The sequence below is a fragment of the Cyphomyrmex costatus genome, unplaced genomic scaffold (assembly GCF_001594065.2).
Source record: "Cyphomyrmex costatus isolate MS0001 unplaced genomic scaffold, Ccosl1.0 scaffold13, whole genome shotgun sequence".
Classification (NCBI taxonomy): Eukaryota; Metazoa; Arthropoda; class Insecta; order Hymenoptera; family Formicidae; genus Cyphomyrmex; species Cyphomyrmex costatus.
The window spans coordinates 359788-495593 of NW_017275282.1; the positions used below are offsets into that span (position 1 = coordinate 359788).

General features: G+C 32.5%; 17 protein-coding genes across 23 annotated transcripts in view; 11 read left to right on the plus strand and 6 right to left on the minus strand.

The window, feature by feature from the left end:
- Window positions 1-9993: 9993 nt before the first annotated feature.
- On the plus strand, window positions 9994-31189 carry axo (axotactin). The gene is made up of 27 exons (XM_018550811.1): window positions 9994-10412; window positions 13313-14013; window positions 18177-18505; window positions 18862-19019; window positions 19111-19214; window positions 19398-19750; window positions 19831-19999; window positions 20292-20407; window positions 20693-20799; window positions 21304-21649; window positions 21733-22010; window positions 22097-22337; window positions 22415-22645; window positions 23010-23417; window positions 23527-23730; window positions 25325-25724; window positions 25843-26090; window positions 26316-26588; window positions 26665-26864; window positions 27101-27398; window positions 27729-27879; window positions 27990-28155; window positions 28491-28644; window positions 28793-28971; window positions 29344-29773; window positions 30099-30178; window positions 30624-31189. The coding sequence occupies exons 3-27, from the start codon at window positions 18190-18192 to the stop codon at window positions 31140-31142; spliced, it is 6129 nt and encodes a 2042-aa protein (XP_018406313.1). The 5' UTR covers window positions 9994-10412; window positions 13313-14013; window positions 18177-18189; the 3' UTR covers window positions 31143-31189.
- A 6537-nt stretch (window positions 31190-37726) lies between these two features.
- Rnf146 (Ring finger protein 146) lies at window positions 37727-41978 on the plus strand. Its single transcript, XM_018550805.1, has 4 exons — window positions 37727-37876; window positions 39215-39466; window positions 41112-41399; window positions 41669-41978. Exons 1-4 carry the CDS (start codon window positions 37795-37797, stop codon window positions 41914-41916), a joined length of 870 nt encoding a protein of 289 aa, XP_018406307.1. The 5' UTR covers window positions 37727-37794; the 3' UTR covers window positions 41917-41978.
- Window positions 41979-44319: 2341 nt separating this feature from the next.
- Window positions 44320-55836, plus strand: LOC108782509 (maternal protein tudor). The gene is made up of 11 exons (XM_018550789.1): window positions 44320-44942; window positions 46381-47442; window positions 47527-47922; window positions 48404-48957; window positions 49050-49108; window positions 49232-50146; window positions 50285-50705; window positions 50875-51062; window positions 51709-51870; window positions 52061-52215; window positions 52294-55836. The coding sequence occupies exons 1-11, from the start codon at window positions 44320-44322 to the stop codon at window positions 55712-55714; spliced, it is 7956 nt and encodes a 2651-aa protein (XP_018406291.1). The 3' UTR covers window positions 55715-55836.
- A 1150-nt stretch (window positions 55837-56986) lies between these two features.
- LOC108782525 (uncharacterized) lies at window positions 56987-58028 on the minus strand. 2 transcript variants are annotated; one of them, XM_018550810.1, is made up of 3 exons: window positions 57964-58028; window positions 57458-57868; window positions 56987-57109 (listed from the first exon to the last, which is right to left on the minus strand). In XM_018550810.1, the coding sequence occupies exons 2-3, from the start codon at window positions 57861-57863 to the stop codon at window positions 57060-57062; spliced, it is 456 nt and encodes a 151-aa protein (XP_018406312.1). In that variant the 5' UTR covers window positions 57864-57868; window positions 57964-58028; the 3' UTR covers window positions 56987-57059. The 2 variants fall into 2 exon arrangements, with proteins under 2 accessions (XP_018406312.1, XP_018406311.1); XM_018550809.1 differs by having other exon boundaries at window positions 57458-57997.
- A 1212-nt stretch (window positions 58029-59240) lies between these two features.
- On the plus strand, window positions 59241-65059 carry armi (probable RNA helicase armitage). 2 transcript variants are annotated; one of them, XM_018550813.1, is made up of 7 exons: window positions 59241-59585; window positions 60489-61355; window positions 61431-62307; window positions 62715-63463; window positions 63665-64231; window positions 64343-64585; window positions 64669-65059. In XM_018550813.1, the coding sequence occupies exons 2-7, from the start codon at window positions 60519-60521 to the stop codon at window positions 64993-64995; spliced, it is 3600 nt and encodes a 1199-aa protein (XP_018406315.1). In that variant the 5' UTR covers window positions 59241-59585; window positions 60489-60518; the 3' UTR covers window positions 64996-65059. The 2 variants fall into 2 exon arrangements, with proteins under 2 accessions (XP_018406315.1, XP_018406316.1); XM_018550814.1 differs by lacking the exon at window positions 64669-65059 and having other exon boundaries at window positions 64357-64400.
- Window positions 65060-65595: 536 nt separating this feature from the next.
- eIF3e (eukaryotic translation initiation factor 3 subunit E) lies at window positions 65596-69989 on the minus strand. Of its 2 annotated transcripts, none has more exons than XM_018550816.1 (9): window positions 69788-69989; window positions 69594-69710; window positions 68992-69153; window positions 68762-68884; window positions 68443-68675; window positions 67945-68062; window positions 66946-67157; window positions 66520-66783; window positions 65596-65857 (listed from the first exon to the last, which is right to left on the minus strand). In XM_018550816.1, exons 1-8 carry the CDS (start codon window positions 69875-69877, stop codon window positions 66525-66527), a joined length of 1314 nt encoding a protein of 437 aa, XP_018406318.1. In that variant the 5' UTR covers window positions 69878-69989; the 3' UTR covers window positions 65596-65857; window positions 66520-66524. The 2 variants fall into 2 exon arrangements, with proteins under 2 accessions (XP_018406318.1, XP_018406317.1); XM_018550815.1 differs by having other exon boundaries at window positions 65597-65857; window positions 66546-66783.
- A 379-nt stretch (window positions 69990-70368) lies between these two features.
- Window positions 70369-72835, plus strand: LOC108782518 (zinc finger CCCH domain-containing protein 15 homolog). Its single transcript, XM_018550800.1, has 7 exons — window positions 70369-70546; window positions 70708-70915; window positions 71002-71240; window positions 71339-71542; window positions 71874-72048; window positions 72146-72343; window positions 72600-72835. The coding sequence occupies exons 1-7, from the start codon at window positions 70478-70480 to the stop codon at window positions 72707-72709; spliced, it is 1203 nt and encodes a 400-aa protein (XP_018406302.1). The 5' UTR covers window positions 70369-70477; the 3' UTR covers window positions 72710-72835.
- A 3413-nt stretch (window positions 72836-76248) lies between these two features.
- Cmtr1 (Cap methyltransferase 1) lies at window positions 76249-79114 on the plus strand. Its single transcript, XM_018550787.1, has 2 exons — window positions 76249-78212; window positions 78583-79114. The coding sequence occupies exons 1-2, from the start codon at window positions 76285-76287 to the stop codon at window positions 79112-79114; spliced, it is 2460 nt and encodes an 819-aa protein (XP_018406289.1). The 5' UTR covers window positions 76249-76284.
- A 3024-nt stretch (window positions 79115-82138) lies between these two features.
- On the minus strand, window positions 82139-84348 carry Naa60 (N-alpha-acetyltransferase 60). The gene is made up of 2 exons (XM_018550807.1): window positions 83755-84348; window positions 82139-83160 (listed from the first exon to the last, which is right to left on the minus strand). Exons 1-2 carry the CDS (start codon window positions 84101-84103, stop codon window positions 82583-82585), a joined length of 927 nt encoding a protein of 308 aa, XP_018406309.1. The 5' UTR covers window positions 84104-84348; the 3' UTR covers window positions 82139-82582.
- Window positions 84349-84537: 189 nt separating this feature from the next.
- On the plus strand, window positions 84538-87611 carry LOC108782515 (tether containing UBX domain for GLUT4). Its single transcript, XM_018550796.1, has 8 exons — window positions 84538-84603; window positions 84698-84921; window positions 85034-85089; window positions 85173-85422; window positions 85883-86356; window positions 86431-86788; window positions 86898-87063; window positions 87133-87611. The coding sequence occupies exons 2-8, from the start codon at window positions 84835-84837 to the stop codon at window positions 87287-87289; spliced, it is 1548 nt and encodes a 515-aa protein (XP_018406298.1). The 5' UTR covers window positions 84538-84603; window positions 84698-84834; the 3' UTR covers window positions 87290-87611.
- Window positions 87612-87724: 113 nt separating this feature from the next.
- On the minus strand, window positions 87725-91072 carry ecd (ecdysoneless cell cycle regulator). The gene is made up of 5 exons (XM_018550801.1): window positions 90667-91072; window positions 90087-90580; window positions 88816-89323; window positions 88453-88654; window positions 87725-88368 (listed from the first exon to the last, which is right to left on the minus strand). Exons 1-5 carry the CDS (start codon window positions 90950-90952, stop codon window positions 87945-87947), a joined length of 1914 nt encoding a protein of 637 aa, XP_018406303.1. The 5' UTR covers window positions 90953-91072; the 3' UTR covers window positions 87725-87944.
- A 335-nt stretch (window positions 91073-91407) lies between these two features.
- oxt (Xylosyltransferase oxt) lies at window positions 91408-96298 on the plus strand. Its single transcript, XM_018550791.1, has 7 exons — window positions 91408-91575; window positions 91870-92351; window positions 92984-93126; window positions 93197-93363; window positions 93645-94026; window positions 94592-95550; window positions 95776-96298. The coding sequence occupies exons 1-7, from the start codon at window positions 91408-91410 to the stop codon at window positions 96232-96234; spliced, it is 2760 nt and encodes a 919-aa protein (XP_018406293.1). The 3' UTR covers window positions 96235-96298.
- Window positions 96299-97440: 1142 nt separating this feature from the next.
- Window positions 97441-100748, plus strand: LOC108782522 (protein odr-4 homolog). The gene is made up of 8 exons (XM_018550806.1): window positions 97441-97634; window positions 97895-98065; window positions 99205-99410; window positions 99503-99674; window positions 99738-99920; window positions 100012-100222; window positions 100303-100506; window positions 100586-100748. The coding sequence occupies exons 1-8, from the start codon at window positions 97539-97541 to the stop codon at window positions 100738-100740; spliced, it is 1398 nt and encodes a 465-aa protein (XP_018406308.1). The 5' UTR covers window positions 97441-97538; the 3' UTR covers window positions 100741-100748.
- Window positions 100749-103314: 2566 nt separating this feature from the next.
- app (Palmitoyltransferase app) lies at window positions 103315-109574 on the minus strand. The gene is made up of 9 exons (XM_018550794.1): window positions 109415-109574; window positions 107733-107893; window positions 107425-107583; window positions 107136-107273; window positions 106882-107036; window positions 106683-106800; window positions 106436-106548; window positions 105555-106338; window positions 103315-103729 (listed from the first exon to the last, which is right to left on the minus strand). The coding sequence occupies exons 1-9, from the start codon at window positions 109561-109563 to the stop codon at window positions 103425-103427; spliced, it is 2082 nt and encodes a 693-aa protein (XP_018406296.1). The 5' UTR covers window positions 109564-109574; the 3' UTR covers window positions 103315-103424.
- Window positions 109575-110537: 963 nt separating this feature from the next.
- LOC108782512 (zinc finger and BTB domain-containing protein 14) lies at window positions 110538-116512 on the plus strand. 2 transcript variants are annotated; one of them, XM_018550793.1, is made up of 6 exons: window positions 110538-110695; window positions 113710-113951; window positions 114069-114590; window positions 114686-114793; window positions 115028-115192; window positions 115276-116512. In XM_018550793.1, the coding sequence occupies exons 1-6, from the start codon at window positions 110689-110691 to the stop codon at window positions 115660-115662; spliced, it is 1431 nt and encodes a 476-aa protein (XP_018406295.1). In that variant the 5' UTR covers window positions 110538-110688; the 3' UTR covers window positions 115663-116512. The 2 variants fall into 2 exon arrangements, with proteins under 2 accessions (XP_018406295.1, XP_018406294.1); XM_018550792.1 differs by lacking the exon at window positions 110538-110695 and adding an exon at window positions 112506-112671.
- A 389-nt stretch (window positions 116513-116901) lies between these two features.
- On the minus strand, window positions 116902-119636 carry PCNA (Proliferating cell nuclear antigen). The gene is made up of 4 exons (XM_018550795.1): window positions 119416-119636; window positions 118990-119155; window positions 118423-118567; window positions 116902-117587 (listed from the first exon to the last, which is right to left on the minus strand). The coding sequence occupies exons 1-4, from the start codon at window positions 119634-119636 to the stop codon at window positions 117334-117336; spliced, it is 786 nt and encodes a 261-aa protein (XP_018406297.1). The 3' UTR covers window positions 116902-117333.
- Window positions 119637-135207: 15571 nt separating this feature from the next.
- Window positions 135208-135806, plus strand: part of Wwox (WW domain-containing oxidoreductase) — a 3705-nt gene continuing 3106 nt past the window's right edge. For 2 of the 3 annotated variants that reach the window (XM_018550802.1, XM_018550803.1), the window contains exons 1-2: window positions 135208-135343; window positions 135428-135492. In XM_018550802.1, the coding sequence (XP_018406304.1) occupies window positions 135252-135343; window positions 135428-135492 (157 nt within the window). In that variant the 5' untranslated portion in view covers window positions 135208-135251. The remainder of the gene's footprint in view (window positions 135344-135427; window positions 135493-135806) is intronic. The other variant, XM_018550804.1, reaches the window with a different exon arrangement.

Here is a 135806-nt window from a genome sequence, read left to right on the forward strand (position 1 = left end):
TTTTTGAAAGTTGAGGTGCGAGCTCTTTTTTTAAAAATTTATTTAAAAATATTTAATGGCCGGTACTATTGTTATAATCGATCAGGAACTGTAGTACTCTTCGAGTACTGTGAGATTCCGTCATAAAAATCGGCTTTTTCAAATCTTGCGGTTCCACGCGAAGTTAACACCGCATATTTTTATTTTTTAAAATTTTTGGCCTATCAACAGTACTATTGATGAAACCTATCAGGAACTCTAGAACTATTGCGGGTCCAAGCAGTAGTGTTATTAAAATTTCCGATTTTTAAAGTTGAGGTGCTAACTTCACAGAGACAGCACGTCCATCCATTTTTTAAAGAAAAATAGCAGCAAGTGAAAAATCAACTACATATTCTTGAAGGGCTTTTTTTTGCTAATTTAAATTCTACTTCAAAAACACTAAAATCAAAATCCCCCTTATATTCCATCCACCAGATTAACGAAAACAGATTTTAGAAGACTGAATCAAAACGCCATTTTGAACTTTCAATTTTTATATACGGATTCGTAACGAACGTCCCCAAAAACCACCTGTAACCAAATTTCAACAAAATCGAAGAATCTTAAGGATTTCAGTAACATTTCCGTCCGCCATATTGGATCAACTATTTCGAACTTTCAATTTTTGAGAACGAATTCGTAACGAACACCACCTAAATCACTAATATACCTAATTTCACCAAAATCGAACAATCTTTAGGATTTACGTTAATTTTACGTTCGCCATATTAAATCCACTATTTCGAATTTTCAATTTTTGAGTACAGATTCGAAATAATCGACCCCGAAAATCCTCAAATACGAAATCACATCAAAATCAGAGAATTCCAACAGCCTCAACGAAAAGTGGCTTCAAAAAAGCGTGACACGCCAATTTTAAGATATAAATCACAACATTAAAATAATTAATTATAGGTGATTAGAATTTTAATTCTAAAAGAACCTCGCCAGACAAAAATAAATGAATATATAATTCACAAGCCATTTCTCTGATTATTTAACTTTCCCACGATACTAAACATTTTTATGTAATATGCATATTTTGTAATATCTTATAGCGCATTTCACTGGCAGAGCTAGTGCGCACTCAGTGCACATTAAAGTCGTTATACACTACTCTAATCTGATATTAAAGTAAGATATCTCAATTGATAAAATGTTTATTGTGTATTTTATCAAATAACATAATAAAATGTATTAAAGATTTTATGGTTTTTTAATCATTTTTATTAAACATATATTTCTATGTCGATTTGTGTACAAAGGCATTAAAGTACACTGAGTGCGCACTAGCTCTGCCAGTGAAATGCGCTTTTAGTGAGAGAAGCAAAACGCGTGCCATGAAAACACGCTCGACGTGTCGCGTTTTTCTTTCCCATACAAAAATATGTTTTTCCTTTACAAAAACATATTCAATGGAAAGCGATAGACAGTTGGGTAATTCGGCCAGAAATTGCGATGAATCTGGACGCGCTACGAAAACTAGGCGGTAGGTAGCGTAACTTTTTCGTTTACATAACGGAACAACCAGAATATCGGCGCAAGCGTGGGCAGGCGATTTGGCGCGCGCTACTATCGATGAGTAACACAAGTATAAATCTGAGAAACGCTTTTTCGATTAGGTAATACTTAACGAACCAAGGCGCATAATGCGCGAAAAGGTGAGATGTTAGTTTTCATATGTAATTCGCCGTTGCACGATAGATAAATACCATGCATGGGTGTAAGAATAACGTTCCTCGCCGCCAACGGCGAGCTTCATTGCTGATAAAGGTCACGATCCTTCGCCGAGTCGGCATTATAAGCGGATACATACGTAATTGTACATTGAATGCACCGATTTCACTGAGTGCCACGCGGCAATTACGTGTATTCGAGGCTGCGTAAAGCCTTCTTTCTTCACGAGCGGCTTTCTACCGAACGATCTGCGGATCATCATCGCGAATGAGTTCGTCTCTTGCGTAATATTTTGAATATGGATGGTCGTCTACTTTTTTTTTTCTTTTTTCAGTAACGATTCAATGGCCCATCGGTTATGAAAGACAGAAAAACGATGACATAAGACACGTTCCTTTTGTATGTGATATAATTCTTTTCATAGTTTGAAGCTTTTATAAACAGACTACATTAAAATTTTTTAATATTTATTAGCTGAAATTAATTTTCTAAGTTTTGTATTTTTCAAGTAAAGACACTAATAAATATGGAAAAAGTATAGTTTCAATTAAACTGACTAAAATTGTAATATTTCGTAGTTTTTAGCTATATGTATAGGGTCTAAAGCTGATCTCTAAGCTGTTTATGCATAATTAAAAATAAATAACTTTTGCTGTAGCACACAACAAAATGTATTTCAAAGTAGCTATTTTCAGTCTAATCAGACTGAAAAGTATCTTTATTTATAGTACAGTTTATTTTTTTAATTGTATAATCATTTATTATCATATGTATATCTATACGTAATAATGTCAGACATGCTGAAATAATCATCTCGACACAGATACACACATTACACACATACGACACATACACATCTACATTTCCTTTCCACCTTTACGCACATAGATATGAACCTACTTAGTAATGGACATATGATTATACGTATTTAACTGTATAAATACTCATACAGTTAAAAACAAACTGTGTACTATAGATAAAGAGGTATAATATCTTTCAGTACGAATAGAGAGACTGTGTGTGTGTGTGTGCGCGCGCAGATTAAAATAACATTTTTTAAATGATGTTACAGCAAAACCTGTCCATTTTTTGACAATTATGCCTATAGAGACTTTTGATCAGCATCTCATAAGCTATAAAGTATCACAGTTTCAACCAATTCAACTGAAACTGCTTTTCCCATACGATTAATGCAAGAAGACCCTTTCATACCTATCATTATTATTTGTATTCATAATATTATCATTAAATATTACATAGATTAATTTTAATTACTATTTACGATTTGACTATTCTCTTCATAAATTCGTCGACTATACAGAATTCATTTTATCCTTCGGAAGGACACTCGGGTGTTTGGGATTAATCTGACCGTTCTAGTTTGCCAGGCATGGAGTGCCCTGCCGAGAGGCCGCGATACTTTCTATCTGGAACCCCGAACGCGATACAATTTCACTTGTTCCGCAGTATTCCTGCACGGCTCCGCCCACAAGAACCTAGAACGGCGACGGCGTTGTATACCTCTCACCAGCGACGACCGGCCGAGGGATAGAATAACGAAAAAAATACTGGCACGGTGGCAGACACAGGGGAGCGGAGAAAACCGGCGTGTAGGAAACAGTTCCGGGTTCGCGGCTCTTGTGGGACGACGCTGGTCACGCGATTCACGCGCTCGGCTAATAATTAGCGAAGAGACGCAAGGGTCTGGACTTCTCAGGAAGTTGCGCGTAGGATAGACGCATAGTTAACGAACCTACGCTGCGTGTATTAGATCTCACTAATGCCCGTTTCTGCCAATGTAGTTTAATTTTAATCTTAGTTCTTCATCTTTTTTTAATTTTTACAATTAGTCATAAGTCGTTGACAAATTTTTGTAGAGCAATTGCGTTTTAAGATCGTTTTATATAGTATTAAACAAAATTGAAATAAGAGTTAAAAATAAAAAGTTTGCTCTCTTTTTTATTATTAAAACTACCCAAATGATTTCGTCTATTGTATTGTATATTTCAGAGATGATAATTTTAAAAATATTATATAATAAAAATATAAAAGTGCGCTGTATCTATATATTGTACGATATATAATTTTTATTGGCTCTATAAAGTATATAAAACTAATCAAAATTATAGGTATACATATATAGTCAAATGAATAATTTTTTTCTACTGTGTATTAAAATAAATCTAAGATCAAACTTTTCCATTTTTAAATTTTTTCCCTAAAAGATCAAAATGAAAAATATAAATTTGAATTTATTTTCATTTTTATATGCGTAAAATAATATCTCGTATATAAGATTGATCGAATCTAATAAAATTTTTTTAAACATTTTACGAAGAAATTAAATTAATAATTTTATAAATTGAAATTTTATAAAAATGTTTTCATTGTACATACAGTAATTATCTATAGAAGGCACTAGAATTCAGTTTTTTAACATTCGAAGAAAACTAATTTTTTAATAATTTATACCTGTCCGTTATACAATATAAGTAGTAGCGATTTAAAGATTATTTATTAACTAATAATTTATTTAGTATTATCGGTAATACTACAGTATTACCGATAATGATAGGCCTTAAGTCGTTTCTTCTATCCGAGCGAACGTTTAACAGAATATTTATCGTTCTGTCATCAAGCAAATGACTAACGACAGTGAACATTTCATCGCACCTTCACGGATTAACGACCTGTAAACGTCCTGGTAAAATTGAAATCCGAGGCGTAAATGAGAAATAGGGATCCGTTGTAAATATTATGATCGACTATGTTAGTGTTCTTTTATACACATATATGCAAAAATAATATATATAATATATAAATAATATATATATGTATATATAATATATTATGTTATAAATAATTTTACTTCTGTAATAATCATAATTCTATGCACAATATATTTATACACACGTATTTTTAGGAGAGGAATATTTTTTACAAGATGATTCCCAAAAATCTAAGGTGACTATACATCTGTTCTCTTCTATTTTTTAGCAATATAAAACATAAGTAAATAAAATAAAACATAAGTAAATTTTTCGACAACGTCAATGATAAAGATTTTTTTTACATTTCCTTATAATTTTCCATATACTTTTCTATCGTTTCTTTTTTTGTAATAAACAGAATATTTTATCATTCATATTTATTTATATTATATATATTTTGTATTTATAATAAAAATATATTTAAAAAATACTAAATATATATTTGAAAAACTCACTGACTGTGTGTGTATACTACTGCCATCTGAGGTGAATGCAGGAAGAAGGATCGAGTAATAGCTCATTGTTGGAGCATTCCACGCCATCTGTAATAGCAATAGTCACTCAGATTTAATTTGAAGTAAAAAGCATCATTATCAGCAATTGTAAATGCAGTACTTTACATGTGAATGTTAACAAAAACCTAAAAGTAGACATATCCGCATTTTCAGATAGGATTACTATGTACGTAGTACAAAATAGAACCAAGTAATGTATATAACACGAAATAAAATCAAAGACTGTAGATATATTACTCGTAGTGAAAATATTCGTGGCAACATAGTTCAACGAACGTGCTAGAAGCGCCAATAAACGGATCTCAAGTAACAATAAAATGCGGCTTGCACGCTCATTCTCAATTATATACATATAATTTGATATTAAAAAAAGATATATTCGTGAATAATAATATCAAAATTTGTAAAGATAGATATTAGATATTATAATTTGAAAAAACTAAAACTCTTACAAAACAGTATTTATATTTTTCCATGTATATTTAAATTAAGATAAATTTTAAATATATAGCAATGTTTAACATAAAAAATATTCTTATATCACATAAAATTAGAAACATTGTTTGACAAATAAAAATTAAAAATTTATCTCAAAGTGCTTTAAATAATATTAAAAATAATAAATTAAATAATTTGCAAAATCGATAGATCTTTAAAAGTACTTAAAATCAATCAGATTCTTCATTTTTAATCAATCTTTTTAAAATCAATAGATGTTAAAATTTTTATTGTATAGTTTTATTGTTATTTAAAAAATAGCATTAAATACGTTCTTCGTAGTTTTTTAAAATTATAGATATTGAATTTCATTCAACCTCTAAAAATTTAAATCAAATAAAATATAAACAAAAATTTTTTTAATTATGAAATCACACAATAACTTAAAATATCAAATGATTGTTTGGTAAAGTCTTTCGCTAATACTTTGAATCCTTATCATTTCACAATGTGTTTGATATAGAAGCCACGTCATTGTTAAACAATCTGATATTGCGAGCGCAAATAAAAATCCAGCAAAAAGAAGTTAAACAGGATGTGAACTACCAATGACGTAATATATATGTGGGTCAAATATTTTAGCAACAATTATCACATGCAGTAACGATCTTACGCTTGATCTCTTAAGTGGTTGTTAATAGTGTTAAGTGAAACAACCTAGGCATCAATAATGAGTTGGATCATTAGCAACAATTAGTTCATTGTTTCACGATCAAGTTAATCAATAAATTAAAAATAAGATATATTTCAGTAGTAGAGTTAGAAGCAGTTAGAGAAGAGATCTAACAACGAATAATACAAAATGATTTAGAATCATTTTCTTATTTCTTCGGCACGATTTTTCAAAGCTTCATATATTTAAAAAATTTTAAATGTTTTAAAAATATTTCACAATAATGATCAATTATCGATTTTTTTTTTAGAATTTTGTTTGCAATCTGCTTCAAAATATTAAGAACAACTTATCGATAATTTCCGTAAATTTTAAGAAAGAGATTTTTATTATCATTAAACAAAACAATGCAAATTGCAAAACATGCGCGTTCTCTAAAATAAGTGAACACAGACCTTGAGTTATAACTATTTAATTTAGGATCTTTAATCAAGATCATGTTCATATTTTCATTGAACATTACCACGCAGAGTTCTGTTGCTCGTCAGTTCACTTTGTTCTCGTTCGCAGCCAGTTTATAGTCGATCCGCGCGCATTAATAAACGTAGAAGATTTGTGTACCAAGCTCAAGTGGTTGCATACATGTTGTGCGCGCTTTTATGTAACGATGTAACGAGCACAAAGATAAGAGCCTTGCTTGGTCATGGAAGTAAACAAAAATAAAAAAGTTTTCAAATAGTCCTATTCTTACTCCGTAAATATAGGATTACTCAAATACATATGTATAATTATACCTATTTGTTTATTTAAATATATCTATCCTTTTAATGAAAGTCTTCTATTTAAACAATAATAAGCAAATTGACCGATATGAATATAGTTTTCTGCTTAATTTTCTGTTCTCTCTACTAGAAAGATCATGATGGATAAAAATTATTGTTCTTCATTTTATAATACTTTCTTTACTTTTGTAATGCTCAAAATATGATTCCATTGAATATTAATGTTCGATCGTATCAGATAACCGAATATTCGTACATCTGAACAATTACAAAAGTTATAGACAAACATAAATTTCAATTTAATGTCGCGTGCATGTGTTATCATTCAAATATTCCTCCTAATTAAATTTCGCTCATATCAAAAACATTTAGTTATAATTAGTACAAAATTATAGCATCGTTTTTTTTCAAATTCAAAGATTTTTCATATTTTTTTATATTTTTTTTAATTTTTTATCAAATTTTTAGATATATCTTTATACAACTTTAAAAAAATATAATGATTTTTCCAGTCAATTTATTCACGCATCCTTAAAGACACGCAACACATGCGTAAATAATAACTCTGAGAAAAGAACATATGAAGCTAATAGTACGGCTCGTCGCGTATCGGTACGCATGGAGAGCTCAAACATTCGTGCGTGACAAAATAGGTTACGCCTTGACCTTATGAATATCAGATTTACTATAAGCTCACATACCTTATTAAGATATTATACCAATCAAAAAGCACATATTTGTAAAAAGTACTTATCACCATGATCTATAAACGAGTGGGATACCTATGCTACGATTTATTATTCGTATCCAAGCACAATTCACGTTTAAAAAATATTTAGCTGTAATGTTTAAATATATAAAACGTTAAATCGATATTAATAAATATATATCTACGTTCAAAATCGCCGAAATATTTGGTACAAAGATGGTATTTTTTAATGTATTTTAAGTGATATTTTTAGTTACATATATATATATATATATAAACATTTCATAAGCGTTACTAATGTTTTATGAACATTTTCATAACATTTATTAAATAGTTGTAAAAAGATATAAAATTTTTGACGTTTATTTATTTTTCAGTTTATACTTTATTACACGATTTCTAACGTTTATTAAATGTATTTTAAACGTAACTATTGTTGCTTGAGCATCTATAAAGTTTGTACTTCTTGGATTATTAATCGTGGATTATTAATTGATAATTATGCCTATTTCGATTAAAGAAAAATGTACTTCAAAATTTTCGCAATTAAACACTTCACGCACTTGGGTACAAAACACATTCGTCGTTTTATCTCTATAAAGTGTTTTTCTTATATCGCATCATCGTATATCTCGTCATACGTATACACGCATAATCATATTGGCATATATAATTATAATATATGTTTGTAGAAATGACTTTAAGTGTCGTCAATGTAAAAACTCGTTTTGTACTGAGGAAATATACGAACGTTATGCGTTTAATTGCAAACAGTTTGCGTCTAATTGATTTCAAGGAAGTTCGGTAGGTATATATATATATACATACATGATACGCTTAAATTGACTACACCGCTATGGAAGACTTAACCGCAGATAGCGATTACACCAATAATTACGCGATAAAAATCATTGTAGACACAATACACTTATCATTTATCATAAACGTGTTAAGATTCTGTTCATTGCGTTCAAGTTTGTACTTTTATATTTCTTTAAAATATATTTTAATCAAGCATCTTCTCAACATATCGTATTATTTATTTATTTTATCTGTTTAAATGATATAATTTGTCAATAATAGATCAAAGAGACTATAATTGAAATATTTATATTATATTTTTTATATCTTTAAAATTTTTATATCTTAAGTTAAAAAAATTCAAAATTCGCAAAATTCTAAAATAAAATCCTAACTAACAATATTTATCTTAAACCTAGTATGAATACTATGAGTTTTATTAAATGAAAATTTTATTCTTGTATCGTACTGGGCTTTTCTATTTTACATACTAAACACAAAATAAAAAGACGTCTTATTATATCGTTTTTCCAGCTTGCAATTATAATTTGTAATGAATAAAACTTTTAATCTTTTAAACGAATATAAAACCAGTTAGACCGAGTTTTATGAGGAAAAAGTCTGGCTGCTAATTCTCGGATAAAAGACATTTATCTGCTTTAGAAGTAATTGTTCCTATCTCAAATCTCATTTGTCCTAGCGTGGAAGGTTATTCCGAATTATGCGTGTCATAACGATCACACGCTGAAGGGTACGAATGTGACAGGTCGACAACCCTCGTATTTATTCCCATTATCAGGAATTATATTCGACGTGACATTAAATGAACAATGACAAAACAATTGCGCAACAATTTAACGTGAGGAGCAAAATCTTTTTTTTTGTAAGCGTGCATTTTACACGGAAGAATTGACCGTCTGTATTTCTCCCTGGAACAAGACGGTGGAAAGTGTCGTCTCCCTCCACACTGGCGAAACCCGACCTTCTGATACTCTGCTAACGAGTCGGATGTGTTTAGGGCCAATTTGTCTATTATCTCGTTGTCAGTTTTATTTATTACACTTCTAACGACTCTCACAATGCGGCACATATGTGCGACTTCCATCAGTCTGAGATTCCTCGGTGCAAGTTAATTAACTTTGATTTCTCTAGTCGTTCCAAAGTCGTCGTTCCAATGTACACGTACTTTGCGTGATTGACTCTTGAGGATCAACGCACTTTTTGTCGATGCGATTTATTTGATCGATAAAAATTTAGCTCAAGTATATAATATTATCTATAAGTGTAGTGCCTGTAGTTTCTAAATATCAACAAACTACAATACTATTGCTCTATCTTTTTCCTCTTATAATTTTCTTCGTTATAAAAATCCCCTCGCAAAACTGTTATTATAATGATATAGAAAATGTGACTTCCCCTCCATACAATCCTTTAACGAAATTTTTCTACAAGTTTGGAGTAAAACTTCAACCGAAAGAAGCACGAATTGAACGAGTTTGCGGTACCCTCGATTGATACGCAACTGGATATGTGGGTGGAGGAAAAGCCTGGTAGCATGACCGGAGTACGGGCAGAGTGAAGCTAATGTGCCAGTCGTGAGCGCGATTCCGTCGCGCCGCGTACTTAAGGAGCCGTATGCGGCGAAGAAGCAGCAGAACGGAAGGCTGAAAAAAGCGCTAAGAGAGAGAGAGGGAACCCTCAAAAAAGAAGAAAGGACCCTATCTCGTCGAGGGGATCGTCGGGGCGCATTCAGTCCGTCCACGTCTGCTGTCGGGAACGCGACCGGAAGACCGATTTTCCCCGCGAAAAACTGCTTCTTCCTATTCCCGATAAGAACTGAACGGAAACTTCTTTCTAATTGGAGAAGTAAGAGGCACGTTACACAAATTTCCGAAGACCTCAGTCAATCGTTTCGCGACTTCGAATGTATTTGTGAATATCGCGAATGAGGCAGAATCTTTACGAGACGATTTTGAGTGAGTGACTTTGGAGCAAGTTTTTACTTTTAAGAAGACAAAATTATCGGTAAGAATAAACAATGTAATTAACTGATAATTTAAATACGAAGTGTCGTAATATATACTTGCTATTCTATTTCATTTTTTCAATTTATACAAGAGTTTAAAATTATATCGAGAAATTTATTTTTGACGAGAATATATTCCTCACGTGTTTGCCGGTCATAATAAGGAAGTATACGTATATGTCAACTTCGTAAAGAGGAAAGATTCCTGGCACATTCAGGCTAATCTCGTATCTTTCAACTTAATAAGAGACGACCTTAATTGCTGGTGATTTGTGATAAATAATTTTTACAATTTAGAATATAGGATTATAATTTAAATTTTTCACAAACATCTTCGATAAAAATAAGAAAAATTAAAAAAATTTTTATATACGATTTGTTTGAGGTAAATTGGAGTAATGATTTTAATTAAAACGACTTTTAAAAAGTTTTAATTAATTCTTCTAATAAAAAGTTGAAACTCACATATGCGAAAATATGAGATTTATCGACGGAAATATAGAATTTTTGTAGTTTGTTAAAAAACAAGTCGTTTTACATAATATTACTATAACATTTGTGCTGATATAACTTAGTTCTTACACTTCTCCTGTGGTGCTAATTGTTGCGCTCTTCGTATTATCATAGGATCTGGTTTTAACTGCTCGCCTCTATTTACCTTGCATAAATTTTAAATGCTCGATCATAATACACAAGTGATGACGCTTTCCTGATAACGACATACTTCGCTAATAATATCTGCGAAAACAATCACCAAACACGGAGTCTATCTTCTCAATGACATATTCAAAAAATTGCTCAAAAGTTCATTCAATAAACTATACATTCATTGTCGATCTAATTGTCATTACAAGTTTTGCAGTCTTTATCGAGCATTTTCTGTTTTAATTTGACATAATATTAAGTTAGAAATTTTAAACTTTAATAAAATTTTTTTGGCAGAAACTTACTATTCGCAGAAAATGCAAAAATATTAAATTTAATATTTATAAAATTTATACTCAGACAAGAAAAGATTCTATCTTAGTATAGTCAGAACAATTATGTTAAATATTTAATACATTTCATGTGTAATTCTTTTAACAAAAAATATTTAAATAACGTAATGATATCAGGGTAAATTAACACTCAAATATGCTAAAAAATCAACCTAAAATTTCAACAAGGACTTGAATGGACTGATTTTAACACAAATACAAAATATTTTTTATTATACAGAAGTGCAAACCATTGTACATTACTAATTTCAATACATTATATAAAACTTAAAGAAAAAGACAAAAAGAATAATCAGCAATTTTCTACAAATTACTTTTTTTATCTGAACAGTTTTTCACTTCATTATTTAAATCCACATAATACGGTAAAAGATCAATCGAATAATTTTGTAAAATGAAAACAATTTAAAGGTGCTTGAAAAGTCATTTCAGACAGCTAGTCACGTGCCTGAGTCATCAACCTTATCTTCATTCACTAATCAATTCCTTCCACGATTTTCGTGCAACCTATTCCACAGATACACGACCAACTTCCTCCATGCAAATCGTCACTTTTATCCGAACAACGGCGTCGCATGCCACGACGACGTCTTTCCCATATAAAAGCACGGGGACGATATTCTACACGTGGTATGAGTCATTTGCTGTATTACGTGCGTGACTAGTACAACTAGATTCTTTTTAACGAAAGAGTCTATAGGTCGACATTCTCTATCTTCACGGAGACCTAACTATATTGTCCATACATGTATTATCTAACAGGTGATAGTCATCGCTTTCTTCATCATGATACATTTTTATTCGCTTTATATTAAAGCATTGAAGCTCGAATTAAACATACAAGTCCCCTTCTAATTTCTTATCATCACAGAGCAATAAAAACATGATATTTTTCAACCCACTCACGCAAAATATTTTTATACTTTTTACAAAATATTACTTCGTACCAAAAACGCAAACGCTATGTTGACCCAGTCGTCGGTTTTGTTCGATATATCGATCTTCCAACAACCAGAGAAAGAGGAGCGGCCTCGGTAAACACGTTAGGCTACGAATATCAAGGGTTGCAGAATGAGAAGTATAGGTCATCAACGAAGATAATCCTACATCTTTAAGCATATTTATCTTTATAATGTACAGTGGATCTGAATGAAAAAGTCAGGGTTTTTCCAACTCGATTTAGAAGCGCACATCTGAACAAAATAAGAGTCGCCTCGCTGCTCTCAGAATACCGGTGGGGCGCCTTCAATAATAGAAATATTGTACAATTGTAATATGATGATATCGATAATAAATCGTTACAAGCCGTGTACACGGCCCGTCACGCGTCGTTTATAAATGCACACCCGTGTGCTATTATTTGCTTCATAATACACACCCTATCGATTCGACTCAACGACCCCTTTCTCACATCGGAAAGCATGCCCCGAGACCACCCTGTGAAAACTATTTGTGATACTGATCGCCGGAAGGCTCTCGTAAAAACTATCCTCCTAAAAAAATGTCTATTTACTGTCATGGAAAGAACCGTGCCCACACTCTAGAAAAGTTCACCTAAAACCTATTGATAAAAATAAGTACATAAATGTTAATAAGACTCGTAATATGCAAAGCGTATACAATAAGGAGGCCAGCAACGAGCAAAATTCATGATGTAATTACATCTTGTAATTACTTTGTAAGAGAAGTAAAAAGTGTGGTACTTTCACCGTCTTTATTAGTAAATTTTAATGAATTACTTGACACCTAAAACATTTTGAATTTTGCTTATGTTGGTCTTATTTTCACATATTGCTGCTGATAACAATTTTTCATATATCAATATTACTATCAGAAATAAACGTTGTGAAATCACAGAAACAGTATCCTATCTCGCTAATGTAGTATCGCTTCGATTTCAGGATATTTATTCGGAAAATCATACTCGCTTCTAGAAGAGATCGCTGTAGAAACATCCCCTTTGAGAAAAGTTCAAGGAGCGGCTAGGAAAAAATATAACGTTTCGCGGAAAAAAAACAGTCGATATCGATCGGTGGATGATCAACGATCGAATGAGAACTCGTATGACCGCGGGATTCGCAGGCGCGAAAAGGGAAAAGGGAACGAGTGGCCGTGCGACGGAAGGCTAGTCGTCATATGGGGAGGAAAAGAGCGAAGAAACGTTAGAGTGTGGCGCGCGAGACGAGATCGCAATGAAAGTCAATAAACCATGATGAGTAACGGAGAGTATAGTGGTCGGAGTGGCATTAATAAATTAGTGTCTACTTGCTGCTACAAGCAACAGCAGCGGCAGCGGCAGTAACAGGAGTCCGGAGGAGGAAGAGGACAAAGAGGAGGTGGTGGAGGAGAAGGAGGAGGCGCGGACCTCGAGTGTGTGTGTGTGTGTGCGCGATATGTGCACCGGTGTACGTGCGTGCGAATACTTGTGATCGGCCGTGTCGATGCGGGGATTTGGCCAGTGTGTCAGTGTGAAAGAAGACAATTGACTCGCAGCCGCCGTCCGTCGGACGGTGCTCAGCTCAGCGGGGGGCCTTCTGACGTCACATCCTGCCCCGCGGCCTGTACGAGAGTCGCGATCTCATCTGGACCACGGTGAACGAAGGTACGCAGATTCGTGTGTTCGCACGGTGCAAAGCGTGCTAGAGTTTAAATAGCTCGGGTAAATGGGTACCGGCTTGAAGTTGGGATCACCGCTGAGATAATGATACTTCGGGGTCATCTTGATAAGAAATCACATTTTAAAGAAAACTTCGATATGTCTCCAGTTAGCAATATGTTATAATCCTTTTATATCTATGCAGCTGTTGGGAAGATAAAGATAAAGATAATTAACTGTGACTAATGTTAGCTTAGCGCAGTGATAAATCTCAAGATTGTGAATAATTTGAATAATTATATCTAGAAAATTATTACATTAAAGTCGAAGTCATATATTTGATCATCGTATCTATTTCTCAATAAATTTATGTAACAAAACAACTAACACTGAACATTATAACAAAAAAACTTCGAAATTTTGGGACTATTGTGCTAAACATTGATATTCATATTAGAATTACATTTTCTTCTTTCCTTATCAGGAGACACGGTAGTGTCTCCGGCCATGTTCAAAAACTGTAATACATTTCCCGAACAGTTTCAAAATCTTTCTACAGTTGTACCATTTTTTTAACAATCCAAAATTATGAATTAAAAAGACAATAAGATAATTAACTATATGACTAACATTAACTTAGTGCAATGATAAATCTCGAGATCAAATAATTTGAATGATTATATCTATAAATTGAATACGATTATTATAAATTAAAAATTACGATCGAAGTCATATTTATGACTGCCGCATTTATCTCTAAACAAATTTATATAATAAAATTTATATAATAAAAAACTAAACACTTCAATAAGCTAGCAATCGAAAACAATTTATCAAATGAACATCTTATGCAAATCGTACGTACACAGTGCGTTTGTCAATACGATCAATATGTATAATGATATTAGGATTAATAGATAAGATCACCATAGTGACATTGATTCTAACTACAAAGTACTATATAATATCTATATTTGTAGTTCGTGGAATAACTTATCTTAATATACGTTCTAGAAAAGATCTAGAAAAAAAAGGTAAAACGACTTAAAATCGAGAAATATTGAAATATTTATCGAATCTATCAACATGCTTTTATTGTTCTTCTATTAAATATTCAAACATTCTAATGCAAAGAAAAAAATTACTATCAATATCATCTCTGATATATTTCTTGTAATAAAATCTGTATTAACTGTATAGAAATTAGATCGCGTATTCTTTAGAGATAATGTTTCACGAATCGTGTAAATAGAAAATAGATTAATTCTTTCTAGTGAAAAATAATTTAATTCTTAATTTGTCTTGTATAATAAATGAAATTAAAATTCATTTTTTATTTAACGTCTGTTAATTAGATTATCATAAAAATTTGTGTTTTAATGTTATTTTTATAATTTTTTCAAATTTGTTGTAAGATATAAATATTTTCTTAGTATTCTATATATTGCATTCCGCGAAACGGGATATACGTTTATAAAAAGAGGATATGCTGCAATAAATTAATGTCGCGCATTAATCTTAGACATTGACACTTTGGAGTAAATATATAGTATTATATACTATATTTTGCACAAGTGTGACTGCAAAAGCTGTGCGTGGTTGAAAACATTCGTATCAAGTACGACGAATCGGCATCATCTTCGTGGTCATGAGCACGAGATTCCTTGTCGTGGCGTGAAATTTCAGATGACGTATGATAGGTCTTCTAAATTAACTAGGGCGTTACGCGAAGCATATACGGACACCGTGAAAGAGAGAGAGAGAGAGAGAATGAGAGAAAACTCGACATTGATCATTACGATGAGAGGATGTTACGATCAAGATACATATGACAATTAAAAAAACAATCTCATTCCTAATCTTGCAATTGTCGTGTGCAGCGTAACGATAAGGCTCTTTTCCTGTGGTCCTCGTTATTCGTCAAGGTCACTGCATGCGTCTCGCTTCGACGAACGTCGAAGTTCGAGTCGGAGATGCGCTATTTACTGACTCGATAAATTGCGACGACAAGGCAATTTCGTGACGGACGCAACGGTGCGCGAGCGAAGGCGTCGTAGAACGAAGAGCGTTCGCCGTTCACCAAGGTGCGCGCGTACGCGTTCCCGAGGAGTCCCATTAGAAGCAAATCCGACAGGAAGTGCAAGGACCGGTCAGCGATTATTCATGCCGGACGAGTGGAAAGACGACGCGACGCGTGTCGTCTTTCTTTCGCAGATCAAATCCAATTGACCCCGTGAAAGAGATAATTGCTAGAGCTTACGATACTCAAGGGTGTTCGAAGAAACGAGCAATGTCTGCGGTCAGATTACACATTATAACGTATTATAATCTCGTATGGTAATGTTTTATTTCCGTATATGTTAATATACCCTTTATTATTCAAAGTGACATTATCAAAGGTATATCGGTTCGATATATCGTGTTGCATACACCGAGGGTCCAATTCGTGACTTAACGGTGCACTTTGACTTGTATATATAGACACTGAGTGGGTTAGATTTAAACGAGAAGATACTTTTCGGGAGAAGAATAATGAAAGATCGTATCAAAAACGGTAGCGGCGGCTTAACCGGTCGTGTCGGATATACTGTTCGTTGCATCATTCATATCGGAATCCCTTCCTATCTAATACCTGCGTCGCGACGCGAGGGGAAGTCGTAAATTCAAAAGCGGCAACTGCAATCGTAAAATTGCATCTGCCAGGCTCGTGTTGAGATAGTCTTAACTGAGACGCACCGGAAGGACGAGCGGTTTTAAGCGCTTTATGGAAGGGAACGTGGGTGTCCACGTGGCCTGAATCGTAAAAGCGCTCTTAAGTGCGTGAGGTGAGCGAACAGCTCTCAAGCATGAAAATGCGTCAAACTCGATTCTAATTGGTCCGTACCGCTCCTGACTTAATCGATTGTATCGGATTTTAAGTAAAAAAAAACACTGCATAAACAAAACGAAGAGTTTTACGTACATAGAAAGACTTATTCTTAAATCAACCATAATATTCTTATACATAAGCAAAAATATTGTAATCTTTCTTCAAAGATTTTAGTCTTGATTTGATTAAATTTATGTTGAAGTATTATTTTGCACTCAATTGAAAACTTGCTCAATAAAAAATCCTACATCAATACAAATTTAATCAAATCAAGACTAAAATCTTTAAAACAAGATTACGTTGTTTATATATGAGCAAATTATAATTGATTTAACAATTGGGGTTTTTTCTTTACGTATCTTTACTTTAGTAAGATAGGACTAAGGCCAGAATCAGACTACGCATTGAAGATTGAGATTGAAAATTGAAAATTGATCAATAAGAATAAAGGAATTTTAGCTTCTATTTTGATTGATCAAATTTCAATCTTTCAATTTTCAATCTCAATTTTTAATACAATTTTTAATAGTAGTCTGATTCCGGCCTAAGGAGATGCACGGAAAGAATGGTATTATTAAAGTATCTCAAAATTTAACTAAATATAAATCTGAAAATAATTTCATTAGACCATCAAAATAATAGGAATCTTAAACATGCTGAACAATGTTACGAAAAGTTTTGACTATTTTCTAGCAAGTTTGAGCGTTTTACATAATTTTGATAGTCTAACAAAATTATTTGCAGATCTGTATCTACATTTTTAGATACTTCAATAAAATCTTTTTTGTACATCAAATACATTAAAAAATATCATTGTAGGTTCTTAAGTTCAATAAGTTGCAAATTTACTAATTTAGTTAGACCGATCCATTAAATTGTAGCAATTAGAGGTAACTCGTGATTTATTAACAGAATATAATTAGAGTATTACTAATAAATATGCGCGTGTCGCCTATAATTAAATATCTATATAACTATTTATTAATAGAGACATGTGAATCAAGGTTTTTCGACACTGAATCAAATCATAAACTGAATTTCATTTCTTTATTTGAATCCGAATCAAGCTGAATTGATAAAATTTTATTCTAATCGATTTGAATAAAATCAAATGTCATTTGATTTCGATTTGTATTCGAATAATTCGCATATCTTTATTTATTACAATGTTATAAGAATTACTATCTATCTATATATTATAAAACAATGCAATGATTAAATTTAACAATATTTTATTATATATGGTAATAGTGCGAAAATCTTAATAAGCTTTTTAGAATTGATTAAATTATTCTTTCAGCGAATGAGGAACGATGATTTATCGCGACAAGAGGATCCTCAGGATCCTTGTCTTACTCAACATAGTTGCGAAGATGTCGGCGAATCAAACAGATTCACCAAAAACAGATATGATCGAAGAGATGGAAGAATTTACTACAACCAAAAGGATTTTACCTGATAGATGTCTTCTTAAGACAGAACCGGGACCCTGTAAGCACTTCGTTCACAAATGGGCCTTCAACAAGGTCGAAGGAAAATGTCGGACTTTTCCTTACGGCGGTTGTCACGGAAATGAAAATCGGTTTAACTCGGAAGCGGAGTGCCTGTATTATTGCGTCGGTGGTGATCGTAAGATATTTTCCTAAAAATCAAAAGCGTATAATAAACTTTATATTATTAATCAAATAAATGTAAGAAAAAATATAAAATTTAAAAGAATTAGAATAATTACATACATTTGCATTGAAAAAACAAATAGTAACATAACAAAATCATAAGAACTTAACAATTTTTTAATTTTACTTGAGACGATAAGAATATATTCACGGATATGTAAATCATTTTATAAATTGTGTGACGTATTTGTTTGTTAATTATATAAAATAGATTAGATAAAACAGAAGTATATTTTTATATGAAAATCCTTGTGAACTATATTTAATAAAGATTGAAAAAATTGCTACAGATTTATTGACTATTTTTAGATACACTACCGCCTTATCTTGTAACAAAGGGCAGCGTATTTGTCGCAACAAGCACGACGACAATGAGCACTCCACCCTCGACAACCACTACACCACGACCGACCTTTACACCTCCGAAACCGACGAAACCACCTGTACCGAAGCACTTACGAGGAAAGGTAGAAATCGCGTCAATTCATATAAATACATAATGTTTTGCGCAATCCAAGAAAATGTTTTCTATCATGTTTCTATATATTTTTACTGAAGGAATTGACTTTCATGGAATCTGGCCACGAGAAAACATTTATGTTCGCACAAAGTAATACTTTCATCCAACTCGATGGCCCTGGCATTAAAACCTTCCAATTGAGGTGAGCATAATAATTTGAATTACATTTATAAATCTTGAAAATAATTTTTCCATTTGCGAAGCAAAATGTATTAATAAATATATCTTTTTTCATACATTTATGTAATGCCTTATATGTCATAATTATTTTATATTAGGTTTTAATATAAAAAAAATTTTTTTACGTATTATTTAATTATCACAGACTATGTCGCGAGATATCCTTCAAATTTCGCACCAAGCTTCCACACGGTTTACTAGTTTATCACAGTGTCAAAGATCGTCCAGAGAGTCTTGACCCTTATGCCCTTTACGTGATAGTAGAGAAGGGTCAGCTGAAAGTTGTTCATGTATTCGGCAAACAATCGACTAGTTTAACTGTCGGTCAAGGGCTTAACAGAGACGAGTGGCATAGCGTTCTCGTACGAATCGATGTGCATGGGGCAAAGTTAATCGCTAGAGTCGACGATAAGCAGGCGGAGACTACTCTAAAAGTTTTAGAACGCATCGTTAATTATGGAGTATCTGAAGAACTAGCCTCTGTCGTTCTTATCGGAGGTGAGGAATGTCTTTTTTCGAGAGATTCCTCCAAGCGGAATTTTTTCCGCATTCTTACCGCTTTATTTCCATTTTGATAGGACTGAGTTCCGAAGAACGATTACACGGAGTGAAGTATATAATAGAATCTTTTGTCGGCTGCATCAGGGATATGGTTTTGAGTTCCGGAAAATCTGCCAGCGATTTACTGCCCATTCGGCCATTAATCGCGACCAAGCACGAGAATGTTAAAGAAGGATGTATTGATAAGTACGTCTTAAAAAAAAAAAGATTATTTGGTCATATATAAGTATCGTTTTGTCTTCGTTATTTATTGGCTGATATTCATAGTTGATTCTTATTTTAAGCAATCTTTAAAAGTATCTTAAAAAAACTAATACGGTTCTGCGATTGGCTTATAACATCTTAAGATTTTACCTAAAACAGTCTTGAATACAAAAACCAGCTATAAATACCAGCTATTTGGGTTTCAAAAAAGATAAAAAAGATGTTTCTCGATTTATGTCATTAAATGGAACACAAATCTTTAATTCCAATTTAGGTGCAGGACAAGAGAAAACTTGTGTTTCGTTCCCGATCAATGTGTGAATCACTACAATAGTTTGACATGTGATTGCTTCGGCACGAATTACGAGGGTGAACGTTGCGATGTGTACAGTACGTAAAGTAATTGAGTTTAATACGAGTACCTTTTACTACAATATGCATTAATAATATTTACATTTCAAATAACTGATCATTTATGTCTCTAAGATTTAATTCGAGACTCTGTTAGCTATTATCAAAGGAATATTATTCTTTCATATGGAAATGATAACTATACTATGTATATAAATTGTACTAGTCAACCGAAGAAGAGATAGGGCTTTCACGCACATTTAAAATGGTTCGGATATTCCAATACGAGACTAATGGAGTTTGAAATGTAACATCATTTTTCAGCCGCGACTATACTGACGCTGAGAGGTTCCTCATACGTGTCCTTTCGCGTGTACGATTGGAAGGATCGTGTTCACTCGTCTGTCAACAGGATCAGCCTCGCTTTTAAGGTATTTGATCACGGGCGCTTATTGTAATGGGACCGTCCCTTTCCCTTGTCGGGAGCTCATTGATTCATTATAGCGAGACGTATACTTCTTTGTCGGAGTCGAGAGGGAGGGCGCATTTTGTATTTTCACGAGCAGCTGCCTTTATCTATCACTCTCTACTCACGAAAAATTTACCGTGGAAACTCTTCAAGAGAGTGTCGAGTTCCACTTCTCAAATTGTATCGTAGTAGGTCATTGTGCGGTCACAATGAAATTTGTCATATGCTGATTATACAATTATCGTTATAGAATTTTTCCACCATAAAAAAATGGATACATAGAGAAAATTTATGACAAATAATTTTCTCTATATATATATTTGAGATTAAATTATCAACATGGTATGAATTTAGACTGATGAGAATAAATCTAATTAAATTATTATAATAAATTATAATTTATAAATATTATGTCAAAATATCAGCTGAAAATTCACATTTGATTTTTAATAAAAATAAATTTCAGACGAAATGGGACAATTCCGCCTTGTTTTATGCTTCCGGTGAAATCGATGGCACACCGCATTACATTGCAGCTTCCATTATAAACGGATCAGTTCACGTTGAACTCGATTTCGGACATAATTCGAAAATCTCCACCACTTTGGGTGATTATGTCATATCTGATCATTGGAATGATTTGACCATATTCCATAACGGAACCACCGTCTTCGTTAGCTTAGACGACGAGGTAAAGGTTCTAGAAGTACCGGGAGAAAATTGCGATATCATCATCGATCCAGAAATATATATCGGTGGTGGTCCCGAACTCCACAAGAAGAAGGGTCTTTTGTCGCACAATAATTTTGCAGGTTTGATGAAACTACAACACTGGACATTAATTATTAATCGAATAATGTAGTCCATTAATTAATGCAATTTTCAATTTTTCTAGGTTCCTTGAAGTACGTGTTTTTCAACGATAAGTCAATTATATACGAATTGAAGCGTTCCAATCCTATGGTACACTACATCGGTGTATTGGAACCAGAATACTACCAAGCCGACGTCGAAGTCATTCCGATCACATATCCTTTCGCGGGAAGTCACATCTGGTGGCCAATCGAACAAACCAATTCGCTGAAATTGAACTTCGATTTTAAAAGTTCAACGCCAATCGCGATCATCGCTTCTGGAGATGTAAAGAGCAATCGCGGTGTTGGTTACTGGGAGGTATGATTATATATATAATATCGCTCTCTATTTTATCTTTTTTAACATTTTCAATATTTTTTATTTATTTATACTTTTCTCCATAGTTACGTCAAGTCAATGACGAAATTCGATTCCAATTGGTACCAGTTATTACGGAGAATATTACATTGTCAACTTCGGTGAAGTTTCCGCCTTACAACACTTCCTGGCATGCGGTTGACCTTAATTATACAAAGGGTGAACTTAATATCGTTCTCGATTATAGGAATAAACAGAGTAAACTCTTCGCTATGACGTTTGAGTTAGGTGATAAAGTCATTATAGGAAGTGGTAAAAGTAACGCAGGTAAATAGGTAATATTAAATTTGAAAGATAAAAAATTTACATGAACATAAAAAAAGATTCTTATATCATCAATTTAGGTCTAGTAGGATGTATGCGTGAGATACGAGTGAACGGTCAAAGAATTGAACCTAGATACGTAATTAATACCGAAAGAGTAGTCGGAGAAGTTGCTTTAGACAATTGTCAATTTGTGGATCCATGCAAAAGGCCGAATACTTGCGAACATGGTGGTAAATGTTCAGTTAAAGAAGATAGAATCACATGTGATTGCACAGACACTGGATATATAGGAAAGAACTGTCATTTTGGTAAGACAAATTGCGACAAATAATCAATTCAAGTTAATTAAAATAATATCAAATTAATGCATGAAACTAAAAATTAAAAAATGTAATTTCTGTAAACTTTTCTAAAAAAATTGTTATAATAAATTAATTTTCTTAACACTTACAAATAGTCAATTTTATTAATTATACAACTTTGAGTGGTTATTAACTTTATGCGATTTATAAAACTAATTCAGAATTTTAAATTAAAAGTGTTTAAAATGATATAATAATAAAAATTTGGTTTTTTTTAAGTAGATAATTTTTATATAATAAAATATAATAACGTTTATTTAAATTTTTAATGTCATTTGAAATTAATGAAATTTTTAATGTCATTGTTTAGCACAATACAGAAAAACATGTGAAGAATTGGCTCTTTTGGGATACACGCAAGACGACGTTTACAAAATCGATATCGATGGAAACGGTCGATTCCCACCCGCTTTAGTAAAGTGCGAATTTCAATCGATCGAAGATTCGACTAAAACAATCGTCGAGCACAATTTACCCTCCCAAGTAGACGTCAGATCTATCATCGAAAACGATTTCTCCTTCAGCATCAAATATAGACAGTTTACTGCTGAAATGCTTCAAGAGCTGATCTCGCACTCACTTTATTGCAGCCAATATGTAAAGTATGATTGTTACAAAGCACCCTTGGAACTACACAGCGCCACGTGGTTTCTAGGCTCCAAAGGTACTACCGTTGATTACATCGGAAACGTCAATCGTGGATCCTGTCCTTGTGGAAGTAAGTTCTTTCTTAAATAAATTCCCAATGTAATAAATTTAAAATTGTATTATTAAGCCTTGCATTTGGAAAGGCTTGTGAAGATTGTTATTTATTAATTTTACTTTAGTGAACAGAACATGCGTGAACTCCAACTTGAGCTGTAATTGTGACGTGTCTGCTGGAAATGCTGGAAAGTGGCTGTCAGATGAGGGATACTACGAAACACCTGATTCCTTAGGCATCACCGGAATGGTATTCTTGCAACAGAGAGATCTTGAGGAAGATGCTCGGGGACGTATCACCTTAGGGCCATTGGAATGCGTTGAAACAAGTAAGCAAATACATACTGATTTACAAATAGAAACTATATGTCTGTCTTCTATTTAACCAATATAATTTTACTTTTTAAAAGTAAATTCAGTATGTTAAGTTAGCACCCCAACTATAGTACTCAGGAGTTCTGATTAAAGTTCCCACTTCTTTTTGACGAGACGAAGAGTTCCCTATAGTTAATAACAAGAGTTCCACTCAATAAACATTTTTTTTACATTTTTTTAAAATGGGGTGCTAACTTTTTATTGAATTTCGAGATGGAATAGTTCTGAGCGGCTTAATAGCTTCAATTTGTGATTGCCTAGAGTTCCTGATATGTAAAAAAAATTTTCGAATATTAAAAAAAAAATTTTTAATTTTTGAAAAATTAATTTTTAGATACAATAGTTCTGATGATAATTTCTGCTTTTTTTTGACAATATGAAGAGTTCTCTATGATTTTTAATGACATATGCGCTTAATAATCATTTTTTAATAATTTTTTAAAAATGGGGTGCTAACTTTTTAACGAAATTCAAGGTCGCATAGTTCTGATCAGCTTAACAGAAGTATTTTGTGAATACCTAGAGTTCTTGATACATAAAAAACATTTTTGAAGAATAATAAAGTTTAAAAAAAATAGTAGAAACCTTTGAAAATTTTTTTGAGAGTACCGAGTAGTTCTGTTCGGAGTTCTGGACAGTTCTCGGCGAGTTCTATGTCGAAAAGTATCAGGGCTCAAAGCGATTGGACCAACGGTTTCCGAGATATATTCTAAAAATTGTTGATCTTCTGACAAATGTCGCTGTATCTTGCAAACCGTTGGTCCAATCGCTATTTCACCTTACAGTTTTCGATAGAACTCGTCGAATACTATAAGAAACGCTACTCAGAATTACTCGGTACTCTCAAAAAAATTTTCAAAGATTTCCACTATTTTTTTTAAACTTTATTATATTTCAAAAATGTTTTTTATGTATCAAGAACTCTAGGTATTCTCAAAATAGTTCTGTTAAGCTGATCAGAACTATACGACCTAGAATTTCGTTAAAACGTTAGCACCCTATTTTTAAAAAATTATGAAAAAAATGATTATTAAGCGCATATGTCATTAAAAATCATAGAGAACTCTTCGTATCGTCAAAAAGAAGCAGGAATTATCATCAGAACTATTGTATCTAAAAATTAATTTTTCAAAAATTTTTAATTTTTTTTTTATTTCGAAAATTTTTTTTACATATCAGGAACTCTAGGCAATCGCAAATTGAAGCTATTAAGCCGCTCAGAACTATTCCATCTCGAAATTCGATAAAAAGTTAGCACCCCATTTTTAAAAAATGTAAAAAAAATGTTTATTGAGCGGAACTCTTGTTATTAACTATAGGGAACTCTTCGTCTCGTCAAAAGGAAGTGGGAACTCTAATCAGAACTCCTGAGTACTATAGTTGGGGTGCTAACTTAACATACCTAAGTAAATTAAACAATAAAAATTAAATTTTTAGAACAATTATTTGTGATAAATATACTATCACATGAAGGAGTAATATCTGCAAACATTTTTAAACACAATATCCTTATGAGATTAATGATAATCAATGAATAATAATTTTTAGACACACAGAAATACGTGGTAACGTTCACGACATCACAATCGTATATTGAAGTACCTGGTTGGAGAAAGGGTGATATAGCCTTCAGCTTCCGAACGACGGGGGAGAAAGCTATTCTTCTATATCAACCACCGATCCGGAATAATTATCCTTCCTTCATGGTTGCCCTAACGTCAGAATATCGGTTGACTTTTAATTTTACCCTAAATACCGGTACCAACCGTGAGTTACAAGTGGAAAGCCGACGAAAATTAAATAATGGCGAATGGCAGAAGATTTGGATCGATTACAACGATTATCATGTGAGGTTTATGATCAATACTGACTTTCGAATGGTGGATTTGTTTCCCGAGGAGGAGTTTGGACCCTTTGAGGGATCCATGTTTATTGGTGGTGCTACTGCGTAAGTATATATAATTTTACAAATTAATAATTAATTATCACTCACACAATGAATTTCCTTCTTATAACAAATAATAATTTTTATTCTTCATTTTATTAATTCTTTAATTAATTTTTAGAGAGCACTTGAAGACTTCTTCCGTTCGACAAGGTCTCATCGGCTGTTTTCGCGGTCTCGTTGTTAATGGAGAAATATTAGACATCCATAGTTATATGTCGGTACATCTATCGGAAATCATCAAAGACTGCAAACCTTCGTGTCAACCTAATAAGTGTCAGAACGGTGCTAGATGTGTTGAGTTGTGGAGTAACTTTGAATGTGTGTGCGAAAATCGATGGGCACACTTAGGTACTTATTGCGAGACAAGTAAGTTTACTTGATTACTTTAGAAGAAATAGTTTCCAAATATTAAAAAAAATATTTTTAATTAATATTTAAAAATATATATGAATTTATATATGTAGATGAAGCTTTTCATAGTTTTTAATTTTTTTAATATTAATTAAAAGGAAGGAAATATATATATGTAAAAAATACATTATTCTATTTTAAATTGACTAGAGAGTATTAAAATAATATCCCTGAATACAGATATCAATAACAAAGCTTTGACATTCACCTCACCTGGAGCGTTTTTAAAGAAGAACTACTTTGGATCGGACGACAACGAGGAGAGATTGCAGCTAAAAAGCATGCTACTTGAAAATATTTTAATTAATTTAAGAACTTATGATACTCATTCTCTGATACTGTATGCGAACGATCATTTGAACAATTTTGCACATCTTTATATCTCAAACGGTACAATCGTCTATCTTTTCAACGCTGGCAACGAGATTAAAAATATCACTGTAGAAAATCCAAGTACGTTAAAGCCCTTTAAAATGAATGTATGCGACATGGATATTAGAAATTGTAGAGAAATAATCCGTTTTTTCAGATGTCAACACGGGAATTTCCGTACAGATCGCCATAATTCGAGGTGAAAATTGGACTACATTGTACGTAAATGAATATAACGTCACATTGAATGCGACACCGATACTCCTAGACACGTATTCGAATAAACCTTGGACAAACCCAGAGAAAGAAGTTCTTGCTCCGCAACGGCCGCCGGCACCTCCCACCGATTATTTCCAAGTAAGTCTTTGAATAATACTGATATTTCGCTTCGAATAATAAAAAATCTAAAAAATATTTAAATAATATCTAAAGGCAACCTAAATTGTATCCTTTTAAGATACTATAAAGTATAATAATACAAAAAATGGATGGCTTTTCTTGGATTCTTTTTTTTATGCATAAAATATGTACAATAATTAGTAATATACACAAATATATATCAATATCTAAACGATTAATAAATATTCATTTAGGTAAATTTAGGAGGATTCGATCCTGATAATCTACTCAGAGTCGGAAAAGAAGGCGCTTTAATTCAAGGCTACGTTGGCTGCTTACGAGGACTCATGATCGGCAAGTATCTTGTCGATTTACCAAGCTTGGCCAGCGAAGCGAATCATGAAGGAAGTAAAGGTGTTCTGCCGAATTGTCAAATGAAATGCGACACGATGCCCTGCAAAAATTTAGGAATTTGCACAGAGGATTTCGGCAGACAGGAGTCTTCCTGTAATTGCGAGCTGACATCCTACTTTGGTGAACATTGTGCCGATGGTAAATTTATTGATTACTATTTATTGTGTTTAAAAAAACGTATTTTTCAAGCTTGAATGAAATATGAAAATGTAAATCAAGACATCAAAGACTTAAAGAGCCAAATCTAAAGATTGTAAAATATCTTAGATTCGCAGACATAATCTTTAGATATACATATATTTTATAATTAGAAAATTATTTTTTCCGAAGAAATAAAAATCTATTAATACCTGAAATAACTTGAATATTTTCATAAAGTAAATTACTTTATTCTAAAAAAACTATCAAAAACTAAGTAGTACAAAAGTTCTAATATCTCTGCGCGAAATTTGTTTTTTTTTTATACAGAAAAGGGTGCCGATTTTAGTGGGGAAAGTGTACTTCAACGCGAATTTGAACTGGAAGGCGAAGTGAATCAGGTGAAAGTACAGTTGGCATTCTCAACAAATGAACTACGACAGCGAACCACCGCGTTGCTGCTAGTACAGACTGACAACAAGTAAAGCATCGATCTTAATATTTTCTTAATCCCCGTATAATATTCAACTATTCCGACATCAGTCACTGACGCCTGAAGTCCTGGATGTCTTTCGAAGAACTTTTTTCCAGAAGGAGCTACTACTTATTGGTGGCCTTGACGTCCGAGGGACTGCTCATTTTCGAAGAGGACAGAGACGGCTCAGCGGCTGGAGTGCGCCTGAGCGATCGGAATTTCTTGAATGGTGCACGTCACAGTGTCTACTATGTTCGCGATAACAACACGGCCATCCTCTTAGTTAGTTATTATTTCTTTTGTTTCGCTTTAGAACTTTTACACACATTACTGATTTGCTACAATATATAACTAAAAAAAAATATTTTTAGTTCTTTGCAAAACAGGAATTATAAAGAAAAAAAAGTATATTAAAAATATATACTTTTATTCTTCTTCAATAAATTATTGCATCAAAATTGCAAAATTAATTCAAAATTATTTCAAAATTAATACCAAATTTTAATAATTCAAAACATTCAAATTTATTTTTTGGAAACCTTCGTTTTTTGAACATAGCAAATGTATATATATAATATTATAAAATACTATATTTTATAATCTATGTGTAATTTTAGATCGATCGTGAGCCCGTCCAATTGCTACCTATTCCAGGAATACCGATACCAGACGAGGACGAAACTCCGGGTGCCACGGAGATACAACTTGGTGGATTGAACACCACCGATTCGCGATTTATCGCCTATAAGGGATACACCGGTTGCCTTAGCAGTGCGTTTTCTTTGAAATTTTTCAACAATGTCTGTTACTAAATTTGATGCGCTGCGTCTATTTATCCGAATATTTCCGTTATGTTTCTTTTATGCTAGACAAATGAGCATAACCATATGGCAAATTGCAAATTATGTATTTTTTTTAGATGTTGTTATATCAATAAATGGAGGTCCCGATATGAAACCACTAGAGGAATATATGCTCTTTACAAAACAAGGCAGCGAAACTGTGCGAGCAACGATACCCGCCGGTGTTAGAAGTGCTCAATGTGCCGTCTTCCATGTTCAACCGGGTGGTCTAGAACCACCCAAAAACGATAGTGTGGTAAGAAACTCGGAAATTAAATGTTATTAAAAAATAGTTTCACACATCACGCATCATTTTGCATCTTGCTTATATAAAAAAAATATAGCAAATTTTCATACGTTTTGAATTTGAAATAATTTGCATTCTTTAAACGATGATAAATTATTAACTAATCTTTGTTTTTCAATTAATACTTCTGAGAAATATAGTAATCAATTAATATAATTATACTCTCATAATTAATATAATTATATTCTTCCATTCAAATTGAAACTATAAACCCATGTAAAATATGTTTTTTAATGATTATACCAGTAATATAACAATGTTTTAAACAAATATTCATTCAGTAAAAAAATAAAATATACATCAAATTGCAAAATCTTAAAGGGCCGTGACAAAGCATGGGTCGAGGATCCACCGGAAAGAATCCTATACAAATCGCAGTATTCAGGCGCTACTCAAGAGGAACAGGGTGCAGGGACGTACATCTTTATAGCCCTATGCTGCGTCTTCGTGGCCGCAGTGGTTGGATGTATTTATGAAGTATGGCGAAGTGCACGCAAGGACCGTCAACGACGACGCGCCGCAGCTTCAGGAGCGGCTACCGGTTCCGGTTCACAGAGATGGCAATCACAACAGTACACGGACTCCTTGGTCACCGCGACTGGCGTAAAAGCAATCGGCTTCAAGAACGTGATGGATGACGACAAGAGGCCGAATGGAACTCACGTGAAAGTGTCCAATGCCAAAGAATATAAACCACTGCCGAATACAGAACCCAAGGACTTAATGAACGATAAAAAAGTTCACATAAAAGGTATTCTAATCTATTTCGATTTGATAAATAGAAAATATGCAGGAAAAACTTGATATTAAAATAGAACTCTTTTCTCTTTCCAACTTCTTATCAAATAAAATCAAGAAGTAAATATTCAAAGTTATTTCTACCTTATCTATAAAATATTTAATACGTTATTTGTATCAATATTACATGCAGTAAGAAAAAGAATAGTTATTTTTTATTTAAATATTTTTGAAAATAAAAGGTATAAAGATGTATAAAAATATAGAAAAAGTTTTCTATAAAACTTTGCTTATCCATCAAAATTTAATCAATATTCGTATTTTTATATGCATTGCAGCAGAAGAAGAACCAGAAAAAAAGGAGCTCCTAGGGGTAAATACAGGCACCGTCATTAAACCTGTGAAACCGAATCCATTCGTAAAGATTTTTTCTTTTTTTAAAAGATGCATATTCAGCTTGGTCAAGCTTGCAAAAGGGCTTTGCATGCAGTGGTTGTCAATTTATTGTATTTGCATCCTCGTTATATGACATATTTCTATTGGCAAACACATTAATGCCTAAAGTAAAAATAAAATGACTAAATCGCTTCTTCAAAGCATATCGTCTTTTTTGCATCTGACTTCGCATTATATTCACAATTCTTTAAATCTATCGATATGTTGCATTATAAAGAAATATATAATACAAGCATTATATAAATCAAAATATAACTTTCATTATCATTTTCAACATAATTTCTCAAATATGATTTATTCACACACACAAATCCATGCTTTCTCAGCAATGCCGAATAAACATAGCATAATATTTTCTATATTGTCATAATTTAAGAAATCATTATAATTTTATTTTTCTCCAATAGTCAATGGAAGATCTAAGAGAAGAACCTGAACTGGAAGAACGCGAGGAAGAAGAGGAGGAAGAAGAAGAGGAAGAGGATAGCCAGCAGCCAGAGGTAGACGAGAACAAAGATCAACCGCAGGGACATCAGCAAGAGGAACAAAAGGATACGAGTAATGATCAAGATGGCGAGCTTCTCGTTATGCCGGTAAGAAATAAGACGGCAAGGAGAGCTTCCTTGACTGACGAATTGGACTCAGACGAAACGCAGGTCCTCCTCGAGACGAACTTTTCGGTGACAGGTTTGAATGAGATCAAAACCGAGCGTATAATATCGAGAGCAAATAACACCACGAAGAGTAGTGTGTCGAAGAGACCAATGAGTCTCGATCTCAACGCACCGATCAAGTTCAGAAAATTGCGTGGAGCTCGGCCCGAAAAAGTCACGGTAAAGTTAATTAATGGTGACGAAGCGAGTCTCCAGTCTCGAGGCAGAGACTATGTCGATGTCGCGTCCGCGTATCGTGCACAGAACAATTGATGATTAAGTTGACTGACGACAATAATTAATACGTTCAAAAATAATTGCGCCGTTTCGACTATTGTAAATATCGCGTAAAGCGATAATTCTTAATCGACAATCACGTATACATGTATATTTTTTTTGAGACAATACAGTTTAGCTACAGTATGAATGTGGTTAAAATACAACATGGCTAATAGTCTAAGGTGTTTAACTCGAAATTTCTAATATTTATTTAAACGAGAAATTTGTAAGTTAGGCACTTGTAACACTTAGCCATTCATATAACTAGCTCCAGCACGCATAATTATCCGCTCAAAATCACATTTTACGCGTGAAATCGATAAAAGCTTATTATTGAAAAATAAAATGATATAATGCGTTCTTCTAATAATGAAAAGTGACAGTTGGTCAATGCAGATTCGGCAAAATGCTTGAATTGCTTTGAAATCGTTGCGTATTATTTACATTGCAGTGTGAATACTAATTTCTTTTCGCAGACGTTTTACTTACTAAATTTTGTGAGTTAGTTACATACAAATCAGTATATACATTTGATTCAAAGTCTAGACATTAACTACATTCGGAGAGAGAAAGACATTCGAGTAATGTAAAGTTAGCTTGTAATCAAGCACCTATTTGTGTTTCTTACGTAGCACGTCGTCAGTATTTTCCCAGTATTGATTAGCTGTAGGAGAAACCATACGTACTTAGCTCGAGCAAAATACTATTTTAAGACTCTAGTGCCTATAAAATAACTTGACGATAACAAGATAAAAGTATCATTGACTAAATTTACAACGAATATATCGAAATAAGACGATAAAGAAATTCATATATTTGAGATAAAGAAAAGAATTACGTAGTTTTATTTTTAAAAGAATTAAACTAAAATATTATTTCATCAATTAAAGACATTCGTGTATTTTTACGATACTATTGTATCTGATACCATAATTAATTACAAAAAGTCACCATAGCATAGATTTATGTTATTGTCATTGACGATCGCGGTGTACATAAAAAAAACCTATTCAGATTAATCAAATTATTCTGAATAAATATTCTGAATGCGAATTTAAATCTTCGAAAATTTATTTTTAATACGTATAATTTACAGTTTGTTTTATGGTATGTACACCAGCGCGTCTGTTCAGTTTGATTTCACTGCTTCGTGCAATCGTACAAAGTGTAGCGTTGATGTGCTTTTGGTGGCGATCACAAAATAATCATGCGATAAATTCACAAAGCATACCGATATCATCCACAATCCGATCTAATACCTCAGACTTTAAATATATCAGACATACTTTCAGCACAGGGATTGGTCTAATGTTGAGGAGAGCGTTATACCATTAGACTCCATTTTAAAACCTGATGAAACGGAAACATCGTGCGAATTATAGAGGTACATTGTCGATAATAATCTGTACGAATGTTAACTCGATAATCGCATCGTGGTTTGCATCTTTCGCAGCCTTCATTCCTCTCTGAATTGCAAGATCTACTTTATTTTATTTATAATATATTACATTTATAAAAATCTACTTCCTCGAATGCATTGATAATTAACAAGAAATTCCTTGTTTATTATGAATTGAACACGAACTGTAATCACATAAAATAATTACAATGTTCCAATTATTTTATGGCTACAGGTAAAATATAAGTCATTATATATATTTAGAAATAGAATTAATATAAAAAGTTTTATTATCTCGAAACTTAATCAGTGGGCTGTTTGCATTTTACGAATTTCTGGCGATTTCTGCATTTTTATTTATGCCGTTTTCTTTTAAATACTTAGAACTATATTAACAGTTTATAAGATAATAACTTGTACGAATGAAAGAAATATTTGTGTGTTCGAATGTACCTCTTCCCTTCGATACAAGTGTTACGATCCCATTCGGAATGATAAGAAAATTTATATTCTTCTGAAGAAATTAGCAGGTTTTAACATCAATTCGTGAGTCTTGAAATACATTTTATAGCATGTTATATACAGACGAAAAATGACAGAGGAAATATACGATTTTTTTCCATTAACTCGAGTTTGTTGCATCGCTGTAACCATCTCTCATGCCACTCCTACACCGCCAAGCTTCTTCGTGCAAGTTCGTCGCCTTTCCTCACAATGAAGTTTCTTAACCCGGGAATGAACAAACGATTCGACAGGTTGTATTTTACACGTTACTTATGATTCATCTCTGTAAACAGTGCATTTTATATGATAAATTACATTTTTTTCTCGCTATTATATAAGCATGTGCATGATGATCCGATATGATAATAATCTAAATTTTTTATCATTTGAAAGGAATTTATTAAAAATCCGAATGACCTCTTCAATCTTCTAGAGAATCTAAAGAATAAAATTCAGAGAATCTCTTCTCTACATAATTTGATATAAGTTTAGCTTTGGATGTCACGAAGACAAGAAACGTAATCGTCGCATTTTGTTTTGCAACGAATAAAATTATTTTGGGCGTTTGAATCAAGATCTGAGCACAACGATGCCAATGCTTGATGTAAATTACAACCGGCGCCATTCCCAAGTTAAACTAATCATCGATATAAGAACACTCCACGAAGACATCGATGAAGCCTTTTATCGCAATCTGCACGAGTTCATAGACAGCGATTAACCCGAATTGCCTGACGAAACGGGTTTATTCGTGGCACGTGAAAAACATTCACTTCATCGCATGCACGCTTTGAGCTACAGAAATCTCTGAAGCTCTATGAGACAAGCCTATTCAAAGTGTCTGAACATCTTTGCTACGTACATGCACTAACCAGAAAAATTGAAGAAAATTAGAATGAATCCATTGTTTTGCCATTGTACGACGAGATATTGAGTATTTTAAAACCAACTTTCGCTTCATTTAGGCGCCTGCAGACGAAGACATTGGAAGACAATCGAAGATGCAAGGGAACTACTTAGGTTAGTAACACAAAGAAAACTTCCTTCTTTGACTTAAGAAATTCTAACAACGCATGTGCATAATAAAGTTCAAAATAGATTAGTAATTTTTACATATGATAATTTAAGAAGTATTTAAATACCAATTAAGTCTTTAACATTAAGTAATATAAAATAACTTTTTTCATAAAGTGTAATTATAAGATTTAATTACAATTATCTTTATTTTTATTATGTTTTATTTATTATATGTCACTACTTCAATCACTGTGAGAATAATTTGATTTTGCTTTTCTTAAATAATCTTTTTTAATTAAAATAAAATTATTTTATTTTGAATACCAAGAGTCCTGTATTTATATATTTAATTAAATTAAAATACTTTTAAATTAAAATAGAAAAAGATCACATTTACATCACAATAAATTCACAATATATAAATTGTGATATCACTGTGAGATTATTAAAAGATTACAATGATATATCTTAATCTGTATTTGTCATAGCAGTATTATAGTGATGTTTAACTTTCATCAATTGCATAATATATCGTAACCATATTTGTGACAAAACGGACATTTCGTACTTTCTCATGATTCGACTTTGTTGCGATATTATTATGACTTATGTTTTTTATTATTATAGTTTATATTATATTTATAGTAATTTCGAAAAAGATTTGCTTAATTGAGTAGAGTTAATTACGAAAATTATTTTATTTTAGCGCCAGGCAAGCCGATAACTTTCAATACGTCTCCTATCTTCTTGCCGGACGGCCAACGAACTTTCGGTAATCCATTGAGCTATCTTGGTGGTCCGATGTTACCACCCAGGAATAGATCCTCTATCGAATCGATGTTATCATTAGATTGATCGTAAATTATCTATAATACTTTCCTTTAAAGGACTATTGTGAATATTCATAGAAACAACGAATTGTATGTCCCAATCAAATCGGAAAGTTTCGAACGTGTTGAGTGCCAAGTTCATAAATATCATTATTCTTTTTATAAAAATGTTAAAAGTGTTAAATTATACAAACAGCACAAAAAATTAAAATACGTCAGAAAAATATTTGTATACTTATGTTAGAAAATATTTTAGACATCTTTTTTAGACTTTTATTTCTTTTGAATAACTAATCGTTCGCTTTAATGCTACAAAAATAGATATTAATGATTGAATAATTAACTTAACTTTTGATTAATTAATTTAATTAATGTTAAAGAACATACTTTATGCACTTAACACATTTGATATTTTCAGTTCATCTTTCATTATCACAATTATCCGTTTCTTAAAAGGCTCGTGTTAATAGCTCGCACCGAGCTATAAGCTATATAGTTTCATCAGAAAAGATTCGCTCGGATCAATATCGCAATCGGCGAATTTTACTCGTGACAAGACGTTATAGTTGCTAATAAGAATTTGAAAACGTGATAACGAGCTTAATAATAGTAACTAGTGATCGTGACGAACTCGATACGGTCTCTTTGCAGCTAATAGAAAGCTGTTGTGCTCAAAGATGTATATCGTTCCATACAATCTCATGAGGGTGCTTGTAAAAAATATCTTGTAAATCTCTAGGATAATAATTTCGTATATGTATTGTTGTAAAGCAGGCTGATAAAAACAGTTTTCTCCGTTCTTAAAGAATCTCAGCAGTATAAAAAAGTCCACTATTCCTTTATCCTCCAAAATTTTATTCTGTTAAAGATTAATACGACGAATAATTTTTAAATTGCAGACGATTTCAATCAAATTCTTCGATTAAATATTAACTTAATTGGTGATTAATTCAACTGATAGAATCGCTTAAAGTAAAGTTTCTAATTATATAATCCATTGTTCCTGAACCAATTTTTTCCATATATTAACGGTAAAAAAATTAATTATTTTATCCGTATACTAAACCAACAAATTGATAAATCTATCACTTTCATTATAAATCAATCAGAGTTTATCAAAATTATCTTGAAAGCGATTTCGTTTTCTCTGACAAAATATAAACGTTAAAAAATGTTTACTTTATAGGATAATATTATTTTTCTATATCTTAAATTTAAGTCAAAATTATTCTATCCGTTAACAAAATAGTACGCGAATATTGTTTGATAAGAACCGATCACTTGATTTTTAAGTTAGAATAAGTTAATTAAAGTATATTAAAATTACTGTGAAATCGATTTCGACCAAACTTCAATTAATTCAATCGGTAATTGATTCAACCAATAAATATCCATTTATCAGAGTAACTTTAATCTCGATTTAACTTACTTTTTTATGTTGTTCTATTTCTAAAAATTTGAGAAAGATAATTAAAACCAAATTATAAAGAAACTAAAATTAATAATATACATTAGAAATCACTTAAAGCAATAAATGTTCTAATAACTATTATGATTTGTTGATGCTGTATTAATTCGCTTTCCTATATATTATACAATAAAAAATTACTTTATCCACATGTTAATAAAATATGATGTTAATAAAATATAATGGATACTGTTTGATAATCCAATCAATTGTTATAATTAGAGTTTATCGAAATCGTCCCGAGTCACTCTCATTTCTCATCCTAGTCAAGAATTAATTAATTCTCTGTACAGCATCGTGATAGACACAGTATATATTTATAATAGCACCGTGTAACTGCCTTGTAAGTGGATACAATATAACGATGTAAGAAAAAAAAAAGAAAAAATTACCGTCACGAGGAGAAATCAAGGATGCACTACAATACAGAGTGCAGTATTTCATAATCAATTATATGTGAATAAACAATTTCTAAGGAATATAAGATAATATTTCTAAGGAACTTTTTATCTCTCATTTCTATCAATTAATAAACAAATTATCTTACCACAGTCACGATCACTTTATCCGCCATATTTTGCTTCAGTTATGTTCAACTGCGAATGGCTGCGACGAAGTAAAACAAGATTTATAAAAATATCTCCGAAAATGGTCTTCTTTTTTGTTTCTCTTAGATCATATTTTCGTCAACCTAAAAAAACCCAAACATTATTTTAATTTGCAATAAAAAAAATTTTTAATATATATAAATAGTTCCGCCGCTAAATTTATTAGAGTTTGGCAGCATTAAGACAAAAAACGGAATAAAAATCGTTTAAAATAAAATTATATATACACAAAAATTGTAACACTATATATATGTACATATATATATATTCCTTGAGACATCACTATGTCTGTGAAGAAAATATTCACGGAGATTGAAAACGATCAGTATCGATGACTGTTAAATACTCACGCTTACTCATGCATTATATATGTATTGCGCAAGTTTCCGAATCGTTAAAAGACGAGTTGCTACTGTTGCTAGCGCATGAAATTATCGTCAACGGAATTATTTGAAAATACTATACGAACGGGTCGATCCTCACAGTGCATCCGACCGACCGTTACGACTTGAACATTTGCGAGATTGCGAGAATCGCAATCTCGAAGCACACATTTCAAAAAGCTACATGAGCGATAAACGGTAGAAACTTTTGACTATATAACGGTGATAACTTCAGACCATACATGAGACGCGTGCGAGGACTGCGAGGTTGAGAACAGTTGAGGCTTTGAGAACCCCGGGAGACGTCACAATAAGCAACATGGCTGACCTTCGTGAGTATTGACAAGACGCGTGCTGGTGTTTATAAACTAGACAAGGGACGGTTACATCGATGAAAATCTGATCCTATTAGCTCAGATTGTGCGATCTACCGCATCATGGCACAAGCGAAGCTCGACGTGCCGGAGAAATCTGGCGGAGGCATCAAAGAAAAGGACAAGGATTCCGAGGAAAAGGAAGGTACGTGCTTGTCACTTCAAGATGAATCATTCCATTATTATCATTCCAATTATCCGAAAAACTATAATATATTCCGTGATATACTATGTAATAATATATTGTGTAGTTTAAATAAGAAATATCTACACGATTACTGTTATATAATATAACAATCATATTATGTGTATAACGTTAATATAAAATAATAGTTATATATTATATTATTATATAAAAAGTATATGTAGTATATTTTAGGTTGATTCATAACCGATTCTTATATTTAAAATCTTGAGTACGTTCTTAAGATGTTACGAATCAATCAGAAGGCTGTATTAACATCTTAAATCTTAATACATTATAATTAATATAGTCTGAAATAATAACAGATTATGTGGCTGGTATTTATAGTTGATACTTATATTAAGATTATCTTAAGTAATAATATGATTACCTCTGATTGATTTGTGAGATTTTCAGTTCTTAAAGGTGACTATACAGTCAATAATACTGATCAGTAATACTGACGTGGTATACATCAATATTTAGTATTTTTTTAACTTTACACGATCGGTATTATTGACAATATATTTTATTTTAATTTTATGTATATTATCTATTGCACTATGATATGGATCTAGTAAAAACAATACTGATACTCGAAAAACAATCTAGATATTGTGTTCTATATTCAATCTATCAATATTAACCATATACAATCAATAATGTTGTTAATATTTCTTAATACTAATAGTAATATTGATCATGTAGTTATTTTAAAACTGTACTTAAGACAGTCCTAAATATAAGAATTGATTGTGAATATCGGCCTATGAATATCTACCTACCTGCCTTATATCTTTCTTATATAATATTGAGTTTTAGCATAAATACATAGATAACATAGTAGGTTTATTTTTTATTGCTGCAGTGAACTGCATTAGAATTATCTTTCTTGTTTTTGTCAAATTTCATACATATATTTATTTCATTTTAAGTATAAAAAATGTATACTAGTTCAGCTATAAAAACAGACTTATGTCTTTATTATTTACCAATATTAAATAAAAATAAAATGATTCACTACAGGTGCGTTCCATTTGATACTCACGGTCCTTATGAGCCACCATTTATCCTTGTTTAATATTTGTTTTGGTCTTTGTTATTTAACAGTTGATAAACAATAAAGATGAGATAATTCCTGGAGCACTGTGAACAAATACACAGCCTATGTTACACTATCATTGATCTCTTACTAAAAAGTTTTTTATATAATAGTAACTGCATTGAATCTTTTAACATGTTAATAAAAAATTTTAATCATATTTTTATTTAATATTAATATATGTGTCGCTTTGTTAGGTCCTACTGTTGTACCAGAATGTGCAGTATGCCTACAGCCTTGTATTCATCCAGCGCGATTACCTTGCAGTCATATATACTGCTATTTGTGTGTAAAGGGTGTCGCTAATCAAAGCAAACGATGCCCAATGTGTCGTCAAGAGATTCCCCCGGATTTTCTTGAGAGACCTCAGTTGGTAGAAGTGGAGGAGCCTCAGAAGGAGTCGGAACATCCCGAAGAAGAATATCAGTGGTTTTATGAAGGTCGAAATGGTAAAATGTTAATTTAATTGAAAATTATATTTTGGTCAGCACTTAAATTCTACAATTGTGTTGTCTTTTGATGAGAAAGTCTTATAAATACTTCATTTATTATTACATTTTGTGTATAAATTTTTCTAGTTTGCAAATTCTTTTAAAGCATTTATACATGGGCGCACAAAATTTGATATCCTACCCCTTCTTAGGTTGGTGGAAATATGATCCGAGGACAAGCAATGATCTGGAGACTATTTACAAACTAGGGGACGCGCAATGCGAACTTTTGATCTGTGGCATGCTTTACGTAATTGACTTTGTAAACAAGTGTCAATATAGAAAGAACAACCCACGTTATAAACGTAATATCAAACGTGATAAAAAAGATGCTCCGTGCAAGGGTGTCTCGGGTGTACGATAATACTTACAACCATATAAAATACATAGTTTATTTGCCCGTGAAAATCCAATTTCAAGCCCGTATTTTACAGCATATCGAATTATGTTTATACGTACCGCATTGTATTATATACAATACTATATTATACACAATAAACGCACGATAGTACGCAGGATGGAAGGGGGTACTTGCTCCCCTAAAATTTGGCAAAAAGAAATAAATTATGAAAATCGTTGGCTGCTTTTAGCTGAAAAGCAACTTTACAACTATTATAAAATTCTTTAATATAATTTATTTATACATGTAGATCTAGTAAGGAACTAATAGCAAGTTCGATTGGACGCACTCAGTGCGCATTAGTATACATTAATGCTATCGTACACAAATTAATATAAAGATATGTTTATAATTAAACCTAAAGATCAATTAAATACTTAATACACTTTATTGTACTGTGTTAGGTAAAATATGTATTTTATAATTCGAAATATTTACATTTCACTTAAATTAAATCAGTGTACAACGACTTTAATATGCAGCAGTGCGCACTAGTGCGTCCATTGAATTTGTCATTGATAATTCCTTACTTACAATTAGATTCTTTAATAGTTTCACTGAAACGATTTTCTGACTAGAACTTACTACTTTTTTTCATTATTAGCACTACACCTTTTTATTATGTTGATGTTAGAAAATATCAAATTGGCCAACAATCGGAAAATTGCTTCAATGAATCAGCTATATATACTAATAAATGATGCTCGCGAAAAGAGAAACTGGAAGAAGAAATATTAAATAGGTTTACTGAAGTTTTTGAAGACTGACTTTAACATAGACATATTTTAATAAATTTTGTGTGAATATAATTTTTTATCCGCCCCCTCTCCTGACTGAAATCCTGCGTATGCCCATGCAAAGAAGCATTGCATAAGTAAAAACAATATTAGAAATGAAAATTGAATGTGTGCGGATTATGTATATATGCTAGTCTATGAAATATTTTCAGTTTATGAAATATTTTAACAATTAAAAGAATTCATTATTAATAATATGTTATACAACTAAAACGCTTAACATAAAATAAATATATTTCTTTTCAATAAAATCATATTTTACTAAAAATATTTTTCTTTTTATATTTTCCCAGCTGTAGTTTTTTTATAATATCTGTTAATTTACTTGAGTGACACGCATGATCTGTTTATTCTCTTCTTTCTTATTGTAACATGAAACAAATGGCTTTTAAGTACATTTTTACAGGTTGGTGGCAATATGATCAGCGCACAAGTATTGAATTAGAAACGGCATATAAACAGGGTAAAAGGACCTGCGAGTTGTTGATTGCAGGATTTCTTTACATTGCCGATTTTGGTTCGATGCTCCAGTTACGTAGAAATGATCCTTCTAGACGAAGGAGAATCAAAAGAGATCTGTATAATGTTCCAAGAAAAGGAGTTGCTGGATTACGACTCAATGTACAGGACGAAGAGATTGTGAGAGAAATAAGGGGTGCAGAGCGACCAGCTAGTCCTGCAAGTGATAGTATGGGTAAGATGCACTTAACGGAATAATAAAAAATGTTTTCCAATAAAATCTGCAGAGTGAAACACTATAATTTAAAGTGAGATAGTATACATACTTTTCTATCTTGTAAGATTTTGATAAAATCGCTCATGGCCAGACTCTGTTATTAAGTCTCCAATTTTTATCATGTTATACTGTCATCTGTATTTCTTGCGAAAATTACTGTATATCTTGCTTCCAAAATTGTTCATAAGATTATCTTTGATCAAATGTGAAGAATACTGTATTTACAGGTACAGGAGATGGCACAAATACTCCTATACCACCTAGTAATACGCCACAGACACCTGCAGGTGGGACAGCAAGTGGCGACGCTACGCCTCTAAACGATAGAATAGATCAGAGGTCAGATTCCTTACATCAAGTTCTAGAACAAATGCGCTCTTTAGTTTTAAGAGAGCATCTGTCCTTAAACAGCGATAACGAATTTGAAGAAGATACAGAAGACGCGTCGATTTCGGAACATCCCACTCTTTCATAGCTACAAATATCGAATTTACATTCAGAGATTGTTGCAATCTTATTTCAGAATATTCAATTCATTTCCAGACTTTTCGTATTGTTATTCAGCTCAATAAGATAGTATTATGTATATATATGTGTGTGTGGTGTGTGTATATGTGTGTGTGATATGTATGTATATACGCACGCGCACACACACACACACACATACATTATATTTGCTAGAAGTGTATCAATATTTAAATTTTATTGATCTAGCAAATTACATTGCTCAATTATGTATGGAAATTTATATACAATTAAGAATATTTCGAATTAAGTAGCTATCTTTATTCAGTAAGTACATTCTTCTCTCTTTGCTCTCACAAAATGTGTTTAATTATAATTATAATAAGACGAGAAAAATAGCAATGAAGTTGTCATTGAAAATAGTAAGAGTTTTATAAAGTGCGGATTTACAATTAACAAATTAATTACTTGTTGATGAATAATGTACTTAAAAGTCTAACTTTGAGAATTACTGTGTCGAATATAAAATTGCTGTGACAACAATTAGTCGTATAAAATAAGATAAATTATACTATAGCTATTCTAAAAAAATATATATATATATTACAGTTTCTAATAAAAATGTGTTCATGCCTTAGACAGGCGCATAAAAAGAGAATATAGCAAGAAAATATGTATTTATTAAGAAAATCGAGTGCAATACTCACTAATTGATAATAATCATTAGTTTTGAATAAAATCTGTAATCTTCAATGTTTAGAAATATTGAATTATCTTCGTCTCTTGTAATGCACATAGAAATAAAAGATACATTTTTCTCGGCAATTTATAGTTTATTCTCCAAAACAAAACAAAAAAATAAAAAAATCTTATAAAAATATTTAATATTATATAAACCCCCTATAAGAATACTTAATGCTTAATCTTTAATGTATGCAAAATATGTTTGTGTGTAAATAGATTAAAATACACTCACTAAAATATTCCTGAAGGAAAATTCTTGAAAAGAAAGATAAAACAAAAAGATAATATTAGGAGTGTGATTTAGTTTTTAGGGTTTCGCAAGAGATTAAAATGTTTTGATTTAGGTATTTATTCATTATCTTGTTTAAATAAATCAGTTTTTTACAAAAAACAAAAACCTTCAAAACTAAATTACACACCTAATAAAAGCAAGATAATGAAATCTCTTATTTTGAATATTACATTCATCGAATTTTTTTTTTTCTGTTATCGTTTTTTAATATTTTAATACCACTTATATTGTAAACTTTTACAATTATTGCAATTTGTTAATATCATCCTGTGTGAGTAATTATATTTAAAAATTATTCGTATAGAAAGAGAGAGAGAGAGAAAGGACAAAATTAATAAATTGCAATAATTGTGGAAGTTTACAATGCTCACTAAACAGTAATCTCAGATATTCTTTCTTACGAAGAATCGGATGGCCTATATCTTTAATAATCAGTATTTTATTTTTTAAGTATATTTTATATATCTATATATATAATTCTATATATATAATTATTATATATATATTCAATATCGATTGTTCGAACCATTTGAATTTAGCGCCCTCTTCACACGTACAATGACGTAAAAAAATCCATTCGTAGATTTCCGCATTGAAACAAAGGATAAGCGCCAAAAGTGGTTAGTTTTTCGAAGTCGCGTGGCTTGAGCGTGGTTTCGCGTAATTTGGAATAACGGATTTACATCATTAGTGATAAGATAGATTGAAAAAGAGCGATGCGAGAGATATATTGAATTAAGGTAATTTTACAGCATCCGGGCGCTTCGTGTCCCGTTCGCATTTGCGAATTTTTTTCTCCTATTAGAAGTTACGTATTCGCGTCGTCGAATGGAGTGTTATATACACTACGTTTCTTTATCCATTTGATAAAAGGGTCGACAGCAAGGACACGATTGTTTCGGTAATTAATTACCGGACCACGATAGCAAAAACGGGTGGAAAAGAAAAAAATAGAGGCTGAATAAAGTGGAACGCGTTTGTAAATTATTTGGGAGATATGAGAGCAACATGATAAATAACGTTATTTTCATGTGAAAGGTAACGTCAAAATGTTATAATTTAGAAACGGCGAACCGACAAATGGCAAAATCGCGTCTAGTTGTTGGTGATTCAAAATTTGTTAGTCCAAATCGAAATGAGAATGCCCGGTTGCCACATTGTCCTTCGGTCTTGCATATTGCACGTACATAATCAGCACAAAACGTAATTCAATACTCGCGGTATCAAAACATTCATTCCTTCGCATTGCAAACGAAGGAGAGATTATCTTCTTATGACTAATTATGTCTATACTAATATTTGCAGAAGTCTCCATACGGAAGCAAGAAATACAACCTAGAAGACTGACACAGATAAGAAGTTATTTGACCTAAAATTATGTTACCAGAGCGAGCCAATATGAGCCAGCAGTTAACCTCTGAACTTGTTGTTTTCGTCACTCATGTCGAACCTGATGATGTATACCTGAAGATATGGGGTCAGGTGGACAAACAGGCAGCCACTGCCATCGAGCATTTTATATATCCTTTGATAGAACAGTTTAATCAAGGATATGGCTGTCCATCTAAAGCTAATAGATTGATGGCTGGATCATTGTGCTGTGCTAGATTTCAGACCGAAGGTTACTATCGAGCAAAAATAGTCAATGTGCATCCTGATGACACAGTTGTCGTACAATTTATTGACTATGGCAACATGGAAGTTCTATCACGGAACGATATCCATCTATTGGACAGCATACGTGGATCAGAATCTCTACAAGCTTATCCAGCAATGGCAACTGAATTTACATTGCTTAATGTATTGCCTGTAAATGGTGTTTGGGAAAATAGAACGATTGAGTCAATTAGAAAAAATTTATGTTACAATGAATACAGAGCATTGGTTCAGATGATGAATAATCATTGCCTGATTAAACTATGGTACAACAACGAAGATTTTAGCGAATTATTGGTCAAGGAACGTATGGCTTTACCAGCCACTTTGCAAGACATGTTTAGGTATAACATTTTATAATATTATACATTTTGTAGATTTAATCAGATATATTTTAACCTTCTGCCAGTCAAATAGAACTTTGAAGATATAATTAGTCTTTTGATTATAAATTCTGATACATAAATTTAATCAAATAAAGAAAAAAATTTCTATTTTTATAATCAAGTCATCTTAAGGGGGCATTTACATTTGGAGCCTCAAAAAAGGCATTCTTCATGAATTTTTTTTAGAACCAAGAAACAAAATATAAAAATGGGACTATTTATATAACAAAGTACACCTTTTGTAATTCTCATACAAAGTTTTTTACAGTAATTTTGTTGGATAATCCCTCCACTTCATTATCGTGTAGTTAGCCGTGTATGCCACGCATGATTCCGCGATTACAATGATTTCTCCTTACTCGTTTATCTAAAACACAAAAATCAAACGGCATCTTAAAGAAGAGTAAATTTCCTTGCCATTGTCGTATCCAATTTTTAAAATTCGAATTTTAAACAAAATGGCGAACTTTTAAAGTTAAAGTGCCAATTTTCGACAAAAAATTTTGTTTGTTTAAAAAAAAATAGAAAGAATTTGAATTTTAAAAATTGGATACGACAACGACAAGTAAATTTCATAAGTTTTCAGTAATAAAAAAAAAAGACAAATTAGTGAATCCGTTTTCAAGTTATTGTAACCGATTTTAAAAACATGGTTTTGAGAAAAAAACGCGTTTAAAGTTTTTAAACAGCTTTACTCTATTGTCAATTTCTGGGTCAAAATGTGTTGTAACTTCTTTACTTATTGGAATTTCAAAAAACGGTTTTAAGACGATATTTTTGAAGGTTTAAACTGTCGAAAAATGCATTTTAAAAAATCGATTTTTTTTTAAATCAACAAACGTATATGATGCCCCCTTAATACTTAAGAATGTTCATATGCAAATTTACAAATGCATTTTTCAATTTAATTGCTTTATATATGAGAACATTATTAAATACTAAAATCTGCTTTGACTGAAAATAAAAATCATGCTTTGATTTATTGATCTAAATTTTACTTATAATAAATAAGTTTAAATCTATAAAAAAAATAAATATACAATATGATTTCTATCATAGCAAAAAGTTTGCACAAGTATGCGCAAAAACTCTTTTAGCTTTTTATACAATCTGAAACACTATTAAAATCTGCATTAAAATTCAAAGGTTAGTATGTAGTCGGTTCTTATTATAAGACAGTCTCAAATAGTCTTAAGATGTTAATATGTGTATAGCCCTTTGATTATCTTATGATATTTTAAGGTAATTTTAAATATAAGAACCAACTATATAACATTCATATTGTTTTAACAAAATTAAATATTGCAAACAGAAGATTAAAGACTATTTTCTTTTTTTTTGTTACTATATTAAATAAATTTTTTGTTAATTATATTAAATAATTTTTCATTTTTAGACCAAAACGTACACCGCAATCTCGAATGCTTCAACAAATGCCATATCATCAACAAAATAAGGGCAATATGAATTTTGCAGCCATGCCAATGATGCAAAATCCAAATCATAATGTCAATGTACAAGGAATGTACCACAAGACTTTTTCTCCTAATGTAAATCAACCTAAACATATTGTTCAACCAATACTGCAGCATCCATCGCCACCACAACCACAACCACCACCACCACCACCACCACCTGTTCAAGAAGCGCTCGTGTTTAAATCACGAGTATTAGAGGTGGGCTCACGTTATGAAGTATTCATATCGCACGTAGAAGATGGCCCACAAAAATTTTCTATACAAGTTGAAAGCGCAAACGATGTACTGACTCGTCTCATGACTGAGATAAACAATCATTCAAAAAAACCCTTGCAAGAACCACCACTACCAGGATCAGTTTGCTTGGGACGATACAAGGATTCTGGAGAAGATGGAGTACTATGTCGGGCGGTTGTAATGTCTGTTATGGAGCATAAATGCAAACTCTATTATGTTGATTTTGGCCATACAGAAATTTTACCGTATACAGATATTTTTCAATTGCCACCTGAATATATTAATCCTAAAGTGCTCTCCATTCGATTTACATTAAGCGGCTTAAAAGAATTAATTATCACACAAGAGATGAAAGAGTACTTTAAGGAACTAGTGTACAGAAGATTACTTATTCTACATGTCCGTCCACCTGAAGGACCACCGTTGATTCAGTATGGCGACTTGTACGACAATGGTGTTAATATAAAGGATCTGCTGAAAAAAGCATTCCCAGAACCAGTTACAATGGTGCCGGTAACATATTCATATCCACAATTGAAACGATTAGCAAAAGATTTCCAGGAAGTTGTTTACGTTTCTTATGTAGAATCGTGCAAAAAATTCTTTGTACAACTGGACAGTGGAGTAAAGTCTCTCGAGTCAATAATGGCTGGCCTAACGCAATATACCAAAACCGCGTCTACTTTAAATATAGCACAATTGAAAACAGGACAACCCTGTGCTGCTTTATACGATTCACAATGGTATGTTTTCAAATGTCACAATGTGTTTTATACTATTATTTTCCGAGTTGATAATAACTGCTATGTATCTTTTTTTTTTCTTAGGTATCGTGCACAAATTCTTGGCATTATTGGAGACAAAGTCAAAGTAGTATATGTTGATTATGGAAACGAAGAGGTATTACCTGTAATATCCCTTCGTGTAATTCATGGTGACTTAGTAACAAAATTACCTGCACAAGCCATACAATGTGCGTTGAATGGCTATGAGGTACTTTCGTTAGATCAAGAAGTCTCCAACCATTTTGAAAGATTAACACTCGAGAAACGTTTTTACATGAAAGTAGTTGCTGCACAACCTAATGGCCTATTAGTTGATTTATTCGAATTTGATACAATGAGAAGCGTTCATCCTCAATTATTAAACAATATATTCTGCGATAAAACTGATAATTCTACAAATGAAGATGTTCAGCATCCTGTAAAGAATGAATTTCAAAGGTAATATATAATTTGAAACGATATCGATATTAAAATTCAATATCGATACTACAATTTAAAACAAACGTTTCTTTTCACGAATTATTGTAATATATTTATGATTATTTACAAGCTTTATAATAAAATTATTAAATAAGATATTGATAATAGTGATGCAATTTATTATATTGCAAGTTTCATATAAAAATCTAAGAAAATGCGTAACATGTGTATATTTTATTATGATAAAATTATCATAGTTTGAGTTAAGCTATAAAATACTTATATATCTCCATTAAACAATATTGGCATTTTATGATACAATTATTTGATATAATTGTATGTTATATTAAATTTTGTTTTAATTTTTAATGATTTGTTAATTCTTTTCATAACTGTTCAATATAATTCATAATTTTTAAATGTAGTTATTTTTTGTTACTAAATAAATTTGTTATATTTAAATAAAAATTATTTTAATACAGCTTTATTTCTTTTACAGTGAAAATAAAGATAAATATAATAAAAGAAATAACATGGATTCTTGGAATCGTAATCAAAATGCTAAACCTTTCCAAGATAATAAATCAAATAGTTGGAGAGATGAATCGTCTCAGGAAAAACAGTACGATAATCGACGTGAAAGAGCCGGCGCCTATCCCTATCGTGACAGTTCACAGAACGATCGATTTATTAGAGACAAACCAACGAACAATAGATTTGATAGAGAAAAATCGTATAACAAATACGATGAGGGTGATGTAAATTCATTTAACAGAGGTTCATTTAATAGAGGAACTCGCGATAATGGAAATAGATTCTCTGGTAACGAAAGGAGATACAACCGTTACAATTCTGAAAAAAATAGCGATAAAGATTCAGATACTTCGTCCAAAGATAATGATAGACGAGGAAAAGGTGGTTTTAAACGTAATGATTTTAATGATAGCCGAGGAAGCCGTGATGGTGGAGCATCGGGCAAATGGCAAACTTCAAATTGGAATGACAAAAAGCCACCTTATAAGACTAATTATAGAAACGAGAAATTTAATGGTATTCAATTTTTACAAATATAAATATTTAATGTTTAATGTATAATATAAAAATGTGATTTTTCTTATAATATATTTTATTGAATATAGATGTCTATGACAGCAACAATAAATTCAAGAAAGAAGACAATACAAGTGAGACTGTATACAATCAGGTAGAGGAAAAAAATTATAATTAAATATTTGAAGTATTATGAATTGTATAACTTGTTTGATAGATATATCAATATTTTATAAAATATTACATGTGCATAATATTGCATTAATATTATTTACAGACAACTGATTGTGAATCATGGGATACGAATGATATAAATAACGAGCTACAGGACAATATTGCTGTTAGCAAAAAATCTCAACTTAAGAAAATTGATATTACTCTTGATTCTGTAAAGAATTGTGAACTTGTATTTCTTAACAGTCCATCGGACTTTTTTATTCAGTTAAGTCCTGATTGCTTAGAATTAAACTCTGTCATGGAACTTATTGCTGCAACTTATGAGAATGGTGGAGATATAATGCAAGCTTCCGAAATACAAAGTGGTACATATTGTATTGCTCAATATTCAGAGGATCTTAAATGGTACAGAGCAGTAATAAAATCTGTAGAAGAGAGCAGCGTAACTGTGGAATTTGTCGACTATGGAAATACTGAATCAGTCGATTTTATGAATATTAAAGTCATTTTAGAAGAATTTCTAAAATTACCAATGCAAGCAATACATTGTAAACTGCTCGGATTGGCAAATATGGACAATGAAGAAAATCAATATGCGATTTTCTTGGAGAAGACCGAAGGGAAATCTTTACAGGTGAAATTTGTTTCTGAAGAAAATGAAATATATGAAGTACTATTATGTGAAGTTGTTGATAATGTACCGAATACTAATTATATAAATGAAGAGTTTGGCACAATCGCAAATTCGTCGAAAATGGAACAAATTGCAACAAATAAAAAAGCATTTAATATTGTGACAGAAAACAGAATAGTTACAGAATATGCTCCTCCTGACTTAAAATGGCAAACAACTTTATACGAGCCTGAATCTAAACATGATATAGTCGTGACATGGTTTATTAATCCTAATAAGTTATATTGTCAACTATTATCTAAAGAAGCAGAATTTAAAACAATGATGAGCGATATTCAAAAAATATGTGCTAATAGTAAACCTGTGACATACAAATTGGAGGTAATTACTGTTCTCATATATTTAATCTACTTTATCAAATTTACTATTTTTATTCTAAGAACAGATTCATCTATATTTATGAAAAACAGTACTGTAGTCGAATACAAAAATATAACTGTTTCTTCTTTTTTTTTTTAGATCGGTTCAGCAGTCATAGCTATATTTTCTGAAGATAAAGCTTTTTATCGAGCGGAAGTTATGAGTATTGATGCTAAAAAAGATGTATTCGTAGTTCAGTATATAGATTTTGGAAATTACGCAATCGTAGATCGACATAATATCTATCCTGTCGAGAAGAAATTCATGCAGCTGTCCAAATTAGCAGTGCTGTGTTCCTTAAAAGATATCGTACCTAATAATAATAATACGAATTGGTCCGAAGTGGATAATGATGCGCTTGACAGATGCTTTAATGCTGACAAATATAAATGCACATTCCATAGTTTTAAAGACGATTTATATGTAATTTCATTAAATCGAAATGGACAAGATGTGGGTAGTATATTAGTACAACAAAATCTTGCTGCCTTTACAAAAACCTTAATTGAAACAGTTAACGGTAAGAATTATTTTAAAATCTGTTTTATATTTCAATGATTTCTAACATGCATAATTAGACCAGTGCGCTCTAAAAAAAACATTTATATTATGCACATGATAAAAGTTGTTATATTATAATAAACATTATACAAAAGGTCATCATTATATTTTGTATATTTTAACTGCAGATACAGGTAATATAAAAGGAAACGAGCTCATTGATGTAGAAAGGGTGGACATAAGTCTTTTAAGTGGTCAAACTCTCAAAATGAGAATTTCTAATGTAGAAACTACAACACAGTTTTATGTTCAGCTTCCATCTGCCATAAAATGTGAAAACATTGTCGATCAATATATGGCTGATAAAGATACAAAGGTATTAGTACAAGTCTATTTTAGCCGCGAATCAGATTCTGTCATACATATCGCTCGTAAAATATAGAGAAAATTAAAGTATCTTTCCATTTTTTAACAAACGTAAACTAACGGCTGGTCTTAAAATAACAAGCTATGGTATTTGTCATTATTTAGTAATAAGCAAAATGTATTTAGCAATTTTTTTTCAATTTCCTAAACGATTGAACAAATTTGAAATTATTTCTGGAACTTTATGATTATTAAATGTAAGTACCGGTGATGGAAAAGAAAATATTTCATGTATATAAAAATTTAATCTCTTGTTAACATACAAAAGATAACTAACGCCATAAATCTGATTAATCATGTAACAACAATGACAGCCCGACGTGAATGAATTTAATTGTACCTTTCTAAAAACTTTAATAATATTTAATTCCAATCCCAAAATAAAATATCTTGAATATCATTGCACGATGTATGGTATTAACACCTAAATAAAAATCAATCATAACGTAATATCCTTATAAATATTTCATCATAATATTAAAATTTCTTAAAATAACAATTTTAACATTGAAATAACTTACATCTCCTCAACTTAACGATTGATCGCATGAACTCAAGCGAATTTTATTGATAAAGAGAAGTTACGATAATATCAGGTGATGCTACGATTATCAACCCGCGAATTATGTATTGGCGCGGGTTGTTTAGTCAATACAAATGGAACATGGAGGCGAGCTGTAGTAATTAACTGTACACGGTCCGTCGGGTTTGACGTAAAGCTCATTGATACCGGGACGTACGATGAAATTTTGAATAATGTGAGTTTTTATAGACAAATATTTATAAAAACTATAAGTTGTATCGATTTCACGGAGCGAGTTAATACCATACATCATGTCACAGTATGAGATTACGACATATTGAACCTGGTAGAAATTGTAAATTATGAATAAATAATTTTAATATTTATTAGTTTCTATCATTAATATGATAATGTTAATGGTCCAGGCTTTAGCTTTACCTAGAGAGCTCGCAGTCATGCAGAACCAAGCATTAGAATGCTCTTTACAAAATGTACCAGCGTTGCCCAATGCAGAAAAACAATTGAAAGAACTTGAAGGTACAGAAGTATTAATTTATGTGGAAGAAGTCAATAATAACAGGTTTGTAAATTTTGCTGCAATTATAAATATACGAATAAGTTTCTGATTAATAGATATTAACATCTTTTGTTTGTGTAGACTTATGGTAAAGTTGTACGATCTATTCGGTAATGGCATAATGAATACTGAAGAGAAGATATCACCCGTATGTGCAATGCCCATTCTAAGTTCAACTCAAAATGTCGCTGTATCTTCTATGGATCATTCTGCTAGCATCTGGTTGCAACGATCTTTAGATGTGGATGTTGAGGCTAAACTATTGAAAGATCTTGAACAATATTATACTAATTCTGGACAAAGACTCAAACCCGAAATTCATTCATTATGCGCGACGAAATATACAAATGACGGCCAATGGTACAGAGGAAAAATCATTAGTTTTACTGAAACGACGGCCTATGTAAATTATATTGACTATGGCAACAATGAGGAAGTTGCATTAGATTCGGTCATGGTTTTGGAACCGCAGTTTTATGAACCCCATCAATTAGCCATAAATGTATCATTGTCCGTATCCCTTACTGGCACTGAAGCTGAACAGAACGATATATTGCAATCTCATTTAATAGGTAAAGATTTTATGGCTACATTTTACAACGTACACCAAAATTGGATCGTTGATCTAATTGAAAATGGAGAAAAGCTTAGTGATAAATTCCGTTCGTTGAATCTAGTAAAAATAGAACAAACATCTGAATTAGCATCTCAACCAGCATCTCAGATATACGAAACAACACCTGGCATATTCGACGTATGTGTATCTCATGTGGATTCTCCAAGTCAGTTCTGGTTGCAGCGTATAGATGAGACTACGTCTCTTAATGAAAAACAAGAACAACTTCAGTTAGAGGTTCCGAATTTTTTGACGATCGATGGTATACCGGAAGAAGGCACTTTGTGTGTTGCCGTTTACTCAATTGACGATCTCTGGTACCGCGCGGAGGTATTAGACGCTGATGAAGATATCATAACTGTTCGATTCATAGACTATGGCAATACTGATGTCGTAGACAACAAACCAAGTAACATTCGACAGATGCCGGATGACTGGAAGAACCTAGAAGCATTTGCATTTAAATGCAGACTCGATGTTATTCCTGTAGATACGGAGGATTGGAATGAGGCGACTTGCGAGAGATTCAAGAATTTAGTAATGTCAGTGGAGAGTCAGGCTCTGATAGTAGCAGATACTATGCCTAAGCGTGTAGAACTGTTTATAGACAACAAGAGCGTCAGCGAGACGTTAGTCGAAGAGAAACACGCCATCATAATTAATACCGAGCAAGAACTCGTAAATGAGATAGTCGATCTTGAACTTGATCCGCACTCAGCCTTCGTGTGTCACATTAATTCACCGAACGAGTTTTGGGTTCAGGAAGAAAAATCGGTTGCTGATTTAGAAGTGATGGCGGATAGATTTATGGTCGCCGATATGTTCTCAAAGATTGAAGAAAGGAAAGAAGGTTTACTGTGTGTCGCAAAGTATCCTGAGGACGAACAATGGTACAGAGCGCGCATTGTCTCTTATGACGATAATGGCACGCAAGTCATATACATTGATTACGGAAATTCTGCAACATCCACCGAAATTCGCGCCATTCCAGAAGATCTAGCGAGTATACCGCCTTTGTCGCGAAAATGCTGCTTAGAATTGCCATTGCAAGTCGCGGAATGGTCTGAGCAGGCACGTGAAGAATTCATCAAATTGGCTGCAGACGGCGCGACAATTTTCCTCCTAGACGTTCTGAAAGACCAAGAGACGTCGTTGGTGAAACTAACATTGGACGGCCAAAATGTCGCTGACATTCTTGGTAATATGTGCGAGCGAAATTCGCCGGTTATCGAGGAGAGATTGCCACCGCTCGGTGAAGAGAATTCACCGAATGTGGTAGTCAGTCACATCAATAATCTGAACGAGTTCTGGATTCAAGCCGAAAGCAGTATAAGCGAACTGGAAGTAATGTCGGATCGTCTACGAGATGCAGAAAGTTTTCTGACGTTAAATAGCTTCGACGTGGGTACAGTCTGTGCAGCTCGATATCCCGAGGACGGTTATTGGTACAGGGCAAAGATAGTCGCGCATTGTAAAGAAGGTACGGATGTCTTGTACATGGATTACGGCAATTCTGCGGTTACGGAGGACTTGCGAGTGCTGCCGGAGGATATCGTGAATATTCCCATTTTATCGAAACGATGCACACTGGAAAAACCAAACAACATTGTTGCATGGAGTGAAGAAGCTTGCAACAAATTTAAGGAACTCGCCGCCGAAGGAGCTACAATGTTCCAGTTTGAAACTCTTAACGAAGACGACCCAATGCACGTTCGATTATGTCTAAACGGAACAAATATTATTGATCTTTTATCTGAATGTGAAAATATTCCAGTAGTTATAGAAATAACCGATACAGAAGATAAAAATATTGCTGAAAATAATACTGTCGATAAGGAAATACAAAAAACAACATTACATGATGATCAACTAGTAAAGGATAAAGAAACATTATTCAGTCAAATGGATGTGGAATGCATTAACCAAATGAAAAAGCTTGAAATTAATGAAGTAGCATCTATTGAATTGATTAACCCTGATATAGATGAGAAATGCGAAGACCAGCAAATTACAAGCTTTAGCGAAATCAAAGATAACGTAGATGACAGTTCTGAAATTACAATTGTAGAATGTACTTCCTCAATATTAAAAGAAATTATCAATCAAGTCGAAAAGGAGAAGGATTTAGATGTCGAGGTTAAAAGTGAAATGACTTCTAGTGCAAGTACTTCTATTGCACCATGTTTAATAGCATCCTCGTCCAATGTAAAAGAACTTAGCATTGACGAAATAGTTGAGAGTATGATAAAAAATGCCACTGACGATCTAGAATCACAGAAAATTAATGATGCAAATTTATTTAATGTAAAAAGAGACATTGATGATCTAGAATCGAACAAGGTTTTATCTGTAACGACTGAAGAACACCCTCAGGACGTACAATTCCATACTAGTCAAGCTAAGAATGAGGAACAAAAAGTATGCATTAAGATGGAATCTGAAGCAAACGAGTCTTCAAGATCTGAAATTTTAGAAACGGTATCGTGCTTATCAAAAGAACAAATAAATTTCGAACATATTCAAAAGCAAAGTCCAACAAAGAACGGAGTCATTCATGAAAGTATAAACAATGGTTTTGAAACTCATTCTGGGAACACAGATTCTTCCTCGGAATTATCTTCTACAGTGGAATCGCCCATAATTAAGACTGAGCCAAGTACACAACGTAGTCATTCAGAAAAACAGTCAGAGGATATGCTTCGTATTTCTGAAAACGAGCCAAATGAAAGCAAAAGCGAAACAGAAGCAAAATGTTCTTTGACACCAAAAACGTCACATACGGAGACAATTGTAGCCGCTGTCGTGGCTTCCTATGTACAAGCAGTTCTCGACGATAAAAACGAAACTGACGAGGTGCTTGGTATCTCTGAGGACATTCCTAAATAGATGGTGTAATTTTATGATATAATGGATGCGTATTGCAAATTAATATGCACATTATGTACGTACGTATAAACTTACAGTATAAGAATTTGTACAACGTAGTTTTTTCAAAAGATTATTTTTATTTGCCGTAATTTCTTACTATGTTTACATAAGTATAATGCATATTTAACCAAAAAGCTATATATAACGTATAGCGAAAAAGTTCAGTTTTTCTTCTTTATATATATATATATATATATATAAGCGACACAAATATGCCGCATTTCTTATAAATTTACTACATGTGCTACTACAATACACGTTACACCAAATATACAACCAAAGATTAATTTGCTTAATCGATAGCTGTGAATTACATTATTTTTATATTTAATGATGATTAACTTGTTAATCGTATAATATTGAATAATTAATACTGTTCTTTTTGACATTCCTGATTCTTTTTTATAAGAAATACTTTTTTTATTAAATTAATATCTTTCCAGTTTTCTATTTTCAACTTGAGATAACTAAATTTTTCTTTATTGAAACAATATTAACATTATTACAATAATATAATACTATTCTTATAACTGTTTTTTGATCATTATAATAAGCAAATTAAAGTTTTACTTGTTTGACATAGTATATATTTGATAACTATATAACCAAATATTTGAGGCAATTTTTAATGCTATTTGATTGCTAAGAAGCGAAATATATATGCAGTTATTTTTTGTTTTCAACAAATGCACGATTCTATAAAATAATATCTAAAAGTTGTTTTCGCAATATTATAATTACGCAGCATATAAAACAGGTAGCGTTCAAACGTGATTGTATGTGACTTAAAGTTTTTTTTAACATTATGAGGAAATTGTAAAGTGATATCTAAAACGTAATTAGAGAGAAAGAAAAGCTGCTTTTTGTGTCGTTATTACGTTGTATACATTTTTCAGATATATATTAAAACCATAGGTATACATATATATTAAATCAAATGTGAATTGTGAATTCATTTTGTATCCTATGCCATGTATTGCTCCCTTATTTCTGCCTACAGTTCTTTATTAATATGTATAACATTATGATTATAGTGGATGACAGGCAAAGCTGTATAAATTATATTTGTATTCTATTAAAATATATTTTTCTAATAAACATTTCAAGATATTCTATCGCGTTTTATAATTATCCGCATTTATATACTTTGCAATTTACTAATACATGAAATTTCATCATTCATATTTATTTTAATCTTTGTAAAATATTTTTTGTTACAGTTTTGTTGTAGTGTATAACGGATTTTTCTTTGAAAAACAACATATATTTATTATTTCTTGAATTGTTGAGTATTCTGGTAATTTCAGAAGTCAATCTTCAAATTCCTTTTTTTACGACTGCTGCGTGCTCTGGCTTTATTAATTTAAAGAATCTAATATTAATGATTTTCAATCATGTATATAAAAAATACTTTTTCAGTTATATAATTAGTATCACTAAGTATATTTAATTACACATAAATGGCACTATAGTAATGATTATATGTAATACACATTCAAAATATTAATTATACATATGTATATCTTAATAATGTAGTATATAAGTAACATTTCATGCTGTTAAAAAATTTCATTAATGTATAAGTAATGTGTGAGATACGTTATATAAAAAAAAATTATATAAAAACAATTCAATTTTTATTAAAATACGTGATAAAAATTAAGATTTAATCAAATTGCTTCGTATTTCGAGAAGTATCACCCTTTCGTTTAGCAATCATTAAATTCCTTTTGACAGTTGCATTGTAATTATCACGTTTCTCCTTAGCGAGGAACTCGCGCGCGAGCGCAATTTCATCCTCTAGGAACCATCGTAGGGGACCCCGACATCGTCTGCACCGTCCTAGATAAGCTCTACCTTTAGCATCGAGAATTCTGCGTTGAATAGGATACGGCGGCGGACCGATGTCCTGTACACGAAATTTCACTCCGGGTCCGCCGTTACTCAGAACGACATTCGTCAAGGATGACGCAAACGGCGGGTTTCTCATATCATAGCGTTTTTCAGGATCCTGATCCTTCTCCTCGCAACAGAATCCGTACGGTTTCTGCGGCAGCCGCGAGAGTGGCAATTTTGTAAGACTACGTTTACTCGGCACCTTTCTCATATTGCCTTTCAATTAATCGTAGATTTAAGAAATACTTTCTAAGGAATCATCCATTTACAAATTAAAGATTTTACTTATCATAATACATTATGAAGTATACTTTTAATCTTTCAGTAAATTCCATGATGCAAGAAGTTTTGTTACATCATAATAAATTCTTTTAATCATTATATATAGTTGTCAAAATAAAACAGTTGAGAAATTTCATATTAACATGTTTTTTTCAAAAACATATTGCCTTAAGAGGCGCATAATATTATTTAATATTAAGAATTTAATATCAAAAATATTAAATGTAACATTTTAAAAACATTTTGCTAAAATTATAAGGTATTAAATAATATTCTTGAAATATTGATGGATGCGGTTATATATATGCGTCCACTCTTGATAATATTATATATGATTACGTAACATTATTTAATATGTTACTGTAATATTGTATGAACATTAAAAAGAATTATAACATCTACTGTAATTTGTAATATTGTTACACCAGTTCAGTTTAAGTATACATTTAAAAATTGAAAATGATTTTGACGCACAGTTTGTAGAACTAGATATGTACGCAAAATCACACCGAAACTTACGTTATTTAAGCACGAGACGTGTACAGAATAGACTAATAAGATCCTTTTTATTATGTAATTATGAATTTAAATTCCAATAATATCAAAATAATATTAATAAATATTTTAATAAGATTTCAGAGATATATTAAAGAAAATATATCAAGGATATTATATTATATATATAAATGAACATATATATAACATCCATACAATATATTCTCATAATATTAAAAATATGTTATACATAAACGTATTATTCTCGAAATATAACTTATTTTAATTATTTAATAATATTTATATATCATTTTAGGAATATTTAAGACTATAGAGTGCTGAAGATTTTTATATACGTAATCGATCTTATAATTTTCAATTGACTTAAATCGTTTATTGTTAAAGTAAAACAACTAAGAAAAATAGTGAAAAATTTAATTATATTGCTGGAGAGTGAAAAGCAATATAATTCGGGCTTAAAAACAAGTTACGAGGGTAAAATTTATTCTCATTCCCTATTTTTTATTAATTACATTCGGTGTCAAAACGTCCATCGGTGTTCAGATTATTCCAGATTATTCTTCTGCAACAAATGCATCAAGAAGCACGACCGCTCATTGAGCACCCAATGGGTGGATAAGGACTATAAGAGGGAGAGCAAACAATTTACCAATCACAGTCGATTTTCTTCTCACATTCGACTGTGGTTGGTTAATTTCTTACTCTTACCATTGGTAGAGCATGTAAAGTCCACAAATAGCAAAGTACTTTTTAACCCAGGTTGGAGTACTTAAACCTTGTTGGCATCTGGAGTCTGGACCGGGTCGAAAATGTCATAATAAGTAGTATTGTACGAGTGTCATGGTATGTAATCGGCTGTTGTAGGACTCGTAGATCGAATTATGAATTCGTCTACCCTGTCGACGAGCACTTTAGGACATTCGACGGGGCAGAGAACGCCAGAATCCCAGGACTCTGAGCTAACCTCAAGCGCGACTCAAACATCCAAGATCCTAAATCAAATGAAATCTGAATTGCAAGAGCAGAAGCAGCGTAAACGATTTCTCAAGGAACTTCATACAAAGCGCGTACAATCCTTGCGAAAAGAATTAGACTATCTTAAAGCGACAGAGTGGAGATATCAGTCTATAGATCGGTATAAACATCATGTTTTTCTTTCATCTCTATTTTTCATTTCTCCTTTACTGCTTGGTTGGTGACTGCTTTTTCCATAAACATTTCTATATCATTTAGATAAAAAAGTACTTCCTTAAAATGCTTTTTAGCAAGACATGATATAATATTTTATCTTTATATAAGATATAATGATTCCCTGTGTTATATTGTGCCTATTAGCGAATGCCATCACTTGTATTATACTAGATCAATGCTGCTGTACTAAATGCTGTTATACATAAAAATTAGTGAAGTAGAAACATAAATATTTCAAAGATCAAGTATAGATTACAGTCAATAAAAACAGTGTTACATTTATATCACTATCAGTGTATTCCTTGCCTTGATGAAGTGAACAGCAAGGTTCATGAAACGTTGGCATTAGCAATGTATAAAAACACAGTGATAATCTGCAAATTTTCTGGTATAATTAAAAATAATGCCTGTGAAAGCCTAAAATGCATTATGTATATATTATTTTATTGTAAAGTTGATTATATTATGTTACTGCGTTAGATACTAAGGCTTTGACTATATTCTATTATTTACTGCAAATACAAATGTTCAAGCTTATACAAATTTATATTACTTAGGGTACTATTTCATTTGTGCATTTTTGTTATACGACAAAAACTCAAATGAAATAGGTAGTGACCCTATACTACAGATGTTCAGTGAATAAGGGAACACTCTTTAAATGGTACTAACTCAATATAATAGAAATGATCGCATACCTCTTGCTGGAAAGTATTTCTAAGTTATGTTCATTTGATGCTTGTGATTCTTGAAATCATTTCTTCTTTATTATTTATCATATTAGACAAAGATAAATGATGGATATTATACTCATTTTAAATATCTAAACTTGCTTTCATGTTTATAGGTACTTAGATAGGAGCCAGAGGAATTAAAGATGTTATCATTATTGCATAGTGGAATTCAGTATGCTATAAGCTATGTATATCCAAAGAAGACAGAAGCAGAGAAGAGTGAAGAGGAAGACATAGATAAAGTTATATGTCGTATAGAGCTCGCAAATGAGGCCAACGCAGACAAAACTGTAAAGAAAGAAGAAGCACTAAACGAAGAAGGATGTTACTACAAGACGGGAAGTGTTACCTATGTCACTACAGATTATATCCTCATAGATGATTCCTATACATATGAAAAAATGGATGATTTGACTAGTAATCTTAAAGTAGGTGATGAAATTTACTACTTGCTATATCTACGAGATCCAAATGCAAAGCCAAAAGTACAAAAAATTATCAGCGTAATGAACACCTGGAATAATGAAAACATTATTGTAAAACATAATGTACACAATTATACGACATCAAGGAACTTAGTTGGCAAAGTGATAAAACGTGAAGGCCGAATTGCCATTGTTGAGCCGAATGATCTTTATATTGACTTGAGCAAAGTGCGATCTGACTTCATTCCCCTAGTTGGTGATTGGTTGTCAATAGACTGCTTAGTCGAATTGGACAATGAATCTAAAGATTGGATTGGCGAAATCTTGGAGATTAATAGAATTAAACCATTACGATCTCAACTAAACTGTGGTGTGATATCAAAGTATAATCCACAGAACGAGGTGGGAGTAATTAATAAGGATGTGATTTTTTATAAGCGCACATGTGGTATGGGTTATACTCCTTATATTGGTGACAAAGTGGTGACCGAAAGCATAGAAAGTGATCAAGGACAGTACAAATGGAGATCGTTGACTGTAATTCCATTAATAAAGGTAAAAATTCATTTATTATATGTTTTGATATTATGTAATAAATTTCTGAATACTAATATTGTATTCTTATTTTAGGGTCCAAATAAATGTATTAAATCAATAACAAATACATTTTCTTCCGTATTAGATACAGAATTATTAAAAAACAAATATGGTATTGTTATAGATAACGAATTAAAATTCAATTTGAACATAGGAGAAGAAGATACTTTGAGGGTTTCAATACAAAATAACGCCAGTTATGCTCATTTATTGCAAAGTGGTTCCTTTGGGCCACAGACGACTCCATCTCAGTTATCAGTAGTGTCATCGATAGATACAAATATTAGCGTAGTAATAAATCCTTCGGAAAGTATTGCTTATACATTCAAATGCAAAGCACAATTTGTTGGTACATCAGAAGAACTATTTATCTTTAATTTCAAAGACTTCAAGATAGCTAGAATATTTCATATAAATATCAATATAAAGAACATTTTACAAAAGTTGAATTCTGAATCTATTCAACAAAAGGAAGAGAAAAATAATTTACCCGACTTGAATGAGTTAATTGAAACTACATGTATCCCTGGAGTAAGATCAATCAAACCGCCTGCATTTATCAAAGTACGCAATGGAATCTTTAAAATACCGCGACATATTTGGAATGTAGTTTACGATACTATGCACAGTAAACTATCAATGACAGAAAGCAAAATTGCTGTTGGAGATCATATACCTTGTCTTCAAAAAGAGCTTTCCTTTGAGACATATAAGGAACGTTTTCATGCTTTATTGTATCTGGAAGAGATAGGTGTAACGTTGTATTTACAAAAATATGATATGAAAAGTGCGATTCTACGACGATGTGATGATTATCTTACACTTGAAGTGCCAGGATTAGTAGAAAAACGACCTTCCCTGATGATTGGCGATAAAGCCATAGTATCTTTTCAGTGGGATAGTTCTAAAGGTAATACTTAAAAAAAAGTTTTAAAAAATATATTTTTATATTATGTACATACATAGTTACTATAGAAATTTTACAATACGTGATATTTATTAAAAGTTTAGCAATACATGATATTTATTGGAAGGAGCGGATAGATATGACTATTGGATAGAATGTAATACAAATCGGTGGGAAGAGAACAAGCCATAATCTTGTATGCTACGCATTCGCGCAGAAATACATATCTAATTACAGCCACAAGTATATCTTTGCTTCTTTCAATAAATATCGTGCATTACTAAACTTTTATAGCTACTTTAACATATGTATATTGTTGAAAGATAAAAATGTTTTTAAACTAATTTCGATACACATTGAAATATTAATAATTATATATATATATATATATTTTTATATGTTTGTAATAGAAAACCTAAAATATGAGGGCTACATTCATAAAATCAAAAACAAGGAGATCTTTATGAAATTTAACAAACAGTTTCATTATGAATACAATGGCGAGGATTGTCAAGTGTCATTTAAGTACTCAAATAATTGTATTCAACGTTCTCACAATGCTATTAATTTAGCTCTCAACCGTCTTGGACCTGATTTTTTATTTCCTACTCAAGTAGTGCAAAAAGAACCACAGTTCTATTTAGAAGAATATGAGAACGAAGAGAAACCCATTGATGTACAAGATTGTCATAATGAATCAGTTGAATCGTCATTCAAAAAAACAATGTCATCTAAAACAAAAATGAATCCGAATTTTAAAATGAATTTGACAAATTGTACCAACCAAAATAGTAAAACTAACATTGCTAACACCAAAATTTTAAGAACGCCAAATGGATCAATCACTCAAATTAATAATGAACTAAAACCATATATTACTGAAATAAAGAAACGAAAATTAAATTGGTTTAATACAAAACTAAATTATTATCAAAAAGAAGCTGTGAGAAATATAATATTAGGATTAGCGCGTCCACTACCTTACGTTATATTTGGCCCGCCTGGAACAGGAAAGACAGTAACTATATGCGAGACGATCTTACAAATTTTGACCATAATTCCCGAAAGCAGACTTCTCGTAGCAACACCGTCGAACAGCTCGGCAAACTTAATAGCGGAACGCTTGTTGGACAGTAATATACTTAAACCAGGCGATTTGGTATGTTTTCATTTTCTAGATTTTTTGATGATTTATACCAGCGTTTCTGATTTATCATAAAATTTGACAAAATTTTTATTTAATTTATATATTTATTAATAAATACATTTGTTAATAAAGAATTATAAAAAGGATAAAAAATATAAATTATTAAAAAGCTCCATTTTCTCTGTATTTATTTATTATATGTATATGCCGTAGGTTCGATTAATTGCTTACCATTGCTTGAATAGTAATGTTATACCTGAGGAACTATTACCTTATTGTGCTACAGCAGAATTAGGTGAAAAATTGAATGATAATTTCTATCATCACGAAAACGGAGTGAAAACGAATTGCAGCATGTCCGTATTGGGTCGTCATAGAATTACTATCGGCACTTGCAACATATTAGGAATGTTGCACAATATGGGTTTTCCCCGTGGTCATTTCTCACATGTTCTAATTGACGAAGCGGGTCAAGCGACTGAGCCAGAGATCATGATTTCTTTAAATTTCATTCATTCTGATCATGGTCAAGTCATACTCGCGGGCGATCCACTGCAACTTGGGCCTGTGGTGATCAGCAATTTGGCGTCTTTTTTCGGACTTGGTGTATCATTCCTTTCGAGACTTTTACAGCAATTTCCTTATCAGAGGGATCCTGAGGGATTCGAGACCGGCTATGATCCCAGACTCGTAACAAAACTTGTAATGAACTATCGAAGCTTACCAGAAATACTGCATCTACCAAACATGCTGTTTTATGAATCGGAGTTACAGTCGCAAGTGTGTATAACTATTGTTATTATGTCGAATTTGAATTTCTATAAATCATGATTTATCTATAAGTTACTAATTCTATAAGTTAATTATAACTTATTTGTTTGCTATATTTAGTTGTCTAATAATAGTGAAGAAGCTAAACTATTGGAAATGATAAGAGCAGAGCTGCCCGAGAAAGAGGGATCACCACCAGCTATAATCTTTCATGGAACCAATGGTGAGAACTACCAAGATTCTGATAGTCCAAGCTGGTACAATCCCGAAGAAGCTGCACAAGTATATCTCTATTTGTTGAAATTATATAAGTATGGCCTTAAATCGGATGACATAGGAATTGTAACTCCTTATCATAAACAGGTATGTATAAGTATTTTAAATAAAATTTTATAATTTATTAAAAGCCAATTTCTTCCTTTTCTATGAAAACCATTTTTATCAAGGTGATACAAATCCGAGATCTGCTGATGGAGTTAAATCTCAAGTTACCAAAAATTAGCACTGTGGAAGGATTCCAAGGTCAAGAAAGAAAAATAATTATTATTTCGACTGTCAGATCGTGCAACAATTTAATTAATGAAGACGTCAAGCACTCTTTAGGTTTTATTGCTTCGCCCAATAGACTCAACGTCGCAATTACTCGTGCTCGCGCTCTACTTATTATCCTAGGAAATCCAAAATTACTTGTTTTAGATCCATATTGGAGAAACATTCTAACATATTGTATTGCTCATGGTGGATACACAGGATGTAATTTTATACTTTCATAATAAATCTTCAAAATACGTAAAATTATCTCATAACATAATTGTATAACAATCGTAGTACTTAATAATCGTAATACTTAAATAATATTTAAGACAAGATTATTATATAATAGTAATTATATTTATAACAAATAGTTATAATTCTATGTTTTCAGTTATTATGTACGTTATTTTGTACACTATTACAATCAAATGCCAATTTCGAAATTCTGTAACTAATAAAACTGTAATAACAGTTCTTTCTAAAGTCCTCGAATAAAATATTTTTCGATACCTTTTATTACCAAGGACGGAGTACTCGATAGAACAACCTTATAATAACTTCTAGGTTTTTAAACTAAAAATGTTAAGTGTATATGAGGCTATGGATAAAATATACACTAACCGCGAAAAGTTTCGGACATGGTAGTAAAATTTTTGAAACTTTAAGCCGCTCAACTTATCGCAGCACTGATTGTGAACTAAATCAATGATTTTATCATACTGCAGAACAAATGCAATCATAATTCACAAATTGTTTTTCAAATACAATTAAATACCTTTTTTTTACTTCTAAAATAATGAAAAACGACAATGTCTGAAAACTTTTTGTGGGTAGTATACAATAAAAAAATGCGATGTTTTCTCTTATAAAATGTTATTGGTCGCTCATTATTTGTTATAGTATTGTTTGACAATTCCAAGATACTGACAGAGAATAAAAATAAGTACATCTGTTTCATGATGTCACTTATGCATTATTTTTTTTTACATTTGGAAGATACAAGTCTGATTACTGTTAATAATCGGAGGTGGTATATCTCTTTTGGGCACTACTCCTCCACGTTGCATCGAGTTGTCAGAAATCCAAGTTCCACGAGTGATACTAAAATAAAAGTGAATTGTTTTTAAAATTAATATGCAAGAAAAATACATTTTAAAACATCACACTTTTGTAATAGTTTTACATGTAATGGTAAAAGTAATATGAAAAGAAACAAATATTTTAATTGTAATGTGATTGACAAGAACAACAAATTCAATAAATATGAATATGTGTATGCGTGTGAACAAACATCAAAATAATATATTAGAGATACAAAAATTAAAGATTATATAAGACATACAAAAAAATTGGATTAGATATACAGTGGCGTGCAAAAATTTCCAGCCAATAACATTTTGTATTCTAATTTATAAAAAAAGCTTGTGATAAAATTTTAATCGTCATCGGGTATTAGTACAAGATGATAACGAAATCTTGTACTAACATTTGATAATAATTAAAATTCTATCGGGTTTTTTTTTTTTACATACGATAAATTAAAATACAAAATGTCACTGGCTGAAAACTTTTGCACATGCAATTGTATTTATATAATTAGACATATAAATTGATATATATGTATACCATTACAAATTTAACATTAATTTATAATATGCATAACTTTACTTCACTTTTATTTTTCTCATGCCTACTGCAATGTTTTACGCGTTAAATTAACCAAATGATATTATACGCGCAATACGATTGTGAATGATACTGACCTCTGTTAGTTCCACACTATACTTACTGGGTCTTGATTCTTCGCTTTTAGTTTTCTCTCAATTAGGTTCTCTAATGCCTCGCTTCGTACACTCAAAGTCTCAATCTTCTCAACCAATTGTTGATATGGGGACGCCGGCTGTCCTCCCATTACAACATGTCCCAACTTGCTGTCGATCTTAGCATCTAAACGTGCATTACGAATTAAGTTCACAATCCAGCACTCCGCAACTTCCGCCTTCATATTTAATTTCTCCGCAAGCATTCTATAAATAATATAAAAATTATTAATATATAAGTATGTGTGTGTGTATATATATATATATGTATGTGTAATATGACTCTGAAGCATGTATAATCAATTTAAAAAAATTAATCTCTCTCTAATCAAATCTTATTTTTATAATCATGACACAAAAATTACATACTGGATACTAATGCATTGATGAATTCTGCAGAATGTTTCGAAAATCATCAACCGTGCATTTTCCACGAATTCATTCAGTAGAGCGATTAGGAAAAAATCGTTGAAGACGACAGTCTGACACTCTTGCAACTTCTGCCGAGCTCCATCAAAGTCAAAATTAACATATAAATGTTCCAAAAATTCTGTGATAGGATCTCGGTAGGTATAAGATTCCTATATATGTAAAAATAACATTTTTAGCGATATATATGTAATATTTCAATAATATAATATAAAAAATATTAGTATACTGAGGAGAGGAGATGTTACTTAAGTTAAAATATAAGAATTTAGAGAAGAAAAATAAATATTAGTTAAGGGAGGAAGAGGAAATGTTTATCTTTTGTGGAACAGATGCAGATAATACAGAGCATTATGTAAAAGTATGTAAAGAGGTGACAGGTAGATTTGAGGAGTTAGGAGTAGGCAAAGAAGAGATATCTGGACAAAACAAAACGAAAAATATTAAAGGGATTCTGGAAAGATAGAGAGAAAAAAGGAAGAAGAGAAGAAGAAGGATTAAAGTTAAGGAATAGAGTGACATTAGAAAGAAAAAAAGGATATCAGAAACTTATAGCGTTTTCTCTTGGCTGCACCAGTGTAGGGTGATTGCACCAGTTCATCTTTTTTCCTTTTCCCTTCTCCTGGAAAGAAAAGGAAGAAAGATGAACTAGTGCAAAAGTTCAGCTGAGTGTTGCACTGGTGCAGCCAAGAGAAAACGCTATTAGGCTTGAGCTAAGTATGAGAAAGGTAATGTAGGTGAAGTATAGGTTGAGACTAGTCAGAGAGTAAGGTAGTTAAAATAGTATAAGTTGAGCTGTAAGGAGCAATTAAAATAGTAGAAATAGATGGGAGATAAATTGGCTGTGAAATAAGAGTGTAAATAAAGGTTGTGATTTTCAAGAGATAGTTAAGTTAAATTACTTTATATCTTATAAAGCAATAGATTTTAAAACCTGACCTGTTGTATTACTTTTACGAGATCCTTCAGAATAGACCGCCTAGAACGATTGACAATAACTGCTGCTGCCAAGTAACGAAGTATATGTGGGCACATTGTTTGAATAGCATTTAAATAACTGCAAAAATATATTACACAAGTTATAATTTTGTAATTTTTGTAAATATTAACATTACATTATTAATGTGGTTTTTTTTTAAATGTACATAATTACAATACTTATACAAAGTATTTCTGTATGACAACCAAACATTATATTTCAATTTTCACTGTTCTTTGTTTTTCATGGTTTTATAATTAAATAAAAATTGATATTCTATAGATATCCTACAAATAAAAAAAATACAAAACATTTATTTAGTAGTTGTGAAACAACTACTAAATATAGTAGTATGTATAAATAACATTCATACATTTAGTAAATTTATACGTCTGAGGTATCCTGGACATCTCATGCAAATATATAAGATTTACTTTTTTAAAACAAATTATACATACTGTGGCCGATAGAGGAACATTTCAATAATGAGATCTCTTCCTTTAACATGATTAAAGAACACAAATAAACTCCAGTGAATGAGCCATGTGCGTTGCTGTAATACTTGTAACGAATTGCCGATAACATTACTGTCGATGTATTCTCGCAATTTATTCACATCCTCCAATGCCGTTTCCCAGTTTTGTACAAGAATCTCTGATGCCAATTTTCCCCATAAAACATTTAAATAGTTCTAGAAATTAAAATATTAAAATAGATAATGTCATAAAATATATTGCACTTGAGTTATATAATTTTATAAAAATTAGCACTATATACCTTATCGGTAGGGGGCATAATCAGCATATAGAAATATAAATATGATGTAGAAACAGAATAATTGCCACACTCATAGCGATATTTTGCCAACTTCACAAAGCTGTCCATCATTTCTACCCTAAACTATAACATGCAAGTTAAGACTAAATTAATACAAATTGTAGAAATTGAGTTGGAATACTTAAATAAAAAATTTCATTATCTAACATAGTAATAACTGTTCTACCTACATCTGATTCTTGAGTAAGATAATTATTAAGTGCTTTGGAATCACGCATATTTTCCATTTTCTTCATAATTTCTTCATTATTCATAAGAGCAAGCACTACTGAAACATTATTTTGCAGTACGCCAAGCTCTTGTAATACATCAGCACGTCTGGATTTTATCTCCTGCAACATCGCTATGTTAATATCTATCATTTTATCCTTAAATAAAATCATGAGTTTCTTTACTATAATTGTTTGTGTCTGGATTAATTTTTACAAATATACAAAAATTATTAAGTAATTTTTACATACATTTCAACATCTTTAGAAAGTATTTATAAAATTAATTAAAAAAAAGAATAAAGTTCATTATATATATATAGTCAAATGCACCTAATATTTAAAAAAAAACGTAGAACATACGAATATCCTATTATGTATACTAAGGAATAAATACAATCTAAATCTGTAACAGTAAATTGAAAAAAATACATAAGACACAAATAACCCATTGTGTATACTAAGAAATAAGCACAATCTGAATTTGTGACAGTAAACTGAATCCATAATAAGTTCTTTTCGCAACAGCGCAACAGTGACACACGTTACACAGTGAAACACACCTCTGGTACTTCCACATTGGGATAAAGCTGCTTCCTGATGTCAATGGTGTAGTCAATCATATTCGTCTTGCTGAGAATGTCGAGTTTCGCATGTAACAGCTCATCCTCATCGTAAATCTGTAATACAGCATATGCGACATAACCAAAACACGAGTGATGCAGCGACGTTACGACGCTCGGTTACCGCTCCATACCTGCTTCGCCGACAAGAACTCTAGCAGAGGAAACACCAAGTGGCGGTCCAAGTATTGACCTATGCGAGACGTTAAGTCGAATTTCGCCATTCCGGCGCCTTCAGTTTAACGTTAATTAACTCGTGAATGTCAAACCTCTATACCATTCACTCCGTACGCTCACTGAGATCGCGCCGAATGAAAGGGCATTTCGCTCGCGTGATCTCGCACAACGTGGCGCTGAAAGATGTGAAATCAGTCAGTTCACAAGCAATCGCTGCAAGTTTGCCTTTCGCCTACATACATGGAAACGAAAAGTCACTGGAAGAAGGAAACGATTAATTTGACAATCAAAAGGACGATCTAGCAAAAAACATTTTATTTAAGTAACATTCTTCAATTATCCATAATATTAACAATTAATTATGTAAATAATAATTGCAATATAATTAATTTATATTTGTTCTTCAATTATCCATAATATTAACAATTAATTATGTAAATAATAATTGCAATATAATTAATTTTGTTTTTTTTAGGAACTTTTATTACGCAAAGGTTGTCATTTTGATTTAAAATAACGTGATGATTGCGGCTGTGATTTCAGTACAGTACATTCGGAAGAAACTGTGAAGACAGCGGAGTTGTTGAAATTTCTTGGACGCTTTTAGGCATCCTCTGTCGCCGAGGTGAGGTGTTCGAGTTGACAGAATGCCACCGAAAAAGGCGCCAGCCCCGAGCAAAAAAGCAGAACAAAAGAAAAAGGAAAAAGTTATCGAGGTAAGAGACATATCTTTGTGTTTAACCAAAAACATTGAGATTCCACATGTTTTTTAGATAAATATATGAAATTAATAAATTTATGCTATGTATATTTTTTAACATGTACTTATATATCAGACCTGACTCATCTAAAATCTAAACCTTTTTTCTCTTTTAAGGATAAAACGTTTGGTATAAAAAACAAGAAGGGTGCCAAGCAACAGAAGTTTATTCAGCAAGTTGAAAAGCAAGTAAAATCTGGTGGTGTAAATCCCCGCAAAATCGAGGATCCCAATACTAAAAAGTTGGAGAAAGAGAAGAAGCTAAAGGAGCAAAAGGAATTAGCTCTTATCTTTAAACCTGTTCAAATACAAAAGATTGATAAAGGTACTGAATACATTGACAATAATAGAAAACTAACAAATATTAAATGGATCTTTAAATAAAAAAATACAACAAAATAATTTTTGCAGGCATAGATCCCAAATCTGTTGTGTGTGCGTTTTTCAAGCAAGGACAATGTACAAAAGGAGATAAGTGTAAATTTTCACACGATTTGAGTATTGAGCGGAAAGCAGAAAAACGATCTTTATATTGTGATATGAGAGATGATGATAAGGAGACTGATACAATGGATAAGTGGGATGAGGATAAACTGAAAGAGGTTGTGGAAAAGAAACATGGCAGTGGCAGTCGTCCAACTACTGATATTGTAAGCTATATGAATAGTATTATAATAATTTAACTATAAGAAATCAACTGTTTATTTAATTTATGGGAAAATGAAACAAGATATTTCTTTTTCGCTAGATATGCAAACACTTCTTAGAAGCAGTAGAGAAGTCGAAATATGGTTGGTTTTGGGAATGTCCATCTGGTCAAAAATGTATCTATAGGCATGCTTTACCTCCTGGATTTGTTTTGAAAAAAGATAAGAAAAAGGAAGACAAAAAAGACGAGATTTCCTTAGAAGATCTAATAGAAACAGAAAGGGCCAATTTAGGACCTAATCAGGTATGAATATGCTATTATAAAATATGTAAAACTCTTAGATAAGAAAAAATAAATTTTACATAATATAGGTGTACAAATTAGTTCGGTCCGTTTTTTGTGTTCAAAAATGCATTTATTTCAAAACAAAATGAATGAACAGATTAATTAAAGTATTGTCCATCACTGGCTATTACTTTTTCCCATCTCTCAGGCAATTTTCGAATTCCATCTCGAAAAAATGACTAGTCTTTGAAGGCAATCCAATTTAGGAAAACGGACCGAACTAATTTGTACTTAATAATATATACTAACAGTAAGACTATATTTCTTATAAAATAAAAATTTTTGACAGACTAAAATAACGCTAGAGACATTTTTGGCTTGGAAGAAGAGAAAGTTGAAAGAGAAACAGGAACAAGCGATCAAAGATGAAGAGAAGAAACGAAGTGATTATAAGGCTGGTCGCCAAGTCGGTATATCAGGAAGAGAAATGTTTTACTTTAATCCAGATCTTGCAGCAGGCGATGGTATGTTCTCATTATAGCTTATTAAAATTTTGCCAATATAGAATTTATTATTTAATTGCTTAATAACTATTTAAATATCAACATTATTTAAATGTAGGTATTGATGATGAAGGAGACGAAGCAATATCTAGTTATGTTCGCGAAGAAGATGAGTCTGAAGATGTACAGTATAAAGAACTCGATACAGACCGCCTTGCTTTTGAAGCTAGCGAAATCGATACTAATGGTATCACAGTGGCATCTGTAGATCGGTTAAAGGCTAACAATACCACTGATAGCAATAAAGACACTACAGGTTAAAATTATATTAATTAACGTTAATATGTTTGATGACAATTTTCTGATAAAATGCTTTACACTAAGAAGTATACAAATCATTAATAATTTGTTATTTTAAATTCTTATATAAGATAAATTATGTACAGTCATTAAATATCTCCGTGTGTAAATAATATCTCTGCTAAAATTTACATTTTTATCAAAGGCAATAAAAATATTTATTATTACACTATATATTATTTATAGTAATTAATATTTAATTTCTATTGCAGCAACTATAGATGAGGGTGCGGTTGCCGTAGCCATTAATGAAAATCTCTTCGTGGAAGAAGACTTAGAGGGCTTGGAGGAAGAATTGGGGGACCTGGACTTGGAGGAGTAAGCCAGATGTCCCGATCATGTCTCCTCACCATCCCTCTTCCCTCTGTTTTATTCCTTAAATATGTATCACTCGGATAACCATTTTTCTTCAGTGTGATGCACTGTATATTGTATATATTGTATCGTATTTACATAAATACTGTATTTGTGTATTTGAACATGTATACAGACATCGTGCGAAGTGATACATTAGAATTCGATATCATCTCCATTTCCACCGATCAAGTTTGTCTTTTTATAATGTCAAGTTTATCTAATTATGAATATATATGTATATCAGGATATTTAGTGTTATACATTGAATAATTTATATTATTTCTGTAATATTGACATATGATGACATTTGTGTTTGATATAGAATATCACATAAAAAATTCTCTTAAAATTTTTTAGCCATCAAGGAACAGTCTAGTCAAGATGTCCAGATACATAAATATATCAATAAAATAATAGGAATATATAAAGATGTCAAAATCCTGATAATACAGTATATTCAACGATAATGCAAATACACTTTTATGAAAATATTTTTACAAAACTGTTACTTTTTTCTTAATTTTTACAACAGAGCTATAAAATTATCAAAATAATTTGCTCTTATGTAACAATTGTGATGTACTTGTAAACAACGCTCTATCTGAAAATACCGAGAAAAAACAGATTTGTATATTGATTATACCTATTAATTAAATCCTATAATTTTGTATTATTGTTTAATGTAATTTAATTTTATAGTGCCAAGAAATTTCATAAAATATATAATAAAGTATAACTAATTTATTAATATATTTATATGCGAACTATATTATTATATTTTTAATCAGCACTTATCATAGAAACAAATAACTTAAAAATAAAGTTAATTGGAGTCTATTTCTTACATTTCGAAAAAGACACGTCGATTTTCGATCATATCTTATAATGAGAATGGATTGAAATAAATTGAATATAAGCTAAGGCCGGTATTCATAGTCAATTCTTATATTCAAGATCGTCTTAAGATGTTACGAACCAATCAAAGGCCGGTATTCATAGTCGGTTCTTATTTCAAGACTTATTTTAAGACAGTCTTGAAATAAGAACTGACTATGAATACCGGCCTAAGTTCTGTATTTACTTAAAAGTACATTTTCATGAGCCGTTCCAATGCTCCAATTATGCCTAATTCACACTGGAAGCGATGGGCGATGAACGATGAGCGATATCCAATAAAAGCTTTGCTTTAGCTCACACGACGATGTAAAGCAGAGTTCTTATTGGTTATCGCTCGTCGCGCATCGCTCATCGCGCCTAGTGTAAATTAGGCATTAGCCGTTTCAGCGACAAAAAGAATCTTAGTTGTTTAGTCCCATTAGGCCGGTGTCTCATGGAACGGAAATACTATTAGCGAAACAAAACACCAATCACAATTGCAGAAGGAAAGCATCATAGAAAGGAAAGTAATGATTACGGAGTTGTGATTGGTCTTGCTGTTCCATTCCGCTGAGTAGATTTCCGTTCTTATGGAACGTTAACTTTAGGGCGGGTTCACACCTCGACGGAAAAGTGGAAAGTAGTAGCCAATCAGAACTTCACTTTGTAATTTGTATTCCACCATGGTCACGTCACACCAGTGTTGTCAGATGCTAGGGAATTTCCCTAAACCTAAGGAGAATTATGCCTGGTTTATGCTTCAGGTCTTAATCCTAAGATCTTAAAATTCAACCAATAAAGCTGCCAGTTCTAACCGAAATTTTAACTCTATTGGCTGAATTTTAGGGTTAAGACCTTAAGACCGAAGCATAAACCAGGCATTACAAGAAAAAAAATGAAATAGGGAAAAATAGATTTTTTGTGAAAATAAGCTAAAATTTAGGGATTTTTAACAGTAGTAAATGATGTTGGCTTGTGTAATTTAAACCATATATTTTTTAAATAGTCGTGTTGAAGTTATTAGCGTTACTAGAGATTTATTTTATTCTATAATCTAAAGTTTGCGTGCATGAAACAAAAGTAATTCGTTTAGAACATAGCAACCACTCTTTCATGTGTGTGTGATTAGCTTTTGTTCGATAGATATGAGGTCTGTTTTCTGTGGCTGAACTAGTGTACACTTTTAGAACTTAAAGTGAGATAGGTATATGTTTGATATTTGTAAAAAGTGAGAAAGAGAGTTCTAGTTCAGTCTAGTGCAGGAACAAAAAACAGACCAATGGTTAGCTCATCATCCCGATTCTGTAGACACTTTGCTATTTAAGAATTCTGATTGTAATGTATGTTCGTTGCATTTAATGTAAGAAGGTAATATAAGAATTTTTACTCAAACGTATGTTATCTGAAATTTGTATTTGAAATATAATTCTCTTTTGACCGAATTGCCGTAGTCGCAATCTTAATATTTTAACAAATGAAAATTTTGTTTTATGCTCGATATGGAACTAATTTATGTTAATTACTAGTCTTACTAGTCTGATTTCTAATACGAAGTCTACAACAGAAGTTATAGCTGTAATAGTGTCTCAATAGAAAATTGACCAAGCAGAGTCGATCATACTTTTCATATTCATCTGTGATTGGTCAATTTTCTATGATTTGAGATCCTACGACCGCTACAACTTCCATTGTGGATAATGTATTAGATTTATTTTAAAATCATACGCATTATATGTTATTATTTTTAATCAAATAAATGCACAATAAATATATTATTCATATTATAAATATATTATTCAATAAAAATATATTATTCATTAATTTATAGTACTTATTATATATTTTCCTTTATATGTGTGTTTTGTTTCATATTTATTATAATTCCAAATTGTAATACATTAATAAAAAAATAATTCATGATTTTATTTAAAAAAATGTGTAAAGAAACAAAAATTTTGTGAATTTAAGAGAAATATGAGAAATTAGTGGAAAATTTGGAAAAAACAGTAATTTTATGAAATGGAAAACTATTTAATTAAATGGAAAACTAGGGAGATTTTCATGTCCCAATAGGAAAACTGCTTCGCCAGAATGTGGCAACACTGCGTCACACGTACACGTGCTTTGCTTACGAGTCCAACGAACCATTCGACCGTGACTGTGACCAGTGATGGACGTGTTTCGGTTCGGGTGCTTTACATTGTATGTTTTTGAAAGTGTTGCCGACTTTGACTGTGCATTGTGTCACACAGATACGTGTCTGCGGATGAGCTCGTCTCGATTGTTCGTCATTTTGCACTTTTCGACGACTGGGACTTTTATGACGCGCGTTATTGCGACGTGACGACGCCGTAGACGCAGGCGCCCGGAAACCGGTCGAGCAACGCCATTTTCGCGGGCATTGCATCACCCGTTCGTTTTCATATTTTTGTACGGTGTACTTTAAAGACGTGATCTGGCCGTATCGACTTCCTATTTCATTGCTTGAGGGCTTGGAGGCGGGAGCCATTATTTAAGGAAGAAGAAGAAGAGCTTTGCTTGTGTGTGCTACCAGTTGCGCCAAGCCGCCGACAGATGGCGCTACCGTCGAGTGCTGCAAGCTTCAATCGCATCAATGCTGTCTATGACAGCAAACCGTATAGTAAGAAACATAAATATGATAAAATGGATACCAGTCATGATAATATTTATGAACATCAGAGTAAAAGGAAGAAATTGAATAATGGAGAAACGTTCGATACTAATACCTCTTTAGGAGAAAAATATGTTGAAAAAAATGAGGTAGTGGGTAATGCCGATGTTTATGGCAGTAAAAGTAATGTACCTCCGAAGATTCAACATATGATGCAGAAAATGGGGCACAAAGTAGGTAAAGGTCTTGGAAAAAATGATCAAGGTCGTGTCGAACCTATAGAAGCAGTTAAGCAATGTGGACGAAGAGGATTTGGACATTACGTACCAGGACTCAAGGAAGCAAGTCTCAAGTGGAATCCTCTAGAAGAAGAAATAAAAGTTATAGAAGATATTGAATGGTTATCAAACATACATTCTAGTATACCTTTTGCTGAAGATATAAATTCACACTGGATAAAGCATGGACCGAGGAAACAGATTATAGATGACGAAACCAAGTTTTGCCATCCGAACATTCTGAAGCAGATCGTTAATTCTAAAACTATATTTGACAGATTGGACAAAACAGAAATTCGTAAGGCAAGAACGCGTTCAAATCCATACGAAACAATTCGTTGTGTAAACTTCTTGAATCGTGCAGCAGTCAAGATGGCGAATATAGACAGAGCGTGTGATTTTATGTTTACTGATCCGAAGAATGTTGATCCCAATGAATTGTTGTACTTCGCAGATGTTTGTGCTGGTCCAGGTGGTTTTAGCGAATATGTTTTGTCAAGAAAGAAGTGGCATGCCAAAGGATTTGGATTCACTTTGAAGAAAGAAAATGATTTTAAGTTGGATGATTTCTTTGCTGGCCCATGTGAAACTTTTCATCCATTTTACGGTCCCAAAGAAAATGGAGATGTATTTGATGAGCAAAATCAAAAGGAGTTTAGATCGTTGGTGATGAGACATACTAATGGTAAAGGCGTACATTTCATGATGTCGGACGGAGGATTTTCAGTGGAAGGTCAAGAAAATATACAGGAGATTTTATCGAAGCAATTATATCTATGTCAGTGCTTAGTGGCGTTGATGATAGTGAGACCAGGTGGACATTTTGTTACAAAACTGTTTGATCTGTTTACACCTTTTAGCGCTGGACTTGTTTATTTGATGTATCATTGTTTTGAAAGTATTTCAATTTTCAAGCCCAATACTTCCAGACCAGCTAATTCAGAACGTTACTTGATCTGTAAAGGGAAGAAAAAAGATACGCACATGGTGATGAATTATCTTTCCCATATTAATCGCTCACTTTCAAAGAGAGACGATATCAACGATATAATCGAAATAGTACCTCTCGATATATTAGAAGAGGACACCGAATTTCTAAGATACCTGAGAAATTCCAATGATACTTTAGGAAAAAAACAAATAGTAAATTTGTTAAAAATTGCCGCATTTTGCGAAGATTCAACATTGATTGAACCCAAGCAAGCAGAGATGCGAAAAGAATGCCTTAAATATTGGAATTTACCGGACAGAACTAGAGTAAGGCCTCAAATATCAAAGCCGCATGACAAGGCGCAAGAAATATTAGATAACTCCATTGAGTTACTCAAATGTGAAGCCACAGAATTGACGAACGACAACATACGGGGTACGATTTTAAATCAGCCCTATGATTGGTATTGTATGCCATGTGGTTCGGGCGCATATGTAGAGACAGAAAAGAAAGCGACATTTTACTTGAGCCTAGGAAGACAACAGGTGTACCGGTATGTCACAGGCAAATGGGTGATGATAGGAAGCGATTCAGTAAAAATCGAGCTACCATCCAATACTCTTGTGTATGCTGAGCTAGTATACGAATCAAGATTGGCAGGAAAGTGTTTTTTGAAGACATCTGCGTTACATATTATAGATGCTTACATGCTTGGTGGAGAAGACGTAAGCAAGATGTATTTGTCCCAACGGTAAGTTTTTCTTTTGTTTTGTCAATAAAATTGTAAAACATTAATAATATAATGTAAAATATTGCTATTTGTAATAGCTGTTTGAATTCTTATACATAAATTATTTAAAACTATACAAATTAATTGAACATATATAGATCAAATTAAAGTTAATATTTTAGCTTTTGTGCAATATATGAATCAATGAATAATATTACAAAGAGTGTAGTCTTTATTTATTGAATTAAAGCAAATGTAAATATATATTTAAAATATATAAATATTATTAATTTAAATTTAAATACATGAGTACAAGTTTAATGGAGTAACAAATTTAATTAATATACTACTAATTGTGTTACAACTAATATTTTTATATTTGATATTTCAGATATAAACTCACAAAGAAATTTTGCGACGCGTTGTGGAAGCCGTCGAACGATTACAGTCGCGTTCGTGCCAAAGAAAGATTCCTACTGACACCAGATATACATAGAAGATTGAAAACCACATACAATACAACCCCGTGCTTAAAGTTGCCCATCGGATTTGAACTCGCAAAGAATCCACTGGAACGAGACATGAGCATAGTTAATACAACAGAATATCATGAAATGAATCTGAAGGAACCCGTGCAAGAACAACCTGTCTATTCGTTATTTAACAGCGTGATATTCATACGAAGTATTGCTAAACCATGGGCACGTCATCTTAGCCAAAAGACAGGTGAATTTTATGTTTATAATGCAATAACCAAACAATCGGAGTTTGAAGTTCGAAACAAGTTGCACAATAGACCACCTGATGCTGAAGCAAGTTTCGCCCAAGCATTCAAGGAACGAGTTACCTGGAATTGGCCGAATGATACCAATACATTACATATGAATACTTTAATTCAAATGTTAAATCCCAGAAGTACTTAACTTATAATACAAAAACGTATATGTACTTACTGTACATATTGTAAAATTACATTTGCATGTATATAGTTTGTATATACAAATCGATTTTAAGAGTATATAACGAAAGATTAGTAAAAGTTTATTATCGATGCCTATAGAGATTTATGTATGACATACATGCGTCGAAAAATATATATATAAACATAGAATGAAACGAACAAATTCTTTCAAATTGTAAATTAATTTGTTAACTTTTATAGGACGGAAAAGACATCATATAGTAACGCTGAAAGTGCTATATTTTAAGGCTTAAAATACATTGAAATAATGAATTTACAATAAATTTTATAGCGAATTCAATTGAGCGCACTAGTGTGCATATTAAAGTCAGTATACACTGATTTAATTTCAGTTTAATGAAATGTAAATATTTTGAATTATATATAAAATATATATTTTCTTAAACAACCGAATTCGTTATTAAGTATTCAAGAAAAAGCTAAAAATATTTTAAAAATAAACCTCTGTCCTCTAAAAGTTAACAAATAAGTTTTTCTGAAATGCTTTTTTAAAAGTAGAATTTAATTTTTATTTTTCTGAAAAAGAGGCTTATTCCATAATTCGGTTTAAAAAAAATTGGATTGCCACATTTGTTGTATAATATATAGTATAGATGAAGAAATATATAATGCGTGTGTATATCGAAAAGTATTTTATCTTTCATTTGGTATATACAATTCGTACATACCTCAGTAGTTCAATCTTTGCATTTTAAACCCATTTGTTTTCTTTTTACATATACGTTTTTTCTACATTATTGTCATATTTATAAATAGGTGAACAAATGGAATCGTTTAATACTTCTCATGTTTTACGGTTTTGGCATGCAAGATCTTATTCTAGTCTTGTTCGATAGCGCATTAAATATGTCTTCCATCAAAATATCAATAGGTTTTATTTTCAATCGATATGTATAATACAGAAACTGTGTTCTCGAGAGTAATAATGTCCAATAAAGCCAAAACGTTCGAATACATTATAAATTATAAGAAATAAATCGAAAGTTTTAACGCACGAACTACTGCGACATTATTGTTCTTAATCGTCTGTTTCTAATTACAAATTAAGGTTTTATTTTTCTTAGGGCCGATTGTTCCATCTTTAGATAAGCTAATAATTTATCTAACAATAAGAGAGTAAGACAATGAGTTGCAATTTATCGAAAAATGGAACAACTTAATCATAATATTTAAAATTTGCTTAGGTTTAATCGATTTAAATTGCAAAATACAATATGACCATAATTAATATAATGTATAAAACTGATAAGTTTCATTCTATGTTTGCAAACATATGTATTTGTATTTAAAGAAACATACATATGTTTTTAATTTTTTTTCATGTTTGCATACTATTTTCAATAAAAATCTTATTTTTGTACACGTGTGTTGGAATAATCACTTTTAGTACAAATATTATTCCTAATTCGCTGATGTGGATACAGATAGTTTTTTCAATTACATGTCGAACGTTGTAAAACGTTATTTATAACAAATATTTTTCACAATTTTACATAAAAAGTTACATGATTTTTTTCCTTAGATTTTAAAAAACAATTGAGCAAAGATATATTAATTTGAAGTTTTGTCGAGTACATTGGATCCACAAATGACAGTCGCAAAAAATAATTTCGAAACGAAATATAATTAAAATTAAGGTGATCCTACACATCAATAAATACTGTCAGTATTGATAAAAATGACAATATTACTGATCGTGTGATTATGATATTGGACGTAGAATACTGATTTTTAAGCATTAGTATTGCTTTATTAGGATTTGTATTACAGCGCAATAGTATACATAAAATTGAAACGAAAAATATCAATAATACTGATCGTATGTGAGAGAGAGAGAGAGAGAGAGAGAGGTTGTAAAAAAATCTAAACATATTAATACATACTGTCGGTATTTTTCTGGAATATTGCTGATTATTATTGACCGTGTAGGGTCATCTTTAAAGATTAGTGTGAAAACTAAGTACGAAAATGTGGAATGTATGTAAGATATTTATATATTATGTAAATATATATATTATGTAAATATATATATTATGTAAATGTATATATTATGTAAATATATATAAAGATATAACTATATGTGTAAAGTACCAAATTTCTTATTAAAAAAAGACCATGTAAATAAATATGAAAAAAAAGTTATTTAAGTTAAAAAACGAATGTTTTATCAGTATATAAAAAACATAATTATTAAAAAGGCAAAAAAAGTCCAAAAAAGGAAATATAAAAAAAATAATTCTATCTTTTACACAAAAAAGGAAAATATGAATCTCTAAAAAATATAAAGAGTTTAAGAGAATAATCGTTTGGTACTTTTAGTATAAATATTATAGTTAAGTTGCTTTGACCAAGTAAATTTCATTAAACTCTTCAAAATACTCTAATAATTAGGATGGATTATTAATTCATTTTACTCTCATTGTTCCATGTTAATATATTAAGAGTATTTATTTAATATACAAAATATATACACAGTTTATACATATATTATACAGTCGATGTGGCAGCAGAGGTATACAAAGTATGAATCGTAATTATGCAGTCTTTCAAATTATTTTTGCTTAAAAGATTATAATTTGCTATACACATTTTCAATTTCTAAATTTTTCTACAAACTTGAAGATAAAAAATCGTAGAAATTTGCGATATTATGTTTCAATAGATAAAATTATACATAGAAGATGAGCATCCCCGAAAGTAATATGGGAGTGATATTCGATGGGTGCTCATTTACTTGATCTTTTAAGATAATCAATAGGGAGGGGGTTTTAGTCGGTAGGCGAGACATTGTATCTTTGCGATGCAAATATCATCGAATCCGGCACTCCCTAGGGTACGGGCCTTAGGGAGTCTTTTGAAGATTTCCCCCTACCCTCGTAAAAAAAAAAAAAAAAAAAGATATAGTAAATAATTCAAACAAAAGGTAGACAAATATACTTAATTATGTCAAGGTTTGTGCCTTCATTAAAATTAACAATGAGATTTATAGTACTATAATTTCCAGAAAATAATGGAAGATATATTAAGTCCTAACGTGTGCAAATTATTTAAACTTAATTATTTTTGGCAGTTACATATCTCGAACTATTACAACAGTATTGTAATAATGATATGTACTTAATAACTAACATCTTTGGTAATAAAAATCGTGCTAAGATACTCTGAAGCCTTGCTGCCCGAATTTTAGACAAATCTGAATATTTTGTTCATGTTATATAAATCGATTGTAGATCAATGTCCATTTCTAACTTTGCATTAGCACAGGACTACATAATAAAATTATATGGTCACTATGGCTAACTACTTGAACCAGTCAACCAACTTATGGCACTTTACATGCATGTAACATCTCTATAATCCAAAAAAGAAAAATAAATATATAATGGAACATAATAAATCACAAAATGTATCATCTGTGGTACGAAAGAATGGTGGTTGCCCATAAGAGACGTTGCCAGATCCATCGTGGTACTCTGCACGGTATAAGACTGGTCATCGCACCAGCCAGGTGACGGACCCAGTCCCAGATACCCCAAGGTGCATGTCCGCCGTTGACGTAAAGAACATATGTAAAACCGTCCTTACATTTTCCCCGGATCGAGTAGTAATACGGAAGAAAACTGTGCAACCGAAAGTGACATCTTTGATAAAACAATATAGCGGGAGCGTTGCTGGAGAGCACGTGTAGGAAGACTGCCTTTACGGAGGAACGTTCTGGAGCGGTGACGTGGGCGAGCAGCTGTTCCAGTAGCAACGACGCTATGCCATTTCTCCTATACGCGCGGCGTACTCCTAAGCTAAGTATATAACCCACTAAACAATTTTTTCCCAGGCTGGAGCACAAAATGCCACGGTCCTCCTTGTTCAATCTAGCATAAGGCTTTATCTCTGCGACAATCAGCCCTATTATTACTCCACCATACACTGCTGCAAGCGCATAAAATCTTGACGAGCTTGTAATGTCTTCATACCATGAATAAGGATAATCTGTAAGTAGTAGAAATTAATCGTTCTATTTTATTATCTAATAGTTGACATATTTTTTATTATATTATATTGTTTATTTATAGTAAGTTTTTAGAATATAATACAAAAAGAAAACATGTTACTTAATAAAAACATATTTTTAATAACTACACATATAAATTATAATTTTGACATATGGACAAATAAACTGTGCAATTAGATAAACAAATTAATTCTACAATTTATGAAACATTCGGTGCTTTTTAGCAAGAGACAGTGATCATTTCACCTTTGATTAACATTGTATAGGCAATAATTTTTATAAAATTACAAAGAACTCTCGAGAAGTCAAATATGAGAGAAAACAATACTACATTATTTCTGTGTGTCAAACATTTTTTTTAAGATGCCGATCCATTTCTTTTTTCTCATTATCTCTTTTTTCCAACCTATGTACATTTTTATTAATTAAAAGTAGATTTCAAAAAAGCGAAAGAGAAAAAACGAAGTGTTAAAAAGACTAAAATTACATTACAAAAATATCTCTTTTAATCTTGCAGTTTCCTTTTATAGACAAACAAGAGTTATGCTCGCCTCTAGGACGGAGACGCTCACCTATGGGGAACCAGTCTTGGCAGAGCGATCGCACTTCCTCCAGGTCGTCAGGGCAGAGGAAGCGAAGCTGTACCTCACCCAGGACGCATAACGGCACCGTGACCGCCGACGTCGTCACCGTTACTGCCGGCGTTGTCACGGAGGTCGTCGTCGTCGGACCACCGCTGCCGCCACCGATAGTACTGGTACTGATCGAACAGTTCCTCGCAACAGGCTCATCCGTGGTGTACGAGGCGCGTTGCTTGACGTCGAGCGACCCGACGTCGTTCGCGGCAACGGCACCGCCGGGCTCACTGTCGTCAATCTCCGGCAGGATTACCGGCAGGTACCGGTTAAAAGACACGACCATCGCGTCGCGGCTTGCCAGGCCTCACCTCGCAGGTCGTCATTTGTGTCGTCGTGTAGTCGAACGGTGCGGCAAGACGTCAGATGACGGTGACAGCGACGGTAGTCGCACCGTAAAATACGGCAACACGCCGCGGGTATCCTTGCCTCTCTTCTCCGTCGCTTTTATTGTCAATTCACGCGATCCCCGCTTCCCGCTGCGAGCGTGACGGGCTTGACACACACGTTCGTTGTTTCTCGCGCCTCTCCTCCGCCCCCGCGTAAACGGCCCGCGGTGCACGTGCAGGTCGGCCACACAATTTGACGGCTCCTGACGACTCCCCTGAACCCTTGCCAACGTACAATTACGAACACCGCGATTATGATCTAAATCGAGCGCGCAAGCGTCAATAGATAGCCTATCAACTGCGCGTACACACAAACTGTGACAACGTTAACAGCTGTTTCAAATTTATAAAACAATCTAGAAAAATAACGGCGCGTGTAAATGCAACTGTTTTCACGGTAAAAAAAAAAAAAAAACTTGTAGTACAATCTTCTCAATGAAAATACGATCGATCCTTTTATTTCTTGTTTTCTTTTGATTATCACGAATCAGTTGAACACGAGACTTTACGTGACCTTAGGAGAGAATGACACGTGGAATATCTGCGCGAGTGAGTTGCTTCGAATCAGCTGTTGACTTCGCGATGGTTGGGCAGTTCAGCGCACCTCTTTGAAGTTTCACTGGTCACCATGGCGGCAAACAAGACAGTTATCGTTCTCGCGCCAAACGGTCACCGGCAAAATGTAAGAGTTACGATTAATACGACGATCTTGCAGGTGAGTCATCAAATCCGACAAGGATTTAATGTGATACTTACGTTCGAATAGGTTTCATCAAAACAAAAGGAACATTCTCGATATGATTTTCATATAAAGGTTTGATTTGCAGGTTCTGGAGGAGGTATGTCAGAAGCAAGGCTACAACGTCGATGATTATGACATTAAGTAAGCGTGACACTTGAGACTTTGTTTTCCACAATGATATAATTTCTGTAAATCATACATTACATCTCTCGTTGTTGTTACAGACACAATCGTCAGATACTAGATCCTAATATGATATTCCGCTTCACTGGTTTGCCAAATAACGCTCAGTTGGAGATGGTAGCCTGTACAAAAACTCGTACCACGTCAAATGTCACAATTGGCATTCAGCCAGAGGATGGACAGAGAATATTGCGCGAATTTTCACCTGATACAACGCTGGCTCAGGTATTGATGGATATCTATCCTGATTCTGACCTTGAGAGAGCTGTGTTGATCTACATGCATCGTGAAGTATGTAAACAGATTTATTTCTAAATAAGTGCAAAAAAGTTTAGATGATTGTTTGTCAAAGATCAAGAGATTTTTTTACATAAACATATAAGTACTCTTATATCTTTCTAACTTGATATAAAATTATTAATATTGTAACAATCAAAGAACGTTGATAAAAGAATGTATTTTTAACATGACAAAATATTTTTGTTTTATTACTTTTAAAGAATTACTTCTTTTAATTGTGATAATTTTAACGATTTTTTTTATAAGGTTAGTACACTTTTAACAATTGATAGGATAATGTTTTTACTCTTAATCCATTTATAGTTAGTAACTCAAAGTCACATTGTTTTAATTGTGTCACTTTTGAAGTAAGGAAGCAATAATATAGAATATATACTAATATTGTGTAATTACATGTTTAATGCAAACAAACGAATGAGAAATCGAAAGTAAATGATTCAAACCTTTCCAGGTGTATAGCAAAGAAGCATTAGAGAAAGCAACATTAAAATCGCTGGGACTCAATACTGGAAAAGCAATATTGAGATTGATATATCGTGATCATGAACAATTAAAAACTCAGGCACACGTATCTACGCCTTTGCTTCCAAAGTCAGTCGCGAATGATTCATCGAATGTTGAAGATTACCAAAGAGTGCCATCATCCCAATTACACTATAGGAAGACAATTAATGAAACAATTAATTTACCAATGGAAAGCACATCAAAAATAGAAACTCAGGAAAAGTCAAGAGATGAAGTGAAAATAGTCACAAAAGATGAGACAGTAGATGAGCTTAGTAATAAAAAACAAGAGGAAGATACATTTAAGATAGGAGAAAGTCAATTCACTGCGTCCAGCCATGAAGATCACAACATTGAGAAAAATCAGGATATTGCAGAAACATGCATAGAAGTTCAAGAAAACGCGTATGAAATTAAGTTTGTAAGGTGTAATTGTGCATACGTGCAATTGCGTTCAAGTGATGGATTTACTTATCTAGGATTTTCATGTTACAGTTAGGGAAGAGAAATGCTCTAGTGTTCAATCAAGCTGGAACTCAGGCATTACCGAGGGACGAATTGCCGGATAGCTTCTTCGATCTAGATCTACACGACGCAAAGACACTTTTACGAGATTCTAAGCGTCGCAGAGAGCAACTCGAGGAAGCTCCGCTTCAGACGGAGATGCAACGTCAGTTGGATCGAAGCAAACACATTCTAGATCGATTGACCAAATATCGTCGCGCCGTAATTCGCATACAATTTCCCGACCAATTCGTTCTTCAGGGTTTGTTTGGACCGCTAGAAACTATCCAAGCAATCAAGGATTTCATTAAAAGTTATTTGGAGAATCCAGATTGTGAATTCATTATCTGTGAGTATAATGACATGCAATTATATCACATTCATTTTATGCAAAAGACAAACATGTAGTATGGATTTTATTATGGATAAAATTTTATTATATATTCTTTTCTTTGCAGATACTAGCCCACCAAGGCATATTTTAAATCCCGACGCACGACTAATAGACGAAAATCTTGTTCCCTCTGCTATCGTTTATTATTCCGGTCCATCATCGCTAAATTCGAATGTAAAAGCACAACTGACAGATCCTAGAGCCGCTGGTATTGAAGCTGTAAAATCTAGGTAAGGTATATTGATTATATCATTTAATACAGATTGTCATTAAATTTTACATATTATACTTATTTATAGAATTATCACGATGCGGAAAGAACAAGATCCAACGACTGAAAGTGATAGAGGCACAGTTGTCGAGAGCAATCATGTCACTCCAGGACCGAGCGGTAGCGGTAAATCATCATCACCATCAACTCAGGATCAAAACAAGACACCAAAATGGTTCAAATAGGAATTTAAATAATCGATTACCTAACAGCACCGAAAGGTGTTCCTTAAATTTTAATATAAATAATAAGCTACACGAGACTATGAAGATCAATGTATACACGAGCACAAACGCGTATACATATCATCATAACGTAACGATCCTTTTAACCAGTCTTAATGAAATATATAAATCTGTATACAACAAACGTCCGTGTCTCTCATTATTCTAATTGAAATGTACAAAGCTCTTTACACGTAAGATGATGCTTAGTAAAATTAGTTACAAAAGTGGAAACAAAATGCTACATATACAAATAGTAGGATTCTTAATATCTAACTCTATGGCCGCGATAATAACATCTTATATCTGTATATATAAATTATATAATTTGTATGAAAAACAGTTATATACGAGTGATGAAAAGTACAATTGTGAAATATGTATCAATGGTTCTAATTGCGTGATAAAGGTGCTTTGATCGATAACATTAAGTATATATTTTAAGTAATAAAGTGTAATAATTTAGACAGTAACGAGAGATTTTAGTCCATTGTCTTTTCTCCTTGTTTGAAATGGCAAATGCTTAATGTATCTTGCAGAATGAAGCGAAAGTTGTAATAATGTTTACGAATGTTAACGTGAATCGACTATGCTAATCGTCTACTATGTAGTGCCATTAACTTTGTAAGTCGGGCGGTACCGTCGTAGGCGATTGCAATTGCAAGTGCATGAGCCTTCGAACAGGACCTCCGATTATGTTCCCGGCCGGGCCGGAGCCACCGGCCTCGGCTTCGATACTTTCTCGCAAACTTGCCTCTACGAGATCTGTGCTATTATCATCATCCGCTACCAAGCTTTCGTCTTTTACCATCTGCGATTGTAATTGCGAATCTAACAGACGCATGTACTTGTCCATATCGCCACCTTTATCCTCGTCATCACCACCCAGCGATCCTTCTGAACTACCTTCGAATTCATCCTCTCCTCCAGGAACAACTAAATCAAGAATGCCTCTTAATGTACTATCGAATACGTCTGCGTCGAAATCTATTCGCGCGCCATCCTCCGCGTCTTGCATATCATTCTCCATTGATTGTTCTCTATAAATAAAATCAGCAATTATCTACTTTTTCATGTTTTGCGAATAAATTATTTATGTAATTATGCTATGGATAGATAGATACCCTAAGAAATGCACGCCATCAATATCACTGGTTTGGTTGAGAAATGATTGTACTTTTTCTCGGAGACTCAAAGATTCCTGTTTATCTAATTTTTTATCTTTAACATTGCCCCAGTGTTGATTTAAATACGTTTCTAATTGCGCTGGATCCACATTTAGCCAACTATCGGTATCTGCGGGACTCAGCGTACTCTCATCTTGAGCTATATGCAGAAAATATACTTAATTATAATTAAATGTGTAATATTTAATAATCGAAACCATTTGCATACTACTTTTTAAAATAGCATAATTATTTATATACTACTAATTTATTTGTATACTACTTTTTAGAAGTCATTTAATTATGTAAATAGCAAATTACCATGCATTTCAATGTCATTCGTCTGTATGTTCTCCCATGCTTCTAAGATTTTTTGAGCATCGCTTTCGTACAAATTTGTTAGATTATCAAATAAAGTCGCATGCTTCAAGAAATACTCCTTCGCCGTAGATAGTAGCTTATCACGTTCTTGACTACCTTCCAACAGATCTCTAAAGTAACCGTTCGCCTCTAAACGAGCTAGGTAAGCGTTGAAAGCTGATTCGTTCAGCTTTAATTTTTCAGCATCGTCGGGAACGTCCGACTGTTCTTTAGTACGTTTTCTACGTTCTTCATTGGCCCGAGCTACTAGCATCTCTAAACCGCATGCTATTTTAACTCCGAGAACATGAGCATTGTATTTTGAGCAAGTCGCAGGTGGTATGTTCCAACCTGTTCTTGGATCACCAGTATAACGACAGTGCGTCGCCATCGCGTACAAACACTTGGTCATTTTAACATTGACCATGGTTCGTTGTTCGGGAGGGAAATATCTCATGGCACGACAAACCTATAATACAATATAGTAACAAATATGATATATATATATATATAAAATCTCGATTATGCAGAAGATCCTCGCATATTTTAAAAGACGTTAGGAGGTGAATCCTCCCATTAATTTTAGATGACAATTTCAAACAATGTCCCAAACAGTTTAGTTTTAAAGCTATAATATGTTAAAGGAAAAATTTTGTTATTTCTAACAATTTTGAAAACCTCGAATTACTTCCATGGGACTTTTACAATTATTACACGGTGATTTTCCAGTTTTTTACTACATATGATCGTTCATATCCATACACATATATTTTAATATATTTAGAAAGCGTTTAAGGTTGTGTATTAAAGAAGAGAAAAGATAGAAACTATTATTTAGCCAAGTATTCCTGATATTAAAAAGAAATGTGCAAGATACAAATGACCGAATCGTGTATTAACATACATAAAGTTTCATTATAATAACCCGAATAGTGTTTGAAATTTTTGGAAAAAAAACGAAATTTTTTCCTTTAACTCAGCCATATACAAGCTGTGTTCGAAAACATTATCCAAATGCCCCGTAGTTTTATCCTTATTAAACTAATTATCTAATATTAAACAAGTATAAGGTGATACGAGGACATCCGGATAATGTTTTGAACACTGTCAATCATAAAGTTTTTAACCTGAATTAAATATGAGGAATTTTTTAGAAAAAAAAATACAAAAATTTTTTAGAATACTCAAGGATCGACTTGCATATGCAAAAAGTCAAATTAATTCTATTATACTTTGCGTTCGAGTGGATCTGAATGGCAGATAGTTCTAATCGCTGGAGCTATGAGTCTTGGTTCTAGACGAAGTATAGAAGCCGCCTTCTCTGGAAGGAACGCTCGGGCCTTGTGCTTCCTCTTCTGAATCTCATCAGGATAAATGCCAATTCGCTTTTGTAATACAAGCTGCACCTTCTCGGACATCTTAGAGATATGTGGCTTGCCATTTATATTATTTAATAAATTAGGAAATGATGTTCCCCTTTCTCTAATAACATGAATATCACCGTTATGAATGAACACACGATCCTGGCACGTTTCAGGGCTGGCCCAGAGTGGCAGGACATGGGCGCCTTCTATCAGAAGAAACTCTCCGTCCGAATCCACCACTCTGGCGATCAATCCGTCGAAGACTTTGGTGAGCCTAAATATTAGGAACACTGTTAGCCATTCGTCTCCTATATCCTCGTCAAAACGTTGATTGGCATAAATGTGAGGCAAGGTATGGTAATCTGGTAAAAAAATAATTATGATTATTCTTATTGACTAATTTATCTTAGGGAATACAACTGCAACATTTGGAAATGAAGATATTCACCTTCCTCCACCGCTGATCCCTCGAGAGTTCGATTCAGTAGCATCGCCTGCTTGGTTCTAGGACGGAAATTTAAGCTGTCACTATGCCAAATGTGATCGCCGATGAACAAGCCCATTTCCTCGTTATACTTGGCGATCTCCTCGCTCAGCCTCGCCTCCGTCACCGCGTCCGGGTCGGACGCGTAGCAGAACTTGGGATAGAGGAAACACTCAATGGTATCCTCCGCCTTGATCTTGTGCGTGAACATTGCATTTGCCATTTTCTGGCGTCGCATTTCTCCTGCCATGGGCGTTCCTCGTAGATGACCGCATAGACCGATAAAAAGCGTGACTAAAGTTGTTTACTGCATTATTTAAGACGCAGACCATAACCTATGCGAGGCCGCCATCAAAGCTCCAGGGCACGCGCGCTGTGACGCACGAATCTAACCCTAACCTAATCTCGACCTAACCTCTGCCACTGCGCTTAATCATTCAAGAATGCTGTCTGACACTGTCTAACGTAGTGGTCGCGTTCGGTGCATTCGTACGAGTTACGTGTAGTTACGTACGATGGAGTGCGAAGCGGAGTGTGTGAGTGGAGATGCGCGTTTAATTCTCCGCTGAGGGAGACTGCGGAAATGGATAATTTTCATCGATGAGGTCATTGTCTTGACGAGACAGTCATTCAGTCCCCGATGGATCCAGCTTCCTCGGTCGCGCGCCGTAATCGACGGTAAACGCGAGCGGGCCTCGAAGAATAATGGCGATCATCAGGAGCCACCCGGGCAGCCGATCGTCGAGCTGCCTACGTAAATACCGGTTGATCTTCGCCTTTGGCATAACTGTGCTATGTGTCCAGGTCTATCTACATACGTTCTTCGGTTTGGACAATGACAAAGGCAAGTCTAGCCGGCTGTCATCAGGAGAGGTAAGCCGCCTAACCTCATCTTTTGAAAGACAATAAGTTTTGTTTCTTATTGCAGCTCTAGAACGAACTTTTTTTTCACTTTGGCCAAGTGTCAAGCACATATATCTATTTCATTGTAAATACAGAAATTATATATTGGTTTAGCCATAAAACAGATTAAATAATGATAGAATACTGTACGATACCTTTATTTAGAAAACCTCTCTTTTTTTTATAACACTGAATATTACAGTACACAGAATACGTAGAAAATATTTATAAATTTATTACTTGATACTCTCTGGCAAATTACAGGGTGGTTCTTCTCAACCCGAGGAGGATGAGGGCCTGCCGAAGGGCTTACGTCAACTGAAACTTCCACCCGACAAGCAGGCAAACGCAAACAAGCAAACTCAGCTACAATCCCAGCTAAGAAATCGCACCGCCAAAATAAAATTAGATCGCAAGTCGTTGAACTTCACACCTGTGTGCGAGGTTACGGTCCGGGAGGCTGTGAGCGCCGTAACGCGTGCTCAGAGTCAAGCATGCAAGCAACGCATTGTCAATGTGACGTGCCTTAGCCAGCAGGGTTTGTTGTACCCAGAAAGAGTGCAATCTTTGTGTCCTCATTCTCCAGGTTTTACAGGCATGCCGATCAACTTAGGCTGCTTCAAAGACGATAAAACGTTGAGAGCACTCTCCGGTTATTATCACGTCTTCAAAGGGAACAATACGCCTGAGCGTTGCGCTTATATGTGTCTTCAATCCGGATTTCCATACGCTGGTACAGAGTACTCGTTAGTATCTCAATCAATCTACGATTGATACAGAGTGACAAAAAAGTTTGACTACAAAGCATTCTATCATATATTGTGTGTTTATCAAATAATTATTCATGTACCAAGCTGATATTATTGATGACATTAAAGACATCATTTTAATGTTTGTTAAAAAGTATCCAATTTTAACCCTCAAACGGTACACTTCGTTTTGGTATACACAAACGGTACACTAGTGCGAATTGGGATTTTATGATTTCATTCTCTAATCGCATCATAAAAAATGCATTAAAAAATTTTTGTGTATGTACATGTTAGGGGTAAAATTTCCTGACAAATCGATTGGAATTATTGAAATTAAGATTACAGGTTTATAAATTACAAAAAAATTGTTATTAAAAAAAGGACTTTTTAAAAAATGATCGTTTGGTGGAAAATTCGCTGGTGCAAATTCGCACTAGAGTACCGTTTGAGGGTTAATGTTAATAATTTGGGTATTTGTGATAATGTGAAGTATAAGTAACACTCTAAAGTTTGTTTTTTGATATATGTTACTAATGAGCTGATAAATAAAAAACTGTGACAAACTTTTTTGTCATTCTGTATATATAAATGCTATGCAACCCTTTTGAAACACCGTCTGATTTTAGGGTAGAATGTTTTTGTGGAATGGAAGAACCATTACAGACGAAACGATTACCAGATTCCAGCTGTAATATGAAGTGTTCTGGCAATCCAAAACAGACATGTGGTGGTTATTTAACTATTAATATATATTGGACTGGAATTCAAAGTACGTGAGTGAGCAAGTACATACATGTAGGTATCTATAGTATTATTAAAGAGATTGTTTGTTTCGACAGAATTTAAGCCTCAAGAAGCAAGAAACTCGAGTTTAAAAAATGAAATCGAACAACCTGTGCGAATAGCTTATCTGCTGACAGTGAATGGCAGGGCAAGTCGGCAAGTGAAACGACTTATCAGTATTTTATATCAACCTTCACATTTATTTTATATTCATGTTGACGCGGTAAGTTTAATAAGAAGAAGAATTATTTTAATTCTAATTTGGATGAGAAAAATAAGAACAATTTAGATGATTGCATCATTATAAAACATAAATTTCTTAATTACAATTATCACAATTCATTACATATCTGTTAAAATTTTTTTCTTTAAATCTACAATGTTTTCTAAATATATATATATATATATATATTATTTATATTATAAACTTATATTATACGAATTTAATAATAACAGATTGATAAAATAGATGAATATTATATCAATCAAATTGTATTTTCTCAGAGGCAGGATTATTTATATCGTGAAATGTTGGAATTGGAAAAATCGTGTAAATTAAACAATATCAAAGTAGCAAGAGGAGAAGGTCTACGACACGCAAGTATTTGGGGTGGCGCGAGTCTTTTGACAACATTCTTGAAGTCCGCGCAACAGATGCTCGGCTATCATCAACACTGGGATTTTCTCGTAAATCTATCAGAATCTGACTTCCCTTTGAAAAGCAATAATCAGTTGATCGAATTTCTTAGTTGGAACAAGGGTATGAACTTTGCGAAGTCACACGGAAGGGAAGTTCAGCGTTTTATAGCTAAACAAGGTCTAGACAAGACTTTTGTTGAATGTGAAGCACGCATGTGGCGAATCGGTGATCGAAAATTACCAGATGGTATGTTAAAATCATATATATTTTATTTCGTATACGATTTTCATCGATAGCTTATACATATTTGATTACTAAAATATTTTTTAAGCATTGGCAAATTCATTTATTACTTACGGCTTATGTTTTTTTCTGTTTATTATCTAGTCTTTAAAACAGTATTCCTTTGTTTTATATTAGTATGTGCATTACTAAATATTTATTTATGTTTAAAAAGAAATATTTTAAAGATAAGTAAACTATAAGTATTATCCTTAGAATTGTTTATAGTGTTATCTGTTTTGAATTTTTTAAGCATCAAAGAGCATTCTAGTGTTAATAAAAGTTTCATTTAAATGTTACAAATGCTTTTTGAAGTATTCTTTGATTGGCTTATTAGTAAACTTAATTCTTCTAATTAGTCAATTGAATACTTTGAAGCATTTAATTGATCAACTATAATGTTAAGTGCACCTATGATTCAATTCATAATATATTGAAAGATTTTTTTTAAGATAAACTGCATATAAACCTGTCTACATATGTGTGCACGCGTATATAATTATTATACAATGTTTTATTAATTTTGCAGGTATTCAAATCGATGGTGGTAGCGACTGGTTTGCTCTGAGTCGAGACTTTGTCGAATATGTCGCCAATCCAAATCCTGATCAGTTGGTGTCCAATCTCTTAAAACTATTCAAATATACCTTGCTGCCAGCTGAATCATTCTTTCACACGGTCATAAGGAACTCACGATTTTGTAATACTTATATAGACAATAATTTGCATATGACTAATTGGAAGAGGAAGTTGGGTTGTAAGTGCCAGTACAAGGCCGTGGTGGATTGGTGTGGATGCAGTCCGAACGATTTTAAGCTCGAGGATTTTAATCGGCTACGAAACACAGCGGATCGCAATATATTCTTTGCCCGTAAATTCGAACCTGTTATTGATTACAGAATTATAGACCGTGTAGAAGAATGGCTATATCCCGATCGAGTGAACAAAACGACTAGATTGAAGGGCTACGATATGTATTGGCAAAGTCTATATCATCATGCGGATCTGAGTCCACTACCGAATGATGCATTGTTAACGCTCTCGTACTCTTTGGCGAGACTGGTTTGCCGTAAACTGAATATGGATCACAAAAATGTCCGTTTGCTGGAAAATACTGCATACTTTCGCGAGAATCGTTTCGCTGGTATACTAATTCTCACGGAGAATAAAAAGGAACTCTCCGATGTATCCGCACTGCCTGACAGTCGTGTTAGACGTATGGAGGTTTTGATCTCTATGCGACATAATTTTTCCGCTAGTAAATTATGGTTGGGAAAGATACGAAGTCTCTCCGTTAGCACGGACTACGATCAAAAGGAACAGACATTTAGAAACTTGATGGGTAGTATAGGGCCGTACTCGACTCCGGTATTGGCCTATGAGTTTGACACGGGTGTTACAATACCGCAGAATGTATCAATCTTATGGATTGATCCGCACGGCCGCCTTGCCGACGTGAATCACATGCTGCTTGAAGAGATGACCTTGGTAATTACCATTGCAATACCAAACGTTTTCTTGCAGTAGGAGTTTTTTTAATTTTTTTCTCTTATTTCACAATTAAGTCTTGTGTAACTTCATGAACAGGGTTGTTCTTTTTAGCTAAACTTCTTGCATGATTCATTCTTTTTTCACATTGAAGAAAAAAGGAAAAAGATGAATAGTGTAAGAAGTTCAGTTAGAGACCAAGTCTTTTGTTTTCTTTTTTTTCAGGTGGGACATGTTAAACCGCAGCTAAACGAACAATTAGCAGTTGGTACTTGGCGACTATTATTAGTTGCCGACACTCAACTGATAGCAAAATTAAAATTTTTGGTAATTCCACTGTCCTACTGGAAGACCAAGAAGATAGACTTGGATAAGGCGAAAGAGATAATAGATGGTCCGAGCACCGTCTACCATATTACAGAGGAAATGAATAAAAGTTGGTCGAAGTTAGTGAAATCCGCAATAGCGAATGAGCAGATTACACACAGTCAAAACAGGATCGGCGAGGACCTCGACGATTGGCTGGACAGATTAGTATACGAGCACTATGAGATCGATGAGATGTGCGATGCTAATCATGAGATTCGGTCCGAATCGAAGCTACAAAAGTGTCTCGACACCCCTTGGAGCTCTTTGAGCCCCGATTCAAAGGCTGATACTCGTAACCTATGTCAAAACTACTAATTAATTATTTTACCAACTACGTGCCATTTTTGCCGTTTTGAAACCTATTGTATGTGTATAAAGATTGCAAGACATCTTTACATATTTTTATATCGATTAAACTGTACATATATATATATACTTCATATTTATAAGAAAAAAGGTACATATATAAATATATGTATACATAAATTTTTGGTATATGTTGTGTGATTAATATTTCTGTCGGATATTTTCACATTAAAGATTAATGAATTATATTGATAAGGTGTCGTTTTTTTTTAGCTTAATAAAAATATCAAAAAGAGATGTTTTAAAGAATTCTTGTGTCGGTAGTTAAATTCTTATATTTAATATTTTATATATAAGATAATGTATAAAACCGTCTTAAGTACAATTTTAAAATATCATAAGCCAATTACAAGTCTAAGTATAATACAGACCTTAGAATTCTCTTGCTTAAAAAATTCTTGTCTTTTCATTTGATGATAATAAATGTGATAATGTGTTACATATTTAATTGAGACAAAGGAATAATACTTCTATTAGGTAAGCAAAAAAAATGTATTCTTTATCTCTTTCTAAAACGACCGGTTGAAGCGGCTCGTGACGTAAAATGTCAGTTTAAATCTGCCCCGTTTATGCTTCGGTCTTAACCCTAAAATCATAAAATTCAGCCAATGAAATGTAGATTTCGGTTAGGACTGGCAGCCTTATTCGCTGAATTTTAGGATTTTAGGGTTAAGACCCGAAGCATAAACCCAGACTTACATTTAGATTAAAGTTAAAAAATAAAAGAGTTTTAAATCTTGAAAAGTAGTGAAGATATCATATCATTTAACATAATCCAACAGATCGGTGTAAATAAGGGCATATCAAATATTTAGTCCGCATTAATTTAATACGCGTGCTGATCGATTACGGTGTAAAAGAAAAATCATAGCTTCTCTAGTAGGTAACGTTCGTGTAACGTTCTCTTTAAACTCTGTGTCCACGGTAGTACTGCCTGATTTCTCGGACCGAGAAATGTGTAGCCAATCAACTTGCCGTTTTACGATAAAAACTACATGTTCATTGACTACTCATTTCTGGATGATCCAAGAACGGCAAGTACTCGAACCTTCTGGCACCTGCTAGCACCATGAACACAGAGCTTTATTAGAGCTGAACGTGGAAGTGAAAGTTTTATATATATATATATATATATATATATACACATATCACTCACACATACACACATATGCATACAAAAATTTTTCACTGCATACGGATTATCGAAGTTTATCCAGATGTAAAAAAAATTTAGAAGTATAACACGCGGAAAAATGGGACGGACAATTTATGTTGAGGAACATCTTCGCACGTATTTGACATCATTAGCAAAACCAGATACATATGTGATAGGATTGATTTTAGGACAGGTTTGATTTTCCTCTACTCTGTACTGATCACACATTATGCTCTCATTTTTAACATATAATAAGCTAAGTGAAAATTACACAATTTTATGATATTACTGTATTTTAATTGACTTTATATTAACAAAACTTAAGCAATGATTTGTACATATTTTCTTTTCTCTTCAATTATCTGAAGACAAAATTTGATTCTGCAGATGATGTATTAAATTTTATAATAAGTTGTATGTCTTTTTTTCACTGTCTTTTATTTGATATTGCAGAGTGCTGGGCAAAAAGCTTATGTTGTGCACTTAGCGAAGACATCACCTCCTTTTACGAAAAGTATTATTGACAAAACGTCAATTAATGTATTAAAGACAGAACAAGCTTCAGTAAAGATAAAATCTGTTAAAGATATACCTATGAATTGGGTCGCTGATCATGCTAAATGTGTATGTATAATCTTCTTGACATAGGGTATAGAGTGGAACTTTTTATCCATTTCTTGCTATACTTAATGTTTTTGAATAACATATGTTGATTATTTAGAAGTTGTACTTGTTTACTTAAGAACTAATCATGATTGTATAATCTAATCATAAGCATGTCACTATGAACAGATATTGTTTGTTATCATAAATTTTTATATTGTTTAAAATTAAAACTGATAGAATAGCTCTGCTCTATGCTAATTATAAAATAAGATTTACTTATTTTTAGGAATTATTTAATTAGAAACAAATAAATTATTCACTTAGTAAACCAATAAAAGCAGAAATGTTTACAATTAATATTTTAAATTGAATAAAAATGTTATCTGGAGACACAGTAGTGTCTCGATTATTTTCAATAACATTTTGATACTTTTTCACAAACATATTTATAATATTGTATTTAGTAATATGTAACAATATAAATATTTTTTCATGTAATTACAGATATATTTAAATGTATAAAGTTTGTTTTTTATTGCAGCACTAAAACTGCATTAGAACTGAACTGAATTAGAACTAAGCAAGGACACAGTGCAAATAGGCAATAAAGAACATTATAATGCAAAGATAAAGATTTGTGTAAAGATATTCCATAGTATGGTTATACATTAACACAAGATTTTCATCAACCTTACAAATTTAACATTTAATATTACGATTGCTACTTTTTTTAACAGTAACTATTGATGGTTTTAATTTACATATTTCAAATGTGTTATGTATTAAAATATAATTAATATACCAAAAAGTCTCTTTTTCGTTTAAGAGAGCTACTCTTATATTTACTATTTAATGTCTTAGAAATGCTCATTTTTTTTTATTTTATCAACTATTTCACATTTCTGTTTTCTCTGCACTACTTATATTGACTCTAGACCTAGTGCAACCAGTTCAGCGAACCTTTGCACTGAGTTTTGCCCTACTCAATAAAGAACACTTCAGTGTACACTTCTTATACTAGCTCTAAAAGTTCAGAAATAAAAAACAAATCTATAAACAAGTATTTGAAGAATAAGGATTAATGTATTTGTATATTTTTTTTAATCAACTTGCATTATATAAAAGTGATTAGACGTTAAATTTTATTTTATTTACAGGTTACAAGAATGTTACCTGGTGGAATGTGGGTTCTTGGTATATTTATTGTTGGACCTGAGGATATTTTCGACGATACTAGTAACGTAGAAAATCTTAAATCAATTCTTGGTGCAATTCACAAAACTTTATCATGGAATAATAAGTATCTCTGTAGAAATAATCAAGATGAGAAGCTGATATTAAGTTTTAACAGTATTACAGAAAAGTATGTCGATTCCTTCTAGGATATTCAGATATTTTATATTAACTATATATGAAAAATTGTATTAATTCTGCCTGTTTTAATCTTACCTTTAGATATATTTGCAAATCTATAGATATTATTAAAGACAGTATGTTAAAACCAGCCGATTGGAAATTCCAAGAAAAAGCAACTAAGTGGCATCAACTTGAAACTCTAGTAGACTTTGACAAATTGTATCTTATTTTTAGAGAGCCAATTCCTAAACCTCTCAAGAAGCAATTACAGGTATTAATGAACAAATACATAATCAATTTTACAATACCACATTAAAAGAATTAAATGTTACAGAATATTTTGACAAACATAGCAGATTTAATCGATTCTTCACTTATTGTTATCGAGGGAGAAGTCAGATCTCCGGATGACACATTGGAAGTGTTTAGCAAAAAAAAGAAGAGTAGCAACAATGAATGTAAAAATAAGACAAATGATAGTAATAATTCATTTCAAGTTAGCCTATATATTCCCTGCGTTAGTATTAATACAATTTTATTAGTGTGTGTATATTTATAAAAAGCAATTTTAAGAAATTAATATTTAAATAAAATAAATTTAAATATAGTCAGAAGATACGAAAGTAATAACAAGAATGGCATGCAGCGGATCGATACGATTAATTGGAAAATTAGTCAGTAGAACATTTATACATCAGAAAGCCAGTATTGCAGAGGTTAATACTGCCGTGAAAGAAGATATAGTGAGATCACTGGCCAGTAGATTGGAAATGCATTGGGATAGTTTAATAGTAGAAGAAAATGATTTTCTCAGCGAAGGTAAATCATGAATGAAATATTCGATATAAATAGTAGAATTTAATACTTATATTTTGTAACTCTGTAACTTGTTTTTTTAGAAAAAGTCACTTGTTCACCAGAAAAAATCATGGTGCATGAACCACCGAGACGAGTGTTTATAGCATTACCAGAAAATAAAGTTACGTTATCGGATTATCTGTTTCCTGGCGAAGGGCCGCAAGAAGCATTATTGTCAGTGCAGGAACTTTTAGATTTCGAAATACAAGAAAGTCAGGTTGAAAAAGATGTCGAATTACAAGCTGGTGAGTAGAAAAATGTAAAATATTGTAACAACTCAAAGTCATATATATTATTCAATTGCAACCGAATATGTTAAAACAGACCCTATAGAAATCTACAGCAATGTCAATACTAATCCGTTGGACAATGATGTTGATACAATTGGAAATTATCAAATGGCCACGTACCTTACTGGCTTAGGTGCTGCATTTTTTATATTGTTGGTAGCTGTCTTCGTTTACCAGCTCATGATTTAATAATATAAAATAAATTTTTATTTCTAGTATATATGAAATATAGTGGTTTATTTATATGTTATATGTGTGTGTTATATACACTGTATACAGGGTCCATTTTGAAGTACATGTATTTTAAAATTATATAAATATCAAAATAAATTTAAAAGGGCTACGATCCAAAACAATATCGTTTAATTCCAAGTGTATTAAATACAAAAATTGTAAAACAATGTAAACATTTCGACACCGATTGGATCACTATCAATGTTGGATATTGGTTCGAGAATATAAAATTAATAGTTGTTAAATTATACAATGCAATATCTATCAAAATACAATATATTATATTGAACTATAAATTAATCATTGTTAAAATATATATATTTGTGCAAATACTTTAAAATGCAATTAAATATGAATCAAATTTTAAAATGATGAGGGGCGTATTATAATTTATGTTCAATGGAAATAGGTAAAGTATGATAATATTAAAAGTATATCTTGACTAGTCAATATCCAGAGACGTTATAAATTAAACGTTAAAATTTTGTTAACCTAATATATATTTTTCTTATAAGATTCTTCTAATTACTTAAATAGTTTTACATAAATTTATAAAAATATGACAAAGTTTTAAATATGAAATAAAAACGTATGGCTCAATAATCTTTCATATGTATTGTTTATTTTTTAAAATATGTTTATAGGAAAATAAAATATTACAATACGTTTTTAACTTGCTTTACATTATATATGCATTTTATTATACATCTACATAATATGTACATATCATATCATACACATATATTTTTGGTAAATATGCCGAATAGGGGAGACAGCTCCGATGACCTCGAGCTTGACAAATGTTGTCAAGGTCATGATCCTGAGTAACCTCCAACAGGTTTTAGCTGTCGCTCATTATTTGTTAAAAAGTTATTAACAAAAAACGTTTAAAAAAATAAGTTCATTTCTGCTACAACAGTAAAAAAAAATATTAAATAGTAAACTGCTTCACATCTTTTCTGTTAAGGAGTATTGCATTTATTTTCCACGCAATGCAACTCTTACCCCACCTTTCTTCGCCCCAAGGGGGCGCACGAGTTTCTACGCGAAGCGACTCTCACATCATCTCCTCTCTTACCAAGGACTTTCCACGCAAATATTCATGACAAAAATAGATTTACAAATTTTGAATTCTTTACTCAGGGTCGCGACCTTGATAATATATGGTTATCGTGGCTGTTTCCCTTATTTGACATATTTATCATATTTTTATATACAAAAGAATAATAGTAGTCTTAGAATTTTTAGTCTTCGTAATGGCAATCCTTGTATATCTTTAGTATGACAACTTCTCATTTTGCATGATAATGCCAAATTATAGATAATAACATGCAATATTTTGTTACAAAATTTGTTAATAAATTAGGCAGTGATAATTCTAATATTTAAATGCTTGCTATTAACTGCTATCAACTGCATTGCTTTAATAAATCTCGTTTGTAGATTTTGTAAAATTCTCTATACTAACGTGTATGAAAATTTTATTTACAACTTTTTACACTGTACATGACAAATTCTTTCAAAAAGACAATATCTCTAAGAACGCTGGGGAAACTTAACAAAAAAAATATAGTTTTTATATTTTTCCTACAATAAATGCTCCTTATCCATACTGAAAGTAATGTTTCCCTTTTTTTACCTTTATAATGTTCAGACATTTTTACTTCATTCTATGTCTATATAACTTTGATTCTTTTTCTTTATTGAACAAAAGCACCAATAGGTGCCAGAAATATGATTTATGCACACCTAATTGTATCAACTTTTTTACATCTATTTGTAGTAAAATCATTAATTTTTATAATATTATATATATACATATGAAATAATGCAAAATGTATATATTTCTAATAATTAAAAATGCCAAACATTGAAAAAATAAATTTTCTTAATGTGACACAACTTATACATATAAATTTACATAAACGAAATTAAGTAGCTTATGTGACTTTCTTTACATCACAATAATTTCTTCTTTCAAGCAACTTTTTTTTAATATTTTGTATAGAATCGTGAATACTTTATGGAATTGTGAATAATTTAATGTAAATAATAAGTTAATTAATATATTAATAATACTCTCCAAAGATTTTTTCTAAAAATTTCTATATAGACAGCTTCTACATTTAATGACAATTCCACATTTAACGCAGAAATATGTATTTGTAAAAGTCGGATATATCATCGACACTCTTTCTAGCATATAATTATTATAGTTCAACATGAATATGATATAATAAATAGTAGTCATACGAAATTATGATTTAAATACATTATATTGCAACTTAATTATGCAATTAATTATACAAATTTAATTATCAAAGTAATCATATTTGTACTTTAATCATAGCATGTGAAATCCGGCCTATATTTTGTTTGTGACTTATTTTCTAATTTTTAAAATTTCACGAAATCATTTTTTCTGCAAAAAAAGAAAGCATAACAGCGTAAAAGTATCCTATTCCTTATCATTAATGATAATTAACGATTATATTTGTATTTAATTACCATATCGTGTATGAACGCTTTTTGATGAGGATGCAAATAAATTGCATTTCTTATTTCAAAACACGATATTAAAATTGCACTATCCATCAGACAAAAATCAATTAGATAATAATCTCTACGACTTGTAACTATTATATTACACCCATTTTTATAAGCCCTGATTGGCTTCCCCTACCGATGCTCGCATCTTCCAACGAATCTAAGTCTAAGGCAGACTCTATCATAGTCGTATCCTGCAATAGTCTAAGTCTAGATGCAGATAAAGGAGTTGTTACAGTTACTGTTGGTATGGAAGATGTATCCAGAGCGGAAGAGACCACAATACTCTGACGAGAAGGCAACGGAGCGATTTCATCGATATCAATTGGTGCTATATTGAGAGACGCTAGTGGTATTTCGTTGGTAACAAGTTGACTTATACTGTTTGTAGTACTACCTAAAAACAAAAATTTGTAATGCGGAGAGATAAGTCGTCTCATTTTGACGGTGTTGACAAAGACAATTTATACACAAAGAAAATAAGTGCACATACAGCATTAAAATATAAATAATTGCTATTAAACCGTGAAGGGAAACAAGCTGTTATAAAACCTCCTGAATATCGATAGCAAAGAAAAAAATTATATCGTACAATTATTTATCAGAAAGGTGCAGCGTTGGCCTTGTGTTCTCTTACACACAATGTATCAGGGATGCAAGCTTTATTATAATCAATTACCCACTTAATAATGCACTAATCTTCATTATACATTCCTACATTCCGTAAAGTTAAACATCTTATATTAAACATAGCACTGCAAAAATGTTTTTGCAAAATTCGTTTTTTGTACACTGCTTTCATTTATGCGTGAAGACAAAAAAAAAGATCAAACCACATTCGTCACATTCTTTGGTATTACAAAATATCTTACCGAATTTTGTAAATTTGTAAAGAGAGCACATTAAAAAATTAAATGTTATTATATTGAATCAAAACTTTTTTTAATAAAAACAAAAAATTCGATGCATTTAAGTGTATACTACTAATTTACAGAGAGATTATATAAGATTTTATCTTCTCTCTCTCTCTCTCTCTCTCTCTCTCTATATATATATATATATATATATATATATATATATAAACCAAATTATATTATATAAATCAATTAGTCACAAGCCATAAACCTTGTAATTAATATATTGCTCCAAAATTAGTCTCGTAAAAATATAAAAGAAATATGTCATGTAATTTATTAATGCTAGTAAAGATATAATCAGATCATTCATATATTAAAACACATTCAATGACTATCAAAATGTATGAAATGAACTTACCAAGTAGTACGCTCTGAGCCCTCGATAACAGGACGTAATTTTAAACAACAAAGAAATACAAATTTATTGAATTATGTCCAAATTATATTAATCACTAACAGTAAAAAAATATACGTCATTTAAATTTTGTGTGTGTGTGTGTGTGTGTGTGTGTGTATGTGTGCGTGTAGATACATTTACGTCTATAAATTCAGAAATGAAGAACTGTATAAAAAATGTGTTTGTATTATGCATTTTTATCGTCTTTGTATGATAATAACAAAAAAAACTTATGCAATTAACGAAATTCATGAAAAAATATGAAATATTGTTTGAACAATGAATATTGAACATATACATATATATGTAGAAGCAATAACATGTTTAAAAATTTAGTGTGTATAGTATTTGTTAATAAGTAATATATACATGTGAATTTAAAAAAATATTAAGTCATTAAGTATATAAAATTAGTATCGTATATATTCTTAACTCACTTATACACCATCATAATTGTAATATACATATATTTTTTAAATAAACATTTATATATGCGTAATGCAAAATAATATTTTCAAAAAATAAATAGATCTCTTTCTTTCAACAATTAAATTCAACTTTTGGGCATTTGTGTGTATATATCATAGTTTTTTTTGAATTCTCAATTGAAAGAATCAAGAACAGTCACACATATATATTATATGCATATGTACATACATACATACACTCAAATCAGTACACTTTTTCTCAATGTAAAATCTTTTTTTCATGATTAGGACGAATTACAATTCTAATTGCCAAAGTTTTCTACCAAGTCCAAGATTTCTTTAATATAAGAATGTAGTAATAATAATTATTTTATATTATTCTCTTTATCTACTATAAATGAATTTTATAATTCAAAAATGCGTCATCAGTTGATCGGGTTGATAATAAACGTTAAATGTCCTCATTGTCACTCAATGAACTCATGATGAAACGACGATTCAAAAGATCTTCCTCCGTACTATCACTAGGGCATAACGAATTCTCCGCATACGATAAATTATTAGTTAGTGGTCCGGAACCAAATCTGTTGACCACGAGACCAATTGCTGTTTGTCCGATAATCGGTATGCCACCCGTACCTAATATACGCGCTGGCAGAATGTTCCTCGTTATCGGATATTTTAAACTGTGTTCGGTACATCTCAAATTGTTATATTTAAGCATATGCGGGGATTGCGAAAGCCGTAAAGGATCTTCGGAATAGCACTGGGGAAACTTTTGCAGATCGGTATAACCGTTTTTCTCGCTTATTTTGTAACGTAAGGGATCCTCGGAATATCGCTGAGGATACTTCTGAAGATCAATGCCATATTTTTGTTCCCCTATGCACTGGTCGTATATAAGATTATTATCCGAGCACCTATGATATTCCTCTCTACACCTATGAGGATATTTGTGCAAACCATCCTCGCATCTACATGGATATTTTTGAAAGTCTGGATTTAACCGGTCTACTTCGGTATATTTAATATGTTTCACGGAATCCTGAGAGCAATGTTGCACCGGGTATGGCGGCACGTAAGTATCGTTTATATATTGGCGCGGATATTTTGGTAAGTCCTCGGGACACCGTGTAGGATGTCTCAAGAGGGTTAACTCACCGTTTATTGACTCTATTCTTGGAGAATGTTGACCGCTGATCAAGTTATTCATCGAGCCCGTAAGATCCGTACTGGGGCTCGTTTGAACCGTCGTACCGTTTGACTGTCAACATGAATAATAAAGATAATAAAAAATGTATATATTATTGTACGTCTCTAACTGTATTATCAAAGTAGATTAGTAAATTCATTATAATTACCTGAGGCTGCACAATTTTGGCAGTACCATATGTTTTATTATTAGTAATTATATTATCATCACCAACTCGTTCATGTTCTGCGCGGTATTCAGGTGTAACTATCCCTCTTCGATCTGAAACAATATGATCCGAAAATGAATTCAATACATAATTAATGGATGATGTCATAGCTATATCCTCCAATTCTATGACTTGCACGTTTGCATAGATGAATATTATAACACCTTGTATGAGAGGAAGATGTTACCGATTAAACTAGGCGGTGCCGGTCCACATAACACGTAAAAAAAATTTCCACAAATGTTTCCTTGACTGTAAGGATTAAAATTGTCCTGTCCTCTTCTATTCGTAAACGACCCTTTAATCTAAAAAAAATGGCACCGACAATTAACGAAAACCGCTGACATGATTAATATACATGATTTTATGTAATCAAACGTACTTACATCTTCGTTAGTCGTTTGATTGCTGCTAGTTAAATACGTGTGAAAACCAGCGAGGCCTAAGATACTCCAAACAGAGAAAAAACATACGACTCCTACAATTACACTGCTTGGGGATAATTTTACAGCTTCTAAAAACGGCTTATTATCTTTTGTAACTAAAATCACAATAAATGATAAACATACACGAAATGTTAATTTTGTCATAATCATACTTACACATTTATTAATTATATCTAGAAATTAAATATACTTACGCATAATAATATGCGTGACTGCGCATACAAATATAAAAACACAAAGAAATGCGAGGGATACTATAAAAGCGTAAAAGTATCTATAATTTCTTCTGCCCACGCAATTACCAACCCATGGACAGTGATGATCAAATCTCTCTGTAAGAATAGTTATATTTTTCAAACTCTTGCTTAATATCTGTGATTAAATTAATATCTTATTTGAAATTAACTCTGACGATATCTGATAATACAAAAGAGAAAGAAAACAAGCATATAATCTAACTTTGATAAAACTACAGATACATACCTACACAATTGTCACATAAACTACAATGAGAGGCTCTGGGTGGCCTAAATATCTTGCATGTAAAGCAATATTTCAGTTTTACTGGTTGTCCTTTAATCAAGACTTCTTTCGTCCTAGGGGGAGGTCTGTATGTTTTAGAATTGCCATTGTTTGGTACTTCTACAATTCACGAAAAATATTTTGATTCAGCATTTCAAATTTTATATAATAGACATTTGTTTATTTTATGTTTGAACAAAAACGTTAAATTTTTAAAATAAGTAAATGAAACAATGTAATTACTATAAGTACTCTAGTTATATCTATACCGATTTGTTTTTCAATGTAAGCTGCTTCATCGGGTGTTGCTCTTGGAATTACTCCAGGATCGCTGAAGCTTGTGCGGAATAAAGCAGACATTACAAATATAAATAATAAAGCTCCTATTACTGGTATTGCTGGTGAAACATGTAGTGCCAGATATGGACAACTGGAAAAAAGAAAACGATTGTCTAAAAATTCTAATCGGTTGTACATATATAAAAGCATATTAATTTTCTTACTCATTGATTAAGAACAATATTTACAGTCCAACTTTCAATATACATCTTGTACATTGACATACAATTGTTTTATTTGGATGGAATTTTAACATTAGATGTACAATCTTAAATATAAGATCAAACTATAAATATCATCTTAATTGCATCCAATGTATCTTTGATTAAAATCCATAAGTAGCTTATATTCTTAATTGTACCAAGATTTATCCCCTTGAGATCACATACAATGTACAATAGATAATATTTATTTAGAAGATCAGAGAACAATTCATTTGATAAGGCACACAGTGTGCTAATAAGTTAAGGACGGTATTTGTAATCCAATCTTGTTTATAAAATAATCTCAAGTATGATCTTACGATACAATACAATTGCTTTACCAAGGGCATATTCGAATTCCCACCTGGATGCTTTCTGGATGTTATGTCATCCTTGTTGTTCACTGAATATTAAACGAGGATGACATGACATATGAGGAGCACTCAGATGAGAATCCAAATATTCCTTTGCTGGATAGAATCTTAAAATTATCTAGAAACTAAGATCAATATTCACTATTAGTTTTTATATTCAAGACTATCTTAAATACAGTCTTAAGATATCGTGAACTAATCAGAAGGCCATATATTAATATCTTAAGACATTATTTAAGATAGATTATAATAACAGATGATCTTGAATATAAGATCCAGTGGATTTTGAATAGGGTAAGGTGATACAATTTTCAACATGATACAATTCTGAACAAAGTAAGAATTAAAACCAATTCTTATTTATTTTCCTATTTTTGTGATTCCTATTAGCATCCTTCGTACAATGAGAACAAGATTACTAAACTTGAACTTGGAACTTGAATTCAAATATTATTTTGTTTAGAATTGTATCATGTTTGAAATTGTACAGGACCTTACCCTATCATTCTAGTCTTACAAAGTATCCAATATACTTTTGTATAGAATATAAAAGTTGCTGCAACAGCTTTAAACTCTTTACCCTTGATGTCAAATGTCACGCTATAAATGAAACAAGCAACAATCCATTTGTTCTAACGAGGTATACAATGTATTAATAGACTAAGGACAGTATTCATAGTTTAATGACTGCGTTCAGCAGAGAAAGCAGCTTTGCAACTGTTGTAAAATTCTTCAGTATAATTGGTTTATACATTCAGATCCATAAGGAATCAAAAACAAGAACCAACTGTATTCAAAAATTTTACAACAGTTGCAAAACAGCATTCTCTGTTGAACGCAACTACTCTTGCACTTAAGATTGAGATGCTGTACACTTGTTTTATTAGCTAGATAGAATCTCAAGGTTATATAGAATTGGACGATCTTGAATAAATGAGATATTATAACGAATCATTCTGATCTGAGAAAAAATCCAACTGTACATATAGAGAAGAGTAATCTTGATGGTAAACGTAACAATATGAATGAGCTTACTCAAAAGCAAAAAACAATCCGCTTGTTACGACGATTAGGCACACGGTGACGTAGAACACTCCAGTCTGTGGTGCCATCATTACTCTACCGTCGCAACAGAAGCGATTCCTGCCTGGAAATAGTTCCCATTTTCGCGTGACGTGAGGCATTTTGGACGAAACTCGTCTCACATACTGCCATATATGAACGCACGGATCCCGGCAACAGGCTGCTGGCAATTAATCACAAACATGCGATTGTGTCCCTTGGGCAGTGTTCCCACTTGAGAATTCGGACAGGTATATCTCATCTCGCCCGCGTTGTCTAGCGAAAAGGTGGAAGCCGCAGGTGCCGACGGCGACGGCAGTCGCAACGGCATCCATATATCAATCATCAACTCGCCGTAAAGTCTGTGATCGTCCGTACGTGGAGCTCGAGCGATCCGCTCAACACAATTTAACCTTTCCCGAGGTCAGTTATTTTTTCAAGTCGATGATAACCTGACGGAGAAAGGCGCGAGACGAATTCCACCTGCAAGATCGTCGCGTATCTTCAGCTATCCGCGTAACGTCGACATCGTCGTCGTCCTTTGTTGTTGTCGTTGTTGCCGTCCTCGGTGGCCGCCGACAAAACAAAGGGTCGGTGAAAGGGTTGCGGCTCGAGTCCGAAAGGCAGTCGAAGGAATTGGGTCAACGAGCCCACTCACGGAGGCCTCGTACGTATCGCGAGCACTGTCGGCTGTTCACGAATGCCCGCCACGGTTCCCTATAGCATTCCGGAGGACAGCCACTCTCAAATCGTTAGCGTCCTCGTCGCTGTTACGATCCCTATTAGCCTCCAGCCGTCGACGACAGCGCGCATTATTTACACGGTCAAGTACACCGCACCGACTACAACGTGCACCCCGTATAGCCCACAGAGTCCACACACTCGGCTCGCTCGTTCACCACGGCCTCCCGAAACGCGCGCAGCGACCCCGCGCGATCTCACGGTCTCACGCGAAAGCGCCACGTGACTCGGCGCCACGTGACCCGAGGGCTAGCCGAGTCACCCGAGCGATCGCGATTCAAAAACGTCGCCCTTTACGCGCGGGTCGATCATCGATCATCGGAATTTCTGTGCGCCGCGAGAAAGGAGTAATAAGTCCTCTCTTCCGTTGCGCGACGCGTCTCGAGGATCTCGTCCACAAGCGGGAATAAAAAATTTCCTCTCGGCGCAGAGAGAAGCGACGCGCTCTGAGGGGGGGACCTTCGGACCGGACGCAGCGCGTGATCGCCGCTTCTCCGCTGGCGGCAATGGCAGGTAAACGAAAAAAAAAAAAATGAAACAAAAAGAGAGGGTGCCCGTCGATCACCGCGCGCGCGAGAGAGGATTGATTATTTAGCGGTAAGAGGGAGGGCGGCGTGAGCGCGCGCGACTTATCGCCCCCGTTGCAAAATGGGTCGTCGACGCAATGCGGCACGTCGCCGCACACGCGCGCGCACGCAAAACATACACACAATACCGTGTGCATTGCGTGCGTGTGTGTGTGTGTGTGAGTGTGTGAGTGACCGAGGAAATCCTGAAAATCGAACGATCCCGCCATCTTCGCGCACGCGAGCAACGCGTTCTCGATTAATTGTGACATTTTCGCGGAGCGGCCGACGCGAAGCCCGCAAGGCGATCTATAGATCCGCGTGACAATCCCTGTATCCGAAAAGTCAGAATTTTAGAGATCCGGCACTGACAAATTCACATATTTCTTGTTTTTATTTCAATTCCTTGGAAATTGTAATAAACAAATGGATTTCGGATGGCCATGCATTGCCGAATCCGAAATTTGGATCTTTTTGGATCCTGGAATGTGGCGATGACACGAAAAATATGTAGCGATTTCGTCACGTTTAAAATATAATTAGATGCGTCAAGAGGTATATTATATTACACGTCTGTGCTATCAATATTGTGTATCGATGAAACACTTCTTACATGGCATTAGCTCGCGTAATGGATGCTGGGATCTACAGCTCGTTCTACACGTACTACATCACATCGTTCGACAACGTTTTACAGCAACGCGTGTCTTTCGATTAGACACAAGTACATTAAAATTGAAGTTTTATCTTTTACGATTTACAATTAATTTACATCGATCTACGAATAAGTATATATATCTACTTAAAAAAAAAAAAAAAAAACCACGAGTTTGCATAAATCGCTGAAAATTAATCACAGCTCAAGGGGCGCAATTTCGAACAATGAGCGCTTTATTCGAGTTTGCAAAATTCTCTAGAGACGGTTATGACGTTTATATCGCGAATCCCCGCAAGCGACGGGAGGGAGTAGGAGGATCCGGCGACGGGGTAGATCATCGAACGCGGCAGGTAATCGATAGCCTGCAACAAATCGGAATGACGTACACTCGGCGAGGTATATATATGCGTCTTTATACGAAAAGGATAAAAACGATCTCGCGTGCGAAAACTATACGCAGAGGATAATCAACAGGCATATACGAATTAAGAGGTCGGTGGATGTGATGACGAGTCTCCCTCTCGAGAGTCGTATCCTATACGATCGAAGAGGTCTCTCTACCGCCGAAACGACGACGACGACGACGACGGCGACGGTGGCGATGGCGATGGCGGCGAGGGTCGTCTCGACAAGGGGATAGGGGTCGTCGATGGTGTGAGGACGGTATAGGAAGGGCGCGGGCAGAGCAGAGCACGATGAGGGAGGGACGGAAGGGAGATCGTCGCGGGAGGGTGCAGTATGAATCGTTGTTGTGCGGAGCGAACGGGCGGATGGACGGACGGACGCAAACGCGGACGAAATCAGCTCGGGCGATCGATACGATAAATGGATGCGTGCGATTGGTAGCCGGCGAAAATCGATGATGAACACAGAGGGGCATACCCTCCTACCTCCTCTAGCCGGCGAAAGCCGGCGAGGCGAGCCGCGCCGCGCCGCGCCGTGCCGCACCGCGCCGCACGCCGCGCGGAGTAGAGGATGGAGCAAAGACCGAAATATCGATTTTTAGGCCCCTAACGCGGCGGTTCGTTCGATGCTCGTATCTGCCCCGTACCCCCGTCCTGTCCGCGCCAAGCGCCTTTCAAAACACCGACGACGCGCGCGTCGAGCTACACCGCGCTCTCGTGCACGCAGCCTCGACGTTGCCCGTGCGATCCTCTTCCTCGTTGTCCCCGTAATTCGGATTTGTCGTCGAAGGCGTTAGAAATTCGCACGATTCGAGTTGGATTGTTACAAGTGGATCATTACCGGTGCGCCGATGTTCTCAGGTATAAATCGCGGCAACGGCGAAGATGACGTCTGGCCGGAGAGAGACAGAGTGAGAGAGAGAGAGAGAGAGAGAGAGAGAGAGAGAGAGAGAGAGAGACTCGACGCGACGCATTCTCTTCCCCGTAGATGATTTACGAACGTTATAGAGCTCGTCAACGGTCGTGATCGACGCGGTGTCACCTGCCAGTGCTCTCGCGCGGTGTGTGATTGAATATTCCGCAGCTAAAAGCAATCGGCGATGCAAGGAAGGGGCATTGAGTAAACACGCGCGATAGTAAAAATCCGCGGTAAAGAACAACCATGTATGTTGCCAATTCGATTAACGGGAGAATCGCAAACGGCGGGAGTGATTCTCTCGTCACTTATCGGCCTGCATCGATCTGTATACGGGCGGCGACAATGACGATCGGATTGGATTAAGCGTGACCAAGGAAACACTTTGACACCTCGCGCGTGCAGGTCGTCTGGTAACGATTCGGTCGAGCTCGGAAAGTATATATCGTACGTCGTAAATAATACTCGATCGATTTAAAAGAATATAGTTATCGCTTTGGGGACTTTTTTTTCTTTTTTTCGGAGCAACGCGGACGATTGATACGATTTCAATAATAAAGAATATAATCAAGTGAAAAGAATGAAGAATCATTCGCAGGATCGCAAGACGGTCATGGCGAGGGGGCGACGTGTAGCTCTTCTCCCGGCCGCCTTTGCAGATGACTATCCGCAATCGCTAATCGCGACGCTAGATCGATACGGATAAAAATGCGCAAGACGAAGAGCAATTCGGTGCTGTGATATCCCGCCGAACTGTACAATTTAATCGGCTTATTATCGCTTTATCGACGAGATTACGCTACGCAACGAGCTCGTTGTACTGAAATTAACGCATTAGAAAATTCTACGGAGGCAGGTTGTTTCTTGCGCGTCGCGCAATCACGTAGAATTAAATAAACTGTGCATTTTGTGCGCAAAGTGCGACGCGGATATCCTTCGAATTTCACACGTAATAATAATACAATCGCTTTTGTTCGATACAGAAAAGATGGCTATCGCCGCCTCGGAAAATTATCAGCTCAAATGGCACAGCTACGGAGCGCATCTACACAGCTCCGTCGCGACTCTGCTCCACTCAGAATCCTTCGCGGACGTTTTACTGGCCACGTCCTGCGGGCGACACGTGGCGGCCCATCGATTCGTCCTAGCGGCCTGCTCGTCTTATCTCAGTCACATTTTCCAAACGTGCCATTTCGGCGCCAACACCAATGCTCCGATAATCGTGGTCGGTAATCGAACTCTTTTATACTCATAAATTTATCAATTAGCGTTGTCTTCTCACCTGTTATCAAATAGACTCGGAACAACGGGAAATGATGAATAACGTTATTTCATGCTTTAGGTGTTGCCTACGGAGATCGGATATCGCACGTTAAAAATCCTGATACAGTACATGTACAGTGGCGAAGCTACTGTGACCAACGATCAGCTGGAAGGAGTCCTGAAGGCCGGCGACATACTACGTGTGCGTGGACTGTGGAGATCAAATACCGGCAGCAGCAAAAAGGAGAACATACAGTCGAATAATCAGAAAATTGAACGCGACAAGCGGGAAACGTCGCAGCTTGCCGGACAAATACAAAAGATCAAACTGATACAACCGACCGCGGAGAAGGTAATCGAGAACGTGCAGCAGGCAGCCACGGCTTGCCAAAATAATATACAGTCCGCGAAGTCGGTTGAGAGGAAGAGCACTGAGAAAGTTGAAGACAAGACCAACGAATCTGAGAACAAGAAAGTCTCGGAGGAGAAGAATAACGAGCAGAGCAAGAACAAGGAAAACCTCGAGACAAATGGCAAAAAGAAAAAAACCGTTAACAGTGACGTCGAGTCGAATAAGTCCAAGAGTGAAGGTGGTGAAAACGTGAGCTAATTTTTTTAGATTTAGTAATTCCTAATGCGATAAAAAGAAGTACTCGTTCATTGACGAAAAAGCCTAATGTTTTTTCTCCCTTTTAGACCGAATTAAATTTGGAGTTGTTAGTAAAGGACGAGCCGATCGATTGGGAAGAAACAATTGATCCGTCGGAATCACTTACGATAGATCACGAAATTGATATCAAACCAGTGCGTAAAATTAAAGTTATCATAGGCTGGTATTCATAGTTTATTCTTAAAATTGAGGGTGTCTTAAGTACAGACTTAAGATGTCATAAGCCACTTAGAGGGCTGTGTTAGTTCTCAAGACATATACTTAAGACAATTTTAAAATAAGAATCGAGTATGAATACCGGCCATAGATACTCATTGTCTTTTCTAATATATAATGAAGTAATAACGGTTACTCTATTCTTGTCACAGGAGATCGTACATAGCGCGGACGAGGATGGAGATATGGAAGAGGAAGAGTACACCCCACTGACATGCGACATGTGCAGTCAAACGTTTAACAGACCGTCGGATTGGGTGAGACATATAGAATTTACGCACGCTGACATGACTGAAAATCGGAGAAAGAAACGAAAGGTACTGTGTCACACAAACGATTCTTTACGACATATACGCACATGATAAATTGTGAAACGAATAAGAAAACGCGACGGTTTCAGGACGATATAAACGACGACAGCAAGGACTTTCCCCCTCTGAAATGTGATTTATGTGGCAACATGTATTCCACGCCGCAAGAGTGGGTGCGTCATATACAGACGGAGCACACGGAGGAGCAGTTGGCCTTGATGAACAATTCGGCGCCCCCTAAGCCGAAAAGGGTTCACAATCACCAAAAGTTATGCAATATATGTCAAAAAGAATTCCCGAGTCACGCCTCGATGGTTATCCATCAAAGAACGCATACGGGCGAAAAACCTTTCCTTTGCTCTTACTGTAAAAAAGGCTTCAACGTAAAGAGCAACTTGCTGAGGCATTTAAGGACACTGCATGATAAATACGTACATCCTAGCTTATACGGGAGTAATGGTAGCACGAACGCTTAAAGACCCTTCACATTTCTTTCCGACGATATATATATGTATACATACACAGGACGTTTTATTTTAATTACCACATGAGAATATCTCGAAAAGGAGACGGGATTAAAAAGTTTCAGACAACGTCATCCAAGATCATACTCATGGTACCATCTTGTGTATCATCCCCCCCACGAAGTCACATAACTTATGTCTAAAATCTTTTTGTAATCCCACATCTTAAGGAAACATTTTAGTGTGGTAATTAAAATGAAACAACTTGTGTATATGTATATATATATACATATGTATGTGTGTGTGTGTGTGTGTGTGTGTGTGTGCGTTGTTTGCATGGCGTCTCAGTCGTGGAGAAACCATACAGTATCTTATGTATATTATTATGATTACGTAGACTGAACGCGTATCTATACGTATAAAATGGATGCCAAATTGGAGCACGACATGACGACAAACGAGTTAAGATCTGTGTGAATCTCCACCGAAAGAATAAGCATAACTGAGCGCATTTTTAAAATTCACAATACATATTGGAGAGAAATCTATACAAACTATTTTTTCTAAAGGATAGTTGTGTCGCATTCTTTATATATAATAATCTTCTTTTTAATATAGAAAATAATAGAACTCCTCTCTCGTTAAACAACTTTCGATTGAGTTGAAACAAGAAAGCAATATCAGGGTCTTAATACCAAAGAGGCTGATTAATATTGCCAAAATGTCTCGTTTGAATATTTTAAACCTTTCCTTCTCCTTCTAATGTAGTGCACATATATGAAAAAAAAAAGGTTGAAAAGATTTTTGTTCAAGAGTAAAGAGAGGACAAATAATGAATGATTTTACTATTTATAGATATCTGTCGAGGAGTGCTTGCGTGTAAAATATAATTCTATAGTATAAATCAATATATTTAATGATTACTTATTAACTTGATTATTTAGAGTAATTATAGGATAAATCCAAATTGTATAAGATTTAACTGTATACTATTTCTAGGCTATTCCATCCATGATAGCCCTCTTATTCCTTCAGCTCGTAAGTTAATTATGTATTTTTATATTAAAGTAGTATATACACACAAACATATAAGAAATAAGGTATTTGCATTAAGCAAAATTTGAAATTTCGGTCTAGGCTAGGATATAAGAATAATATAACATTCAAAATTTATCAAATTTTTTGAAAATATATTGAGTTCTTCTTACATATAAAAAAAGAACAATGCGATATTATCAAAATACTGTCACAGTCTCTGGAACATTAATAATGTGAATATTGATTAAGAGAATGACACCATTTTGCTATACTAATCATTGTGTCACTCTACTATAAATTTTAGTGTCAATTCTGCATTGCGCTAGCACTGTGACGAGCCAAATAACTTTTAAATGTAAAATTAAAATAATATATTACCTTAAAAGTATTTTTAACTTCGCCTTACTTGTACCTCAATATCAAATAGCGGAAAACGGATTTAATTTTCTGATCAGTAAAATGCATGTATAGTATCATCTCTTTGTAATTATATCACAAGCCAATTAATTTATTTTCTATTGAAATACATATGATAATGTCGAATGTTAATAGAAAAAATTTTCCAAAACAATTAGTAAAGTAATATAGTGCCGTTAATTACAGTTCAATGTATACGGATTCTATTTCTATCTCTCTCGTTATATTTTAGTTTTCTTCCTCATCATCGATCTTGGGTGCTAGATAATACCTTATGTATCCAATATCGCCAATCTTATATTCACATACTAAAGGCACATCGTCAGACATGGACAATTGAACTTGGTTGCAAAGAGGACCGGCTTTAACAAAACAATTCAGATAGCGGCAAGAAAACGTTAACTTTACTGGTTCCTGCATGTTAACTATTACTGCTTCCTCTTCATTATCTGCGTCTGCAGTCTGCGCTAATTTGATGTTGGCTGCAAAGAAATAAAAGCAGTTTGTAAGTCGCTTACACAACTGTATATACAGAACGTATCTGTGCATATTAGTATTTCTGCGATTGTCTTATTTTATCACAAATTCTCTGTATAACATTATTTATAAACATCATAGTATTTTTAACTCCTACTTTGATTAAATCCATATGTATAAATGCATCTACAAAATTTTGTCTATTATTACAATTTCATTTAGTAATCAAATATCTCCCCATGATAAATACATCTTGTATGGAAATGAAAGCATAAATAAGAAAAAATATATAAAACATGACCTACCTAACAAGATTAAAAAGACTATATTTTCAATATACTTTTAATTAAGGATTAAGAACTTAGGCCGGTATACATAGTCAGTTCTTATTTCAAGATTGTCTTAAGTAATGTCTTAAGATGCTAAAGCGGCCCTCTGATTGGTTCGTAACTCTTCACGACTGAACTTAAGACGGTCTTGAATATAAGAACTGACTTTGAATACCGGTCTTAAACTCTGCAGTTAGTTTCAATTTATTGTTGGACATAAAAATATCTATTAAAGAAAAAATGTTGAGTTTCTTTTTAATTTCAACGTTAAGTAGAGAAAACAAATTATATCTTATGTATTGGTGTGTGTGTGTGTGTGTAAATGTAGTCAATTAGATATTAATAAGAGATCACAATAATTATGGAAGTAGTGAAACAGTCATAGGATAGCATGCTAATTATAAGTGTTAGGTATGAGAATGTAGATTCCCAAGTTTCAATACTGGTTCATTTTATTAATTTTTCTGTCTCCTGATTATATTTATTTGGAGATATATATACATATATTTACCTGAGCCATAATCACCAGATGCGCTGAATTTTATACCTTCCTTAGAACATGCAAAAGTTATAGATTCTCCAAATTGACTCAAGTCCCTACATATACGGGTAAATTCTGCAGTTGGCATTTTTACAACACATGAGTATGAAGTCTCCTGTAAAGCAATTACTTGATGAATGATAACTATACAAACGTTCTATAATATATAAGCCATTATCCAAGCTTTAAGTCATCAACCATAAAAATTAACCAATCATAGTTAATTGTTCTTTTCATATTTAATTATGATTAGCCAATTTACATTTTGAAGCTGATATTTTATATGCTGATATATTTATCATGATTACATTTATTATGAACATGTTTAAAAAGTTTTCAAATGTTAATTGATTGACAGGACAGAGAGATTCAAGATCCTCTTTGTCCTGTATAATCAACAAGCTCGAAAAGCTTGTTGTATGACAAAAATTGATGAATGCAATATTAAACTTAACTAAGATTTAAAGATTGGATAATGACTTATTCTACAAAACCCATTAATATCTATCCTATTACTTCAATATAAGTGAATCTTACAGGTATACCCAGATGTTCCTGATCCATATTAATCAGTTTCATCTCATATTCAGCTAGTTTTTCCTTATTGGGCGATTCAAACATAAAAATAATAGACTCGGGATTGTCCCATGCTCTGAGGGTCACTGTATCTTCTGCGCCAGCGCACCGCAAAATCTTTGACATACTGGAATTAGGTTTCGTGATTGATTATAGTCATACAAGGTATATTAATTATCATGACAAATTTTTTATTCTACACCTTTTGTCTGCATTTCTCCATTTCTCTTCATTTCTACCTCAAAGCTCATAAAATACACAAGCATTCATTTTACTTCATAGCAAAAGGTAGACAACAGAAAGAGCAGCCAAAAGGAACATACCATTTCTTTGTTCAATAGACAGTCATTCAGTGTATAAACTTTAAATTAGTATGTCCGTACTCACCAGCTAATGCTCATCCCCATTGATAAATTTCGATCGCAACGATACTTATCGAAGCCATCGCTCCTGAGGTTCAACGAGACCAAGGAAACGTGTGCGTTGTCCATCGCCTGGACCTGAATCCCTGAGTCAGAGCATTCGAAAGTCGCCTCGGTTAGGAGATCCTTCACCGCGTCTAACACCTTCTTCAGGATCGCGCTTTGCACCAAACGTGCCTCGAACATTGTGCTTGTGCTTTTACGTGTAAGATATCTCTGGTCCCCGTTCTTCTTCTTCTTCTTTAATTAATGGCTCTCGCGCTCCCGCCTCCGAATACAATACCTGGTTAGCTGGTCTCCGTTTATGTTGATTAATGTATGAATGCTGTGGCGCTGTTACTGAGCGTCACCTACTGCGGTAACCTGATTGGTGTTGACGAAGCAACAACTTGTGGCTCTTGGAAAGTTTGGAAGACGGTTACCCGCGCTTTTGTCGGGCGTTCATTTTGAGCGAAAATAGATGGCATTCTCGAGTAATAAAATGTAAAGTCACTTGATTTATAAATCTAGTGACTTTAATAAAATGTGAAGCCGGAAGTCGCCATTTTACGATTTTTAGCGTAATTGAGGCGCGAAATTTAAACTACATTAAATGAACTGTTTATTCTTCATTCCGCTTGATATTTCCAAAGGAGGACGAATAAAATTACCGAATATGTACCTAAGAGTACCTTTCTTATACATGTTTTCTTGTATTTTTTTATGCTAAATAGTGTACAAACGTTTATTTCAAAATAATCCAATGAGAAAGTATTGAAAATCGCGTTAAAAGTAGTAGATACAATTTCGTTGAATTGTGATCTTTGATTGTAATTATCAATATTTTCTCATAAATTTAGCTTGAAATTAACGTTAGCGAATAATTCAACTAACCCCTGATTTCCATGCACGCGTTTCAATGCGTTTATAGCGCGCGACAAACGCGCGACTTCACACGTTTCGCCAATCAAATGCGATATTCATGAGCTGAGTGTGCGCGTAAAAATGTCAATTTGATATTGTTTTACTTATTTCGTTAATATTTCGACAGTTAGACGGGTGAAAAGCGGCCTGGGGTTTGTCTAAACGCGACGGGCGGCGTGTCATATTTATCCGCAGTGACCCTGTTTTATCGCAGTCATTCAACCGCCGAGGATCGTACAGACAATTAGCTCCTCGTGCCACTCTTCTTCATATTCCTTTTTAAAATGTATTTAAATGTATTTAAAATGTATAATAAATATGTTAGATAATATGAAACGTTGTATACAGTTTTTTAATTCATCGATTCATCAATTGCATTATACGCATTTTGTACCTTAAAAGCTGCATTTGCACATAATACGATTGATCAAACGACAAATTAAAAAACTCGCCCGTACTTTAGATTACAAAAACTTACTTAAAATAATAAATATGAAATAAGATCTGAAAACTTACAATAAAGCTTAAATAATCCTTTTATCTTTTTTAGTAAACATATATATTCTTAGTAATTTTGTTTTTTAAACAGGACCGAAGCCTGTATATTAGTATAAAAATAATTTGACGTTATATTACTTGAAACAAAATAAAATCCAATTAGTATTTTGTCACGAAATTAATGAAATAATATTTCTTACATTGATTTTTTCAAAACTATCAGCAATTTAGTTTTAGTAGCATCAGTCGTTTAATGTGATACCGTAATTATATCGTGGTATTACAACGAGAAACATATATATCTTATTCATTTTATAATTTTAAATATTCCGTTTTAACTAATGTGCTGACAAAAGACGCATTAAACAATTCAAAAAGTGATTATTATTAGCAGTATGCTTTTTTGCATAATTATTCACGTTAAATGTTTTTGATACCCTAATATTATATTTTAATTTTTATAAATTTCTCTCTCTCTCTCTCTCTCTCTCTCTCTCTCTGATGATTTACAATTAAATAAAAATTAATATGTTATACATTTTTAAATAAAAATAAATTAAAACTTTTTTAAATTTTCGTAATAATTTGAACTAAATAGAATAATGTGTATAAACAGCATATATACTACATATATTCGTATACATTTATAAAGATATATATGTATAATTCAAATATATAAGTTACTTTTTGAATTTGGATAAAGAATGAGACACAATATAATTGGCATAATTAAACAATTCAAAAGTAACAAACGGCACAATGCACGTCAATCTTTTGTTAAAAATATTGCGTATATATTATATATGCGAATTTAGTGTAATAAAAAGTTATATTATAAACTAATAATCATTTATTATAACACAATTTGAAATATCTAAAGATGAAGTATTCAAGAGCCGTGTGTAACAAATGTAAGAAATAAAGCAAAAATCGTATAATAAATTGTAATTATCGGAGAATAGTAAAAATGTGACGAATTTTAATTATTTTGTAATACGCGAGCGCGTTAATGAATATTTCAACGCGTTAATATTAGACGCGTTAGTGAAAGCAACCTTGGGAATTGTTTTGAAGTAGAAGGCCGGAGGCGGACGCCGCGCGGGTCGCACAGTCTCGCACTCACAGTCTCCCGGCTCAACGATAAACAGAGCAGTTATTCCATTACTGCGGCTCGGTTAAGTAGGTAGCTGTACCGCTCTAATTAAATTTCTTCCTGAAACGTATTTTTGTGACAAACATTATTAAAGATAATACTAAACATTGTATTTTACATTTCAAAAACTTACTTAAAATATTAAAATAAGAAATAAGTTTAAAAAAAGTTGTTTTAAAATAAGCAATGTTAAATAACTGCTTCACACATTTTGCTTTTATATATAATTTAAATACATATTAAATACATGTATATACTTTAAATAAAATTATTTTAAAGACTATCGAGCTGCTGACTGGTACGACGTATATTTAAAATAAAAAACATAAAATAAGTTTTAAAAATTTATTTATAATAAAAATTAATTTTATCTTTTTCACTAAAAACATTTATTTTATAATAAATAACATAAATAAACAATTCTTAAGGCTGCTTTCACTAACCGTCTAATATTAACGCGTCAAAGTATTCATTAACGCGCTCGCGTGTATTATAAAATAATTAAAATTCGTCACATTTTTTTTGTTCTTTTTTGACTGTTCTCCGATAACAACAATTTATTATACGATTTTTGCTTTATTTCTTACATTTGTTACGCACAAACACGGCTCTTGAATATTTCATCTTTAGATATTTTAAATTATGTTACAATAAGTGATTACTAGTTTATAATATAACTTTTTATTACACTAAATTCGCATAATAATGTACGCTATATTTATAACAAAAGATTGACGCATTGTGCCTTTTTGTTACCTTTGAATTGTTTAATTATGCCAATTATTGTGTCTTATTCCGCATTCTTTATCTAAAATCAAGAAGTAAATTATATTTGAAATATATTTTAAATGTATACGAATGCATGTGTCTAACAAATGTAAGAAATAAAGCAAAAATCGTATAATAAATTGTAGTTATCGGAGAATAGTAAAAATATGACCAATTTTAATTATTTTATAAAGCGCGTTAATGAATACTTTGACGGTTATATTAGACGGTTAGTGAAAGCGGCCTTGGGGATTGTTTTGATGTAGAAGACACAGTCCCCGCTCACCGTTAGACCGAGCACTCCGAGCAGTCATTCCATTACCGCGGCTCGGTGCAGTAAGTAAATAGCTGTGGTGAAACGCTCTATTTAATATTTCTTTCTAAAACATATTTTTGTAATAACACTATTAAAGATCATACTAAACGTTGTATTTTACATTCCAAAAACGTACTTAAAATATTAAATAAGAAATAAATTAGAAAAAGTTTTTTTAAATAAGAAATATTAAATAACTGCTTAATTAATTTTGTTTTTTATATAATTTAAATACATTTTAAATACATATATATATATTTAAAATATATATTTTAAATAACATTATTTTAAATACTACCGACTGCTGACTGATACGACGTATTTAAAATATAAAACATAAAATAAGTTTTATAAATTTATTTAAAGTAATAAAGATTAATCTTTTAATCTTTTTTTTTTACTAAAAACATCTATTTTAAATAACTTAATTTTTAAAAAATAAAAAGTAATAAAGAACGTTTAATTCTTTAAAGAATTAAATTTAAAGAATTAAACGTTCTTTATTACATAACTGGCTCTTAGTCCTTCAATTATTCTATGTTATTTTATTTTTTAAATAGGACATAATTGTATATTAGTATAATAATAATTTAACTTTAAATTATTTGAAACAGAATCGAATTAGTATTTTATCGCAGAATTAATGAGATAATTTCTATTAGCAGTTTAACTTTAACGAATCGTTTAATATGATATTGTATTGTAATTATACACCGAAGAACATACCTTACATTTATTTTATAATTTTAAATAATTCGTATTGACTAACAATCCAACAGTTTTAATGCTCATAGCATCTTGAATCTTAATAATGTTGAGTGACATCGTACAACAAAGCGTATTCAGAGAATATTAAAATTAAAGCAAAGAATAGATTGTTTTACTTATTTTATAATATCCGTTAATATTTCAACAGTTACAGATGGTCGGTACGCGACCTTGTGGTTTGAGGCGGAAGGACAAGCGGGTGGCGTGTCATTGTAACGCGTGTAGTCATCGCGCAGTCATTTAATTGACTCATACATAGGTATATAATAACGCGACAAATTAGATTAAACGAAATATTGTACTTTGTGAATATTCACAATATACGATTGTTAGCTCGCGTGATTAAAACTATCCATAAAGGGATCGAGATGACAATCGTGTATTACGGAACATATATTTCGTACGGTTCATTCATTTGGAATCAAAACACGATAGAAAGCAAAATTTCTTACTATTTCGCGTTAATTATGGACTATAATTTTTTCTAACGTAACAATTTTCTCTTCCTTGAGTAACATCTTCTCGATTATAGAGTACTTCGAACGATATCACATAAGTTGTAAAAAACAATTAAGTCAGTCTCGTTTGTTCACAGAGGTTGAGCGTTAACATTTGTTATCTGCAATTTGATAATTTTAATTTAATACCGTCTAACAATTTGTTGTGACTCACTGTGTATGAGACTGACTGGCCTAAATTATTCTGGAGACCGGTTTTGAGAGTGTTTGCAATACAGTAGTGTTGTGAACATGGTGAACCTCCCCACTTCCGGTAAAATAATCGTAATTATGATAAATTCAATTTCAAAACTATTAGTATGTTCTAAGAAATTCTGGGAAATAATTTCTCTGAATTCCAGCATTCTTTTTATTAATTTTTCTTTTCTGCCTTTATTGGTCATATTATTGTGTTCTTTAAGATGAAATTGTCATCTGATTTTATTTCTTGGTTGTGGAGGAGCTCGCGGTGTTTAAACATTTTTTAATTCGTTGTCAATTTTAAATTATATTTTATTTATGTAATTTTCCATTGTCTCTGAAGAAGGCTCAAAAATGAACCGAAACATGTAAGAATAATTTTTGTAATAAATAAGTTTTGCTTGATAAAAATCAGCGTTTGCGTAAAGTTATCTGCGCTTAACTCCTAGTGCCCTTTTTCTTTCCAAGTTAATTCATTTATGTTTGTGTAACTGCATAAAATCTCAGTGAGACCATTTTTTCAAATAGCGACTTGAAAAGTAGAGATTTCAAACTGTAAAATGCTTTTTTAAAGCATCTCGATACAATAATTTTTGACGAAGTTATTCTACCTTAAAGTTTGCCTATTTTTGCAGAGTGAAACATGTGTTGCGTTAATTTTGTTGCCCAGTGTATCTTGTATGTTAATTTTAATAAATCTCTCTCTCTCTCTCTCTTTCTCTCTCTCTTTGATGACTTACAATTAAAAGTTGATATGTTATACATTTTTTAGATAAAAATAAATAAAAACATTTTTAAATTTTAGAAATAGTTTGTTTCAAATAATTTAAAGTCAAATTATTAAATTTGGTCCTATTTAAAAAATAAAATAAAATAGAGTAATTGAAGGGCTAAGAGCCAGTGATGTAATAAAGAACGTTTAATTCTTTAAAGAATTAAACGTTCTTTATTACTTTATTTTTAAAAAATTAAGTTATTTAAAATAGATGTTTTTAGTAAAAGAGATTAAAAGACAGATTAATCTTTATTATTTTTTATATAAATAAGTTTTTAAAACTTATTTTATGTTTTTTATTTTAAATACGTCGTACCAGTCAGCAGTCGGTATAGTCTTTAAAATAATTTTATTTAAAATATACATTTTAAATAAAATTATTTTTATTTAAAATATATTAAAATATATATTTTAAATAAAATTATTTTAAAGACTATACCGACTAAATAGAATAATGTAATAATATAAAAATAGCATTCGTATTCATTCAAACATATATGTATAATTCAAATATAATCTACTTTTTGATTTCGGATAGAGAATGCGGAATAAGACACAAAAATTAAACAATTCAAAAGTAACAAAATTTAAGGCACAATGCGTCAATATTTTGTTAAAAATATTGCGTATATTATGCGGATTTGGTGTAATAAAAAATTATATTATAAACTAATAATCACTGATTGTAATATAATTTGAAATATCTAAAGACGAAGGTGTTCAAAAGCCGTGTATGTGCGTAACAATAAATGTAAGAAATAAAGCAAAAATCGTATAATAAATTGTAATTATCGGAGAACAGTAAAAATGTAACGAATTTTAATTATTTTGTAATACGCGAGCGCGTTAATGAATATTTCGACGCGTTAATATTAGGATGCGATCCACTTAACGCTGCAAATGCTATGTTGACCAATCAGAAGAAAAAATTTTGAAAATTGACCAATCAAAGAATGCTTCAAAGCATTTGCAGCGTGAAGTAGATCGCACCCTTAGACGCGTTAGTGAAAGCAACCTTGGGAATTGTTTTGAAGTGGAAGGGCGGACAGCCTTCGCTCACCCGGCTGACGGCTCACCGATAAACAGAGCGGCGAACAGTCATTCCATTACCGCTGCTCGGTGTAAGTAGATATAGCTGTACCGCTCTACTTAATATTTCTTTCTGAAACGTATTTTTATGATGAACACTCTTACAGATAATACTAAACGTTGTAATTTACATTTCAAAAACTTACTTAAATAGTATTAAATAAGAAATAAGTTAGAAAAAGTTTTTTAAAATAAGAAATGTTAAAATAACACTGCTTCATTTTGTTTTTTACATAATTTAAATGCATATTAAATACATATACGTATATATATGTATATATGTTTGAAATATATATTTTAAATAAAATTATTTTAAAGACTAACGACTGCTGACTGGTACGACGTATTTAAAATATAAAACATAAAATAAGTTTTAAAAATTTATTTAAAGTAATAAAGATTAATCTTTTAATCTTTTTTTTTACTAAAAACATCTATTTTAAATAACTTAATTCTTTAAAAATAAAAAGTAATAAAGAACGTTTAATTCTTTAAAGAATTAAATTTAAAGAATTAAACGTTCTTTATTACATCACTGGCTCTTAGCCCTTCAATTACTCTATTTTATTTTATTTTTTAAATAGGACCAAATTTAATAATTTGACTTTAAAATATTTGAAACAGAGTGAAATCCAATTAGTATTTTATCGTAGAATTAATGAGATAATTTCTAGTAGTTTAATTTTAACAGCACGAACCGTTTAATATGATACTGTAATTATACACCGAAGAACATATTTTACAATTATTTTATAATTTTAAATAATTCGTATTAACTGTTATGCTGACACAAGACGAAACAGATAAAAAGTGGTTTTCACTAGTGTGACTTTTTTGCATAATCATTTACGTGAAGTGCTTGTAACATTCCATTATATTTCAATTTTTATAACTCTCTCTCTCTCTCTCTCTCTCTCTCTCTCTCTCAATCTTTCTGATGATTCACAATCAGGGATCGACAAAAGATTAATATTAAATTAATAATTACAAATTACATGATTAATCAAGTAATTTGAATAAAAATTTTTTAATCACCTGATTAATCAAGTAATCGGAAAAAACATTTTTATTATTTGATTAATCAAATAATCGAAATAAAGATTTTTTAATTACCTGATTAATCAAGTAATCGGAATGAAAATTTTTTAATTACCTGATTAATCAAGTAATCCGAATAATTATTTTTATTACTTGATTATTTTACTCAAGGAAGAGAAACATTTTTTTTAACGTAAAATTTTTCTCTACCTTGAGTATAACTCTCGATTGTAGAGTACTTCGAACGATAACTCATTATAGTTATAAAAAACAATTAATATTTCCATGCAAATAACGTGCGGAATTTATACGATTTCTAATTAACATAGTTCGTATATATCATAATTAATAATTTTTAAAATTTTTCGTTTTCGTGCATCTTTTGTAATATTATCCGTATAAAAACTTGAGCGTAACTATGGAACTATTTGTCGGTAATGAAAAGAATATTTCTCATTTTTATTAATTTCTAGCCCACTTCATGAACCCTTATTATGATATCTAATAGATATCAACCCTCTTATCTGCTCTTAATTTATTTCGTGACAAATTGATGTGTATTTAATATTTATTTTTAAAAGTTAACCGATAATTATTGATAGTAATATAGATAATAAATGTATAATACATTTTTCAGAATTTCATATAATATCTTCCCTCTCACGGGTACGACCTTGACGTGGTGAGAGGGCTCAGTACCCCGAGGATGTACACGAGGAAGTAAAACGATTTTCCTAAAGTACCTCAAAATTTTCGGATCTATCTGAATGATACGCGTATCTAGATAAATTTTTAGATACTCGAGTAAAATCGTTCTCTTCTCGTGTAAAAATCCAACGACGGGGAAGCCAACGTACCCTCGTCGCCGATTTAATTGAAAATATACGAACCGCAGCCGGTTCGTCGCGTTTGTTTCGGGAGTGCCGTTGAAGTTATTATCGAAGTAATTGGACTTTTCACAATACCCATTCGATGGAGATCTATTTCGACTGTCGATGGAATCACATCTACAATGTTTCGACAGGAAACGGAACTCTCTTCGAGACGTTGCTGCATGTGTGGCCACCATTGGTGGTCATTGCAACTCTCACGCCGAGTGCCCGGGCACGAGGTGATGTCGGCCGCGTACATGTCACGCACTTCGCACAGGGTGCTGTGTTCGCGCGGTTTCGGCTGATAGAGGACACGCTCCGTCTGTCGGCAAACGGTTCGGCCCTTAGCGGTAGAAGCGATCGATTGTCTCTCGGGTTCATCTCTGGGTCGCCCAAAAAGGCTGAAGTTGTATAACTCTGTCAGGACGCTCATTTCTCTAATTTATCTACCAGTTTTTAATCGCTTTAATCTGACTTGGTCAGAACCTAGCTGTTGATCTTATGATCTGCTCGTGCCGAGGGGTTGGATCCTATTTCCGATACTGTCTAAATTGTTAGAATCGGCAATCGGTACCAACTTTTCTCTTGTTAATAAATCAAGAGGCGCTCGTCACGTCTACTAGCCTCGTGTTATCGCACGAGGTACAGCACCTTTTGTGTCCACGATGAAATGATAGTTAGGGCGTATGGCTGAGTCAATTTTAAACGTGATTTTCCTTAAATCAGAGGTGATGGACTCGATACGATCGATTACGTCTTCTATCGTGTGGGGCTTAACCCTTGTTCGGCAACAACCGTGTGTTTCGCAGTACTCGTCGACGTGTGGTGTTGATTCCACCGACCGAAATGGAAATCCTATCGTGGGTTTTGTAAACCCGGAAAACGCGCGCTATTGTAGTATACTATTCGCGAGTGTTTTACGCGAGTGACCAGTGCGAGAGGATGTCAACCCAAATCTGAGAGGAGGAGGAGGACCGGGAGAGGCATCGGGCACCGGTGGAGCAACCTTGCGGTAAATATTGCTTTAAAATTTGAAATTTTATAAAAATGTTTCTAAGTGGTCTTTTCATAAAATTTAGAATTGTGTTTTAATTTGGATTATGTATTTTTTTTGTTACAGAATCATCGTAGCGACATTGCAGATGTAACTCCGCTGTTGCGCATCGGGTCGGTGAGTGATTAATTAACGTTATTATTGGGGTATGGATGTGTGGTTATTTTATTATAATAATATATTATATATAGAAAGAGAAAGAGAGAGGTATACTTAGATACATGTATACATCAATTTAATAATAGTAATATATAAATTTAATAGACAAGAACGTAACATTCCATACATCCGTTGCCCTAAAATGGATAAGTTTTAACAGATTAGAATAAACTTAATCTTGGATCCTCCCTCTTTATTGCTGAATATATTGTGCGTATAAATTTATGTGCATACGAAAATACGTTCGGTTGCACATACATTTCAAATGCATAAAGACGAAATTTTTCAAAAATTTTAAGAATATCATGAGGACATAATAGAAGATTATTTATATTGATCGTTTATTAATATTTTTTGGTTCATATTAAAATCGAGTACATAAAAATCGATTGAATATTCATGTTTATAAGTTGAAAATACACAATTACAATTATTTAAAGCTATGAATAGATTAAACAAAACTATAGAAGATTAAAGTATATTGATTTTTTCATTCACAGCTGTTACTTAAATTGACTCATGGTATTCTTACATGACTAAATAGAAAAAAATTAACAAAATCTTAGAATATACAAAGAAAATATAAAGAATAATATAAAATAGCATAATAGAATCACAGAAAATGTATATCAATAAAATATAAATAAAAACAGGGGGGTGAATACATATTAACCCTTCGTGTACCGACGGGGGTCGTTTTCGACCCAAGCAAAATTATATAACCTTATAGTACCTCCATTTTTTAATAACAAATTATATTAAAAAATAACTTTTTTCCTAAATATTATAGTCGGGACTTCAAGTTGAAGGTTGAAAGAACCTCCATGAATTTTTTCAGATTTTTTAAAGCATTTTAAGTGCTTCAACAAACGTCAGGACGCAAACGACCCCCGTCGGTACACGAAGGGTTAAATCATAGATTAAGAAATAAAGAGAATCAAATATTTATACATTTTGTATATTAAATACAAAATGCAATAATCTAGTAAAATGAAAAAAATATAGAAAAATGGTTAAAGATATTACCTACATTAAAACAAAAATTGTGACATTTGGATTATCTCATACCATGAAGATTGAAGATCCGAGTGTTACATGTTGTTTCATTATTTTTCCCATCTATCCCATTCAAACAATTACCTATCTAAGATTAAGTTTTACAAAAGTTAGTGCAAAAAAACAGTGCGTATAAGAAGGTATTGTTTTTTAAGTAATTTTATATTTATCGCTTGATATATCATGATTGTATGTTTTATAAAATAATAACAAACGTTTTAATATTGAGCGATACATTACAAACAATTCATTTTGCTTTTTGATATAAGACGTTTTATGATTTCTAATTTTATTTATCTCTCTCACTGCTCTAACTTTAGCCTAAACTGTTATAACTTATCCATACGTAGTAATTGGTAACTGGATTTTATCAGTTAAAGTAGTAATATGACGTGAGATTCAATTTACGTTTTATCACGAAATGAAATAAGAATTTTAATAACTGTTTTAAAATTGTGATCACAAATTTGTGTCACTTGAAATACTTTTTATTTCGAAATAATTATTATAAATAAATAAAAAATAATTCTAATAAATTATAATTACTATAAAAAGGTATAATTTAAATTGATATTATTGAGGGAAATTTATTATCCCTATCGAATCTTACGTCATTTTTCTGAATTTCTCGTCTCCGAATGCTTTCGAAATGAAATTCAGTAACGAATCGGTCGAATCGATGTAAATGGGCTTTAGATTATCAAATAGTAGTTATGATTAAATAATTTTTTGAATTTATTTTTAAATCAAGATTTTATTTTTATTTTATAAAGTTTACTTAAAAAACAAATCTAAATTTCATAATATTCGCGATAGAGCTTTTTTGAATCAGATCAGTGTCTCAATATAAAGATTTTTTTAATTTACATTTAGTTTTAATCGGATAAATATATTTTAATAAATAGATAGGTATTTAATTACGCAGAAACGCGAATAAAGAGTACATACAAAATTTAATCGTATATTAATTGGAAATGTTGTAGTATCTCATTGACAGTTTATTTTCGTGTAGTACAATTAATTTCATTAATATGATGGCCCTTCGCGACGCGTCCGTGTTTCGCGCATCGAACAAAAGCGTAATAATTTTACTCTTATTGCCGGTGATAATCGGCAGGCAAAAAGGAGTTTCTCCTTTTTATGTTGATTTCTGGTATACGAAACCAGAAATTATTGGCCAAGATCATCAAAAGGTTAGTTTAATTTGGCCAGAAGAAAGAAGACGAAGAGGATCTACAAGGTAGGTTCGTTGGTATGTAACACCAATCAAAGGTACGAAGGTAAATATAAAATGTAAGTTAAATGGTCTTTGAGTCGATACACTACCATGTCTCTTGATATTTGGGAGGGCAATCACTTTCGGGAGGGCCAAATTGTCGAAACATAAGAACTCGCAAACTAAATTGCGAGTTCTTACATTTCTAAAATTTTCTTATTCGTTTAGTATCGCGTTTAGGTCATCCCGCTTATTTATAGGCGAATAGGCACGAAATAAAAATACGGATAGGCAAAGTCTAATTAATATATTATATAGGTAAAGAGAAAATATAAGTCCTTATTCCGTTTCACACACGATGCGCAAGATGTATAATTTTATCCTTGTCATTTACCGAATACTAAAGATGAAATGGTACATCATTCGCACCATATGTGAAACGAAACCATTCATAGATATCATACAATACTTGATAATTGGAAAGAAGGAACTAAAATTGAATAAAACTTTAAATTTTATTCAGTTATCAGCATTCTGTTCCAATTAGCAAATATGAAGATAATATATTATAAATTAATAGTTTTACATTTTTTATTGTATTTTCAGCAAATCTTTATCGAAATTTAATTTAACAATGTAAAATATTATACAGATATTACTTGTGTAACACGTTAATGTTGTAATTGTGATTTAATTTTATTGTAAATAAATGTTTATAGTATTGGATGCGTAATGTAAAATTTATGTAAACTATGTTTAGATAAAAATGTTATCAAATTAATTTTTGTAATTTGTACAAATATACTAATAAATTATATCATACGTTAATTAGACTGTTAGGGTATATAACGATATATAATAAATTTTATTTGTATGTATCTAGAAACTATACATTTGATAAAATTATGTGTTCTTGTACGTATTTTCGACGTTTTCGTGTAATCCTATTTTATTATATATAATAATGTAATTTTTTAATTATGTTCTCTCTTAATATAATTTTTCATGTATTTTGACAGCATTTATATTGTATATATTATGATTGTAAATATTATTATTCTTATATATTGTCACTGTCATTGTAATATTCACATAGTTATTGTACAAATATTATAATTATTAATGTATTAAATTGAATAAAGTATTATATCCAAAGATAGCATTAAATATTGTATTCAAGATGTACGAGTATATAACAAATAAAGAAAAATAAAGAAAATAAAAAATATAAATATAAAACAACAATTATCCGCAAAAACAGGCTGTTGTTACGATGGTCCGTTTTTTACGAGTATAAGTATAATTTATAAAGAAAAGAGGACCGCCGATAAAATCGGCGGGGGTGGTGGAGGGCCTCTTTAGCTCGTTTTTGCTAAATGATTTATGTTGCTTTTTCAAGAGTACATTCTTGGGAAGCATTAAAAGTTTATCTAGGTAGTCAACGTGATAATAAACAAATTAAAAATTATGTATATAAAGAAATATATAAATAATTCCTTTTATTTTTTAAATAAAAAATAATAACATAAAGGTACTTAATAATATTAAAGTTTTATATCGTTTTGAGCCTTTACATATTATTTAATTATGATTTATACAATTCCAATAAATTGTGTCACACTGTGTCGATTCATATAGGCATTATTTATTATTACTTAATTTTAAATCATTTTGAGCCTTTACATATTACTTATAGTATTTACTTTTAAAAAGTACAGTATTTACCTTTTTTTATTGTAAATTTTTATGATATTAAAAAATCCTAATATTACAATGTCAAGGTTATAATAGTTTTTAAATTAGTAAAATAATTAAAGAAAAATGTTCTTATAAGTTAAAAGTATTTTTAAACTTGTATTACATAAATACTTTAAATAATATTACATAAGCAACATTGTATTAATTTTAATTTATAATTTATTTATGAATAAGTAAATTCTTAATTTTTATTATTTCTTTGTTATTAAATAAATAATTTTAAATGTTTTAACTTTTTAATAAAAATATATATTTATTTATTTTAAAAAATAATTATTTATTAATTTATTTGATTATTTTATTTTTGTGCATATATTGTTTATTATTTATTATTCCTTATCCTTATTTTCACTCTATGAAAGGTATAATGAAAAAATGATATAATGGTATAATATCTCAAAAATGTTTAACACATCTTATGTTTATTGAAAAACGTATTAAAAAACATCTTAAAATCTTTAATAACATCCTCTGAAAAAAATAATATAAAAAGGTAATATATGAGAAGTGGATTAGGCCTAATGGGGAAACCACTATAAAAAAAACGCATCATACTATCTACCGCAAGGTGATGTGGAAATGATAGTATTTTCAAATTGTTATTTTCTTGATATAGAGAAGATAAAAGAAAATTATTTTTTAATATATAATTTTACACGTTACACGCTACTCACTATGATCATTTATTTTTAATATAAGTGATTACTCATTTTGACTACTTATGTATATATTTTTTTTAATAATGTCAAATGCTGATAGCGCGCGCTTGTATTGTTCTAGTTTATAAAGAAAAGAGGACCGCCGATAAAATCGGCGGGGGTGGTGGAGGGCCTCTGTAACTCGTTTGTACTAATTACTAATAACTATATATTTAGTAAGAACGGGCTAAGTTAACATAAAGAAAACAATTTCCTAATTCCATTTTTATACAGACACGTATTACCTATAAGACAAAATTCGTGAAATTAATTTGTTTGAATATTTGATTTCAAGTTTCTTAAAAGTCAGCAATTTTCATTTCTCTATTAGAAGATATACAAAATTCAAAATTTTATTTTTGATAACTCATTAATAAATTTTGTATTAGTATTTTTCTGATTTCTTATATACATATATACGTTTCTTTTCAAGAATAGATGATCTGAGAATTGCACTCTGTTCTGCAGCCATTGAAAAGCCTTTTCGATCGATAAAATATCGGCCTAATGGTTGTGTTCAGCAGAGAATGCCGCTTTGCAATTATTATAAAATTCATGTTTTGTGTGCACCAGTTCATATTTTTTCCTTTTTTCTTTGGAAGAATAGAAAAGGTAAAATGATGAACTGGTGCAAAGGTTCAGCCAAAAAGACCTGATTCCGACTTGGTCTCAGACACATCGATTAGTTGTCTGCTTTGTTGCCTAACGGATTGATAATCATGGACATAGGGAAGATTCAAACCAAAAAATCATGGACATAGGGAAGAATCGAACCAAAAAATCATGGACATAGGGAAGAATCGAACCAAAAAATTGTGGACATTACCGACACGATCGTGGACATTAGCTACATAGTTCAATGTCCACGTTTTCTGGACATAGAGGCGCTTCAAAATAAAGTAACAGCGGAACAGATAAATTCCCGGGCATCACCGGGCATGGCCGCTCTGAGGCTTCTCTTTGATATAAGTGGTCCTCAATTATGACTGTTTTGAATGAGACTGATAGCGAGGATGAGTTACCGCCTGGATGGGAAGAGAGAACGACGTTAGATGGAAATGTTTATTACGTAAAGTAATCAATGTGAAATTTGTATGTTATAATACGAAAAGGTTAATTGAGAAAAGCGAGTATATTTCACCAAATACTGTGTTGCAGTCACTACACAAAAGGCACGCAGTGGCCGCATCCTAGAACTGGCCGTAAAAAGGTCGTTAACGGAGGTATATGCTTGATTTTTTTATTTTGGTTTATTAGATTTATGTACAATCAAAGGAATAGAGAATAAGAATTTCAACTTAACAGAAACTGTAATTCGTAATATATATACTACATATATGTGTGTGTAATATAACAAAAACCATCGTTATATATATATATATATCAGGGAATGGAAGTAACTCGTTACTTGTAACGAAGTTACAGTTACAAGTTACTTTTTTGGTAACTTTACTGGTAACTGCGTTACTTTCTTTTTTTGGTAACTGTAACGGTAACGAGTTACATTTTTTGGGTAACGGTAACGAAATTTACAGTT

Coding starts and splice junctions, on each gene's coding strand:
- axo (XM_018550811.1), top strand. CDS start 18,190: ATGATTTATCGCGACAAGAGGATCCTCAGGATCCTTGTCTTACTCAAC. Junction 21,650..21,732: donor GTCGCACAATAATTTTGCAG/GTTTGATGAAAC, acceptor CAATTTTTCTAG/GTTCCTTGAAGTACGTGTTT. Junction 23,731..25,324: donor ATTGGAATGCGTTGAAACAA/GTAAGCAAATAC, acceptor AATAATTTTTAG/ACACACAGAAATACGTGGTA.
- Rnf146 (XM_018550805.1), top strand. CDS start 37,795: ATGGCACAAGCGAAGCTCGACGTGCCGGAGAAATCTGGCGGAGGCATC. Junction 37,877..39,214: donor GGATTCCGAGGAAAAGGAAG/GTACGTGCTTGT, acceptor TCGCTTTGTTAG/GTCCTACTGTTGTACCAGAA. Junction 41,400..41,668: donor TCCTGCAAGTGATAGTATGG/GTAAGATGCACT, acceptor CTGTATTTACAG/GTACAGGAGATGGCACAAAT.
- LOC108782509 (XM_018550789.1), top strand. CDS start 44,320: ATGTTACCAGAGCGAGCCAATATGAGCCAGCAGTTAACCTCTGAACTT. Junction 44,943..46,380: donor ACTTTGCAAGACATGTTTAG/GTATAACATTTT, acceptor TTTCATTTTTAG/ACCAAAACGTACACCGCAAT. Junction 52,216..52,293: donor GAAGAAGTCAATAATAACAG/GTTTGTAAATTT, acceptor TTGTTTGTGTAG/ACTTATGGTAAAGTTGTACG.
- LOC108782525 (XM_018550810.1), bottom strand. CDS start 57,863: ATGAGAAAGGTGCCGAGTAAACGTAGTCTTACAAAATTGCCACTCTCG. Junction 57,110..57,457: donor AATGATTGCTAAACGAAAGG/GTGATACTTCTC, acceptor AAATTAATAAAG/CCAGAGCACGCAGCAGTCGT.
- armi (XM_018550813.1), top strand. CDS start 60,519: ATGTTATCATTATTGCATAGTGGAATTCAGTATGCTATAAGCTATGTA. Junction 63,464..63,664: donor TACTTAAACCAGGCGATTTG/GTATGTTTTCAT, acceptor TATATGCCGTAG/GTTCGATTAATTGCTTACCA. Junction 64,586..64,668: donor TAACTCCTTATCATAAACAG/GTATGTATAAGT, acceptor ATTTTTATCAAG/GTGATACAAATCCGAGATCT.
- eIF3e (XM_018550815.1), bottom strand. CDS start 69,877: ATGGCGAAATTCGACTTAACGTCTCGCATAGGTCAATACTTGGACCGC. Junction 69,711..69,787: donor AGTTCTTGTCGGCGAAGCAG/GTATGGAGCGGT, acceptor GCTGTATTACAG/ATTTACGATGAGGATGAGCT. Junction 68,885..68,991: donor ATCTTACTCAAGAATCAGAT/GTAGGTAGAACA, acceptor TGCATGTTATAG/TTTAGGGTAGAAATGATGGA.
- LOC108782518 (XM_018550800.1), top strand. CDS start 70,478: ATGCCACCGAAAAAGGCGCCAGCCCCGAGCAAAAAAGCAGAACAAAAG. Junction 70,547..70,707: donor AAAAGGAAAAAGTTATCGAG/GTAAGAGACATA, acceptor TTCTCTTTTAAG/GATAAAACGTTTGGTATAAA. Junction 70,916..71,001: donor AATACAAAAGATTGATAAAG/GTACTGAATACA, acceptor TAATTTTTGCAG/GCATAGATCCCAAATCTGTT.
- Cmtr1 (XM_018550787.1), top strand. CDS start 76,285: ATGGATACCAGTCATGATAATATTTATGAACATCAGAGTAAAAGGAAG. Junction 78,213..78,582: donor AAGATGTATTTGTCCCAACG/GTAAGTTTTTCT, acceptor TTGATATTTCAG/ATATAAACTCACAAAGAAAT.
- Naa60 (XM_018550807.1), bottom strand. CDS start 84,103: ATGGTCGTGTCTTTTAACCGGTACCTGCCGGTAATCCTGCCGGAGATT. Junction 83,161..83,754: donor CCAAGACTGGTTCCCCATAG/GTGAGCGTCTCC, acceptor TACTACTTACAG/ATTATCCTTATTCATGGTAT.
- LOC108782515 (XM_018550796.1), top strand. CDS start 84,835: ATGGCGGCAAACAAGACAGTTATCGTTCTCGCGCCAAACGGTCACCGG. Junction 84,922..85,033: donor TTAATACGACGATCTTGCAG/GTGAGTCATCAA, acceptor TTTGATTTGCAG/GTTCTGGAGGAGGTATGTCA. Junction 87,064..87,132: donor ATTGAAGCTGTAAAATCTAG/GTAAGGTATATT, acceptor ACTTATTTATAG/AATTATCACGATGCGGAAAG.
- ecd (XM_018550801.1), bottom strand. CDS start 90,952: ATGGCAGGAGAAATGCGACGCCAGAAAATGGCAAATGCAATGTTCACG. Junction 90,581..90,666: donor GGGATCAGCGGTGGAGGAAG/GTGAATATCTTC, acceptor TTTTTTTACCAG/ATTACCATACCTTGCCTCAC. Junction 89,324..90,086: donor CAGATCCACTCGAACGCAAA/GTATAATAGAAT, acceptor ATTGTATTATAG/GTTTGTCGTGCCATGAGATA.
- oxt (XM_018550791.1), top strand. CDS start 91,408: ATGGCGATCATCAGGAGCCACCCGGGCAGCCGATCGTCGAGCTGCCTA. Junction 92,352..92,983: donor TACGCTGGTACAGAGTACTC/GTTAGTATCTCA, acceptor GTCTGATTTTAG/GGTAGAATGTTTTTGTGGAA. Junction 95,551..95,775: donor TGCTTGAAGAGATGACCTTG/GTAATTACCATT, acceptor CTTTTTTTTCAG/GTGGGACATGTTAAACCGCA.
- LOC108782522 (XM_018550806.1), top strand. CDS start 97,539: ATGGGACGGACAATTTATGTTGAGGAACATCTTCGCACGTATTTGACA. Junction 97,635..97,894: donor TAGGATTGATTTTAGGACAG/GTTTGATTTTCC, acceptor TTGATATTGCAG/AGTGCTGGGCAAAAAGCTTA. Junction 99,411..99,502: donor TTTAACAGTATTACAGAAAA/GTATGTCGATTC, acceptor TCTTACCTTTAG/ATATATTTGCAAATCTATAG.
- app (XM_018550794.1), bottom strand. CDS start 109,563: ATGCCTCACGTCACGCGAAAATGGGAACTATTTCCAGGCAGGAATCGC. Junction 107,037..107,135: donor AGTCACGCATATTATTATGC/GTAAGTATATTT, acceptor TTGTGATTTTAG/TTACAAAAGATAATAAGCCG. Junction 106,549..106,682: donor GGCACCGCCTAGTTTAATCG/GTAACATCTTCC, acceptor ATATTGTTTCAG/ATCGAAGAGGGATAGTTACA.
- LOC108782512 (XM_018550792.1), top strand. Junction 114,591..114,685: donor AGAGTGAAGGTGGTGAAAAC/GTGAGCTAATTT, acceptor TCTCCCTTTTAG/ACCGAATTAAATTTGGAGTT. Junction 115,193..115,275: donor ATCGGAGAAAGAAACGAAAG/GTACTGTGTCAC, acceptor CGACGGTTTCAG/GACGATATAAACGACGACAG.
- PCNA (XM_018550795.1), bottom strand. CDS start 119,636: ATGTTCGAGGCACGTTTGGTGCAAAGCGCGATCCTGAAGAAGGTGTTA. Junction 118,568..118,989: donor AGGAACATCTGGGTATACCT/GTAAGATTCACT, acceptor ATTGCTTTACAG/GAGACTTCATACTCATGTGT. Junction 117,588..118,422: donor ATCTGGTGATTATGGCTCAG/GTAAATATATGT, acceptor ATTTCTTTGCAG/CCAACATCAAATTAGCGCAG.